This window comes from Scomber scombrus, chromosome 6 (assembly GCF_963691925.1).
Source record: "Scomber scombrus chromosome 6, fScoSco1.1, whole genome shotgun sequence".
Lineage (NCBI taxonomy): Eukaryota > Metazoa > Chordata > Actinopteri > Scombriformes > Scombridae > Scomber > Scomber scombrus.
This window is the reverse complement of record NC_084975.1, coordinates 16,969,019-17,074,044: the sequence shown is the minus strand read 5'-3', so window position 1 is coordinate 17,074,044 and position 105,026 is coordinate 16,969,019. Positions and strand designations below refer to the sequence as shown.

Genomic DNA, 105,026 nt, shown 5'->3' with positions numbered 1-105,026 from the left:
CAGCTCCTCTGGTCGGGACTTATCTTTGCCTTCAGTCGGGATTTGCAGCTGAAAGAAAATACCAGACTTGTGCCACGCAACAGAATGGGTCTCCAGCTCTCCAGCTAGACGACCTCGGCTAGGGTGGGAGGGAGAATGTGTCCAAGGAGTTGCCCTTTAAGAGTATTTCTCGTATTTGCCTTTATCCTCGTGAAAAAATAAAGAGAGAAAACCAAAAACTCCCGTTGCGCGTAATATCCAGGGGCTGAAATCCTACGGTTCGCCCTCAGTTGAAGCAGGCTGTGGTTCTTCGCTCCTCCGTGGATTCTCTGCTGTAAACAAGAGTCGGCTTCTCTCACACAGAAACACATAGTGCTACGGATAAGGTGGCCGGGAGCGGTGTGGAAAAGCCGAAATGGATTTAAAGCGCAGGGATTCCCAACTATCCCACTACACCCCAAACAAAACGCGCACTAGAGTTCACCCACAGCACTGCGAGGCGTCTCTGGGAGCGTTGATAGGTTTAGGTTATGTGCCTGTATTCCAAGTTGCACATATATGTATTCCTCTTTAGCAGAAGAAAATTAATCTGTTCATATTTTAATGAACAAAAAAATTGGATCATATATTTATTCCATAAGACAATAGTTCCAATTATTAAACCACAATCAAAATTTCCACATTTAGTAAAAGACACTAGGCAAGCAAAGCAAGCTGTATTTCCTCACTTGTTTGAGTTAAATCAGGGCAGGAGTTTCAAGATGAATACCTACAAGAAACAAGAAAATCTCTTTGTCTTTTTTTCTCCTCCTTTGTTTTTGTTTTCCATCTTTCTATTATTCACAGCAGTGCTGACCGAAGTGGTGTTAGTAGTATTTTGTTTACAGACTTACCTTCATACACTCACTGGAACAGTTAATATAGCCATGTCCATTCCTAGCCCACACAAAAACACACATGCATGTGCACGCACACACACACACACACACACACACACACACACTTGCACCCACATCCTTTTGCTTTCTGAGAGTCTTTGTAATGCAGTGTTTGCCTTTCTGTTTTATTAAAAATAAATCTTATTCTATGAAATACTGGATAATTGTATCTCTTTGTACCTTTAAAAAGATATTTAAATGCATCAGTCTGAGAAGGGAGAATTGCTCCTAAATTGAACTGCTCAAATGTAACAAGGGGTTTCAAGTGGTTTCTTTTAGTGGTAACAAGCAAAAAAGGTTGTTGCTGAAGGCAATAACTGAAACTTTAAGGGCCCTAATGTGGCCCCTGTAAGTTTTTGATCCAACATTGAAGTCTGAGCCCTGTGTCAAAATCTAGTTTTAATACCATTAATATTTCTGTCATGCTAACATGGTGTGTATTCTTCAACAAATCATTATTAATCTAATGATCAAACGACACAACACACCTGTGGCAGTGAGTTACAGCAAAGGAAAACTGGGCCTCTCTGTTGAAGGAACATGTGTCAAAACTGAAGGTTTCAGCTTGTCAGCACATTTAACCATTAGCTGAGGTAAAAATATAACAGTGTTGGGGAATGCACAAACTGTATCCAGACACTGTTGACTGTTCACTGAGTAACTTTGTGTTTGTGTTAGTTTTTACAACAAATGTGTGAAAAGAATTTGGACTGGTTTGTTGTCGAAATAAATGCATAAGCAAATGAAATTAAGTTTGAACAGTTTACTGTGTTTGTGTTCATGTGAGACAGATTATAAAAGGTGAAGATGCAGTAATAGTGAATCCTTTGCAGGGATATTTGTTTTATCAAAGGACTTATTTTAGGTAGCAGAGACGGAAATGATGATGCGATTAAGCTACAGTCGAACTCTGGTGGGTGGACTTGAAACTGTGTAAACTACTTTTTTAGCATGTAGGTAGATTATTATTTATTTAGAACTTTACATGTATGAGATGTATGCATATGTATGGGACACCTACAGTTTTCTGGCATTCTTGTCAATACATTTGTAGAAAATAGCTTTATTTAATTACTTTTTAAAATTGTCTTATTATAGATGATCATATAAATAAGTTATGACTTCATCTTAAATGTAGTCAACTGTGTCAGCACACAGTGTAAAATAATCTATATGTATATATCTATCTAAAGTTTCACTGATGGTTTACTAATAAAAAATGTATATATTTCATATTCTAACTATGAAATAATTATTAAGGGACTGTACCATTTACATGAAAATAATTGCACCCATAAATTAAAAATGTCTTTAAATACAAATCACTTTCTAAGATTTATATGAACCATTTACTGTAGTTTTCATCATGTTGTTGTCATTTAAAAGAGGAATTGTATCCAATTAAGTCAGTCAAGTTATTTCTTTGTATATTATAGGAAATGATCAGGGCTACTTTCAAACCTTCAGTACCATGAAGTCCATTTAGTGTACTGGAGCTGTACCATAGGTTACACTGCATACCATCGTCACAGGCCCGAAGTAAAACCTGACATGGAGCTCTATCAGGAGGGGACTGCCAACACCGCCTGCAACATTCATTCATTGGGTGCTTGCAGCAGAGACATCGTGCTGTGCAATGGGCGTCGCTGTTCATTGGATGCAGTTTTATAATGTCACTGTCAAAAATCACAAGACACCCAGGTGCATCTCCCCATGAGGTACAGTAGGCCTTCTGTGAGCCCTTTTACGGAGATAATGAGCAACATCCATGTCAGATTAGGTTTTTTTAGTTTATTGGTACTATTTATATGTTATACACTATTTTTGAACTCACATGAATTATAACGTGGAGTTTCCCCTTACTCTGTTTTATATATCTCTATATCTATATAAACAACAAACAAGAAAAGGAAAGCATGCTAATTACATAATTGGAATAAATAACTTGAATTAGGACTTCGTGAATACCGCTGATTATGGGGTTTCTTTTAGTAATCTACAGTAATATTAGAAAATGTACTTTAAAAAATGTTTCTCATATCACTATATTATAGTTTATATGTAACTTTTATTAACAGAAACTTGTGTTTTGAAGCTTATTTATATCTAAATCTGATACGACAGAAGTAATCATCGTTTGTCAACACGGGGGATGAGCGAAAATGTGGCGTTTGAGAGTGATAGTGTTCAAATAAAAAGGGAGACCTCAAGTTGGGTTTCATAATACTCACATTTGCCTTACTGGAGTCTTCTAATATGAGCTGAGGTGGAGTAAAAGGTAAATAAAGCATCTCCAACCAAGGTTTAAAAAAAAAAAAAAAAAAAAAAAAGGTAATGAATGAGTGCTGCTTACTTTTATGTGCTTTAATACCTCCGTTTGGGGTTGAGATTCAGTCCGGTTCAGACTACTTGGCCCTTTCAGTGTTGAAGTGTCGCCATCTACTGCTGCAAAATTGCACACGACATTGCAGTTATTATTGCAATGCAATTATTATCGCTTTAACGTCAAATACTATGAGGACATGAAGCCTAATCTGTGACTCAGTGACAACACCAGCAAATACGTTTTGGTGGCGTAATTAAATGCTGTACTTGAAAACCGTTACCCTGATTCAAAAGATTAAAACAAAAAGTTGGGTAAGTTACTGTACAGAGAATAGTTTGGATAAAAGAGCAAGTATAGCTTGTTTTTAGGTTTGCATACTATTGTTTTTCTCTTTCACACACACAAACACTGATTCCATCAGATGCAAAGATAAAGGTTATTAAGGCATACCTTGATGGTCTTTCAATTGTGATCCCTTACAACATAAAATCATGGTAAACACTTACACTTGTCTACTAGACAACTGGTTTCTGAAGAACATTCACCCTCAAAGTATCAGGTGTTACATTACCAATAGTGGACAAGCATTGACCCCTCCCCCTTAAGAGAGTCTAATGATCACACATTGAAATAACACCACTTTGGTTGACCTTATTTTAATGAAAAAGTATGAATGGAAAAGTTTGTGCTCTGTGATTAACAATTCATTTTACAAATATAGGACCATGTGAATTTATATGAAGAAAAAAAAAGTACATTAAGATCAGAATTCCAAGTTCTTCATATGTGTTGTTAGGGCTACTAAACAAGGTGTTGCCCTTAACATATTTTCAATTTAACTTCCAAACTTTAAATTCAACTAATTTTTCAGTGCATTTCCATTGGCGATTGAATTTTTTTTTTCCCAGGGTAACATACTCTGTTCATACCACCTTCCACCTGATCATATTCAGGTCTGTCCGTCCAGGAAGAGGGATCCCTGTTTAAGGCCTGGTTGTTTGTTTGTATTTACATAAATCAATGGTTTAAGAATAGAGGATGTTATATGCTGTACAGATTGTAAAGCCACATGAGTCCAATTTCTATATAAAATATTTCATTAATCATATTGTGCAAAAAAGGAGACACCCATCATGTTCCATTGTCTCCTTGAATCACTCCAAACATACTGATGGTCAGAGTTTGGTATATTTAAATCATATTTGATTTATTTTTAATCATGTGTAAAATACTGTCAATAATAATGTCAAAGTGTATGAAATAGTCTGTGCAGAGAAAGTGGCTGATAGGAATACACATAAAGAGAGGTTTGTGTATACTTTGGCTGATGTTGAACTCAAGTTAAGCCTACAGTTTTGTATTATGAATAAAGTTCTTCGCCTCTTGAGTATCAGGTATTTTCTCCCCCTCTTCCTCTTTTTTCTCTTCAAACACCCCCAGTAAATCCCAAGACTGAGGAATTAATTGGTGACGAAAGCCTAGTTCTATCAGCCAGGAAACTATAATAATACACATCTGAGAGGCAAGCATGGTCAGAGTCCTGTAGGGAAAGTACTGTGTGATAACTCCATCCTTCTCTCTCCAGCCAGGAAAAAGGAGTAGAGGAGGGATCCCAAGTAATGGCTCGCCACTCAGCAGACGCAGCAGCACCCCTACTACGAAGCCACTGATAGCCCCGTAGGTATTAGCAGAGTGGAAGTGCAGCACGGAGATGAGCTGCGGGAGGAGTGTGCAGTAGAGTAGATCCCCGCTTACCAGCCAGAGACTAAACACACTGCCACCACCAAAGGCCAGGCCTGTGCCAGCTAGGCCCACCAACAGCACGCTAACACGGATCACCCACTGCAGTTCCCGCTCTGAGGCCTACAGGAAGACCGAGGAAAAGGAGCATAAAGATGGAGTTGTATTACTTGGTGCTGACCCATATATATATATATATATATATATATATATATATATATATATATATATATATATATATATATATATATATATATATATATATATATATATATATATATAGACACACACACACACACACACACACACACACCTGCTTCCTCAAAGTCGTCTTGTATATGTTTTGTGTAAACATAGATGCTGATGACAGCAGCGCAGAGTCCATGGAGGACATAACTGCTGCAGCCACAGAACCAATGCCCAACACTGACACCCAGGTGGGTGTGAGGTAATGCAGAGCCAATGGCAGGATCTTCCCTGCCTCCCCACGTTCATAGGGAGGGGGTAGACCATACTCTGTCTGGTTCCAGTCTTAGAGAACAGGAGAGAAAGAGAAAGCAGAAGATACAGAGGGAAATTAATAATACGTTTATTTAATATAGCACCTTTCACAGGAATATAATTCACAGTGCTTCACATGCATGAAAGTTAAAAATAAAACCATAAAGCATACAAACAATAGAAACACAAGCCACAAGATGAAGTTACATACAAACAAAACACAGTCGACAGTGTACCCCAAAAGAAACACGCAAAATAACAAACACTAGACAACTTAAGGTGAGACAAAGGCCAATTTTGAGTTGCTTTTTAAAAGCTACAGAGACTGCAGACTATATGTCTAAAAGAAAGACATCCATAGTGTTGGAGCCACTACTTCAAAGGCATGTTTACGTTTTTGTTTTCAGTTGACATCGAGGGACAGACAGTAGGCCATGGTCAGAAGACCTAAGTGACCTACTGGTGATATAGGAATGGAGAAGGTCACAGATGTACTCAGGTGCCTGTCCATGCAGAGCTCTATACGTGAACACAAGAACCTTAAAATGAATACTAAACCTGATGAGAAGCCAATGTAAAGAACTTTAAATGGGTGTGATATGAGTTGTCCACCTGGACAATTTGAAGACAGTTCAGAGATAACTTGCTGAGACAGATGAAAAGTGAATTACAATAGTCCAGCCAGGATTATATGAAAGTGTGAATAATCATCTCTAGATCAGGTTGTGATACAACAGACCTGAGATGCAATATTTCTTAGTTAGAAAACATGCATGAGTCAGGAATATGCTGATCAAAATGCACAACCTGACCAAATATAACACCAGGATTTCTTAAATTAGACCGTATAGCTGAGGAAAAGGAACTAATACTCTGAGTAACCGTGGGAGCTATATTGTCTGAAGCTATGATAACAACCTATGTCTTATCTGTAGTATCAGACAATTGTGCAACACAGACAGTTTGCCGGCATTACCAGGCTTAAAAGAGACATAGAGGTATAAATCATCAGCGTAACAGTAATAGTATATATCTCTAAATTTGCTAATAATATGACCTAAGGGAAGCATATATAAAGTAAATGAAATAGGATCCAAGATGGAACCCTGAAGGCAAACCACTGGAAAATATTTAAATGAAAGAACAGGCGTGCTCAACTCTCAGTCTTTATAGATCAATGGATGCTGAACCAAAAGAAAACAAAACAATTTGGAGTCATCAGGACTCACAAATCAACAGTTTTACACCACAGGAAAGAGCAGCAGTTTCAGACATGTAAGGACCAAGCAACACAGTTAAAAACCAGTGCAGGGTGCTCCAAGAGATACCCACCTACTACTTAAGCCTTTCAATCAGGATGCTGTGATCTACAGTATGAAAAGCTGCAGTAGGATCTAGCAGCACCAAAACAGAACATTCCCTCACATCTGAAGACATCATTAAGTTATATGAGACTCTGAGAAGAGACAGTTTCAGTGGGATGCTCCTGACGGAAACCTGATCGGAACTTATCTAAAATGATGTGTGGATTCAAGACAGCAGAAAGCTGTTTGGTAACAACTTTTTTTCTAAAATTGTTGAAACCGAAGGCAGCTTGGATAAAGGCCTGTAGTTATCGGGAATGTATGGATCTAGGTTTGTTTTTTCAGATAAGGCTGAATAACTGCATGTTATGTAAGCTGTTAACACGTTTTACAAGAAACTACTTTATCCGAAACAGCGAAGAAATGTGTGCTATAGGACTGAACTATACAATCTATGTGTGCATGCACTTGGGTCAAAAGTCACAGAAATCCTTTCAGCTGTGAGATGATTGTGAAAGCACTTGAAACTTTTACTTGGCAGAGAACTTAAAAGTCAGGTTGAACAAAACACAATATGGTCAGTAGTAGGCACAACACGTGGAGTCAATAATTAAACCATGTGTAAAAACAAAGTCCAGAGTATGCCCTATGATTTGTGTAGGACCAGACATATTAAATAAAATTCACTTAGTGATGTTAAGAAAATCAGTGGCAAAGCTGCAAGAGATGTCCTCAAAATGAATACCAAAATAACTTTGTCCAACCTTATAATGGGGTATTAAAACATTTTAAAAACTGAATTCAGATTTTAAAAAAGAACTGTTAAAATCAGGAGGTCAGTAAATTGAAATACAATAAAACAGATTAGAATGACCAACTTTGGTTAGCTGCAATTCAAAAGATAAGAAAACTCCAGTGCTCACCAGGTGGTCACAGTTCAATTAAAGGGCTACAATCCATATACCTCTGCCAAGGTTCAGTCAGAAACAGAACAATTCAAACCTTTTGAAATGAATGAATTGTTCAGTAAGATTTTAAATTCATGGGGATGGGGCAAAAAAAACTAAATACAAAATACAATACAGGCTGGGGAATATAAAATATATGAAAACAGGCAAATGTCCATTCATTATCCTTATGATACGCTACCCGTAACTACACACATACACATACTGTACATGCAGTATGTGTATGTGTGCACCGCATGGTGCAAATGACACTAGGTCGAAATTACGCCGAACCATCACTTTAAGGCTGCCCTGCCCCTCAGGGATGTGCCTTTCATTGGTGTGGACTTCACAGGCATTCTTCACATTTGTAAGTTTACTATACTGTATACTGTTGTTATATGTTCTTGCTGACATCTACCTGGATGGTCATAAACCCTACTACTTTTACAAAGTGACTGTAATGTTATGTATGTTATTTTAAATACACAAATACTGTCAATGTACATTTTTTGAAACAGTCTCATTTTCACTGTTCTCTTGACCCACCTGGCCTCTTTTTCTGCCCTTAAAGCATATTTGGAGTGAAGGTTTGCCTTTCCCTGATGTGGAGTTCAAATGTGTTCTTTTTCTTTCATTGTGAGTTTACTAAATAGCTCTTATTTTATTTCTAGAAGAGAAAGTCAGATGAATCTATATATATCTCATTCTCTCTCTGTTTTTCATACTTTAGGGTGCCACTTTGAGGAGCTCTTTATTTTACATGGATGTATGGTCTTGCTGTAGGCCTGATTGTCTTATTTGTATAAACAGTATATTTCATTAAACACTGAAAAGACATCTCTAGCAGTGTTTCTTTGACAACCACTTTCACTTCAAGATGGGAATTGTGGCACTGTAGCCATCTCTCCCAAGATGAAAGTCTCTGTAAGTAGTGAAAGAGCGTATACATTTTTTAACATGTTAAACTCTTAACAACTCTTCCATGTAGGCTACTGTGCTTTATTTTAATTTTTGAAACAACACGATATGCGCATATATCCTCTGTTGTGTGCCTCCGCATATCGTATAAATAATCATGGCTAAAAATGCCAGGGGCAGTTTTTGGTCCCAGGCCAGCCCTATGTATATTATAACTTTAATGGTGCACAGTATTACACCAAGCGTACACATATGCTGAAGACAGCCTAGGGCTGAGACACTTATGCTGCTGTGCACCATTAACTTTATAAAATACAGTTATGTGTGAGTGCTGATGTCTGTATTTGTTTACTTTTTTTGGGTTGCGCTCTGAAAAGACTGACTTGAGCATGCCAGTTCTTTTGTTTATATATGAATGTAGACCTGCATGCCTCTTGGGTGTGTACTGTCTATGCACAGCTGAGTATTCACATTCATGCGTACCTGCAGAAGCAGCCACAGCTCCAATGATAACTGAAGGGATTCCCATAACAAAAATTGTCCCAGCAGCAGCAAAACAGGTGAATTGAGCCTGAGCAGAGGAGGCTGCAGAGAGGATCCTCTGGTGTAGAGCTTGGTAGGCCAGTCCCCCTAAAGCCTAAAACATACATATGTATGTAGAAGAAAACAAGAATTGTCAGTGAAAATGTTCACAATATACTGTACCTTTCTCACATCAGACAGTTTGATTTAACTATAACGTTAATAATGCTTATACTACATTTAGTAACAGTAGTTCCAGGGCCCTGATATCATGCATCTTAGCTCTATTATGGCACATTTGAATGTAGCATAACCCTTTTCCAGTGACAGAAAGAACAATGGAGATGTCCACACAGCAATCCTTTTTTTAATGATTCAACAACAGGGTTCAGAGTTCTAACACTTTCCAAGAAGTTATTTTCTAAAACAGTTTCTATTTATGGAGTAACATTTGGGTTAATCATTGAGAGCAGGGGAGCAGTCCAGCTAAAATGCTTCAGATATAATGAAATTAAAAACTGCAGTACAATTTCAATAGACCATTTTCAGCTAAGACATTCTGACATGCCACAATATGACAAGCACACAGTGTAAATAATAAAATGAATGATGGCTGAATTCAATTTAGCTGCTCCAGTTTCAGGGTCCTGGTATTGTCTCACTGTCACGGCTTACTGGGACACTTAAATACAACAGAGCCATTGTTAAAGTGATTTTTCTACTATGACAAGCCAAAATATCTGCTGTGAAAAAGGCCTATCAACTAGAAGAGGCAGATTTTCAGTTTATACAGCTGAGTTTAATTTCTGCCTACTACAAGTTAATACGATGCTATGCAATTTTAAGGTTACCTTGTACCTGGCCGTATCTGTAATCTGTCACCTGCCAGCAGGTACGAAGACATCAGACAAAGCTGAATGGGTCATGTCAGGTCAAACAGTAAACTGATGTAAATTTTGTTGCACATAAAAATGCTAATAGGAAAGGATGCTGTTTTTTACATCTCCAGGACTGAATTACACATTTTGCAGGATGTATGGGAATCCTACAGCTATTATTATGTGGTTGCATGTGTTCAGTGATACAATTAAGAATGTGACATAAAATCAAATTTGAAATCTGACCAATAACAGCAGCTCATCTGCCCATTTTCCTGCATCAGCCAGCTCCAGCTCTCCTAGCCATGAGTTGCCACTTGATTGGTTGACAAAGGCTGTTTGTGAGATGTCAGTAACAGCAGGAGAGAGTATCAAAAAGGGAATACAGAGCCACTGAAACAGAAAAAACAGTAGTTATAGTAAAACTGAGGACAATTCATGTATTGAAATACTCACTGTGAATATTTATCTCAGGATCTCATTTATCATTCCTGTAGCACTCTATCTATCACTACTTAATAACATTCCTACAAATTTCTCCAACTCTGCGCTTCCTCGCTTTCTCACCAGGCTGAAAAAGATGAAGGTAAGCTGGATGATATCAGTATATGCCACAGAGTAGAGACCCCCTAAAAAAGTGTAGATGATGGAGACAGCAGCCGAGATAATGATGGAGAGTGTAGACGACAGCCCAAGAATTATACTCATTGTTCCCCCTGGAAATCACACAGAAGATCAGATCAGAGATGGTATACAAAAATGTTGTGATGATTAAGGCAGTAGCATGGTGTAAAGATTTAATGTTTAAGTTAGTGCATAATGACATTAAAACTCAGGCAAGAGCTACTAACCCAGAGCAGCAAGGATGCAGGCAACCCACAAAATATCAGCTACCAAAGCAGGAAGCAATAGTACTGTGGTGAACATGTTGCCATAGCGATGCTGAAATGGGTCCAACATGGTCACATAGCGCTTCGACCTCATAGGTTTTGCAAAAAACAATCCTCCTTAGGAGACAGAGAATATAAAAAGAAAACAAAAGAAGTGTTGACGAGAAATATAATTTAAAAATATTCAGGCATGAAGTTAAGCCAGTTACAGATATAACTGGCTTAATTTAAGGCAAACTAAAGCATGATCATCCTCTAATTTCTGCTCCCCCTAAACCAATCTCTGATCCTAACAATGCTCATGGCAAGCCCAAATAAATATCATATATATACTTAAACAAATAGCATATTTAACAAATAAGTTTAAAAAATTCATTTTGGAAAGATACAGTCTTGACGGTGGGGAATGATTTTTGGGATTAATGTTAAATATTTATTTTGTTTGATATTTGCTGAGTATGTACATGTAGGTGTATGTATATGTGTGTAGATGGCATGTATGTTTGTTTGTTTATGTATAGGTAATGTATATACGTATATTTACATGTATGGTTTAAAGGTTAGGGCATCTATAAGCTTGTAGCTTCAGCCCTGACCCTTTCGATCAGCCATGCAGCCCTGTTGTTAGAGGGATGTGTTACTGCTTTCTTTTTTTGTGGTTTTATTTATATATTTTTTGCTGATCGAAATAAAATAAACTCAAACTTAAACAAACATTTAACTGCGTTAAATAAATTCCCCATACTTGGTCTAACCCAGTAACATTACTGATGATGTCACCAAGTATATAAATGAAGGAAATGGTTGGGTCCTTTTGTCTCTGGGACACATGGTGGGTATGGTAAGTTGCAAAGAAAGAAAATAATTAACTTATGGAAGACAGAACTAATCCAACTGCAACCCAATAAATGCAAACCACAGACAAACAAAGGGCAGTATGATGGGTCAATGGCCAAAACAAACAATTCACAAGGTTAAATCAGTGAGCAATGTGGGAATGATGGTGATAAAAGGTGACAAATTATGTGTTCTCACCCACTTTGTCACATGCCTTTTGCCCACACAGGTAAAAAGGTTCTGAAGTGTGACACGAGTAGCAAAGCTTTAGTGTTTCCCTATTGAATAGACACCATAGAATTCATACCCATGTAATACCAGTGAGACACATTAAAAAAGATGAGAATCCATACAGGTGGGTAAGCCATATAATTGTAAAACTTGTAAGAATTTAGGAGTTCAGATTTAGACTTCAATTAAAAAATCCACATGAGAACGAACGCAGTGGGAAAATACACCATCAGATGCCAGACTTGAAAAGGCTCATAAGAATTCATTCAGATGAAAAGCTGTATAATTGCCAATCATGAGGAGATGAGAAGAACCTGCTGAAAGAGGGGATTGATTCTGTGATCTGAGTTGGAAAGCTTGAGATTGAGACCTGTCAAAAGTATAATTATGCCTGATCCTAGATGATTATTGAACTGTTCTTTTTTTGTGTAGTATTATGTACTCATACCCTACTTTGTAACCCTTCCCCCTCATGTTTTTACTGATATTATTCCTTTTTTAAATGTTTTTATTGCCATAATTATTAGTCTCACTTTTACTTTCTGCAACCATGAAATGCAAGTAGGATAATGTGAGCTGTATATGTGTTGGTGAGTAAAGGGAAGATGTGGGAGGGTTAGGTATAGAGATGCACCGATCTGACTTTTTCAGTCACAATACTAATACCTGGCCTTTGGGTATCGGCCAATACCGGATATTTATCCAATAGCAGACTTATATATTGCTTTCCTGACTTTGAAAAAACAAAATGTAATGAATACATACATAGATATTAGACTTTAGACATAGACTTTACTGAATTGTTATTTATTAAGATAACAGTATCTGATACCAGATTGCCTCATTGTCATGGATACCTAATCCAGCTATTTGAGTCAGTATTGCAACGATATCAGTATCAGTGTCTGTGCTTCTCTAGTTGGAGAGGGTGTGTTTAAAGTGACAGTGTATATTTGTTTGCAATTGCAAGTGTGATGCTCAATCTGAAAGTACAAAATATGTTAAGTATGTACATGTATTAAGCATCACATCCTGTGAAGGTGAAACTATAGCACCAGGGTGGTGTAACATGCCCAAAACAGAAAAACCTTCACATATTTTTGGTATGTGGAAGTATGTGGAGCTATGTTTTCTCATTTAAGTTGTTTTTTTGTTGTTGTTTTGATTCATCCACTTACCCAAAATAAAATTGGTAAAATATGCAGGAGGCCCGATAGCCCAAATAAGACCTTGAGCAGGGGAATAAACAGCCTCAGCAGTTCCCATAATGTAACCTCCACCAACCCACGTAGCTGAAAGACAATAACAAATAGTTTAGAAGAATTGGAAGAATGGTGCAACAAAACACAGGGAAAGTAGTAGTAGTAGACATGAAAAAAAGAAGAAGTTTTACCCGTCATGGTGAAAACTCCAACCAGGACATTGATGTTGCGGCCACCAACAATAGTAATTTCACTCTTGTTGCCAGTACATGTCTTCTCCTCTTTCTTGGATTTTCGAGATGCCCAGATCCCTATGACCAGGATTACTATATAAAAGCCCAGCACGGCCACCAGTCCAGGGACGTCCACTGCCATGCTTGTCTGGTTACTCAACCCAGAAGTACATCAATTAAACTGACAGAAAATATGAAACACAGGAAGTACACAAAAATATACACAAAAGAACAGCTGCTGCAGTCGTCAGCTGCAGTCAAAACAGCATTTAATTGTGGCTGTGCCACAACCCCATGACTTCATAATATTGTGTTTTACCATCTCCAGGGAGCACCACTGAATAAACAATATGCTCTTTACAGTTGAAGTCTTAACTTGACCTTGACAAGCTATTAAAGGCTCCCAAACTCTGCCAGTACAGTACACACACAGTTGCTCTATGATTCATTGTATAACGTATAATCTAGTATGCCGAACACAGGACAGAAAAGCTTCAGTGTACTCAGGTCACTCACATCAAATCCCCAACTGATCAATATATCGACAATGTAGTTTATTTAGCAATTCTGTTCTTTTGTATTTAATTATTATTTATGTATGTTTTTCTTTTTTTCCCTTTTAAATCAGAGAGGCTGAGCAAATTCACTGTTCCGATATAAACTTTTATGTACATGGAATCATCCAGCTAATTTGGTTGCATATCAATTGATGTATGAAATTTTAGTTTATAATATCATTTAATTCCTTTTACTGCTATGATGTTAATATTTTATTTATATTTAGGGTTGCAGAGTATGGGTGTATGTGAACATGTTTGTATAGATACATACCGTATGTGTGCCAATGGATGTAGATTATGTGTGTCTGTGTGTGTGTGTGTGTGTGTGTGTATGTTATGTATACTATGGTATGTGTGTGCCAACAATTATGTGTTAAATTATTTATGAATTATTGTAGGCTTAAATGTTTAATGTGAACTCTTCAGATAAACCAATTAGCTAAAAATCATCTAAACAAAATAAAACATTAATTTCCTTCAGACTGTGAGGACAAACACAAATATCTGAGCCTGTTTCCCTCCATATGATGACGAGCATATCGATAGTAAGTGAACCCTCTCAGTGGCATCTGCTCTTATCGGTAATGCAACGATAATAACTGAAATACATAATTAAAACATATATCAAACATTCTTTAAAATACCTATATGATGACGACCCTTATACATAAAAATGAAGTAGCCTAAGAGTTACTTCAGTCATTAAACAAAGTCAGTCATAAAAGTTTATTTCAGCACCACGTACTTGAACAGCCTCGCTAATAAATAAAGAAGAAAAAAAAAGGAAAAAAAAAAAAAGCACAAGTAATTCAGCTATAATTTGGTCGCAATTTGATCTTGATCTCCATGTGTAACCTACCTTTCTGCACCGTTGAACACCTCTCTTCCGTATACCTGCTGCCTCGGGTATTGTAGTCCCCGCTGGTCCGCCTCCTTCTAATTGTTGTCCCCCCCCCCCCCCCCCGATGACACCTGTGGGTGAGTTCAGTATCGTGCAAACATTTCTTATCACAAGCGGCGGAGTGTTTTAAGTATATCTAACTGTCCCCTTCAATTAATTCCCGGATGACACCTGCGTAATTAGCAGGAAACGGTCAGATCAAATTGGTTGCAAACCGGTGCAATGAAAACGTTTTCACTTGAAAGCACCCTGGACGGGATCACGTCATGATCAACTGCATGAGGATCCCTACTTTCTTAATAACAGTTTATCTATTGACAGGCCACACGTGTTTGGCTACTCATTACCTAATGGAAATACAGCATGGTGTCCAGTCACAAACCAAGACACGAAGATACTTTTCAGTGTTTGTGTGCCAGGATGCTGCAAGGTGACTCCACCTGCAGTCTGCATGTGTTGTGAAATCATACACGAAAATGTGACGTTTGTCACTTGCAAAAACAACACACACGTGCATGCACATCCAATTCCACTATACTTAACACACAATATGAATTAAACACAGTGCTATGTAAACACTGAACACTGAGGTAACAAGGACAACTACAGGACAAACACATTCACTCATCATCTACTTCCACTCATCATCCACCTGGAACAACCTCCTCCCAGTCATAATCAATTAACTGTCATAAACATACATATGAAATGAAGACCACATCTCTCCCATATTGAGAGGAAAAATAGACAACTGACTTTTTAAACGTTCACCCTTTTTTAAAGATATTTTAAACACACTAAAGGAGTGAGAGGATTGTATTAAATCAGATGTTGGTGACTGATAAGATTTTTTTCTATATCACACAGCCCATACTTCATCCCATCTGTATGTCATATATAACTTATTTCAGTGGAAAATCCAAATGCATGGGAAACTGACCAATAACATCTAGCCCAACATAACTTTTTTATATTATTCTATCACAAACCTAAAAGAATAGTTAGCCCCCCTGTGATAGATGAAACATATCAAATGTTTCTTTCTACAGAGCTTCCAGGTGGTTTGGTTAGCGATTGTCCGTATCATATCAGATGTATGTTGGAGTCCAAACTAGAATTTTTTTCACAAGAAAAAAAGAAAATCTGTGGCCAAACACAAAAATGTAGTTTTTGTTTATTATCTGTTTATCTTATTTGTACATGAACATCATGAGAGTGGATTTTGTTGGTTTCAGATGTCTGTGTTTGCCTGTGTGAGCTCTACATCCTGAGCTTCTGACTGTGGGCGGTTGAGAAGTACGAGCCCCTCTCCTCCAGGGTCTGAGGTACACAGTATCCAGTGGTTGTTGTCTTGTTCAGCTTTGTGGGAGTCCAGGAAAGTGTGAGCTGTCACCTCATACTCTTTGCCATATGTGGTCCTGCAGGCATACAACTGTTACTTAAATAACGACAGCAGGCATGTAGGTATTGTAACACGACTTCTAGCTGCCATATTGGAGGCCCTTATCTTTTGACAACACCCACTATGAAGAGTGCTCATTTTTCTCAACCTACAGCTCAGCCTTGGAGTTTGCTACAAGCTGCTAGTTTTTCATGTTACTGTAAACTAAATTTGGAAACAAATCCTTACTCATAGTAAGCTGACCTACAATCCACAAAGAAGTTTTCTATCTGATATATCTCTCCTTTTTATACGACATTTTTGAGCTTTGTTTGTGTAAAGCCAATTTTTGTTAACAGGCCTCCAAGGTTATTTTTAAAAGAAAAATTGAAAATACCAAAGGACATGATCACCCAGAACAGCAAGAGCCTGGTTGGTCTTGCAGTGTATGATCAGCACTTTCACATTTGCCTGTAAAAAAAAAAAGCAAAAAACCCAAAAACAAAGCCGATCAAGACTTACATGTAAATCTTCAATGCAATGGAGGTGAGACAAAGTAAAAAGAAACACACTTGGTCTCAGGCATTTTGTATGCTATCATTAACTACAGACTTGAACAGCAGAAAATGCTGATGTTGCAACAGATTAACTGGTTAACCAAGAACCAAGAGCACATACTTACAGGGACACACTGACCCTCATATTCAAGCCTCTCCTGAGGATCAAAGTGCACTGCTTTCCAGCACGACAGAAAGGAGTCATCGTCAGTCAGGTTTACTTCCTGGAGGCGGGACTTTTTTGCACACTATGAATTAAATCACACATGAAATCTTGTGAGAGGGAGTAACATAAACGCTGCATTCTGTTATTGACTTTAAGCATGCATGTTAGGTGTCTGCATTTCCCTCTTTGTTTACATGCATTCACATATGGTGATTGCTTTATCAGTTCGCTGTAGTCTCCCCAACAATCTTAAATAAATAACTTGATTTACCTTTTGAAAATTCTTCAAGTCGCTCGTCAAGTAAAGCTGAGGAAAGAGGGGAAGAGAAAATATGAAATCATACAAAGTGACACACTAAAGATGTGATTTATTTTGTTTCAGTAGCATTGATGTATACAATGCAAAGGGAACCACATTTATATCACTATTTAACAGAATCTTAGTAGCTTTTGTGTTCAACTAAAATTAAAATATTGTAATAGAAAAAGAGAACACATTTAACTAAATAGTTAAAACACTGATAATTACATGATATTCATATAACCTAAGGTTAAAGGTTTATTCCACCAATTTGATATTGCTCTTCTGTAAAACGGGGGGACTTGAAAAACGCAGCTAAAACGCTTTCTGTGAAGACAAGCTGTTAGTCCCTATATAGGTCAAGCTCCAGAAAACACCCAATCCTCCCATAATGCAACTCAGTTGAATCTGTCAGTAGACCTGGTTTACTTACACCCCTGGCAAAGCCACTTGTTGTTTTCAGGGAAAAACTTTGCTCAAAATGCAGAGGTGATCCTTCAGGACATCCATCTACACTGTAGTAACACAAGCAGTGTTGCAGGTTTACATCTGGTAGTGTTACCATGTGTGCCGAGGCGTACAGTATGGTGATGTTGATGATGTAGATTTGAGTGTGTACCTGGTAATGATGAAAGCAGTGCGTGTGCAGGGCTGAATACCACTCCCAGCACTAATTCCACATGGATCTTGAATGCTGGGCGAAGGACTCTTTGTCAAACCATTAATGTCTGCGTTAATGCTTAATACGCTACACTCCCTGTTTTCTCCTCCCATGTTCACCAACATCACAACATCCCCAAAGTGCAATCCTCCATCCTTCGTCACAGCGAGATTCACCTACACACATGGACAAACACCATCATCATTATCATTAGCACCCTAATCATCAGTGTGCTATTATTGTATGTGTTGTTGTTGATGATGTTGTTAATGAGCTTGAACTAATTTTACCGGTCTCAAAATGTTTTGTTTGAGGAAGTCTACTTTCTGGGTAGAAAGCTCGCCCCTCTGTTTTTTCTCCAGGTATTCTTTCATTGCATCCTGTAGACACATCAATATACAAAATGTATAATTATTATAATGTATAATTGCATCACAACTGAGTCAATTTAAAGTCACATATCTCCTTCTCTAAATCCATTTATTGGTCAAATAGCAATTACTGTATACTATATCTCTTCCACCTCCTTCTTTGTTACTGAATGGTCCCTCAACCATTTGTCTTTTCCTGTGTATCTATTTTATGCTTAAACAGACACATTGGAGAGGATGACTACATTTGGGCCCAGAATAAAATCAACACTTTCATTAAGATGTTTTTGCCAATTAAAGGATGGGTTCCCACTTTTCAAGTCTGACCTAAATTAGGTGTGCCCAAATGAACAATGAAACAGGTCTTGCCATAATCATTGCTCCTGTTCATAAAGACCATTAGAAGATACCCTGATAATGCACTTACAGTGTAATGATGAGGGACTAAATCAATAAGCCTCCTTCCTTTTAAAAGCTGTATTAGTCAAACCCAGTAGGTATTTTCAACATTACTGTCTTTTTAGACCTTCTTTCTGTTACTATACTCCCACTGCAGCTCAATGATGAAACACTGTCAAAGGAAACACAAAAATGGTATTTGAGGCTAATAAGACTGTAAATGTGTCAGATTTCCACTTGACTAACTCAGACTGCTGGAGCTTCATTAAAACTGCAGATAAACTTTTAAGTGCATTTGTGCACAAAATAACTGTGTGGACACACTGTGGATTTTGTCCTCCATCACTTACATATGAAAGCACATTTGAAGGAGATCTGTTAACAGTGAGGAAAACCTACCTGCTGTTATAAGACAAATTTGAAGAATTGTGAACGTATTTAATTGTCCATGGGTGGCAATCAAAGTAAAACGTGCCTCCTTTCTCCTACATTGTTATTTAAATATAGTTTGCTCTTGCAGGCCACCATCTAAGACCATGTCAAATGTGTTAATGTATTTGCTATAATAAGCTTACAACAAGTAATAGCTTACAACCTTTTGATAGTGAGAGTATTTTAATAATTCAATGCTTTCTTAATATCTGACACACAACTATTTGTCAGTTAATGTCTTCAACTAGCCACTTCCTAAAAATGGGTAATTAGCTTGATGATAAGATATGGAAAAGATGTTCCAGAGATTGTTCAGATTTTAGCATATACAGTTATGATTTGGTTGCAATTTGTTTTGGTTAACGACAACAACAAAAGTTAACTCAGAGCTTAAATAGTAACAAACCTCCTGTAAGCGCAGGTCCTCATTCCAGTTACCAATTCTCACGTTTGTGCGATATGTTCTCACATGAGCCATACCGGCTGTAATATTGACTCTCTGTGTACTAATAATACGATAAATGACTCTGTTTATGGTGTTTGATCCGTCAAACGTCGCCTTTAGGCAATGTTTGTGTAGTGGTTTCTATGGTAACTGGTGGTCCCGCAGAGTGTCGCGAGAGGGCGCGCTGGAGCAGCTGCTGAGCATCAGTAGAGCTGGTGGTATTTCTCTGCTCGTTCTGCTTCTCACACAAGTATGAGTTCATTAACTCATACTGACCTAAAGATAAACACGAAAACACACACATCAAAAAATAAAAATAAATCCCTGTAATTTGGTTTTGCATTAACACCCCATACTACATGCACACACAGACATAGATTTTATTTTATTTTTCACACACAGACAGACCTACACATTCATGTAGGCCTCAAACGTCAGTATTATTAGCGCTTCAACATCATACAAAAAAATACAAACGCAACACATCAAAGGGTCTTTTTTTATTAAGGAGTAGGATAAGATAAAGATAAGAAGTACTTTTATTGATATCTGTTAGGAAATTGATCTTCTGCATTTAATCAATCCTATACACACACACACACACTAGGAGCAGTGGGCAACTGCAGCAGCGCCTGGGGACCGACTCCAGTTCTTTTGCCAGTGTCTTGGTCATGGGCACTGACAGGAGAAAGAAGTGATGATGGAAGTAAACTGGAGCACCTGGTGAAAACCCATTCAAATATATAACATGCAAACTCTACACAGAAAGGACCTGGGACAGCCAGGGTTCAAACACACACCTTCTTGCTGTGAGGCAACAGTGCTAACCACGGAACCGCCATGATGTTATTAAAAGTCCTGGTTTTAGTGAGTTCTAACCATGCACCTTCAATCTATTATCGTTCACAGTTCCTTTAAGAATACAATTCTCTGCTAAAGTGTATTTACTTCTTCTTATATGCAAAATGTATTCCAGCCACTGCAATCCAGACTGAATCTGTCCATGTGTCTGCTTTCCATTTTCACTTTTCTCTGTCTCTGTCTTCGTGTATTAGTGGCCGTTGGCCCGGCCTCTGGTTCCAGAGCCATTAAAGTGAGTCGGTTTGTGCTTTCTTTCATTTGATGAGTCACTGTCATCCTCTTCTTCATCACTTCTGTCATCACCTTCCAGCTGCAGAATGAAGATGAGCCACAGAAGAGAGGTAGAAAATTAGAGTAAACCAAAGAGAAGCAAATAAAGAGATGTAACTTGCAGGATGTACATATTTTGCAATAGATTTTCTTCTTCTGCAAAAATGCATACATACATGGATCCACTTATAAACACACCTTGGTGAAGACACACTTGTAAAACATTCGTGATATGAGAACAGCCCAGTAGAGGTGGAGTATCTGTAGAACTACCAACATGACGTTGAAGAAATAGTAGCCAAAGAAGGGAGCAAATGTCTCAAGCGGATACACCCATGTACAGTGGATCAGCCTGTGGAAGATATGTGCATGTGACATTTTTCCACATTACACCAAGATTATCATGCATCATGCCACATCCTTTCATTTTACACACTTACCAGAGGGGGAAAATCACAAGTCTTGTCAACATAAAGAGAAGTGTAAACACTGCAAACATGGCATTAGCAGTCTGATGCCACTTGGCGTAGTTTAATACTTTGGCACACTGTGAGATTAAACAGAGAAAAATATCAAGTTCAGTTCTTACAGTTCAGTTTTACAGAAACAGTTCACAGACTGTCATAAAGTCAGACAAAGTTTCTATTCATATTTTTTGTGAATTTTGTGAACGTTTATAGAGGCAATGGCAATGCTCTGTTCTGTGTCCCCAAATCTACTACTACTGGGAGATTTCAATATCCACTTGGATAACATCAACAATGCTTTTACAAGGGACTTTACTTCATGCCTTGATAGCTTTGGAATACAGCAATATATTGACTTTCCGACACACTCCAAAGGTCACATTATTGACCTAATCTGCTGTTCTGGTGCAACCCCTCATAACTGTTGTGCCTCAGACCTGCCTATCTCAGACCACAAGTTAATATCCTGCAATGTCAATATAAGATTATCCAAGACTAACATACATCGCTCTATTACATTCCGAAATATTAAGAATATTGACTTGCCGGCCCTCTCCAATGGAATTGATGACTTCCCTAGCAGAGAAAATGGAGCCACCACAGATGAACTAGTATCTCACTACAATGATGGACTTCATGGACTGCTAAATACTCTTGCACCTCTGAAAATCAGATCTGTTTCTTTTACCCACTCTGCTCCTTGGTTCACACCAGCACTACGCCAGCTCAAAACCAAAGGCCGTCGATTGGAGCGCCTCTATGCAAAAACCGGCCTTGCAGTTCACAAAGAAATGTATTATAATCACATACTTCAATACAAGGATGCTCTTTCTTCAGCCAAGACCACATACTACTCAACCTTAATCAGGACAGCTGATGGGAACACTAGAGCCTTATTTTCAACTCTCAACAATATCCTGAAACCTCCTGATGCTCTGCCATCTCACTTACTCACAGTCGCAAAGTGTGATGCCTTCATGACCTTCTTCAATGCCAAAATTGAAAATATCCACCAGACACTGACTGCTTCCAATAACTCTGCATCCTCTCTGCACTCTTGGCCTACATTGTCCTTCAGCTCTCCGCTCGCCAGCTTCACACTGCCAACTGTCTCTGAAATAACTGGTCTCATTCATAAATCCAAGCCATCTACCTGCGAGTTAGACCCTCTACCTACCCACCTGGTAAAAAATCTGCCTACCTGCCCTATCCGCGTTAATAACCGACATCATTCATTCCTCACTGACTTCTGGTGTTGTCCCAGCATCACTAAAGACTGCTGCAATAACACCAACACTCAAGAAACCTGGCGCTGATCCGTATGATTTGAACAACTTCCGACCCATCTCAAACCTGCCATTTCTCTCCAAAATTCTGGAAAGAACTGTTGCAGCCCAGCTCCACACCCACCTATCCGACAATAAACTCTATGAACAATTTCAGTCTGGCTTCCGTCCCCTTCACAGCACCGAGACAGCACTAGTGAAAATCACCAATGACCTCCTGATGGCATCTGACTCTGGACTTCTCTCCATTCTGGTTCTCCTCGACCTGAGCGCAGCTTTTGACACTGTCTCCCACGAAATCCTCCTGGACAGGTTATCCTCCGTTGGAATCACTGACATCCCTCTGGCCTGGTTCCGATCTTATCTCTCTGGCCGCACCCAGTTTGTTCAACTTAAGAACCTGAGATCCGGCTCCTCCCCAGTCTCTAGTGGTGTTCCCCAGGGCTCTGTCCTTGGCCCCCTCCTGTTCATTATTTATCTTCTACCTCTTGGTCATATTCTCAGGAAATTTGACATTCAATTCCATTGTTACGCTGATGATACCGAACTCTATCTTTCCACTAAGCCTTCTTCCACTCTGCCACCCATCGCCCTATCGGATTGCTTACTGGAAATTAAATCATGGCTCTCACTCAACTTTCTTAAACTCAACGGCGAAAAAACTGAGGTCCTCCTCATTGGTACCAGATCTACCCTAGCAACACTCAACACTTTCTCCATGTCCATTGACAATTCCACTGTTCCTACATCGCATCAGGTAAAGAGCCTGGGTGTTATCCTGGACAGCATATTATCTTTCGAAGCCCACATCAATAACGTTACTCGGACTGCATACTTCCTACGAAACATCAACCATCTCCGTCCCTCACTTTCACCAACCTGCACCGCTATCCTGGTAAACACCCTGATCACATCCCGTCTGGACTACTGTAACGCTCTCCTCTTTGGTCTTCCGCGGAAATCTCTTCACAAACTCTAGCTGGTACAGAACGCAGCCGCCCGTATCATTACCAGAACCCCCTCTATTGAACACATCACTCCTGCCCTGCAGCAACTTCATTGGCTTCCTATCAAATCCCGCATTGACTTTAAGATTCTACTCCTCACTTACAAGATCCTTCACAACCTGGCACCATCATATCTCTCGGAACTTATTCACATCTACACACCCTCCCGAACTGTCCGATCCTCCTCCGCGAACCAGCTCTTTGCCCCATCTGCCAACTTAACTACCATGGGGTCAAGAGCTTTCAGCCGATCTGCCCCCCGCCTTTGGAACTCTCTCCCACCAGACATTTGCACTTCGGACTCTGTTTCCACCTTTAAATCCCGCCTGAAAACGCACTTATTCAGAGTGGCATACTCTGTCTCACACTAACTATGCAATCACGTTCTTGCTTATTTGTTGCACTGATGCACTTTATAGTCACATTCATATTTATTTCTTTATCTTTGCACTAAAATGTACCGGATTTTTATTGTTTGATGTACTGTTGTCGTGTTTTTGTGCCTTGTAAGGTGTCCTTGAGTGCTTTGAAAGGCGCCTTTAAATAAAATGCATTATTATTATTAATGCTGTCTGTTCAATTTAACTGAATTTCTTGTGTTTGTGTGCAGCTATAGCATGAACAAAAATAACATGTTAAGAAATGTATGATGTTGTATTAGAGGAAAGAGTTGACTATGCGTATGTATTTTTTGTCATCAGGCCACTTTAGACCTGCATTCTGTGATTTAGCAATGATAATGAATGATTAAGTGTTGGATGTACATGAAAACATGTACGTATAAAACCTATAAGCACATCATGTTGACCAGAGCCATGTTTTTAACCTTGAAGGGTGATTTGTACCCTTTTTTAAAAACATAAGAACACAGCTTTGCTATCTGGAATTGCCATTTCTATTACATGTAATAAATGTTTCTTAAATGAGTCTGTTTATGCAAACAATGTAATCTCTCACTGTTATCTGCAAGTCCAGCACCAGCCCAGGGGATGAGAATAGATATCAAATAGATAAACATGCACGTGCACTGATGTAACCGCTGCACTAACCTCAAGCAGGATGTCAGCAGAGTCGTGAACTGCCATCACAAGGGTTCCAATACGGATGTAGTTTGAAAACCAGGAGAAGCTAAGAAGAGTCAGTGTGGCTATGTGATGAATCACCTGCTCTTTGAAGTCCTACACACACATACATATGACATGAGAGTATGTACATGAGAAAGAATGCACAAAAAGCAAAAGCATATCCAACTTTTTTCCTTCTACTTTATTTTATTTTTATTTGAAAATGTGTCATTCTTAGTAGACACTCCATTAATAATGAATATGATGTTAACATAAATTAAACTATGTTTCTTTTAATAAATGCAATCACATCTGCACACTCACCTTCCGTTTCACATCAGTTGAGAGGCTGAGGAGCAGAGAAAGGTAGAAACCCATTTCCAAGAGGTAATACCAGTACTGAGATGGCAGCAAGGACTGCATGGACACATAATGCACATATATATTACTCTGCTTTCTGTTATTTTCTACTAGCTGTCCTGATAGCAATGGTAAAAACACTTACCTGTTTAGGGAAGCCTGCCCAAACCTCCTTCAGATTATAAAGCCAAGGTTTCTAAAGACAACAAAAACAAAGGAGGAGATGAGTGTGAGCGAGTTTGGAGAACAGCTTTGAAAACAGCATTGAGGGTAAATGTTGGCCAACCAGCTCATGCATGCTTGTCTGCTATGTCAACTGCCAGAGTGTGAGAAAACCCCTGAAGCACAGAGAGACATGAAATAGGAAGATAGACCACAAGTTTCACATGCATTACAGTGAAATCAGAGTGGTACCTCGAGATAGAGAGAAAGAGGGAGAGAAACAGCACACAATTCATGCAATGGAAAAATCAACAAAAAGGAAAAATCCCTGTAAATCCTGGCGATTCCTGTAAAAAAAACAATCAAAAAAACAGGAAAAGGCTAAGAAAAAAACTTACATCATACAGAGCAAGGACTCCGCCAACAAATGCAAAAAAATAGAACAAGCATCTCCAACTGTGGACAGACAAGAACAATAATGACACACATGAATAAATTAGCATCTGTGCACACATTAGTGTACAAACACACACACACCTGGCTTCACAGAATCTCTTCCGAAGTGCTGGACGGTCCTGGTTCCTCCTCCTTCTGAACCAGACTTGAACTCTCCTTTCTGGCCAACTGGTCTTCTTACACAGAGACCTCACATCAGCCTGAGACACAAGGGAAAGGATTGAAATTTCATAAGGCTTTCCACCCTGGGATGCACACTCTCTCAAGCCTTATTTCACTTGTTTTAACTCTCTGATTATCTCAACTCCTCAAGTAGTTTGTTGTTCATGAAATGCCTCATTTCTTGAATTTAGTAGTATATGTTGTAGGATTTGGCATTTAAAACAAAAATTCCCCCAACAGTATTTTTTCATTCATTTCATTACTTTATGAAATAGGTTCCTTTGTCTGGATAACACTTTTGTCTTTGTTAGTTCCACACAAAATGCTATAGTGTGTGATTTACTGCAGCTTTGTTTTTTAGTGAAATGGCCCTTTAACATACCTGCGATGGAAGCCGTGTTTGGCTGCAGAAGTACTTTTCTAGGACATGGTTTGGTTCTGCTTTGCGACGTACCCTGTCTCTGACTCCCCACATATCAGCCAGCGGTGTGGCCACATATCTGCAAAAGCAAACAAGAAGCAGGGAAACTGAAAGGACTACATCACCTATGATCATTTAGTTATTAAATGTCTGTCAGTACATCATACTGTAGAAGAAATTATATTGCAGAGCACCATTTTCCAGATATGACCATAAGACTGCTGCAAACAGTTTCTGCAGTTTGAGTATTCTGAAACCAAATTCTCTGACACACATTTACTCACATCCTTTTCTCACCTCTCAAATAGGTATCTGACAACGAGCAGGCAGAGGGCGCAGGGCAGAACAGCGTAAAGTTGAGAGGCTTTAGCATAGACACGACCTTCATTGTCCTCCAGATCAGACCAGGAGACATTTCCTGGCAGCCACAGGCGCTCCCACCACAGCCACTCACTGACTGTCTGCAACATGCTGCTGAAATACAACCGTGAAAAACTGATTTGGGACGAAGCATTTTATATTCAGGTTTTAATATAATTTTTTTTTTTTTAAATGTAAAATTTTGATAGTACTATGTCAACTGGCCAAAGTGGTGCGCATTTGCTATGACTGTGTATCAGCCAAACCAGGCTGGCTCTCTGAAGCAGCCAGGCACTGGTTCACATTAATTCACATTCAAAATTTCACTAATTTTTTTTCTTGAATCTACTAAATAATGTCATTTTTCTGTTAACAATATGCTTCTCCTCCCAGTGTTCTCTAACAGTGAAACTGTACCAACCATTGAACCATTACAGGAAGTGAACAATCTAAAGATGGACAGCTACAGTAGATATCAAAGGGCAAGAAAGATAAAAAAAAATAATAATAAGGGAGAGGAGCAATTCAAGGAGGTAAAGATTACAAAGAAGTAAAGTCCTTCTCTTTGTGGACTCTGACCATAGTGTAGATAAAGACATGTAACATAAACTGTTAGAAATGAATTTCAAAATGTTGCCATGCCATGTTTTCCTCACTGAGATACAATATAACTCACACACTGTTAGTTAATAAGTCAGCATGGGAAAACGAGCATACAACCCTACAGGCAGTGTTGTCTTGACAAGTTCCAACAGAAGAGATGGGAGCTGAGGGAGAACGTAGATACATAGTGTGTGACAAAGTCCAGTGAAACTAGGAGAAATACTGTGTGAAACCCAAACAGCCACAGCCCTCTATCTGATCTTAATTTTAACAGCTTTAATTGTATGTCTATAGATGTCTAAATGATCACATTCTTTGCTGCATGACTGTTAAAGAATACATACACATACATACATACATACATACATGTATACAAAAGTAATGTATTCACACACACTCACCTTTGGTATGCCAAGCGTGTTTTGTGTAGTGTTTTCCAGGGACCTGTCTGTGTGACGCCGGTCTGTTACTTCAACAATTCACTTATATATACACCAGATAACAGGTTAAATCCTCTGTTCTGCTATCGTAGAACCATTCTTCAAAGAGATAGTAAAAAGTAAAAAAAAGAAGGCAAATATTAACTCATCTGCTAACGCTTCCCCTAATCTGTACATGTACCTCTATGTGTGTGAGGCAACAGGCTTCAGTGAGCATGTTGACTTTTGAGCATGCGTTGTGGTCGCTCACCTGGTTAGAAAGCATGGGATCTTTCCCTCCCTCTCTGCCTGCTCCTGTGATCACACCCTTGTAGTTACCCTTAATGTAAGGCTATCTCAGCACTAAAAGCCCCTCGCTGCCCTTGGAAGCATTTTGAATTTTTTAACTGCGGTACATGGTAAGCTGCAGCAGTCATCTGTGCACAGACTTGTTTGGTACCCTCACCTGCAAGAATTCCCTCGGAATGCTGGGAAGCCCCCACAAAGGCCCCATTCACTGGTGGGTCAGGGGAGGAGGAGTCAGTGCAGGTTGTGGATAGAAGAGACAAGGGAACTTTCACACAGACAGACAGAGAGACAGAGAGAGAGAGAGAGAGAGAGAGAGAGAGAGAGAGAGAGAGAGAGAGAGAGAGAGAGAGAGAGAGAGAGAGAGAGAGAGAGAGAGAGAGAGAGAGAGAGAGAGAGAGAGAGAGAGAGAGAGAGAGAGAGAGAGAGAGATAGAGAGAGAGAGATAGAGAGAGAGAGAAACATCACTACATAAATAGCTGCCTTGGTTAATAACAAGCATATCAATACAGATCAAGTGATCTTGTTTCCTTGTCGTTTCTTTTTGCAAAAATACATTTGTTTGTATCTGTTATTTCATGCAATTAATTTCAATTGTCAGATTATCCTTTGTAAATGTCTGATACATTTCATTAATATTCTCCTACACAGTATTGTTTTTATGTGTTAACAAGACATTGTAAGCCTACAGTGCCACCTTGTGGTCTGTTCCGCTTTTATTTTGAAGAGCGCAGTTTTCTTCTTCTGAGGTTTTGGTGATTTTACATTTCCTGCTACACTCTCAATGTTGTGCTCAGGCATCGTCGGAGCAACGGTAAAAACTTGTAAACACATTAGTTATTTATCATGTTCATCTGTTTGAATCCTGTATGGAAATAGTTTACATTGTGATTTACCTTATTATTTTTGTATTGTTCGTACCTGTTATTTCTAAGAGCTCCGAACTGTGAGGTGTGTGTGTCGAGCTAGAGAGCATGCTAGCTGAAGGCGGAAACTCTTTAATTAGCGCCCTTGGAGAGCGGAATGAGTTTTCAAGGTGCAAGGTGCAAGGTGCATGGTGCATGGTGCTCGTTGAGAGAAAGAAAATAAATCGACACCCGTTTGAAACTCTCTGCGTCTTGATCTATAAATCCAAGGGGCCGCTACATCCTTCATTACTTTTGCAGACTGTAATCACACTTCAATGAGCACCCATATGAAACTGTTGGATACTAAGCCATTTGTCAGTGTTTTACCACACACCAGAAGGTGGCAACAGAGACAACATAATAAGCTTATCAGACTGATACCATCTCCCTCTCAGGATTCACTAGTGCCATGTTACGCATGTGTCGTTGTTGCTCTCATGTTTACAACATTGTTCCACTATTTCTGAATAGAAGTGCCACTGGATTTGTGATGTTATTTGTCACTTCAAATATATAATATGGATCATTTATTAAAACTAAACTGCAATAATTGTAATACTACATAAACATGATTTTCGCTTTCCTGTCAGTAATCTGAGACAGCAATGCAACATTATAAAGGAAACTTCACAAGGAAAAAACAGATGTCAAAAATATGTCCTTCTTTTATTATGATTTTACATATTTTATATATCAAAACTTCTAAAAATAAACAGTAGATCTACAAGCATAACTGTTTGAATCTAGCTGTGATGTATATAGTTTCCATATTCCTCTGGTCTACAAGGCAGCACTGCTGCATGTGTGGGACTGAAAATAACAGAGGAGCAGTGGCTATTGAGCTGTGGCTGTGGGCAAATACAAACCAACAAAAAAAACAACAACCAAAAAAGATAAAAAGTTTAGAAAGCATTAAAGTTCCAGTGGTGTTTTCTTCAGGCATGGTAAGGAGAGTTTCAGAGGATTGCAGTCTTTTTCTCTGAATTGTCCAAGACTCCCCTTGCCAGAATCAGCCCTAAACCACTGAGTAGTATAAACATCTCTGTGAAGATTAGGAGGATAAAAAGAAAGTTCAGTTGATCTGGACGGTCTCTCGTCAGACCCCAAGTATTATGTATGCAGATAGGGAGGACAGACGGGGAGGTGAGGCTCCAGGCACAGACAGGAGAGATAATCTGGATAGTCCTCCCCCTCCCTCTGCCACCCTCTGTCCCTTTCTTTCACCTTCCAGCCCTCCTCATACTGGCGTGTTGCGTTTCAGTTCACTGGGGGAAGGAGGGATGCGGTCTCCCAGCTTTGTGAAGCTGGTGGAATGGCTAGGCTTGGTGATGTGCTCCTCTGGGTCAGGGACTCTTTGTCGTGTAGGCAGGGTGGAGCACCGCGCTTTGCCCCTGGAGCGTGGCTGTTGGGGCGGGGGGCCTTTCAGTGCAAATAGTTCACTGGGGGCTTTGGGCTGTGGGGGCTCGGGTTTGACTGATGGGGATTGTGTGGGATTTGGAGATAAAGGTGACACCGATGTGTCTGGGGGCGAGAATGGGTTGGATGAGGCGGATAATGAAGAGCCCAGGGGAACAAGGGGAGTAAGTGTGGCCGCCTGCTGGAACCTCGTGAGGCTGGTAGAGTGGCTCGGTCGCGGCAGGCTGTAACAAGCCTCAGCCCCTCTGTGGCGGGAAGGCAGGGTGGAGCAACGGGCCTTCGCCCTTGAGCCTGGCTCTCTTGGAGGAGGAGCAATTAGTGAGAAGAGCCTAGTGTCAATATCTAATGCTGTTATTTCTGCTCTGGAGCCCCTCAGACTCTGGGACGAGCCTCTTTTAGATGGTGGATCTCGAGGGGACGGAGGCTCCTCGTCTTTCTGGTATTCCTGCTTAGAGGCTGAGCGGGGAAGCACTGCATCTTTAGCTGTGCTCGATGATGGTTCATCATCTAGAAATAAACGTAAAAATTAATCATAAGGCAGCATTACTACAAATTTAATTAAAATTGACAGAATGATAAAAATGCAATAGCAGAAGTTAAAAATAGAACGTTTTCCCCTCCTACCTAACAGGCCCAGGTCGTCCATGAAGGAGTCCAGGTCAATAGTAAATTTCTCCTCCTCATCTGCTTTCTCTTCGACATCATTTTTCTCGTCCTTTATTTGTCTTTCCTCCTCTTTCAGGTCATCCATGAAGGAGTCCAGGTCAATAGTAAATTTCTCCTCCTTATCTGCTTTCTCTTCGACATCATTTTTCTCATCGTTTATTTGTCTTTCCTCCTCTTTCTCTTCTCCTTCCTCTTGCTCTTTATCACCTTTTCCATCCTCTTCATTTACCTCTTTATCTTTTTCTCCCCGTTCTTCCTCTGTAGCCTCATCTTCTCCTTCACATCCTCGCTTTTCGTCTCCATTTTCTTCCACTTCTTCAAGTGACTTTCCATCTTCTGGATCACCATCACTGTTAAGCCTTGGTTCATCCAGGTTGATCTCAACTCCCACTTCTTCCTCCTCCTGCACTTCCTGATGCTCCTCCTCTTCTTCTGGTGGTGCCTCCACCACAATATCTATAGAGGCGGCGAAGCGGGGGATGGAGCGTCTCGGGGAATGAGATTTGGCACGTTGCTCCTGGTCCTGATTCAGGAGAAACTCCATCAGCATCATGTTCTCTTTCTTCAGCTGTTCCCGCAGAGACCGTGGTACATCTGGGATCATCCAGGCAACCAGCATGCTGAGAAACATGGCGAGGTTCTATAAGGGCAAAAGACAAGGAAATGTTTTTTTTATTACTATAACACTTAAAAGTGTGCATTGAGTCGGTTTCTACTCTCGATCGTTATTTTTTTAAATTATTATAAGAAAAGAATATTCATTTTGGTTTAAGGTTTAAGTTTTAATTGGCTGCAAGGGTAAATGGGTTTTCTGATTAATGAGGATGCGCCACCTCACCAGGTCAGTACTGTTAGTGTTACTGACCTTATTAAGCTGATTGGGTGTCAGCCAGACATGACTTATCCACATCAACATCACGAATCCACTTTGTCAGTGTAATTATACAATTCACAATTTCCACTATTAGTTACACTAAGTCAGCCATGTTGGGCTGCACACCCAATCTTTGGCCATTTTAATGAGTTCCAAACCGTGTGGTATACAGATTTTAAAAAGATAACACTACTATTGAATCAGTAATTGGTATCGGAGGATAATCTGAGTTGACACATCAGAGTTGGAAATGGGTACAAAGGTGGTGATGGATTTGAGAAAGACTTAGAGATCTGACACCACTTTTTGGATTAGTATCCATACCTGGAAGAATATTACGAAGGCCAGCTTTGCTGCGAGAACAGACCAGTATTGTTTAGAGAAGCTGTAGGCATCTGGTTCCCAGGGTGGATCTCTGTAGTCCTTATACCTGATAAACACAGACAGTGTGAGCGTTAGCGAGGTAACAGTAATGTCAGAACAGAGCAACATTAATGAATATTAAATGAAAACAATCAGAGAAAGATATGGTTCTTCTTGATAAGATTTGCCCCAGTAAATAATGTAATCCTTTCTATAAATGCTACATTTCACAGTTTCTGGAAACTCCAAAAAAAAAAACAGGAAACTGTAGGATTTAAGTAAGTAAGAGGTAAGCTGCTGGGCTCAAGGATTTAAAGGCAGCTCCAGGTAGGTCAAGGTTAAGAGAGTCACTCTGACCTGCACATGGATACTCCGGTGATGAGGGTGGTTGTGGGTGCGGTGCCCGGAGGGAAGTTGCTAACATTAAAGTAGGACAGTGAGTGTTCTGTGTAGCCATTCATGGTGCCATTTACACTGTACATGTACTGATAAACCATTCGTGGAACAAACTCTGACGTGAAGGAGATCACAAACGCCTGAGGAGACAAACAAGGAGTAGAAACAGCAGTACAGTATTATTGCAGCTATATCACATAAATAAAGTACACATGTCAGTCAGAACATCAATAATATTACCTACTTAACACAAATTTTAAAACAAGCAATTGTTTTTGTGACTTTTCTTTTTTTAAAATGTATTATTATTCTGCGTAGATATTTATTTAGGCACAGCATTTAACTTAAAGTAATGATGTGACAAACAGAGACATATACTTGACAGATAATGAGGATCCACCAAAAAGAACAAATAAAAGATTTCCTTCAAAAAAATGTTTTTGGTGATACATAAATTAAGCAACACTTCATTCAATTCACACTTACTGTCAGTATTAGCAACTGAAATAAATAACTAAGCATTCAAAAAAGGATATTGTGTCGATCATTTAAGTGAGGTGTTGTCTAACAGAGCTCAAAGGTTATGGGCATAGTAGACAGACTCATACACACTCAGTCGAACACACTTACATTGGTAATGACAGAGAACTTGCTGATTCCACAGAGAATGTTGTACCAAATCCCTAGAGATAGCATGTCCATGAAAAGAGACGAAAGGGGAAAGTGTCCATCCATGTGTGTGTGTGTGTGTGTGTGTGTGTGTGTGTGTGTGTGGGAAGGAAAGTGACAGACAGACAGACAGACATTGATACAGAGAGACAAAAATGGAGGGGCAGAGTGGAGTAAAGGAAAAGATAGTGATTAAAAGTTCCTGGATAGATTGTTTCACATTCACACAGAGACTGAGACAGAGTAGACATGCTTGTATGTGTGATCTTTACCTATGTCTTTACACCTCACAGCATCAGGCCGCCGGATCTCAGTGACAAATTTTGCAGCATCGAGGCGAATCTCAATGACGTTGTTGAGCAGAGCGAACGCAGGTGCCAGTGGGAAGGAAGCCACGAACAGAGACACAAACCCATACTGGATGACTGCAGGGACACAGTCACACATTTTTTTTTTAATAACATTGAGTTACTGGAGTGGCAAGTGTGAATTAAAGACAGAGAAAGACAATAAAAGAGACTCACTCATTTCCATGTACTCTGGAGTTACACCTTCAAAAGGCTCCAGAGCAAAATCTTTGTCAAATTGTTGTTTTGGTCTCCTCTCTTCTGAGTCCTCATCCTCGGCTTCCCTTTTCTTCCCTTTTTCTTCCTGCATTGTTCTGTACATCTTTTTTAGCTTACTAGAAAAAAAAGCAAACACGACATTAGACTGTGACCCTAGTAAATTATGCAGCTTTGACAGAAAAAAACAAAATACATACGGTATGAGAACCTCAAAGACATTGTTTTGGATGAGCTGTTTTCCAAGCATGATCATGCTGAGCTGGATGCACAGCTCAATGAGGCAGCCTGGAGGAGCACACTGTGGAGTACAAAACACTCATTTAGCTAACACTCATTTGAAGCAATATACACAACTAGACACACTAACTAATAATGCGTGTAACTGAACCCACCTCTTCCATGCGATAGTCTCCAAAGACGTAAACATAATCGCCAGGCCGTCCAGCAAACCTGCATGAAGGGAAAACCAACGTACATGATAAAGAATAAAGACAAACAATGATGAGAAGTGAGAAAAGATAGAGAAAATGAAAGTGAATGATACACACCTGCCCTTGAAGAAGGCCACATAGAAAATAGGTGCAAAGGCGTTCATAGATTTGAGAAAGAAAGACTTGAAGATCAGCCTCTCTTCAAACTCTTCCGTTGTCTTAGGAAGTTCTGATGGACAACAATTATAAACACACCATAAGCTCATGTTACACAGTCTTGCTTATAATGTGTTTCACTCACAGTGAATTACATGCATCCAAACTAATGCTTCCTAAATGAGTTATACGGTAACCTGTGTTCTACAATGTCAGGAAGTTTTTTCCCCATGTACGTTTGTGTGTGTTTAAACTGCTGTCTTTCACTACTTCTTTGTCAGGCAACATATTGAAAAACAAGGTGACCCTGTGGCTAGTAAACCATCTGCTCAGTATTGAGCAGCCAGCAGAAGCCTCTCTCTCACACTTACCATTATGCGTCTGCACTATTATGAATCTATGATAATTATCTATTGGTCTCAAGAACAATTAACTAAAGAGTTTTTCTTCAAAAGTAAACTGACCAACTTTTAACCCGATGTATTCCAAACTCTCAAACAGGCTTTCAATACATATTTAGAACTGAACCCCTTGACTGCTCTATTTGGTCTCCCTCCGACCAAAAATGTACCCATTACTACATGGCGCACCATTCTTCTCAAATGGAAACATGGTTTTAACACAGGTTTTTTTTTTCTTGAATGATTATTTAATCTATTTATCTACGCATTTAATTATTTATTTATTTAATTATTATTTACTATTATTATAATTATTATTGTTATTATTTATTTATTCATGTTGTTATGTAACTAATTAGTAGCTTACTGTGGCCACAACAGACATGGGATGTGGGATTTTTGCTGGGGCTTTCTTTTCCTTTAATGCAGACGCTCTGATGTAATGTAATGTTGATTTACTACTCTGTACTGTCGCAAAAACTGGATGAAAAAAAGTTTGAAATATAAAAAGTTCCGTATCTATGTTACTTATTTAAATGCTTGAAAATGGACATGACAGTAAGCAAAGGAGAGCACATAAAGGTTAAAGTAAAGGTCGCAGTGAAGTCAACTGCTTCTTAAAGATTATTTAAAGGGCAGCATTACCCAGCTCAGTCAGCCACACAGCGATTGCGCCGTAGACCTCTTCCAGCACCAGAACCACCAGCATGTTGAGGATGATGCCTGTGGTGGTGACCGTCATCCTCACACTGGCCTTGGCTTCAGGATCGGGGTTCATGGACCACACGCTTAACATGCAAATACGGTACACTGCCACCCCAACCACTGCTGAGATGGTTACAAAGATCTGAAAGCAGGCAGACACATGACAGATGCACACAATGTTAAACAGTTACATGACAACACTCTGGTGACAAAGTCTATATGTTCACAGTTGATTTGTGATTTGTGTTCATTGTTAATGTTTGTTACATGTATTTTAGGGATGCAATAAATTAATATTTTCAATCACGATTAATCTTTTAGTCTATCAAATGTGAAAAAATAATTTCCCAGAGTCCAAAGTGATTTCTTCGAACTTGACTGTTTTCTCCAAACAGCAATTAAAATATATTTGATATGTATATATATATAGATTTATTGATAAGGATATAACTATAGAAAATAGTAACAAATCATCACCCGAGAGAAATGACTGAGAGGATTAATTCATTATCGAAATTGTTGCAGATTTATTTTCTCTTGACCAACTATTAATTTCTGCTATCCGGCTGTTAAGTCACGACGTCACGCATGACGAAAATTCTATTTCCGGGTCCAATCCCCAGAGCGGCTCCGTTTGTGCAGTATGCCACAGTGTTGTGTCCCGTGTTGTCTCAACAGATCTGAATCAAAAAACGACATCAAGTTGTCGTTTTTGCAAATTCCTGATTCTCAACGCGTATCTGCACTTTAAAAAATCCATCCTCAAACTGCTGTCAATCTATCTATCTGTTCTTACTTTAGCTGAGTGGCTAGCCGCTTATACTATTACGGCTGTGAGCAACCATATAATTCGTGAGTGGTCTTGAATGAATCAGGGCAATCTAAGCTTTCTAACAATGTATGGCATTATATATATATATGTTTAAGGGTTGGTGTTTAAAACATTCAGAAGAACTTTCGCTACCTCACAACTTCCGACCTGTCCCGTTGGCAGAACAGCGTGTTTTAAACGGTTAAACCTGAAGAGTATGGTCCTTTTATATACAGTCTATGGTATGGTCTAGACCTACTCTATATGTTAAGTGCCTTGAGATGACTTTGTTGTGATTTGGCGCTATATAAATAAAGATTGATTGATTGATTGATTGATTGAACGTGCAAACTAACCGCTAACTCACCTCAACTTTGTACACTTTCTTTTTCATTGATGCCTGGACAGTGCCCTTAATTAAACCATCAGGAAGAACAGTTACACCATGTACTCTATTGGAATTATATGAATTCAGTCCCTTTTTCACTCTCACAGACATGTCACTACAATAAGAGGTGATCGTAAAAAGGTTCACGGGTTCCGCCATTGTTGTTGATTACTAATCGATGCCTTTGGACCCGGAAATAGAATTTCCGTCATGCGTGACGTCAGACTTAACAGCCAGATAATCTGTTTCAAATTCTATTTCCCCCTTTTTATCAATTGTTTTTCTTATCTTGTATCACTTTCTTGTATGTTGTCTTATTTAATCTTTTATCTTTCTATAACATATCATATGATTTTAATGTCTAGGTAATTTTAATGGTTTAGTGACAAAATAACAGCAGTGAGGAAATAAACTGTATAGAGCTGTAGCTGTATAAAATACAACACAGGGGAGTCAAAAATGTGAAATGAATACTGTTAAGTGTAAGAGTATAAACACAGTACCAGCAGTAGTAAGGTGGACACATTGATGAGATAACCTGACAGGTGATCCTCAATATCCAGGGATTCTGGCTCCTGTTGTCAAGAAAAACAATCATATTACTGGATTACAAACAGACATATACATTTGTACACACACATTTATTTATGCTTTTGTGTGCAGTATGTGATGTGCAGTAATGCTGAGCACATGTTGTGCACGCACACATTATGTTTTCTGTCTGGCAGGTGCATGTTTGCCACCTGAAAGGACAGCAATCCCCTCCCCTTCTTCCTCTCCCTCCTCCCTTTTTTCTCTCCATCAGTAATCTGGGCTAATCTCAGGCAGGTAAGCAGCTTTGGACTCAACCACCCGCAGTAGGTGAAGGGGGTTTCCTCTTTAAACACAGACATAAACTCATACAAATGAAGTTAGTCTGTAACAATTTAATTGTTAATGAAAGACAAAGACAGGCTGCAATATTTGTTTGTATAGTAATGTTTTTTTTTACCCTCAGTGGGTGCAGTGTCATTGAAGAAATGAGATCCGTGTAAGCATTCGCTGCGAGGCAAGTTTAAATCACCTTACTGTTAACAACCCTGCCCTCACCCCACAGCAACTCTGTTCAGTGTTCACGTACTGCCCTATCACACAGAGTACTGCAGTGATACCTGGGAGGCCAGCATCTGGTCTTTTTCTCCATCTGCGCCATCCCCACTTTGTGTTAACTACAACAGAATAAAAACAGACAGTGAGAAACCACCTATGCACTTTCAATTCATTAAATTATATCTGAGACAAATGTAGATAATTAGATACAAAACCTTCTTTTTCGACAGTGCTTTTATCTTATCTTTCTTTTCCTGTAAAGCCTCTTCATATTCAGGCCTCAGCGCCTCCTGCAACACACACAAACAGATGTTAGAACACATGTGACTGCATCACACAACAAACAAAGCAGCCTCATGTCACGTTTCTTTTTTTGTTTTAGCTGTTCATAGCTTTACAGTATAGTGGTTTAAGACACCAGCTGTGGCCACAGAAATCTCTGCCCCAAATTATCTTAAAGCTACAAATTCACTGCTTTACTTTAATCTCTGTCATTTATGTTGGCTGTTGGACGACATTTGCAAAAGTTTTAGGTTGACACTACATAACAGACTTCAATGGCCTCATGCCTGTTTGTTTTAAGAAGGTGCCAGCCTAAACCAGGACATGTTTATGTAGCAATATTTTTTTACTTAAATATAGCAATGTTTTCTAAAGGAGTACAGTGATCATTTTTGGATTTCTGTTCCCACACACACACAAAAGTTGCTGCTGCTGGTTTCCTCATTAGAGGACAGTCTAGAGGAGTTTCTAAATACTATAGACTGTTTGCATGCTAATTGTATTTGCATAATTTTGACATAATCTTTTCCAGAATGTTTACATTATTGATTAATGGCAAAACTGGAAATTGGAATCAGATTCTTCTTCACTTTTGACCTTGATGTGGATACATCTAAGATTCATGGAAACTTTCCCACCTGGACTCGCTCCTTCAGGCACCGGAGACAAAAATAAATGAAAGAGAGACAGAAAGAGAGAGAGTTGCATTAGGATCAAAATCAGAAAAAAACAGGGAAAATTGCATTGTTACAATTGCTCAGCTCACAGTTAGGAAATAAGTAAAAAGGTAAAAACTTCTATAAAAGTAAATAGTAATAATAATAATAAACACATAGTAAAAGAATATAAAAATGTGCAAATGAGCAAAAAGCAATGTGGGAGGTAGAATATATTGGACAAAATATGTAGTATGGACAAAATGCAAAAATGGAAACATAAAGTAGATCAACAGTAATTTGTACTGATGGAGATGTGCAGAAGTAAGTGATTTACAGTCATTTAAACGTAAATTAGCAGTAGAGGCAGTAGATTAGGCTGAGAGTGTTTTTGTTGGAACCTTGCTGCGTCATCCTGACCTGCAAGTTCACTGCTTTAAGAACAGACCAATCCCATTACAGCCTTTTACAGGGTAAAGAGTTGTGTTAAATTGGTGGGCGTGTGTGTGTGTGTGTGTGTGTGTGTGTGTGTGTGTGTGCGTGTGTGCGTGTGTGTGTGTGTGTTAGGGGGGAACTATCCTGAGACAAATGATAATCTACAAGGCAAACCACAACTGATCTCTGCTGTCATGATTGACCCAGGCCATGAGGTTAACAGTCTCACCCTGGCTGACGTAGAACTTTAACAAACCAGTGGAGTGAAAAATGAAAGAGAAAAAGAAAGAATCTAATAATGAAATTGATGCTGGCAAAGCAAAAAAGGCTCTGACTGTATCTACACTCAGGTAATGTATGTATGTGTCTTTATGTGTGTGTGTGTGAAGAGCACAGTAAGTGTGTGCACAGTATTGCTGTATCTATTTTAGTACCTCCTCATCCTCCAAGGTCGTCAGGTCCCATGTATGCCTCAGACACATCTGTCGTCTCTTCCAGTGCTCAAGGAAACAAGCAGCTACAAGACACAAAAATATGTTAAATATCTAAAAGATTAGAAAAGATTTAAAAATCCTGAACTTTAGTTTGACACTCAAGTCAAAGGGAAACACTCCCTGTCCTTGGCCTTAGGCAATTCTGTGAATCTGGACCTAAATATATGTGGAGCAACATCATTTTGATTTATGAAGGCAGCCCACATGCATGGTTAAAACATGTTAAAATATAGGCAATTGCTACAAAGCAAATATTTTGCAGTACATTCACACCTCAGGTAGCAACTTGATGTTAAATTCTCTCCAGTCATGCATAGCTTAATGCACCGATACAAACATACAAATGTATTATCCCTCTCAGAAAAATCAGCAATAATTTCTAAATCATTACAGTAATAAAATATCACCTCAGGTGAGAGAGACATGTTTTCAGGAGCTGGTATTTGCAATGTTATGCCATACAGGACTCCATTTGTATTACTACTACTCCTATCAATGTAGGGACTTCCTTATATAAATTTGCTGTAATGATTTTATGTGTGATTGTTACCAAACCAATTGCTTTATATGACACATTTTTATTATGTTGTCTTGTCTGACCAGGTTACAAATAGGAGCAAGTTTCCTGTCTTGATGCGACTATTCTTGTTAAATAAATAAAGGTTGAATTTAGATCCAAGATCTAACTCAATCAGCTATACATTTCTCTGAGGTAATTGTACTATAGCTTATATTATACTTAATAATAATATTATATTAAAATATCTTTGTTGTAACATTATCAGGAAAGTGAATTAGAAAGTATAGTTACCCCACAGAGACATGAAAATAGCAAAGAGGACAGTGGCTCCATTGTCAAAGAGATATGATGTTCGAGCCAGTGAGCACACCGTACTCAACCGCCAGTAGTCACACACTCCATCACACAGTGGACACATGGTGATGTTCAGGTGGTCATCACATGTCTCCTGGCTAAAATATATGTGAAAACACCACATTAAGAGAATGATATAAATATAATACATTGTTATTCATTTTATAAGCATCCAAAAAGATACAATGTTGTATCTGCCTACCTTGGCACATTGGTATCCACAGTAAATATGCCGTACAGGAAGACAATGATGCCCAGTAAAGAGGGAGGGATGAGGAGCTGAGTATAAACACCCAGCCAGGCAAAATACAACCCAATCTGCTCTCCAAAGTACTTCCTGTCAACATAGAAACAATGTATTAACAAGCTGTCATCTGACTTTGCTGTGATGTTGGACAGTCAGTTGGTTGGTCTAACTCTGGTCCAGAACAGGTCAGATTTTTCCTCTTGATATCCAGCACCACCACCATGTCAAAACTCACCCTTAACCAACACTTAGGTCAGTGATAAGGTCTCTAGTTAATGTATGAGTCAATGGTTCCCAGAGAGTAAATCACAATGTGGTAGTGACTTGTTGATCTTTCCTCTTCCATCACTATAATATCAAATGTTCCACTTCCATACAAGAAATATAAAAATTGAAATTTATATAGTATATAGTATAGATCCTTTCCATTTTGGATGGTTTTCATCTTCAACCTTTGAGGCCAAAGTGTAAAATCCATTTACGAAATTATTAATCTTATAAGAGGACCTCTCAGGACAATTGCTTTTATTTTAATAGCCCAGAGGCCTTTTGCCAAATGCCCTCATTGGGACAAAATCATTTGGCAAAATCATCAGTATGTTTGTTATGTCTAAACCTTTCATATTTGTGGCTAGAGTGAACTTTCCATTCTCAAGCTTTAGCTATATAACTAAACATTTATGTTGTTGATACAAACTGCGTAGTACCTGATCAGGTCCACAGGCTGGTATTTATGCATGACTCCATAGTTAGCCCATTCTTCATGGAGGAGCTGAAAGACACCAAAGCACATGGCACAAGAGTAAAGCACCCTAATAACAGTTAACAATTGAATATACGGGATACAAAATGTCAGAACAGAGACATGTTTATTTAATATTTTTGTACCATATCTATGAGCTAAAATGTATTCTGGACTTCTGCAGGTTATATTTGATCTGCAGTAGCTACATTCAGATTCTGGTTGTAAAAACAGACATGTTTGATGAATTTGTGATGAGGTTGTGACTGAGGCCAGAGATTTGACTCCTAAAGCCCTACACACAATAAAATGATGAGCACAGACAGATGATAGTATTCTGTCCTATTTTGTAGGAGCAGTTCAAGGTCTCTGTGAACTTGAAAATCAGTTTTAAGGTGCCAAATCAGGCTAATAATAGGCTTTTCAGCATGCAGTCTTTTCAAAAGCCTGATTATCAGCCTGAAGCAGCAGTAGTATTATCTCCACCAGCTTCACTGATTATGTTCTGAATCAGTCAAAGAACTTTATCAGTAACATCTATTATAGTCCAAACCTCATTACAAGCCACTCACCTGTCTGTCATTTCGCTGATCCTTCCTTCCTCTCCTTGTAAACGAACCCTGAAAAAAACAAGGCTTGACTTACAGCTAGTCATAGTTTAGACATTATGTTCCATCTAAAAAATTTTAGCCTCCCTTTTCCCCATTCATTTCGATTTGTAGATACGATATCCAATATGTTCAGTATAGATGCTTTTGCTGTTATACTCACATCATGCAGAGAGAAGGCAGAGTCGTACACACCACGAGCCAATAATGAATTGATGCCTTTTGACACAAAAAGGAAGTGCGACACAATGTCATGTATATGGTCAGCTTTGTGTCCAATAGCATACGGATAGCATGATATCTGACTGACACCATACATGTGAACAGTATAAAAAAGAATTAAACCACAACAAAATTGAGTCCTCACCAGTGGTTTGGCAAGTGTGTCTGCAAGTTACGCGTGAAATAATCTCAGCGACCTGGACACAAATGTAGCATAGTGCAGATGTTATTGCTTGTGCGCTCAGAGACACACTGTATGCAAAACATACACAAAATATTCTTCTTGTTGTTTCTGAACTTACTATTCTGCTGCGTGTTGCATTGTCAAATACAGTTTCTGTTGACGTGATGTCGTACCTGCAGGGAATGACATAACAAAGTGTTTATCATTCACTTTCACTGATCACCACATGTTCTGGATGGTTATGAGGATGTGAATTACTGCTCATACTTGTACCATTACCAACTCAAAGTTAGTTTTGTTTCTTTGTTTATTAAATCAAAATCTTTGTTCTCTCTAAAGGAAGTTTCTCTTACTGTTTGGCCTATCTCATCACATGCAGTGACACACTAGCACACAGATTGTAGAATCCCCATTTTAATGGTGTAAACAGTAAAACTTCAATCTACTTGAGAGCCCTGCCATACTATGATAAGGATGATGAAAGCACACAGCATGTAGGTGATTTAGATAAAAAGGTGTTATCTAAATCACTAACCATGACTGAACTAAAACACATCTGTGCCCTCAGCCAAGGGCAACTCCTAAAGTGGGTTAGTTTGCTGACACAGGATATACCATTCCACTATGTGTGCTTTTGTGTGCATGAGTGTGACAGTACAAGTACTCACAGGTGGAGCTTGTCTCTGATAAAAGGGTGTTTTAGGGTTTTGATGTTGACTTGTGTCTGTGAGTCTTTGTGGATGTCAAACTCAGGGACGTCTGGTTGAAACGGCGTGTTGATTTTGCTGACAATGGAATCCCATATTCCAGCAACGCCCAGCCGTTTCCGCAATTCACACTTCTGCTCAGTGAAAACATGGAAACAAGGAATATTACTTGAGCTGATCAATTCATACATCATGACTCAGTTACTGCAGCTTCCCACTAAGCTGAGTAAGAATATGTCACCAAATTATCAATCTAAAAATATGCGAACTGAAACAAACATATGAATGACATGGGTGCAAATGATGGTGTAGAACTGCTGACCTTTTTCACAGGAACTTTGATCTTCTGAAGCTCTGCTTCTCGACTGAGTATTGGCCATGGGATGTGCAGCCGAATAAACCCCTGGCCGTTCGCCCTCTGCACATAAAAACACACAACACACAGATTAATGTGGAGTGTGAACATAAATCCCTGCATATGTAGCTTTAGGTCACATCAAGTGCTGCATACATGTTAAATTAAATTTGGAATACGAGTGGAAAAAATAATAAGTTATTATTACAGGCCTGTATAGATAGATAGATTAACTGGGTATCTGTCTTTTCCGTCTTTGCATTTAAATACTTCTGCTACTTGTCCTGACGTAGTACTCAAAACCTGTAAGTATGCGACTTTGTTATAATGAGGATGTTTTGTAGGAAATCCCATTATTTCAAGCTCAGAACTTTCCAATCCTGCAAAGTGTAAGAAATAAGTGCAGATAGTGATCAACTGTTCAGATAGGATTACAAAAGACGCCTTAATGTAATCAATTATCGTTTTTTGATGACCTGAAAAGTGACAAGCTACTACTGAGCCTCTGGACTGCTGGGCTAAAACCTGTAAAACCTGTGCAAGCAATTACTGCTGAACCTCTAATTTTCCAGTGATGGCATTAACATTTATTACAACCTGTTCCAAAGCACCAAACTCCACACTAAAGCTAACCTGGTCTTAAATGCAAAATTTTAAACATAATAATGGTAATGTTAGGTAAAATATAAATAAAAATAAAATCACTGTAAGAAGAAAGATGCTGGATACCTCTACAGTTTAGCTGTAAACGGAGACCATATAATTATAATTATACTTAAATGAGGAAAAATAGTCTACATTATTTGATGGTGACGCCTTCGGAAGCATGCTCACCGGCTGAGCACATGGTTCCACCCACTCAAACAAAATGAAACCCATCCATCGCCCTCCATATGAGTTCATGTGCCAGCATACACACTTGCGAGTAGTGGATCACTCTCTAATAAGGCCCTATAATCTGGCCTTTGGCCACACACTTACGGTCAGCGGTCTTAATCTTAAACCAAAACAGCAGCTGATTTAACACGCAAGCATCTCACAACCAAACAGACACGGACACAAACGCACACACAGGGACTGACACAACATGCACGCGCACACATACACCCATATAAAGTGCAATAAAAAAGACATATACTTGTACAATGCATAATAAAACATAATTCCCTTTGTTATTATTGTTATTATTATTATATTGTTTTGCAATATACCACTGACATTAAGTTCACTCTTTAATTAAGAGTGCAGGAATGTCCTCCAGCTTCAAGGGACAGGCTGAGTCTTATCCTTAACCTGTTTGGCAGCCGTCCAATCACAGGATTTGTGGTCACATCATTTAAGGATGACTCTGACCAATACATGTTAACAGGAGTGTACACCAGATGAAAAAATAATCATGGTGAAAGCACTGTAAAAACAGATACACACCTCTTTATCACGCTCTAACAGTAGTCCAGCATCAAGCAGTCCAGCTTCAAACTCCTCCCTCATTACAGCCTTTTCCTCTTCAGACAGCTTTGACTCCTCCGGATCTGCAGGTGTGACTGCCTGCCCTGACTCTCCCTCAGTTTCCCATTGGCTTGGTATCTGTATTGGTATGCTACCATTGGATGCAATGGAAAGACGTGGCTTGGATGCCCGCCTTTTTTTGTATTTATAACAAAGGACGTAGTCCACCTTCCTCTTGCCATCAGCGAAATAAAGCCCAGGTCCTAGATCTATGCCGGATTCCTGCACAAATACACAAAAGCACACGCAGGTAACAGATTTGCTAAGTGAAGAGGACTGGAAGGAAGGGAATACTTTGGAGTAAGAGCATAACAATAAGACGTGTCACCTCAAGGCAGGGAAAAATGTCTTGAGAGTAAGCTGACATATTGCTGCATTATGTCAGAGCCACAGGATGTGAGTTTTTACATTCAGAGGAGACCATACCGGAAGAGGAGGCTCGTCAGTGTAGGGCAGGTTGGTGGGGCCACCATTGGCCGCATCAAACCCAATCCCGGACAGCGATCGGGCCAATGACACAAGCTTCGTAGAGTGAATGGACGACGTCTCACTCATTGCTGTGGTGACGGACATACGTTCTTTTCCGTTTCATCCCTCTGTCAGTACATGAAAAGAAAAACTGAATCTCAGTATCCACAAGTTGGGAAAGTCTGACAGCTCTGGCGGTAACCGATCCCTTTAAAAACATTTTAGACCACTGGGATCTATCTTTGTGTTTGTGTCACCTTAATGCAAAAACTGGTTGAATGTCTAGCAGTTGTGACCAAATTATGAAGCAATTCACATTAAAAAAGTAAAAAAATGAACAATGTTTTGCACTTTCCTAATTAAAAAATACTGCCCCATAATTATTACTTTTCTTTTAAGACTTCAGAATGATACCTTAGATGACCTTAGATGTTATCTCATAATTATTGAAAGGAAACATAATAAATTAACAACCTTACATCATGAGATTTGGCAGCAAAGGGATTCCACTTGTTCATCATCTCATGACCCCTCAACATTATCTTGTGAGCCTTCACAAGAGTCCCGAGCCCCAGGTTGAAAACCCCTATTTTTGCCTATACAATGAAATAGCCAATGTATTTAAGATTTACATTACCACAAAATATAATTTTCCTTGAACTAACAGGTTTTCTTTAAAAGTTGATAGTCCTGTGGCAGTCACTTATGTCCTATCAGATATATACATTGTAGATGGATTTTATTTTCTACTTACGTGTAAAAAAAAATTGTGGTGAGCGAGTAATGGTTGTTTTAGACCCACAGATAAAATCTAAGCCAAAGTTAAGCTGCCTTGTCTCTTTTTTACCCAATTGAAGCTGTAGGCTCAGATTAAGCTCACACTGCAATCCAAGCGGCACAGTTTACAATCTGTTGGGGTAATTTGGTCACTGGGCTCATTCGATGGAGATAAAAAACAAAGTGTTAAGAGACCACTGAGAGGTTAAGTAGGTCTCAAAATATTGGAGGCAAATATGTTTCCCCCATACTTGAATACACAGACATAAGATATGGTACATTTTATCTTAAGAGGAGGAAGCACAGTTTACAGTTGGTTGTGTTTCAGTCACTGAACACACTGTACATTTCTTCACCTGAATTATGTCTTAATGAACAAAACAGATACTAATACTGGTAACAAAGTAGATTTTAGGACTTAATTACAATGAGTCCTGACAGGTCTGTGCATTACTTATATGTTCCTGCAGACCACAGCGAGACTTAGACATGTTTGTTATTGCTTGCAAGACATTCATTTGGAGGAACGTGATATTTCACTCCACTTTTCCTTGCAGTTTATGCAGCTCATGTTTTAAAAAAAAGTTATTGACCTGTAAGTAAAGGTGCAGAGCAGATTTCTGCAACATTGTGTGTTGTGTGATTGAAAGACTGATGGAGTAACATGCAACAAAGGTTCCACAGCAGATTCACACTCAATGTTCTTGCTGCCCGAGACACCAGGCAAAGCCATGAGACATGCAAATAAACAAACATTCAATCAGACAGCATGAGCACAGCACATACCTGTAGAGCTTCAAGAGTCAATCGCCTTACAGGTATGCACACACGCATGATAATCCCTGTTAAACATGTGTTAGCAAACAGAGAGCCAGAATGGAAATGGAGAAAATGACTCGGTTCAAAAGGTCAGAATTATTTGTACCTATGATCCCTCATCACAGATTATGGACATGAGATGAGTTGATATTGTTTTATATGAATGATTTTTAGAGGCCTGAAGAATTTAAAGTGGACAGTATTTTGCAAAACGAGAGCAAAAATTTAGTGATATATTATATTTCTGTTTCATATCCTTTTAACCTTCTTGTGATCCCTCAAATTTATCTTGGGACCTCTTGGAAGGTCCAAATCCTCAGTTTGGGAACCACTGATTTAGATGACTGCCTGGTTGTTTTGGGAGAAGCGTGAAGTTGGGGTTGTTGTTTTTTTTCATATGCTGTAAGCTACATGTCCCATGTGTGGTGCATTAGTCACGTTAGCTCATTATTCATTAGTCACGATGCCTTTTCCCTAATGACCCATGCTTATCAAAACACATGCACACTTTGAAAGCACTTAAGCATAAAATATCAGTGAGAGACCACCATTCCTTGCAGAATAAAATGTGGTATTGGATTTTCTCTTATTCCCCTCTCTTTATTCTTACACCAATACAACCAGATACAACATCATGTATGAGAGATAAGACACAGATTCAGTATGTGGTGGCAGTGTTTTCTTCTGATTTTAGTAGAAAAGTTATGTATATAAAAAGGAGAAACTCACATGAATAACTGAAGTGCACAAAGTTCTGCCAATCAATGCATGGATTTTAAGAATTTTGAAATGATATGCAAAGAAAGACATCATCAATTTCATTATATAAAGGGATGGCATTTGAATGGCATAACTCAGATATAGTAGTTTTATTTTAAACATGACAAAATTGCTCCTTTATACACTATGGATGTTATATTTTTTACCTAGGTTTTTTTCTTGTGTTATTACCTTCTATGAATGTAAAGACCTGAATTGTTTTGGTCTATTTGTATACCCTCCCTGCCAGTTCGTTTTAATGCAGGCTGCACAGGAGGAGTGCACAAATACCTCCAAGTCTGCGTCTCAGCGCGGGGCTTAAAGGTCTGTAAGCTTGCTGACAGCTCAACAGCAGAGGCAGGAGGGTCAACTACACCCTCACATTAACGGGGCAGAGGGCAACAAGGGAGCGATCTAATACGGTCTCTCCTGGCAAACAGCAGATTACATATCGCTAATTTTAACAGCTGCTCGCTCCTTCCCGATACCAAAACAGGAAACATAAAAACTCAAACCAGCACAAAGTCAAATGTTTCAGTTTGAAATTCTGAACTACACTTTCTATATGCTGCCATTTTTAAACAAACTGAAGACAAAAAAATAAACAGCACAGACTACATCGCACTAATTGATTTTCATATTGAATAATTAATCCCCAGGTAGTTGTCAGGAGCTGCTTATATGAAAAATATGTGTTTAATTAAACGCTGGTGGGCACAACAGTTGAGTGCACGCAGATGGTTGGATGGAAAAAACAGCCTCAGCACCCTGGTGCGCGCGCGCGCGCAAACACACACACACACACACACACACACACACACACACACACACACACACACACACACAAGCACTGGCTGCAGCCAACAAGTGAATAACAAAAGCAGAGGTTCTGGCCCAAACCTTGAGTATTAAGTTCTGTAAACACAAGCGGCGGCAGTTAAAATAAATTAGTTCAAGCGTGTGCAAAAAGCCGAAGACGACACGAGCGCATTTAAATAAGACGTTCAAAGTTAGGTAAAGTCGAGTGCTTTTTTTGGTTTGTTTGTTTGTTTGTTTGTTTGCTCTTTAAATGAAAGAAAAGTGAAACAGTGGACTCACCAGTGCTCGTGGAGGATCAGTTCTTTGCTATGGAGATGGATGATAAGACGCGCGAGGTGCACAGCCTGGCTGAAGGGCTGAGATGGTGGACAATCCGCGCGCGCTCCCGGAACCCCTGGCTTAACACGCGCGCGCAGAGCGGCTAATTCCCTGACCGTTCCATACCGAAGGGACGGAAGGTGTGGTGCATATTACCGCAGCAAGGTGTGTGTGTGTGTGTGTGTGTGTGTGTGTGTGTGTGTGTGTGTGTGTGTGTGTGTGTGTGTGTGTGTGTGTGTGTGTGTGTGTGTGTGTGTGTGTGTGTGTGTGTGTGAGTGTTAGAGAGAGAGCTAGAGAGGGACGTCGGAGTTTACAAATGACCAGGTTTGAAACTGGACCTTGCCTACCCTCTGCAGGCCCGCACCTCAGATGACAACAAATAAATAAATAAATCAGTGCAAACACTTATTGTCTCACATGGTGTGGCAAACATTAATCCAGTTATTTTCTTTATTGCATTTTTTTAAATCAAGAAATGTATATGATTTAAACATGATGATTTAGATCATCATGTTTTATATGTGTATAGTAACTTGTTATAGGGCCACATAAGTGTACTGGAGTAGAAAAGTACAACATTTCCCTCTGGACTATAGTAGAACAGAATTAACTGAAAATACTTAACTGGTCTATCACAAATTTGTAGACTTATATATGTTTATGTATATCAGTCATCTGTTATCAGTTTTAAACTATTCAAACATCTTAACTCTCTAAGTCTTACATTTCAACAGGAATATTCACTTTACAACACAAACGACAAAAAGGCAGAGCTTGCAGAAACTGGCAGGTTTGATTTATTGTTAATTATGGTATTTTTTATATGGATACATTTTATTTGGATACACACATATATAATTCAGCAATAATGTACATTGATAAAATCTCTGTTCTCTTTCTAGGTGCAGTGTTTGGAAAGACAGTCGCATGCTGTGACAGACAGGACAGTGTGCTGGCTGCGAGTGCCGTTGGCACACAGTACAGGAACACTGAGAGGCTCCGTCTCCACAGCAGAACAACACACGCACTCCTGCTCCACGCCAGCTCTCTCCAGGGAGTAAATAGACTTACTGCGACATTTTCCCTGAAAGACAGACAGACAGATGGACAGACGGCACCACAGGGGGAGACAGAAACGGTGGGATGGTGAGACACAGTGTTATAATTCTATTGAACTTTCTAAACTAATCCTGGGGGCAAAAGTATTATCATCCTCAAATGTGTGTGTGTGTGTGTGTGCATGGTCCCTTACCTCACAGTAGTGCAATTCTATCTGCTGCTCGGATTGGCAATCGTCCACTTTGATGGAGTTAAGCGTTCCCACTGTCCTCCGACACTCTGGCTCTGTACCTTTACACCAACATGCACACACTCTTATTCAAATCAGACGGTCCAAATTTTTTTACATAGTGCACCAGTCGTGCCAAAGACACAGTTTTACTTACACATCTCACAGCAGGTTGTTCCGATCTGGCTGACTTTCCCCTGAAAACATACATAACAGGAGAGATAAATTTAATTTAAAAAACAAAAACTGTTGCAGGTACAAAGGTGTAGGTTTGGTAATAGTGTTGGATGGAGGGCAAGTAGCGCTCGTACCCCCTGGTCCAGGCATTCTTGGCGGTTAAAAGGAGGGCAAGTGGTCACTTTGGTCTGCAGGACGAGATCCCCCTTATTGTTTACACCACAGGCATACAGGTTGCAACCATCTTCACTAGTAGTGTTCACCTAGAGGGAGAGGGGCACACAAAGACAGCATATTCATTATTACCCCTGAATAATATGTATTTTTAATATACTAAAATCAAGTAATAAATATGTTCATTTTCTAATAGGTAAGAACCTTATTAGGTCATGTCTGTTTTTTTATTTTGCTGACAGTATTCTATTGATTCAAGGAATAAGTATAGTATAGTATAGTGTAGTATAATATATAGCATAGCATTACAAAGCATAGTTACTTAGTAATGTTCAGTAAAGCATCTATCTATCTATTTATCTATCTATCTATCTATCTATCTATCTATCTATCTATCTATCTATCTATCTATCTATCTATCTATCTATCTATCTATCTATCTATCTATCTATCTATCTATCTGTCTGTCTATCACCATTACATGACATCTCTATTAAAAAATATACAATAACACAGGTATAAGGTTTTCTTGCAACAGGAAATTCTATGCGTATCTGCATGCATGACAGGGTTCATGACAGAGGGATGATCTTTTCATACCTTCAGACTGAGCAGTTTTCCGTCTAGCCTTTGCATGACGCAGGTGGTGGGAACGCAGTGACCACAGCATGCATCTTCCTCCTTCTGCAGAGTGTATCCCTGAAAACATTGTGGTTAGCACTGAGCATTAGTTTACATAGGATGGCATTAGGAAAACAGCTATTGTCAATACGGTGATAGAAATTTGCCTGGACATTTTGCGCAAATAAATAATTCACTATTTACCTCTGTGAGTAGCATGAATCATGGATAATGGTGTGGCTGCAATTTTATACCGAGCTTGGAGGGAATATGGTCAGGATTATGTGAGGAGGTGAGGATAAGAGAATCTTTGAAGAGAATGATGGATGGATGTTGGAATTTATTGGTTAGATGATGATGGTGGTGGTGATGATGATGACGATGGTATTAAAAAACAATGATGGATTGACCATTACCATAGGGCAAGTAGGGCAGCTGATTCTCCTGCAGGACAGCCTGTATTTTTTCACCGTGCCATCCTCTACTATACACTCACAGTGTGTACATACATCCACCATCAGCCTCTCCCCTGCCTGTACAAACACAGGAAGATACACATAAAGAGATTGAGTGGGAGTATTGGTGGCACTGTTCTCATATAAAAGAAGAAAACAAATTTTCTGCATGACTTACACCTATCACAGTGTTGTTGAGGACACAGGCGTCCAAAGGAGCTGTAGAGATAAGACACATTAAACAGAAAATCACTCTACAAGCTTTGTGAGGACAGGTCAAGACAATAAGCAATGAGCTGACACCAGTATGAGAGAGTCCTCTGCTGGACAGAGACTGCAACTGCGTGTGTTTGTGTAGATAGATAGATAGATAGATAGATAGATAGATAGATAGATAGATAGATAGATAGATAGATAGATAGATAGATAGATAGATAGATAGATAGATAGATAGATAGATAGATAGATAGATAGATAGATAGATAGATAGATAGATAGTACCAATGACCAATGACACTCATCAGGGCAAATTGACAGAGCAAAACCTTGTGCATGTGTTTACCACAGTGGCAGTTGGGGCAGCAGTCCTGGGTATCGCAGCGTAACTCAGTTCCCAGTGGGCAAGATGGAGTATTCATGACAGAGCAGCTCATATTTGACGCAGAGATGAACAACTCGTCTTTCACCCTCACACACTGATGTAATACACATTTATCATCTGGAGACTGCCACACCTCACCCACCTATTAGTTGACAAAGAGATTAGATTAAAATCAATTAAATGAGTAGGAAAAACATGCATTTTTCTTTACTTACAGCCAGTAATTTATAGTCTGAACCGTTCTTATTTGTAGACTTTATGATCAGGTTGCATATGAAAAAACACAATGTACTATATAAAGAGGTGGATAAAACACACACTGCATGTAATAGTTGGTAAAAAGTAATTATATTTGCCAAAACCTGTTTTGAAAACAATTCAGCAATTTGTACCATGAGTGCCTCCAACAATTACAGGAAAAGCATAATTATTTAGAATAAATTACACATTTTATTCAGATATGTGTAATTCCTGAACACCCATACATGTCTGAGCTTTTCCCCCATCATTGTGTCCCCTCGCATCTCTCCCTCTGACTCTACACAGCTGGATGATATGCACTTCCCACAGCATTCTCCTTTTGATGATGGAGTGTACATTGAGCCCTGTAAAAAAATATACAAATATAAATGGTGAAAGAGGCATAATGCAAATGTGTGTATTTGGTGTGTATTTGTCAGTAAAGGTGTGTCTCACCTGAGGGCAGGTCCGATCACAGACAGGCGGAGTACACTGAGAAACGTGCAGTGAGGTGTCTTTGTCCTGTAGCTGGGTGCAACTGCACTTGTTACAGCCCTCTTCCCATTCACTCCCCACGGGGTGAACCACACCACCGACCACACACACCTGGAGACGCACATAGTTACACGGGGTATGTGTCCAACAGTAAGAGCACAAAGGGGAAAATGATGTATTTTAAATTGTGAGCAAATACACACTCACCTTGTCCGGCAGGCAGCTGGTCTCTGAGCAGCCACAGTCGTTAGTAAAGGTGGATGTGATGAAACCAGCAGGGCAGGTGTGGGTGGAGTTCTGGCAGTTGCACACACATTCAAAGACATCACAGCACTTTGTCTTTTTGACTTCTAGTAGGCGATGTGCAGGACAAGCAGGGGCAGATTGAAGAGCACACTCTTCTTTTTTGCAAACTGAGAGAGAAAAGAGTTGAATTGAGGTGTCACAGAGATCACATGGTTGAGCACCCTGTTTCATGACGTGTGTGAACACCAGAGCAAAGCACAGCGTGCACATTATAGAGAATGTGTAAATGACCTACCACACTTGTGGATAGGCTGACATTCTCCAGGGTTTTTCAATACCACAGTCTGGCCATCTTCACAGTGGGGCACTTCAGGCAGGGAACAATTAACCAGATCACACACTGAAAAGTCACAGTGAGACAGTTGAAGATGGCCAACATCTACTTTAAACAGATGTTAATACCTGATGAAAGCAAAAAATCCATATCCAACATTGTAACAACTCTTCAATCTGTTTCCTAATAAGTAGAATGATTTTATAACCATATATAACTTTCATACCAATCTTTTGTTTAATTAATTGCATTGAGTTTAATTATACTCCATTAAGACTGTGAGGTTTCACCAATGGTTTCCGTTGTTCAACACAGCACCTTAAATATCTCCTCTGCGTGTAAATCAGACCTAGTGCAAGTTTCATGTATTCAAAACTTGCACTGAACGCAGATGGATCTGTTCTTCATTTTTATTTGTTGACGCTTATATTGGATCTGGAAACAGAAACATCATACTACTGATACATATGCTCTATGTTGGCTGTCTTGTGTGAAGGTGACATTCAATTTCCCCCTTCATGGGATTAATAAAGTACCTGTTATCTTAGTTTATTATACGTACCACACTCAAACTCCGGGCAGCACTTGGAGTCTCTCTTCTCCCTCAGAACCTCACAGGGTCCACACACTGGAGCTACACATACATACAAACAATTAATTATGAAGGTGTTATGTTTAAACCAACAATGCAATGCTGGCAATATTTTTAACGACTAGAAAAGCCAGAAAATAGGTTATAACAGTCTGGATGCTTGCCTTTGATGTCATTGCAGGGCCGGGCGGTGCAGTTGATGTGTTGTTGGTCCAAACACATACAAATCAAACATGGGTTTTCATCTGGTACCCAACTCTGCATAAACTGTACAGATAAAGGAAACCAGGTTGCGGTATTGTTACACTAACACTAGAGGGCAGTCACAGCACATTATAATGGGGAACACATACATTGTTGTTGCTATAACTAATTCTGTGATCAAGAAGTTGATTTCTTTTTTTTTTTTAAATCAGTCCCACACACATTCAGTCAAATTAATTTTTGTCCATGCATCTCACCGTATAAGTGTGTCCATGATGGTCGACACATTGCTCGCATGCTTCTGGGGATACACACCGTCCATGATGCAAAACTGTTCCTCCAGTACAGAAACAGCCCTCAGTGGGTGTGTCCATACAGGATGACTCGTTACCCCTGGCAACAGACCAGTCGCCTGGCAACGTCTGTATGCTTCTGCAGTCGTCCACACACCCTGTCCGACATGCATCATACTCCATGGAGCTGGGGCACTTTAATGCTGTACCAGAAGAAATGCTTAAGTTTAAGTGTAGACCTGGAGTAGGCTTACCTACCTAAACCTAAACAGCAGGTGAACTGAACCTACAAACATCCACACATCAGAAGCTGACTTACGGCAGAGGTGGGGGCTCCTCCAGTCCACGCACACACCTCTCTGTCTACAGAGACGTGCGTAGGCAGATACAAGCTCACACACATCTGACTCCTCACACACCTGCTCTTCACACTTGGCAAGGAACACCTGAACGGGTATGTGCTCGTGACAAGGTTCAAACACCTCAGAGCGTAAGGCCTGACATCCCATCGCTGCTCCAGACACACAGACTGTCTTCCGTTTTGGCAGGCACACAACGCCATCTTCAGCCACCGTCCAGTCAGAAATGAAGGTTACCTGGTCGGTGGTCGGGTTGCCATTACGTAAAGAAAGGACATTAACCTTCTCCTCCCCACAGGCACCTGGATAAAAGACAGGATGATCAGACAAGAAAGCACCACTCCAACATGATGATGACTTTATTTTACAGCTTTGAAATAATGAGTCTGTATTTATGTTACCGCAGAGTCCAGCAGTGTGGCCTGTGGTGGTGGAACTGAGCAGTGTGATGGTGAACTCATTGCTCTGAGGAGTAAAAGTCAGGACGTAGCCATGGTCTGATTTTAGCTGCAGCATCACTCCCCCATAACGCACAACCTCCAGGCCAGCATACCGCCATGGCAGTGTAAGCTCTTCCTGATCAATCATTGCCTGCTCAAACAAACACACATTCAGTGAGTAAATAACCCTCCATAGACTCCAATATAACAAGCAATCTTAGTGTCCATGCATCTATCCCAACTAGCAACACAGCTTACAGTCATATCATCCTTCAGCAGCAGTTTGTGCGGTCCATGGGTCACTTCCATGGCTTTCATGCAGACTTGGTTGTAATTAGTGGAGTCTTGACAAGGTCCACTGTGGAGTTTGACCTCTGAACCGTCACTGACACCTCTTGTGACAGTGAGAAGTGTGTAGGAGCACAAACCCTCCCCATCCAGCCTGAGTGCCAAGCCATCAAACCTCACCACATGATTGGTCGAACTGCCCATACACATGCCTGTCACAACACAGAGGCAGAAGGAAGAAAGACAGGAACATGTGATCCATTAATAGTCAGTATAAATAGACTAGAATGCAAGCCTCTGGTATTCATTGTTAACAGCCCGAGTGGGCAATGATGTGCGCTTAATATAGATTGTTTAAATGTAATGCTAAGAACTTCAGAAGCTATTTGATCCTTTTAATACATACAAGGGCATTCCCAGTGGCAGTCACAGGTTTCCTGGACTCTGACAGGTGGCATGTTGTTTCTGCAGGCTGGTGGCTCCAGTCTGTCACAGCTGACTTTGTGGTTCTGTACTGTTACTGCTCCACTGGGATGGCACAGGACAGAGTGGCAGCCACCCTCCAGCAGCCATGACTCTCCAGGCTGGGATACACAAACACAAAGATACACAGTTCATTGCAAATAATGCTGTATTTGCTCTAAAAGGTCACTGTGCTGCCATTGTATTCAACTTCAGCACACATTACTCACCTTTCTCTCATTTCCATGATCATCAACGCACACTCCTGGTGGACCAGCTGAGAACCAAAGCAAATAACCTTTTTTGACATCAATTATCACCACTATTACTATTGAAATTAAAATGGATTATTCTTAAAACTGTAAGAAACAAGGAATAGATTCATTTCTTAATTTTTTGGTGTGTTTATGTGTGCGTATGTTTATAAACACCTCTGCAGATTCTCTCTGTGTAACCACTGTCCAGAGTCAGCAACATCCGTAACTGATCCATGCTGTTCAAGTGCAGAGTGTTGTCCTGATTGCCATGGCGACCAAGCATGCCAAGCTCACTTTTGTCATAGACCCGTCCCACCCCAATGGGGAACACTGACACACCTGAGGGACAAGACTCTTACCAGTGACCCACAATATCAGAACTCTAGCAGAGGAAAATGGAGGTTGGAAATATCCAATGGTTATCATGTAAGTGGTGCCTTAATTACCTGCGGCCAGTGCCTCATTAGCTGCTTCTTGGACGTCATCAGCTGATTTGTCAGTCACCAGCATCACCACAGCCTTGGCTACACCCACTCTACCGCCACTGACTGGTGAGATAGCAGTCTGCACAGCAAATCGCAGCGCAGAGCCTGTAGACAGACACAACAGTGAACAAGTATGTCTAGGTGTGTGTGTGTTTTAATGTGTGTGCAAGTTAGTTTATGTATCCACTACCTAGTGCAGGGGCAGCGGTGGCCCTGGTTGGTATGCTATCCACCAGGTTTAGGAGGTGTGATTTTCTCTGTTCATCTTTCCAGGTGAACTCTGCTGTGTTGGTCTCTCCATACTGAACAACACTCACCTGAGTGCCATTAAGACCTGCGAACATAAACAAGAGGTCAAACCATTGTAGCAATGGAGAGATGGAAGACCCTATAAACTGGTTATTAACATTCCTTAAAGGATGTGCCTAAGTGGTAGGACAAGTCCATACCTTTGAGACCACATTTAAGTTCAAGCACATGTCTCCTCTACTCTGTGTGCCTCACTGGTGTATGAATAATAACTAGATGACATTGGGTTATTGAGTGACCACAGAATGCTGATAAATTCTCTAAACTGATGTTGAATTGAAAGACTTCTTAAATATTATATCAAATCAGTTTTTGACCTTTAAGGCATATACTTATGATTTGGGAACCATTATTCCATTTTAATACTTCCATAGCTCTGAATAAATATTAATAATTGTTTAAAGTCTCAGCCCCCAGTTAAATATTAAAATCTAAGTATTACATTCGTTTCCCCAAGGCCTATCAGTCCACTAAATTTCATGGAAATTTGAGCAGAAGTTTTTGAAATACTGTGAATGACCTCCAGTGCCTCTAGTGCTTTAACTTCTCATACTGCTGCAGCAAAGTACAGGTATACTATATAGGACCTGTGACATCAATAGTGGGTGTGGTTACAGGTTCAATAACACACACTTTCAATGAGAGATGACTGTGAAACACTGCTTTCCGGCCTGGTGTTGAGTTTCTCTTTAAAAATGTAGTAATGCGGGCGCACAGGTAGTCAAGTGGTTAAGAGTGCATGCCATATATTCAACAGACCCCGGTACGAATCCCAGCCGACGAACCTTTGCTGCATGTCACATCCTCCCCTCTCTCCTGTGATTTCCTGTTTCTCTACTGCTAATAAAGGTGTCTATGCCAGAAAAAAATCTTTAAAAAAAAAAAAAAATGTAGTAGGGCACTTAGGGGCTGGGTGCCACTTACCCATGTCAGCATCATTGATGTAAGCTTTAACAAATGTCTTCATGTCCTCAAACTGTTCACCAGCCTTCAACAGGAACAACACATCCACGGGCTTCTTACACGGCACTGTGCAAAGATATGTGCACAATTCAATACAGGGTAAGGACTAAACTCATTATAGATTGAATGATTAAAATGAATGTGTCTTTCTGTACCAGAGGGTGGCAGGGTGGAGAATGTTGGGAAGACAAGGGGTGGCAGTGTAGGGGAGTGGGGCCTGACAGTGTTTCGTGTGATACCGATTACACGGTGGACAAGGGTTTTCAGATGGTTGTAATCGTCCACCATCAGCGGGCGCTGGGGGGAGCTGAACGGTAGCAAGTCAATCTCACGTACTTTTGATCCAACCCCAATGGGATACACATGTGTGTTGGTGCTTGTGGACGGTGGGCGTGTCACTATATCAGTAGGCGGGTTCTCCGTCACAAGGAAGACCAGCTGAGGAGGTGTGGGGCCACGTGAGGGCTTGACTGTACCCATTTCTTGGACGGTCGTAGCGACAGCTGCTCCTGTGTTCGTCTTACTTCCACCCCTCCAACGAATCTCCCTCAGTCGTTCCAGGAGCAGGGTCTTTTGCTGCCTTAGCTCCCACCGAGTGATCTCCACAGTGACTGTTACTGAGTATTGGATCACAGTGATGCGAATTAACTCCTCTTCCTCTGTCAGCTGTGAGATAACTTCCTCCAGGAAGATTAGTGATTTGTTAAAGTTTTCCTCCCCGACTGAATCAGAGCCTTCCAGGATGAATGTCACATCTGTGGCTGGAGAGATGGATGATGGCGATGTGGTGATGGGAGACAGGCCAGTGGGTGAGGTGGAAGTAGGAGTATTTGGGAGGTATTGTGTGGGGTTGGGCTCCAGACGAGGAGAAGGGGTAGTGGTGGTTGTGCCCTGGCGAGCTTTACCTGGTGTGGACTTTGGCATTGGAGGTTTCGCCCCCTCAGGGTCCATCCCCAAGGTGCAGAGGTAATCTGTTACCTCTAACAGACGATCAGGCAGCTCTTCTGTGCTGCTGAGCACATAGGCCCTGTTTTCTGGATTGGCCTTGGTGATGTCATTAATCTGCCCCATGTCTACCCCTGGACCAAGTGCCACTGTCAAGGTGGTGACAGATTTCTTACGAAGCATCTTGACCATTGAACGCACAGGGCGAGGGTTGTCACTGGCAGTCAAGATGATGGCAACGCGGCCGGCATTGTCACGTTTGTTCTTGTCATAAATGTTGATAATCAGATATTTGACAGCCTCATCCAAGAAGGCTGCATCTCCTCCTGTGTAATGCAGCTCACGCACAGTCTTCTTAAACAGCCACTTCTGAACCTACAGGCATAAATGATAGAGAGAAATGTGGAGATCAAGCAACCAGGTGCAGACCTGTACTATGACGTTCAGTTTCCACGAGTCAGCAAAGAGGCATATTTCCAAGCAAAATTTGATGAATCAAGTATATATATATATGTATATATATATATATATATGTATATATATAATGGACCTGTTTACCTGCAAGTCATAGGTTTTGACTCCAGAGTGGTAAAGCAACACTGTGGCTCTAGTATGAGCTGAACCCATGCGGAATTGTTCGATCACTCCCAGAATAAACTCTTTGGTTTTCAGGAATTCATCTTCACTCAGGGCTGCTGATCCATCCAATAAGAAGGCCAGATCCATGGCACGGTCACACATGCCCTCAGGCATCAAGGTGGTAAAAGGCAGGGTTGTAAAAGTGGCCCAGGAAGGGGTTGGTGTGGGAGTGGTGACCATGGTCAATGAAGTACAAACTTCACAGCTCAGGGTGTTGTTGTCACAATGACTATAGCAAACAAAACAAAGCAAACATTCATAAGTGCAAAAAATCTAATTACAAAGCATGAATTTTTGATATGACTTGTGCGGAGTAAAAAAACTGGACAGTAAATGATGGCTCTGATCCAGTATTACCATATTTTGCAGTTGTCGGGGTCATCATGGTTGAGAATGACTTTGTTGCCATGGGAGATTCTCTCACCCTCATGGATACAAACTTGACACTGAGAAGGATCTACACAATGCATGGCCACCTCATCCAATAGCTGTCCTAATAAAACAAAGATAACAGTTAAACATACACAATCAAATCTGTATTGTTGTTTAGATGTTGCAGATATGTCCAGTGAGTGCTTTTTGGCACCTGGGGGGCAGTTAGCATGGCAACCTTCCACACATGTGAGTGGGCAGTGGAGGGGATCGGGATGCTGGCAGGTGATCGGACAGGCAGGGCCACAAGTATTATACCTCCACTGGCATAACTCTTCCCCCACACCTGGGATTTTAGGGTTCAACTCCTCACAGCTCATGGCTATGGAAACAAATGGTTCAAGTTAAGTTATGATTTTATTGATGCTTGGACAAACTATGACACCTGCATTTGGTTATAAAATATTCTGAAATGCAAGAAAACAGGTTTATCTTCTCATAAATACTATTAAAAGGAGATTATTAGAATATCTCACGAAACAAAATGTTAAAACTAATATCTCAAGAGAGACCATGGAAAGTCAGGTTAACTTCTGTTTCATTTAGCAGAACTACAGAAGTGTTAACCCTGATAAATAATAACACGTATGGAGAAAGTATAACAGAACTGAAAAGTTGTGGTGTTGGTATGTGGCTGCTACTGTCAGTTCTATAGATAAGTGTCTGACAGAAAAAACTTTGAGCTGTGTTTCAGAGGATTTTTTTAAATTATTATTGGGGTTAGGGTTATTTATTTAATTTTCAGGCCATTTGTTTTTTATACTTTCAACTGGGACAACATAAGCTGTCCATGAAAACAAAATATGTGTGGATGACAGAGAAATTCTTCACTCACGGCAAAGTTCATTGGATCTCCAGCTGATAGAAACACCCTTTTCTGAACAAGTCTGAGCATAGGCTGCGATGACATCACAAAAACATGCACAGTCGCCCACTGATGGACAAGAGCATGCTGCCTCCACACACATCTCTACATATGGCTCTGCATCCACCTAGACACACATGGGGAAAAGGACAGAGAGCATTGAGTGAATAAATCCAATTATGCATCTGATGTCATGGGATATCAGGGCAGACTGTAATAACACTCACCTGGCTATTGCAATCTTTAAAGAGGGGACCAGTGAGCAACCGACATGACTGCTCCACTGTTACCAACTTGATAATGTTGTTGCTGCAGGGAGCTGGGATCTACACACACAAGCACACACACAAATGTAGTGCAACCGCATTTATCTCTTTGCTTATGATAAGGAATATCTCGCCCAATATTAATAATGCAATAATTAGCAATTCAAGAACCAAACAATGTTATTAGCACATTAAATACAAATCAAACACCACTAATGGTAGAAAAGATGTAGTAGTTTGTATTCATCCATCAGTCTCAGACCAGACTTTACCTGTGTTACATCGGCACAACTTGGAAGGACCTTCCATGAGTTCCCAAAGTGGGCGGAATCCACTTCCAGCTGGTTGTTGCTGCTAATCAAGTCGTTGTTGACATTCCCATCAAAATTACCACACAGACCACACACCCGACTCTACACACAAAGGAACATGTTTAATATAAAACGATGTCAAAGAAATAAAGAAAAGCTCAATCAGTACAAAAGTAGTTTTTAAATACATCAGTACCCTGTATGTGGAGGAGATGTGGACCAGGAGGCGGGTTCCCCTGTCCCAACTGAGGGAAATGTGTTCCCCCAGCAGTAGGGTGTAGAACTGACCAGATCGGACAATCTCCACCTGTGAGCCCTGTGGGACCGGCCTCTTCATCCTCACCTTTAAGAGAGAATGAGGGCAACATTGGATGTATACGGGTCTTTGGATTCAACTCTAAGTCAATTCACAGTTTGTCTGAGCAAAGCAGAATGGAAGTCATGAATGTGTCAGAGAGACATTAACATTTTAGTTGTGTCTGATTTTTATGCTTGAGAAATTGTCATTTTGTGCAACTACTGTACACTGTATACACATATTTAAAGGTGTGCTGTTAATATGCATTGATTGTATTGTGTAATATATTGTTTATAATATGTATGGGAGTTAGTATGGATATTAATGGATTTGTGCGTGTGTTACCTCTCCATGTTGCATTAAAATTAGCCCTCCCTTGTAGAAGACTGTGATAGCTTTTGCACAGCGATTTCCCACAATTCCACAGGCCCCATTTTCCACCAGCACTCTGAATGACCCTTCTTCTCCGTTACACATATCCTATTAATAGTGGAAGTAGAAAATGAGGAAATGTAGCAAATAGATACAGAGAAAGAGAAAGAAATGTGCACTTTATTTTTATGCTTTGACACCAAAGTATTCTCTGGAACTGTTTTGGATCCCTGTGTCATACCTGGACCAGGACATATTGGCAGAGGCCAGGGAAGGAATACTTGAGGCCATCAAAAGTGATGTAATGCCCCTCTCCCACGGTGCGGCACGTACCATCGCACGCCTTCTCTGTGCAGCGCCACATCCTGTTCTCACACACACTGTAAAAGAGAAAGCATGTTAAGCAAGCACAATGCAAGTATTCTACATTGCAACCATGTATGCAAACAATGTTATTACCAGGTGTTGCAGTCAACAGATATGGTCTGTCCTGCTGCATATGGCTTGTTGTTATGGAAACAGGGACACTGTTCCGGTGCAATGCAGTCTCTGCGGTGGCGTACCTGAAATCAATCAGCTAATCAATCGATATGTTCCATTTTGGATGTTTGGTGATTTATCTACAAGACACTCATGCACGCACACACAAACATAATACACCACTTACTGTGCCAGGTGGACAGAGGCAGCCGGGGATGCAGGCAAGACTGACACAAGGAAGATCCAGGTTCTGGCAGGTTCTGGCACACTCCAGGCCTTTTGTTTCTGCATCACACTCTGCACGAACTAATGGAGGAGGGCATTGGGCTGACCGGCGGTCTACAGACAGAAACATCAATATGTAGATGGGTCATATGAAGTTGGTGAACAGTTCCTCAAATGCAAAACAACAAAGCAGAATCATTTCAGTTTCTAAGCGAATACATTTTTTAGGAGATCAGTTATCAATTTCCCACATTTAGTAAAAATAGTCAAATAAAAGACACCTCAGAGAGAGTGATTATTTAAAGTTATGAAACACATTCATACTCAGTACTACAAAAACAGAGAGGTGTGGGTGCTCCTCTAAAACACTGAATTCTTACCTCTGGATGGTGCCAGGTCATCATCATAAAAGAGGTCAGACAGTGACCTGCTCCCTTCAGGGGAGCTACAGCGCATGGAACCATTCTCACAGTAGCTACACACAAGACATACAAAATGATTAATAACCATATCTGTGAGACAATGTCATATAGTTGCTAAGTTTCTGTATGCATGCATGATGCACAGTCACTGACCAGATGCTTTTTTGATCGGCGTAGACGTCACTAGGCTGGTAGATCTGTCCATCATGTAGGCAGGTGCACAGGTCAGCCGTCACACATTCTCCAGAGTCACTCAGGTACTTTCCAGCAGGGCAAAAGCAGCCTTCCTCACACACCCTCTCCCCCTCACAGCCAGCCTCAGCTCCAGAGAGAGCACGGCACGTCCGGTCACACACACTCCCACAGGCCTCATAAACCTGTCCTCCGGTGCACTCCAGTTCTAAAAAAAAAAATCATCGGAATGTTAGCCATTGATTCTAAGTTAATTTGTTTTTTATCTGTTGAAAATAGATAGTGTGACTACATTTTCGGGTATAAAAACATTAAAAACCTTCTGTGAAATGTTGCTAATTTTTTGTTGTTTGTTCTGACTCTTGTACTCATGGATCTAAATAGTCTAAATAGATATTTATGTTTCTGACGAGCTGGTCATCACCTACTCCAAATTTTAGATCACCCACATTATTACTAATTTTTAAAATTGTTAATTTGTGTGACAAAGTGGGAAAAATGTTTGTGTGTACAAGTGTGCATTTGAATCAGTGTGACATTTACCGCAGAGTGAGGCAGACCTCCAGTTGACCAGAACTCCTTTTGCAGCACAGGCAGCTGCATAGGCAGCCAAAGCAGAACAGAGGCACTCCTCACCATCCGCACATGCACAAACATCATAACGACAGAACCGCTGGAATGGACCCGGATTCACCAGAAAGTGGCACGGGCTGAACACCTCTGACATCATCACCAAACACGCCTCCTCTGCAAAACGCACTGAAAAGCATGGGAGGTTAATTAAAGGTCAACATTTTTGTGTTTACGGTTGTGTGTTTACCTGTGCCTAACGTTGGTGTGCCTACCTCTTTTGGGGTTAACAGCACATGGGTCAGTCACAGATTTGTGGCTGGATTCGCAGTCTCCATTGATCATCCAGGACTGGCCGAATGCCTGAGGACCCGCCTCAACTAGTCCAGAACCAGACAAGAAGTCATCACCTTGGTTACCATTGTAGTTACCACAGAGACCACAGGTGTGCCCTGCCCATCGTGGTCCCAGCTGGGGAGATGGACAGAATTTAGAAGTTGCTAAGCTTTTCAAATATATGAATGTAAAAATATCCCCAGCATCCTCACCCCTTAAAGGTGAGGATGAAGAGGCCTTTAACCATTAAACTTGCTTCACCTTTAGTAGAACTCGGCCCCTTCCATCCCAGTCCAGACGAAGGTCATGCCCAAACTTAACACGTACAGCAGACTGGACAGGTCTCTGGATATGTAGACGACCTGTAAAATTGCACATTGACTAGTTAAATTCAGGTTAACTTTAGTGCAAACAGTTTAAACATCACATAATTTTAATGCTGATAATAATGATCACTTTGAGAAAATGAGTTTTCTCCTCAGAAAATAATCAGTATCTATACTACTTTCTCTGGTATTCTTTAGGCCTTTTTATTGTGTAATTGTGCTTTATATAATTTTCTCAGAGAGCCTAACTGTAGCTCTTATTCACTCATCTACCAAAAATAATACTATACCATGATGCATTGGGGTTTGGATGTCCATGTTGTTGACAGACACAACCCCTCCATGCTTCAGCTTCACTTTCATGTCCTCCAGAGAGGGCAGGCTGAGTGTCACAGACCGTGTGCACACAGCATCTTGATCATCTGCACACTGAAACACAAAACAAAAAGCACAGATACTGTAAAATGACAAGCAGTCAGTGGCATAAGAGTGAATCAAAGAAATATAGGGTTGTTTTTCATACAATTTGGTTAAAATGTTAAATACAATACTACAGAAAAAACAAAATCCAAAAAGTATTAAAAGAAAACATTACCTGTACATTCTCAATAATAACTGAAAACTCTCTATCTGCGCAGTCTCTTGCCAGCAGATACTGACAGTGGCCGGTGAAGGTGAAGAACTTGTTGTCAAAGGTCTTGAAGTGAGATTGGCCCACCACCAGGCACTCACCTACAGTACACACAAAGACATATTGGCAAAAATGATGAGCAACCCCCAGGACTCTATTCACCAAAATAATTTGTAAATCTGTATGCTGTGCATCTCTCTCACCAGGGCAGCCTTCATTGGTGCATTCCCAGGAACCATGACGACAAACACTGTAGGAGAGATTAAGATTAAGAACCATCATCATTTCTCAGCAATCACATACATTGAAAAGAAATGTATCCTGTGCGTTTTATCCATCCTATTTAGTGAGGGAGAAGCATTGTGAAGTATATTTCATACGGCAGTGCTTTTGAAGATTTATTTTGGGCGTTATTTATATAATAATGGCAGAGAGGCTGACAGGAAACAGGGAGAGAGAGAGGGGGGAATGACCTGCAGCATAGGTCCCTGGCCAGATTTGAACCAGGGACGCTGCAATTATGTGGCATGTGCTCTAACCACTCGTCCACCAGGGCGCTCCTGCAGGTGTGTTTTTATGTGTGTGCATCCATGTTGCCCTCTCACCAGGTGTTGCAGTCTTGGGAGATAGTGGATCCTGGTGGGAAATGTCGTCCCATGTGCACACAGGAACACTGAGATACCTCCACACAGCGGTTACCATCTAAAACCTTCCCCACTGAAACACACATACGCCATGTTACAATGACTAGAATAATTGACAAGAATAATAACTGCAATAAGTGAAAGAAAGAAAGAAAGAAAGAAAGAAAGAAAGAAAGAAAGAAAGAAAGAAAGAAAGAAAGAAAGAAAGAAAGAAAGAAAAAGAACGAACCAAGGAAATAAAGAAAGAAAAAGAACGGGAGGTTACCAGGGCATGTACACCCATCTGAACACTCTTCCTTGCAGACCTCCTGGATGTTGAGACTATGACAGGTTGTAGAGCAGGACTTGGTGCATTCACTGTACTGCATCCCAATTGGACACTTGGGAACTGTCCACACAGACAAACACAATTATTGAGATTATTAGTCGATTAATCAATAAGTCAAAAATAATTGGCTACTATTATGATAATTGTTGCTTCCACCATCTCAAATGACGGGATTTGCAGTTTCTTTTTGTCATATGTAATAATAAACTGAATATCATTGGGTTTTGGATGTTTGGTTAGACAAAATAATACATTTAAAGACATCATAAAACGACGTTATAAAAATTAGGATTATGATGTAATTCAAATGTCTTGAAATCATACAATGTGTGTTCCTATTTTTACATGATTGTTTTGATACTTCCTGTTTCAACGGTTTGCTGAGACTGGCAGAGAGAGAGTTCAACTCTATGTGTGATGGAGGGTCAGAGACAGGTCAGGGAGTGGAACTTCTGCTTGTCTACTAATTTAGGGAACTGAGGAACCGTTATGATGCTATCTATGGAATATGTCTGCCAGATGTTGAGAAACCGTTATGACACTATCTATGGAATAGGTCTGCCAGTTATGGGAGGGGGCTGAGAATGCCCAAGTAAAGAACAGTATAAAACCTCTCTGACAACGCTCCTCGAGGAGCCTTTTCTCCTGTAACTCTTGTTGTTGCATTTGTGAAACGCTCCGCTTGTACAAGCTAAATAAATTCAACCTAAATCCTGTTATTTCGAATCCAGTCTCCTTTATTAAGGGTAATTAAATTAATTCTTATAACAGTCATCTTGGTTGCTGAGAAGCTGAGATGGACATTTTTGACATTTCATAGACTAATCAAAAAAAATTTCACCCACCAGATTAATCGATAATCAATAATTATTTGTTGCTGCCCTGGACTTACTGCACTGACTCTCCTCCAGCCAGCCATGTAAAAGTATCCCATGGGCATGGCATGTCCGGGCATACTCCAGCAGGAGTGGACAGTAACAGTCCTCTCCCACCCCCTGCTCACAGTGGCACACCTCCTCTTGACACAGCAACAGAAACGCCTCAGGAGAAACTACATGTGCACAGTGCAGAAACACGCTAGACGTCTGCAACACGCTGCAGCCAGACAGGATCTAGAAAACGAAAAAACACACACACACGCACACGCACACACACATGCACAGTTCAAGTTCAAGTGAGCTATGTGGTTAAATAAAGGCAAAGTCCACCATTTCAACCAAAAGGCAAAAGAAGTTCATTTCTGATGAATCGAAACTGTGAGGTTTTGAATACTTTTGCTAATCCATTTCAATCAGACACAATGTAATACTAATAAGTTGCTTATCTCATCAAAATGTAGAGTCAGACCAGTGGTTAATGTAGTTTGACGTGATGCTGTGTGTTGCTGACTCTAAAGTTCAGTAGGAGGCTAAGACCTTTAATTCAATAATAAAATATAAGTGAGAGTATGTTTTCCCTTTTTCAGTAAGCACAGAAGGCCATAATAGCTGATACCAAGGAGGAAGAAAGTAAACAATGCGAGACAGTAGCAGGACAATTTATGCATCTAAAGCATATGTCACATACACATATGGTATGGAAAGCCCACATCCTCTCACCTGTGGGTGTTTTTGTTGTTCAAAATGCTCTCTCAAAAACAGGCTCATCGTTTCATTCCAGCCCAACCATAAAGAGTGTACACAGAATTTCACCCACACCTGTCAGTTTTGTTTGTTTACCAGTTATTGAGCTGTTATCCCCACTGAATTACAAAGCCCTTAATTTCATACAGTAAATGGAAACCAATTTCCACCAGGGTCTCTTAATCAAACACTTTTTTGGACGGCTTCATTTGATAGCAACAATTCAGACATAACAGGAAACAAGGGGGAGAGACAGAGAGGTGGGGAACGACATTCAGTAAAGGTCTGCTGCTGTATACAAACCAGTAAGCCACAAGCAGGACGTGCCCTTAAACAAAAGTTTGACACAACTATGTGATTTAGTCAAACCAAAAAAGAACTTGCACCTTTGAGGATTTTGAAATAATGAAGTACTATAAATCCAAATGATGAGATGGTCATCATTAATTCAATAACACCGCCTTAGTAATGTATAATCTTACTTACTATGTCAAATAGTTTGACTGTCTCCTGATTTTGGCTACATTGCTTATATATTGTAAGTTTGACTTAAAAAGTCGAATAAGAATTATGATCTTGTATGCAGAGGGAGATGAAGATTATTAATTAATAAGTGAGCTATAGTTGAGGCTTTGCAGAGGCTTACTGCACAGTAATATCCTCTGAATGCTTTTGCATCAGATGCTCAGATGTTGTCATGCATATGTGTGTCTATGTTTATTTTTGCTGCTTCTTTGAATGAAAGATCCAAACACAAACACATGATATATGTGTGCACATGTATGTGTGCCATGAGTGTCCTCTCACCTCTGAAGTCTCCTTTGTGCTGTTGCAGGATTGGCTGGGAATTGAGACACGTCGACATGCCTGATCAGCTCCCTTCACTGCCCATGAATTTGCAAAGTCATAACTGTCCTCTGTAAGGAAACCTGAAATCAAAGAAACACACACACACAAAGGAGGTGATGGACTTATCCATAATCTCATCCTGACACTGCTGTTTCTGTTGCTTTCTTTTACCTCGTTATCTTTTCCTGTACTGAGCTGCTAGTCTTCCTGTTGCTGAGTGCCAGTGACTCAAATCATTTCCTAGATTCCAGTAATAATGAACTCTCCCTCGTTTCAAACATTCACATATCCCAGAGACTGCACGCACACAGTCACAGTCTGTTGATTACCTAACATACACTTACCTTCTTGAGCGGTATATTCATCAGCTGTTACAGTGTTGAAGTTGCCACAGAGGCCACAGGTGTGGTTTGCATGGAGTTTGGTCAGTGTCAGGGCGATGTTGGCTGCATTATCAATGGTAACAGTGAAGCCAAACTCCTCACTCCAGAGTTTATAAAAGCCTAGCTCCGAACCCACAAACACAGAGTGAGATGCATAGGGCAGAGAAAGCCTACACAAAAGAAAACACATATCGAAACATCAAGCTCCTCTGTAATCTATGGGTTTTTTTCCCCCACAATAACATGAGTACAGACATACATATTTGATTATTATATTTGTGTGAAAAACCCCCACCTTTTTTCTCCTTGTGAGAGCCGTCCGTCGACAGACAGGTGCAGCTCAAAGGCGTCCCCCACAAACAGAGTGACTCCAGTTTTTTTGCCATCGACAAAATCCCCTGCAGATCCAAAACATCTTTTTACACTGCTACATCAAACTGAGACAGTCTGAGACAAACAAAACTGTTCTTTGAATCTGACATGGGTATTTTTCCTTGGTATTACACTCCTCCTTTTTCCTCTGGAATCAAGGCTGTACCTGATACCAGAATCTCTTTTTCTTGGTATTTAAAAAAAAAAAAGAACACACCATAAGCTTTCAGTAACTCTGGCCTTAGTTTGTTTTTTTTAAATCAAGTTTCCTTCTTGATATATCCCATTATGTTTGGTTTCCCTACTGCTTTCTAAAAAAATAATAAAAGTGTTGTAAATTTGGTTGCATGATTCCCTTCTTGTATTTGGCTACATTTCAGTAGGGTCAGTAGGGTTTACATTACAGTTAATTCAATTTATAAGTGCACATTCAATCAGCTGGTGTGGAATAACATACTTTTCAACCACTTGTTATGATCCCTTCACATTTGATTATCATTTAGCGAATACAACAATCATCATCAGTAATTACTTATGGAATAACATACATTTTACTCCACACATGTTTTGGGAGAGTCAGACTTGGCAGTGCCTATGTGCAATCGCCTCAACGGCACAGCATGAGCATCGGACGCTATTAGAATTCAAATCTGTTTATTTCTTTATTGAACAGTCTGAGTGTGACTCACCCAGCAATGTGAAGGAGCGATGGTTGCAGTCCCCAGCCAGTAGGTAGCTGCAGTCTCCAGGAAACTCATATAAAACCCCATCGAACGTGTGAACATAGTGTCGTCCAAACAGACTGCATCTCCCTGACATACCTGTCACGCAAACTGGACACACACAAAATACATCAAAATGCAATCTACAGTAGGTTTAGGAATAGAGTAGATTTCATATAAACACCTCACATGTAATAATAGTACTCTATAGGACGGTGTTACTTTTGAATGCAAGGACCAGAAACAATCTAGATGTCCCCTGATGCGTGACACTCACCTGTCAGATGCAGGAGAACACAAATTTCTCTCAAATACCTCCTCATACACACCTGAAAAACACACACAAACATACTTTCCATTGCTACCATCATCTCTACTAACATCATCATTCTCAGTGTCTCAGTGTCATATTGCCCTGTGTGAGAGTATACATAAATTCCTTTGTCCAGCTCTACAAACATTAGTTAGTCTTACCTCCATGGCTCCAGATGCAGCTAATCCACAAAGATGCAACAAAAAGCCAAACACAATCAAAAATGTAGAATCTTGTTGCACTTTCAGACCTCACATAGTGATACACTGTGGTGGTCTGTGTCAAACATGGGCTACACTGTGAAGAGGGTCAAACACTCAACCACACTGAAAGCTCTATATAATAGCAAAAAAAGTACGCCCACCCTGCTGTCTTTGGCTAAAGAGCCCTCCCCTTGCCAGGTTATGTCAAGGAGGCCAGAATATCATTCTGTTCACAACTCAGTGCCTCCAGACTGACACCATCAAACAGGCTCAGTAAGACAATGCCAGGATGTGCCCACTGATCGCCTGGATGAGTGATTTGTCTACACATACAGGTCTGTGCCAGTGCCAACCCAAACAACTCTTGTGAAAAACACACTTACTGGAGATATCTCACGCAATAACAGTACTTTAGTGGTGCCACATGAACAAACATATGACTAAGCTGCTCCAAAAGTACACACACACACACACACACACACACACACACACACACACACACACACACACACACACTGGGAACTTGCTCTGATTGACACTCTCAGGTGCAAACTTCGCCTATCATATGGAAAAAGACAGAAATAAAATCTGTCCTTGCACATTTTTAGACATATACAAACAACATTTACAAACAGTGTCCAGACATAAACAAAGTGTCCAAATATATGCATATAAAACACAAATTACAGTGTGTAGGGTGATGTAATCACATGTCTGTATGTTTTTATTTCATAATAGTGCAGTTGTGAATGTTGGTAGTAAGTGCTGTTCAGTAATAAAAACTCATGGATTTCTGACTTTTTAATAAATCATAAAGTCTGCAGTTACAAATGTTAGACATGGATTTCCTATAACCATCAATTCTGTAGATTAAAGGACAGGTTCACAATATCTCGAGGGTTAAAACAACAGTCAGGTGCCCATTGAAATAGATGTTTCTTGCTGTAATCATTCCTCCTGTTCATACAATATAATGCAGAATTAGAAGATCATAATGCACTTTGTTATAAAAATTAGGATTATACTGTAATTCAGATGTTTTAATTCATACAATGTGTGTGTGTGTGTGTGTGTGTGTGTGTGTGTTCCTGTTTTTACATAACTGTTTTAATACTTTCTGTCTCAACGGTTTGGCAGAAAGAGAGTTCAACTCTATATGTGATGGAGGAGTCACTTTTTGAACTCCTGTTTGTCTACTGATTAAGGGAACATGTTTGCCAACTGTTGAGAGACCGTTATGATGCTGTCTATGGAAATATCTGTCAGTTATGGGAGGCGGCTGAGGCAGCCCAGGTAGAGAACAGTATAAAACCTATCTGACAACGCTCCACGAGGAGCCTTTTCTGTTGTAACTCTGTCTGTTGCATTGGTAAACGCTCTGCTTGTACAAGCTAAATAAATTCAACTTAAACTTTGATATTTCGAATCCAGTTTTCTTTATTAAAGGTAATGATCAATTTCATATAACACACTTAAATATAAGTGATGGGACAAAATCCACAAACATCACTCTGTACAGAAAAAGGTCTTTAAAAATCTGAAGCTAATATGAAGCTTTAGCTGTCCAAATTAATTTAATTAAGTAGATATCTTTGAATATCTGACAGACATAAATCATTAACTATTAGTGAAGCCAATAGTTACACCTTAATCAATGGGAAGCCTTTGCTCTATAACATATTGCCAATGTCTAATGAAAATAACCTGAGAAACTTCTATTTGGCTGAGACAAAATATAACTCTGTAGATCTAACAGATTATGTACACTGCATATGTGCTACTGCTTACTACATAGGGCACACGCTCGCGAGGACATACTCGTGCACGGTGTTCATTCATGTACAGTATATATTCAGTGCGTGAACGCGCTTTTCTTATTCTGGGAGAATTACGTCATCGCACTGCCCAGGGTGCTGCAGGAAGTTGCAACCAAGAAGCCCACAGCAGGCTTCTGTTCAGGGCATTGTTGGTCATTTTATGCAGGAAAGACACAGCCTGAATAAGCTATAGGTTTCCTTGGGTAAAAGAATGACGTAAGTAATCTGCACTCGACGAGGTTCCCAATGTAACGTGGTCCTATAACACATTTAATAACTTATTCAACTTTAATAAGTTCAAAACCACGTCATGTCCTGGAAATATATTGCAAATTCTTATGTAAAAATATTATGCAAATTACAATGATGCCATAAAGGACATAAAGCATAGTGCTACAGAGCATGTCAAAGTCATTACATCACTGAGAAGTCCACCAAAAAGGAAGGCACATTTTAAAGAAATGAAAAGTAGAGAATGTGATCGAAAGAAAAAAAAAGGAAGAAAGCTACGGCAGGCTTTGCAGTCCGCTATCTGTGGGGGCGGACCACTACAGGCGCGCACAGCACGACGCGCGTATCAGTGCCGGCGCGTCGGCAAATAACCTCATTCTGCAAACCGACTGAGTTAAAAGGGCTTCTCTTCTATACTACCGTCGGGTTGAAGAGGTGACACCATTAGTAAGTGTAATCTGTAGCTCAAGTTCCGCCATGGCTGCGCTGTCGGGAGGAGAGATGTGCATCAAATACCTGATGTTTGCCTTCAATCTGGTTTTCTGGGTGAGTTTGAAGCGATATATGTATTGTGCTCACGAAAAAAAATATACATCCTATCTGTGTTCCCTGTGAGCGTGTGTGTACGCTTGTTACTATAGAGAATGATAAGGTGTCCCATATGCAGAATCGTGCCGAGCGCATACAACCCCCGTTACTTATCACAGTATCCTATTCTGAGGTGACCCTCGAATAATTTTTGGCACTGGCCACCACTAAAAACAAAGTGTCCCAACGCGTGTGCCGAGAGAGCGAGCTGGAAGAATAATCCCCAGTGGCCAAGTGACCCAGTTCCACCGTGCAGACTACACTCTGGAGTTTGCGCGCACGGCATTTTAATAACTGGAAAAGGGGGGGGGGAGGGTCGCGCTTTATTGTGGTGGGGAATGTGACTGATATAATAATAATTAAGACTGCTACTTTGTCACGTGATGTGAAGTGTTGCGCATGTCAGAGAGCCAGCTTGTGTGTGTGAATGAATCCTGGATATCCCATGTAGGCTGTTTGTGTCCTAAGCCTGCAGGGTGTGTCTGTGTCTACTTGTTGTCTATTTGTTGGTTTGTTATTTATGATCTATCTCCCTCTCTCTCTGTGTGTGGTGTATATGTGTGTGTGCGTGCGTGCGCGTGCATGTGAGTGGTTTCAGATGGATGTTTTGCCCTTTTATGAACGCTTCACACGCTTGGCCAGCTATAGATAGAGCCAAGGATAACTATTCATTACAGGGTAAACCAGGGTTTTCCCACAATGTTTAAGTGTGTGTGCGTATGTTTGAGAGAGAAATGACTCAGGCAAAACAACCAATGTGGATTATTCACAGTCAATTTGAGACAAATAAGGTGAGCTATCAAAAATTGCAAATCTGTCATTTAGGGTCAAAGCCTTCTCAAACCTCACATCAGTGACTGAGGTCAAAAATGTTTTCATGAAGCCACAAATCACAGCTCTCCATGGACAAAACAAGAGTGCCCATGTGTAGCTTTGTGTCAGTGCATCAAGAGCAGAGTTCACAAACCCTGCTTTCAATGATACTGGCTTACGAGTGCAGGAATGGAGTGGTCATGTTTGGGATCAGCCTGTTAACTGTAATCACACACAGTTCAGACACCAAATATGCTGCTGCACAGGTATTTTAGAAAATGTTTTATGTCAGCATGCCTCAACAGAGCCCTCTGTGCTGCTCCTAGATAATAAAATACTATACTGTGTGCCAGGTACAACCTGCACATACCGAGCAGATGTCAACACAAACTGTACACTCAAGAACATGGAATGAGAGAGAGAGGAAGAAAGATAGGCAGGGATTCATATCAGCTACACAATATAGGCCAGTTTGTCCAGTAACACTCCTGCGCTTGCCACTCCCTGTATGATCATGCTCAGGTGATTGTAGGCGTGGTATTGAAAACGCTTTCCTTTTCCATTGGTTTGCTTTTGCTTCCTCCTGTGAAGACATTTGTTAATAAACACTCAAAGCGGTGCAAATTCTGTTAACTGAATCAGCATGGCCATCGCTGGGGGAATCAAGTGTGTGAAATATGTCATGTTTGTCTTCAACGCTTTCTTCTGGGTAGGTGTACTTTACATTTTATTGTGTTCGCCGGTGTTTGTGTGTGTGCGTGTGTATGTGTTTGTGTGTATGGTCAAAAAGAGCTGAGAAAAACTTCCTAAACTATATTTGTACCTTTGTGATTTGTTCTGGTCTGCAGTTTCATTCACACAATGGAACGTAAGAGACAATACAAAAGAAAATATACACTGTGAAACAGCAGTATAAGGAACATAATACACACACAGGCACACTCCCAAAAGATTGTCATCTATCATCGAGGCTCCCAGACAAAGTTAAAAATTGACAGACCTGTTGGTGGTGGCTAAGGCTTGTAAGTGCTTGCCTGTGTATGCACATTACACAATATGGCACAATGTGCTGAGATTAATAGAGTGTGAACGTGAAAAGAGCAAACTGAGTAAGAGAAGTGCTACAGGACATAATCATATGCATACAACTATGTACTGATGGATGAACAGACTAATTTGTTTCAATATTAAATATGTATGCTGATGGGTAAGAGAATCCTAAAATGAAGCAAAATAACCTTGTTTTTTCATCTTATCCCTCTCTTCTCTGACTGCAAGACTAAGTAGGTGGTTACATCACCAGTCACACATTTGTATGCCCACATACTGCACACAGACACATTCCCATGTACACAATCACACATTACATTATATTGCACATGCTCGCCATCAGTTTTACAGTAATACTACATTGCTAAACCACTGCAGTGTAACTGTAACATCAGATAGGAGTTATAAATGTCTGTTTGCTGCTGTGGTTGTCTCTCTGTGGTCTGTTTAATTGTCCCACCAGATTTATCCTATTAAGAGTTGAAGAGCTGAGTGTTATTTTCAATGGGTTTGTCAGAAAGAAGACTTGGAATGTGTCCCAGTGAATATAGACATTGGTGTTGGTCAAGATCTAGAGATAGCATGAAGGCTGTAGAGGCCTTGTGCTGAGGTGACACCTTCAAATGAAAATTTGTTTTGAATTCTGACAAAAAGATACAATACGAGATACTGACACAAGATAATTGTGTTGTAGCAAAATCATAAATATGGATGAATATGGAGATAGCAGGTTGTCTCCCTGTGTTTGAAATTTAAAGCTTCATGTCTCACACTTGCAGCACAAATCTCTTGTATGATTTGTGCTGCTGTACATCCAAATTGATAGTTTACAGTGTGCACAATCCATTTTAACTAGTGTTGCGGTAACTGAATTTCACTACTGTATCATATAATATGTTTGTGTTCCAGCTTGCAGGCACTGCTGTCTTTGCTATAGGCCTGTGGCTAAGATTAGACCCAAAGACCAAAGGCTTGTTTGAAGGACAAGACTCTCCATATGTGTTCTACACAGGTAACACACTTTCAGTCTGTGAACATGAACATTATTTAAAACAACTTCAGAGGACGATTACTTATCATTTAGTTAAATGATGGTGCTTTTAAACTTCATTTTGTTTATGGCTTTCACACCCACAGTGGGAGTCAAGATTACAGTATCAGTGTCCATTCAAGCAAAATAGTAGATTATGAGTTAACAAAGTATAACAAAGTATGCCTGTGTATACATATCTAACATACTTTGTGTGTGTAGGTGTATATATCCTGATAGGAGCTGGAGCACTGATGATGGTGGTAGGTTTTCTGGGATGTTGTGGGGCCATCCAGGAGTCTCCCTGTATGCTTGGATTGGTATGTACCACTTATTCATTCTTTAGTTAGCTCTCCCTTCTTATTCCAATAACATCTTTTGACTGACATAAAATTCAAACAGTTTAAAAATCAACAGTTTATTTCTATCTGAGGCTTTGTAATATGACTCAGCAGCACTTGGACTTGTGTGGATTGTGTACTGACCTTAGGCTCAATAAGAAATATGTTATGTCTGCCTTCATCAGTGTTTACTGAATAGTATCAAGGCCAGAGAACAGTCTCTAGATTTTCCCCTACTAGTTCAGTCCCTCCCTCCTTTGCTCTCTCCCGCCCCGTCTGGCCCTAATCTTCTTGCACTAAATCTCCCATGAGGAGGAGCCTATGTAAATTGGGTTCAGCTACACTCAAATGACCTTACTTCTTCATGCATGCAAACAATAGACATGCGCACAAGCACACATGGACGTACATATCAGATGATTCTAATTTTATCTTTCCTTTGCAGTTTTTCTTCTTCCTGCTTATCATATTTGCCATTGAAGTTGCAGCTGGAATCTGGGGATTTTCCAACCAGAGCAAGGTAACTTACAAGTGAAAAACAATCATTTTATTTGTAAAATACTTTTCAACAAAGTTACAAGTGCTTTACATAGAAAAATAAGTACAATAGAGCATCAGGTAGACATTACACAAGGCAAAAACTAAATCAAGTTAAATAAAATAACAGATAATGCAATAAAAATAAATAAGTGAAATTTTTGTTTTGTAAATTATTATATGTTGCTGTAAATATTTGAAAGACACTAGGAGAAAAAATGCTTCAGTGAAATGCTGTTTATTAAATCATCTTCTCTGCTTGTGCTGCAGGTGGTGAATGACATCACAACATTCTACATACAGACTTACAAAAACTTCGAGAACACAAGAGATGAGCGCCTCAAAGAGACACTGCGTGTGATTCAAATGGGGGTGAGCCACTTCTGCTTCATTGTAATTCAGACTGTTCTGACTTGATTCAAAAGTTCTCTTAAAGGAATTTGATACAAGGGGTATTTTCAAACAAATGCAATGTATTACAATGGGAAGTGGATTATTGACTATCGAGCCATACTGGGAAGTTGTTTTTCTCTGTGAGGTGATTAAACATGTTAACAAAGTCAGCTTACCTTTCAAAAATGCTAACAAGTATTATCTACCATGTTAATGATGTCTAAAAATTAAAGGTAAAGTTCAGCATTTGTGTTTTCTTTGTGAGAAAAAAACAATGTGTTTTTGTTATGGGAGTTATGTGCTGTAACTATCTTGATGAACAGTACTACTGTGCAGCAACTCTACTGGTTAACCGTCAACCTCACTGTAACCAAAATGTTTAACTACCTTTACATAGTTGTCGTTTTGTTCTCTAAAGATATGATTTTCTGTGTTTACAGTTGAATTGTTGTGGTCCAACTGGTACTGTAATAGATGCTGCCAAAGACACCTGTCCCCAGGGAGAGCCGCTTGAGGAGCTCATTACTAAGGTACAACTACCCTGTATGTGTGTAAGATTTGATGCAAACACAGTCAGATGCTTCAGTCAAGAAAAGGGAATGAAGAATGATATTTCAAACAAGAGCCTGTCCAAGAGATCTAACAGATGTCAGACATTCTTCAGCTCTGTGAAAGCTGGGGCAATTACTGTACGTCAAATACATAATGATGGTCTGATGTGTCACGAGTTTATCAGTCCTCCCTTTGCAGACTAATTCCCTCAGCCTCCGTGCAGTGTTACTATGGCAACAATGGTTTACTAGAGCCTGTATGCTGTACCATACCACAAGTCATGTTCAGCATAGGTTTAGAGAAAACTGAAAGGAATCATTGCTTCTGTGTTGCAGAGCTGTCCTGATGCCATTGATGAGGTGTTTGACTCCAAGCTACACATCATAGGAGGAGTGGGCATCACCATTGGGGTAGTTATGGTAAGTACGTGATTGAGTTAACTGTAATTCCTCTCATTTCAATATGTCTGCTGCTCAGAGGATGAAAACACAGCACGCATGAGCCAACAAAGAAAAAGACTGAAATACTGCATTACATAGTTTCCTTCTCTCTTTCAGATGTTTGGGATGATCTTTAGCATGCTCCTGTGCTGCGCCATCAGGAAGTCTCGGGAGGTGGTGTGACACACACCATCACATCGTGAAGTCCTTGTTAATGTTGCATGATGTCATTCCTTGAGTCACATGGCTCTCCACTGCCAATAGAAACACTGCTTGTACAAGGGTGATAACCAATGCTAGACTGGGTACAGATATTTCTGGTTATTATATCAGTAATAACTCTACTGACGACACTTAAACCCACCTTCCTGGACTAGATAGATGCAATATGATTAATAGGCCCAATTATAGAATGGGTGTCATCTGTGCTTCAGTGGAAATGTAGTACAGAAATGTGTAATTTTGTGGTCATTTGATTGAAATTAGTGTTTGTGAACTGCTAATTATCTAAACAAAAGATCATACTATTGTGTACTGATCACATTTCTATTGCTATCACTTTTGGTCACCTACTGGCAAGAGGAGTCATGGTCCAGGGACAAAAATAGCCAACCACCACTTCAGCACAATACAGCAATAGCCAATGATATTTACAATTCCTTTTTCTTACAAAACTGAAGTCAAACCATGGTGACTTGTAGCCAATGGAATGCTAAGCTGTGAACTGTGGTGACTGTGGTTTTTTCAAGCTTAGTATTAGAGTAGCATCTCAGTTCCTTCACTGTAGTGACCTTTCATTTGTTCCTTTCCTTACTTTCCCCATCTCCTAATTTGCCCATTCTAAAACGCCTTTAATTTTTTTGGTAATATTTTGTAAATGTTTTTCTTTTTGTAAAAACTGTATAAACTTAGCTGGTTGTATGGTACATAAGGTTTGATGATGTATTTTATAATGTCCTTTTCATTTTACAGATATTGGATTGATTTATACCATATGCACTATGTTTCACAAAGAGGATTATTAATGATGAGTCAAATAAACCAAAATGAATTAACAGAGTTGAGTCTGAGATTTTCTGACAAGGCACACAATCTCTCACGTACACACACAGTGTAAGTCAAATGAGCTGTAATTTGGACTGATTTACCTAGATAGCAACCTCTTCACTGTTAAATTACATCCGTTTGTGTGGGCCTACAGAAACAATGACATGTTTGATTTACTGTGAAGGATATCGGGGGCAAGAAGGAGTCAGATGGGTGTGGGTACTTTGATAAGACTACAAATAACATTCATGTTCTTTTAACGTGTGCAGTGGAAAAACACATTCCATCTTCACCTCTTTGATACTTAGGACCATCAAGTGTGACTCATGTATTGTTTGATTTAATGAACAACAGCCAAGGCTTAAATAGAATTAATGGAAAGTTTTGCTCAGAACACAGAGTGATTATAATAAACAGTAAACACTTCTATACGATAGTGAATCCCGTTAATACCTGATGACTCACTGCTTCCCCAAAATAAGAAGTTAAAATGGAGTTAGTGTTTCTCTGATTACAGCACCAGGAAGTACACTCTGATTTGGTTGATGACAGCTGGGTGTTGCCCTATCAGACTCTTCACCACCACAGTGGAAATAACTTTTTTTTTTTGTAAAGTGTGTGTATATTTATGAACCTATCTGGTTCTCTGTAACAAAATGTGTACTGGCCAAAGGAAGAGGGAAGGAAAAATGAGATAAGGAAGAGAAATGTTGGGGGGGGAAAGGAAACACGATTAGATCTAAAAAAAACAGGCCAACATAAATATTCACACAACTTAACACATTAACATCCATGAAAATAACACCAATTTTATTAATGATAACTGAACATTCTGTACTATACAGAGGTTAACTATTAATAATTTGTTTTTTCTTTTTTTTACTGTTATTGCCTAACCTGACCTTGGTTCAGGAAACTATGGTACAAAGCCACCTTAAAATTTGACTTGACATGTAAACTGAACCAATCAACAGCACCACCCTGAGATGTGATTTACTATCTCTGTACAAAAGACCTGCATTATAAATAAACTCATTATAAATACATTGCATCAAAAATAATGTGGCCATACAAAAACTGCTGTAGCAATCCTCCTTTAAGTGTATTCAAGTATTTTCTTAAACTTTTGAGTGACACCTGAGTAACCCTTAAGAGAAAATGTGTATTTAGCTTTCATCTTGGGCCAAACGATCTCAATCCTCTGTTTCATCCTCCTTGCCCTCCAAGGAAATGTTTTTGGTGAATCTACGTGACCTTGTGTGTGAACGAGTGTTTGTATGTAGCATTGTGTCCACTCGGAAAAGATTTGTGACACACTGCAGCACAGCCAGAACCAGCTGGTATTTACAGGAGACAGATTCAAGGCCCGCGTCCAAAATAAAAGGGTGAAAATGATTTTGAATAGATGTCAGGACCCTGGTTTGGATCTGCAGGAAACGTCTTGGACTGTGGGAGTAAATCTGTTGGGGCACACTCAAAAGAGCATTTGCCAAGAGCTGGGATACAGCAGGGACACTTTCATCTGTGTGATCAGAAACTGAGCGGTTGTGACCATGTTGAAGGAGGGCGTGGTGTAAGAGAAACTCAAATGTCCCACCATCATGTATGACACAGCCTGGTTCCAACATACACTTCTGAAAGAGAGATGCATTGTAGGATGCGGATGTAATTTTGTCATTCTGATTGTCCATAACTTCAGATGAGATTTTGTGTGACAAAAATGTTCTTGCTGATACTGTAGTTGCAGTCATATGTATGGGCTCCCAAGTTCTAAGTAGCATGCGGATGGCATCTTGAAATGCACATGCATACTGGTCGGTTTGGCCTTCCCCTGGGCCACAAATGACAATACTACAGGGTCTAACTACGGCACCTTCCTCTGAATCATGGAAAGCCACATGAACATATCTGTGGAAGACAAAAAGAGTTCAAGTTTGATTTCCATTTATCAAAACAGATGAAGTAAAAACAAATAATGTAAACCATGTGTGTTGTGTGCATGTGTGACACTATATTGTGTGTATGTGTATATATATATATATATATATATATATATATATATACATATACATACATATGTGTGTGTGTGTGTGTGTACTGTGTATATGAGCGAGAAAGACAGACATGTTTTCAAACCTATGGGCTCCAAGCAGTATTGGTCGGCAAAAGGTCAGAGTAGCAACATGCTCTGGCTGAATCATCCAGCAGTCTGAAACAGGTGTGGCCCCACTAAGGTGGGCAAAGAGAGACAGTTCATCCTCACTGACGCACTCCACAACACAGATCTCTGCCTGTTTGGCTAAAGTCAGGACAGCATCTGACTGTTTCACTGCAGACAGGAGCACAGAGACACCCAAATTCTGCAGGTTTGCAAAAACACACTCCAGTGACCTTTCTGCCCAGGCGCTAAACTGCACAATACTTCTCTCCTTCCTCGTGTCATCCTCCATCATTTCAAGCACATCTCCTGCGTTGAGCAATTGTGGCTGCAGGTACCCAGTAAAAACAACAGCTTTAACTGGCTGGTGGTCAGTCTGATGGGACGGCGTAGTAAAATCCCTATGGAGGACTTGTCCCTCAATCAAACGTGAACAACTAATAGGAAAGCCTGATACAGGTGTATGTAATGCAGGGAAGTTGTCATTTACAAACTGAAGTGATAAGGAAGGTGGATCATTTTTAAACTTCCAATCAGTGAGCAGTTCACAGATAAGATCTGCAATCAAGTCACAGTGGATGCGACCCAGACGAGTATGAATGAATGATTCCACCAACTTTTTAACATTGGAAGTGTTTGTGTGAGCTGGTGATTGTGTTTTTGCAGTGAAATCTTCCCATGAAAGACAGCATCCATGAGGGACCACTCTGACAGCGATGAGATCATCCAGCTCCTCTGATGCAAATGCAAGCAGTTTGCCAGCCAAGTGCCTGGCAGTGGCAGCCTCTGCTGCTTCCCTGGAGTTATAGGTGTGAGACACATTAGGATCCTTGCAGGCCATTGAATGAATCATCCGTAGTAATGATGCCAGTAGTATAATAAAGGTCTTGGATCCATCCCCTGTGTTTGTGCTATGCTTCCAGACACACTCCACCACCATCCTACAATGAAAATTACACAAATATATCACAAAAGAAATATACATTTGACAAATGGTCCAATAGTAAAAAAGTAAATGTCTGTGTGTTACCTGGCCAGTGGATGCTCCAGTTGTAGTGCTGTAAGAATGCGTGTCCCACTGCGACTCAACATAACCTGACCCGTGTCTCGGGTGAACAGCACCTGTCCTCCTTCAGGGCCAAAACAGCGGACGACAACTGCTTCCAGTGCACACACAGTCTGCAGGACATGTTTCAGATGAAGATGCTCCACTGGTGGCATCCCCATACCCTGGAAAGGCACACAAGCTGAGACTTAAAAGTTCTTTTTTTAATGTGTCAGTAATGATTCACACTTAGTTGCCTCACGGAGTGTCCAAATATAATATTTTGGTTCAACACAACTCACAGCAGAGGTATTCAAATGTTATCGGCACAAAGCACTAGAAGATGGAGTTAATTATAAACTGACATACATGCAGCAGAGCTGTACTTTAAACATTTTATGACACGATAGGAACCAATTACCTCAGTTTTAAATACTGCCAGTCTAATCTCAACATAATACATCTTTTCTGGGGTGCCCTGGTAGCCTACTGGTTGAGACGCATACCACACAGCTGCAAGTGGGAGGTTTATTTCCAGACTCTGACCTTTGTTGCATGTAATACTCCTGTCACTACCTGCTTCCTGTCTCATTACACTTTCACTTACCAAAAAAGGGAATAAAACAAAAAACAAAAAATGTCTACATTAATATCTGCTCATGAAAATGTATACTACCTACACACAGTGAAATACATTATTCAGTATAGTGTATATGTATCAGACACACTGCTGTACAGTATATTGTATTGGATGCATAAATGTAATGTGTAATAAATGTATATAAGCATATTATGTCAGTTTTGGCTTGACTGACTGATTCACATTTTTGTTATGGAACCATGTGAGTGTTTTCTGTATGAAGAATGCTTGTTTAATTGACTTCTTTGTTAGCTTCAGGTCTGAAAATTGAAACATTACCTGAAAAGTTGTAAACATAACATTTTACTTCAGCTGTCTCAGAACCCTTTAGACATTTAGTTTGTTGCTGGTAGTTTTAAGTATGTTGGCTAAGCATTATTAAGTAGTATTTTGCAGCAAAAACACTACTTGTATTATAGATTATACTGAATGTTAAATGGTCTGGTATCTTTAAGCATATCCTAACACACATAAGGGGTTTGTCCGTGAAGTTCTCTTATAGACACACATGTCATTACTTCCATTGCGTTACTTATGAATCACCTATTTCAGTTCAGTATGCTACTGTACTAAACAAGCGTTACTTTGCGATTTCAACTTTTCTGATTGGCTAGCGTTACGTAGAGACTGTTAGCATCTACGAACCACGTAGCTAAATAAACCATTGATTGCACATACCTCGACGGCGGTAGTATTCTACCATAAACCCCAGAAATGAGTTAACGCACTCCTGACTATGTGTAAAACCGCTCATTTATTTACAAGAACAACATGTTTTCATCTGAGAGCTCACCGTTGATCCAACAGGAAAGCTTCCCTCTGTATCCTAGAGACGAGGTTTCTTCTGCACTTGTTGCATAGTATCGATCATAGATGACTATTGCCACCTAGCGGATGGATGTATGAGCTGTTATTCTATCCATACAACTCTAGAGTTTTATACACTCACTGACCTCTTTATTAGGTACACCTGTGAAATCTAATCCAATCCAATACAACAGCTCTGCTTTAAATAATACATTTATGGAGTTTATACAATTTCTTTTTTTTTTGACACTGTCAGAAAGGTGACAATTCTGCTTTATGTTTATTATTGAGATCATAGTGGGTGATGCGCTAGGGTGCGTTATATTGAATGGTGTTCCTAATATTTTGTCTACCCCATTAACATACATGAGAGGGGCAAAATCTTACAAAAACCAGTCAATATAATGCACCTCAGTACGCCACCACCACTTAGTACGACCTCAGTAATAAACATAAAGTATAATTATCACTTTTTTGAAAATGTCAACAAAAAGTACTGTTGTATTGGATTGAATTAGATTGCACAGGTGTACCTAATAAGTGGCCAGTCACTGTATACAAGCAACTGCGCAGATCTTATTTATTGCAGTTCAAATCAATACTTTCTCATTTTATGTGCACATGTGAAAACAGTACACGGTGCATATTTAAGCAAATTTGCAGCAAAATCATTTTTTACAGAAAACATTTTAACTTGTCAAAGCAGGAGATGCACAGGTGTAACTGGTAACTTGAACGATAGCTCAGTTCCATTTCAGTGTCCACAGAAGCAATACTGATAAACCATAATGCACTGTACGAGGGTCATGAATTTGCAAAACCTAAATGAGAACAGACTTTGCAAAACCTAAATGAGAACACCATTGATATTATTCATTGCACCTGTGGTGTTCTTGATTGTCAAAGTGTCTGCCAGTGTTTGACATGTAGGACAACCACAGGTGTACATAATAAAATCAAAGATGGGTGAATGTATTTTAGCTGCACCTGTTTCAGCATTATTGTGCTATTATGCATGCAGGCTTGCTGGAACACTGTCATGACATCTATCTATCTATCTATCTATCTATCTATCTATCTATCTATCTATCTATCTATCTATCTATCTATCTATCTATTTATCAGTAAATTTTTTTGTGACATAATTTTTAAAAATACATGTTTTAATATATGGGTGTGTTTTTTGATCATCTTTGTCTTGTTGTGATGTTACGTGCATTGTTATAATGCTTGTTCTCACCTTTATTGTAAAAATCTATTTATCTACTGTAGGAATTCTGCCATGTCCACTTCAAGAAGAGAAAATCACAACTGATCTAAAATATACATAATATAATAAAACAAAATAAATACATAAAGTCTATATTTGTATATGTCATAAAATGGTTATGTCGAACTCCCTCTTATCCTGCCCATCCTCCCTTTTCCCTACGTCTCATCCCTCCTTCTGTACAGTATTTATGTTCATCTCTGGTACCTCAAGGTGAACTGGGTGGGGCTGGAACTTGATCTCTGTGTCACTGCAGAAACCACATCCTAAGTTTCTAAATCAGGCAACATCATCTATACATAGACAGCATGAGACAGTTCTGCAGTTACTGCCAGATGTACAGATGCACTCACACCAACACACACACACAGAGCTGTCCACTCTGAATGTAAATGTCCTCTATTGCTGAACTCTCAGTATGCTAACGAGCCTTTAAAAAGCTATGTCACTACACTAATGAATATTCATCAGCGGCCTGGTGAGGGTGACCTGTAGGGATGGGACAGAGGTCACAAGAGGTGGGGCGTCAAAAATAAAGACTGGCACTCCCATGAGACCTGAATGGACAGAAAAGAACATATTCTTCCGACACACAAGCACAGAAGGAAGCAACACAAGATGACCGAACTGCAATTCCACCTATTACGACCTCAACCCTGTCTTGTCCTGCCGTCTATCTCATTCTCTCTCTCTCTCTCTAACCAGCTTTCACACACCTGCGCTTTTCTTCTTGATGTCTAAGAAGTGGTGAGACAAAAACAAAAAGGGCAACGTGCTGAAACTCCTCCATACCTCACTGTGTACTTCAGCCTGTCCTCTCTGGTCCTGTCATTTTTGTCCTCCTCCTCCTCTTCTGCCTCTTTCTGTAAGGAAAAGGAATACCTGTGAGTCGGAACGCTGCTGCTAGGACGACCAAATACAGGTAGGTCTCTGGTTCCATTTATTTTCCCTCTTTGCTTCATTAATAAAAACAACTTTCATTAATTTCTCCATTCAATCAACTATGCTGGGTGAACAGTAATTGTATGTAAAACACGTGGATGCATTAAAGATAGCAAAAATATTACCAGGTCCGTGCAGGTCATTCTGTGTTTAACTGAATACGGGCTGGTGTACAACACCAAAACTACAAAGGGTAATTCATTAGTTTGTAACTCAAGTTTTAGTGATTTTCTTTCTCTTCCCCTGAAAGATTACACAATCTCCTGTAGGTTGAAAAAACAAGACCAATGTCAAGCAACAAGGTTGTTTTTTCTTTGGAGATAGGGATCTTCCATTGTGAAGTGACAATTTAGTGTGATGTATTTGTAGCCTTGTTAGATCAGGTGTAATCCGTCACACAATAGAGTTTAAGATGCACCACAGAAGTTGGAGGACCATATGGTGCGAATACCGAATCATCCATTGACAGAAAAAGGAACAGTGCGTTTGCGTTGTGTGTAAAAGTTAGTTGAATATACTGTATATGTTTTGATTTCATATTGGTACAAGATGAAAACATATAATTTGTGAATCATTTTTTTTACAAAAGCACATAAGAATCAGAAATGTGTAAAGCTGCAACAAATATGTGATTCATGTACTTGAATTCATCTGTTTGCTCCTAAAGCTGTATAAATGGTGACTTCTGTTTGTCTGAATAATCCTAAAAAAAAAAAAAAAAAATTCAGTCTGCGCTTGCTTATGTGTGAGCCCACGATTGGCTGCTTCAGCCCCTGATACTCAATATCTGTAATGTCTGCAGAATAGAAATCCACATAATCAAAACATTTATTCGCTTGAGAGTCAAACCTTGGCAGTGGGACTTTTTCTCTCATGCAGTTTGTTTGCCTGCGCTGAGCATGACCTTGGCACATGATTCTCACCTCTGGCAGCTCACTATGGAACAGCAGAGGTCCACGCATGATGCTTCAACTCCTCTCCCTTTCCTCTCCCTCTCCCCCCAACGTCAGCAGGTTTGGCAGAGACAGCGGCTTGCATATCCTGTGTTCAAGTGTTAGTGCCAGGCCAGCAGAAACAGGAGAAGTCATTTGACACCGATGGTCAAACAGTGTCTAAGCACATTATCACTTCAAATACATCTGCTCAATAGCATTTATGGAAAGTTTTCTCTTGTGTGTATTTGTGTTTATGTAGTTCTTCAAAATAGGTTTTTGGATGGCACTTACAGGTGTGATTGTCTTGATATGTTGAAGTATAATGTTATGTATTGCATATGTTGTGTTTTTCTTAGAGCTGAGCCATCTTATTTGCTCTTTCTGTTTCTCTGCCAGTTTGATTCTGGATCCACTGTCAACTGTCAAATAATGACTGGGAACCGTCGAGCTGCCCCGGTGGCACTGGGCACCCCAACTACATCTACTCATTTGCCAAATGCCACATCCATCCCAGGCCAGGACCAATCTGATAGCCACAGTCCCAACAAGTTCATGAGTGAACTGCACAGCACCCACAGTGAGTTAAAAACAGAACTTATTCTTCATCCTCATGGACCCTAGCTGGGTCTGATATAATGGTTTCAGCCATTTGGTCACATATCAAAGCACTACTGCCAGTGGATAATTTAGATATAATCATGGAGGTTTCTGATGAAGCATTTGAGGCATTTAAGTATAATTCCATACTACATGGCTGTTTAAGGGAATACAACTGTGGCTCTGTCTTGTTTTAAGAACATGAATATACGAGTCAACATTTTTGGAAACTCTACAATGTCAAGGATTTGAGAGTTTCAAAGTCTAAACTTTCTGATGGGCGATTTATTGTTTAAATGAGTCACATTATTCAGTAGTACACTGGGAAGACAAGGTTGAAGGTACTCAACTGAGTGTACTGTAGGCATGCCCCAAAATTCAAGGCTTTCTGAAGATAAACATTTTTCATTCCCTCCATGACTATATTTTGACAGAGCGTATTAAAGCTGCAACAAGTAATTGATTAGTCGTTGGACAGAAAATAAATCTGTTACTATTTTGGTAATTAATTAATAGGTTTGGTCATTTTCCAAGCAAAAATGCCAAAAATTTGAAGGTACCTGCCTCTCAAATGTGAAGATTTGGTGAAACTCTTTGTCATATATGACATTAAAATGATTATCTCAACATTTTAGGCTCTTAGGCAGACAAATTGCAGCCATAGAGATTATTACCCGTGTTTTCTTAATTTTCGGAGGACTGGACTCAGATAGCTAAAATAATTAAATGGTAAATTTTATCCAAGAATGGGTGACTGAGCTAGTACAGGTCACTACATATAAAAAGCCCAGACTAATATTTGCTCATGTGGGACACAGTTATACTTAATGTAGTATAACAGTTAACTGTTAACCATGAGTAGAATATGTTTAAAAATGTATGAGGGATAGTTATCTTCTTGGTAGAAATTCATTCATCAATTCTTCTCTTGTGTGGAGCCACTATATAAATCGTTTACAATTATTCTTCTCAATTCTTTTGTTTTTAATTTTTCAGTATAGGTATTTATCTACACAGAGCCATTCTTCAGATGCTGAGTAAGCAGCAGGGTCAGAATTATCAGAATTAGAGTTGTACAATACCATAAGTATGTCAGAAAATTAAAATTGCAAATCATAAGAAATGGGATCTTAAATATATGTTACTTGATACATATAGTCATATACAGTATTGCTTTTATAATGCTTTAGAACAAGCAGAATACACAGGAGATGGACAAATGATAAAGTATTAAACCATATTGTAATAGCACAACTTTGAATCACCACATCTCTGGCTTAAGTATTTATTGTGGAATATTGGATTGTATCACATTGCATTTCCCAGTGTTTCTGCTATATTGTTCACTTTTTGTGTATGTGATGTTATCAGACAGTGTATCTTACTTTGAACCTAGACGAGAGAAAATACATGTGTAACAGTTGGAACACTAAGTTCAAGTGTCTGACTTTATGCAAATAAAATGTATATTCTTTGTGTGTGTGTGTGTGTGTGTGTGTGTGTGTGTGTGTGTGTGTGTGTGTGTGTGTGTGTGTGTGTGTGTGTGTGTGTGTGTGTATATGTGGGTTAGCAGTGCCATCATGGGCGGTTGCTGCCCTTTGTATTGTGAGTTTGTGCGTGGTGCTGTCCTGTGCCGCGTGTGTGTGGAAGAAGTGGTTGAAAAAGGACAAGGACAAGGAAAAGGGAAAAGAGAAGAGCAAGGGACACTCTGACACTGAAATGAATGGAGGTTACAATGAGGTACACTACATACACACACACACACACACACACACGCACGCACACACACACACACACACACGCACACACACACACACACAGTGTGTCGTCTCCCCTGCAGATGTATGGTCCTTGTAATGTATCACAGCTTTGACATCCAGGTCACCCAGGACTAGTAAAACTGTCAATGTGTTAAGACAAGCGGGTGTTTTGCACATCGCTCATGACATGTTGTAGGTTGCTGTCTGTGATGAGACATTTTGGAGTGTTTTCACTGTCTTCAAGGATGCAACACTGACAGTGTTAAATTAGCCTGGCCCATTTAAACAGTAAATAAAACTTAGATGGTAACTTTATCTTTGTTTAATTGCCTCTGGCTGTGTAATTCTATACGTCATACAGTAGTACCTCAGCACGTATAGCTGCTCCACAAGTTGTGACAAGAGCTCTTCATTGATTACTTGTAAAGCTATATTATTCACCTGCATATTATGTATGCCCGTGCAGACGCCGAAAAATGAAGTTAACAAAGAAACAGAGCTGTCAGATAATGAGCCCAAGGAGGAAGAGAAATTGGGCAGACTACATTTCACGTTAGACTACAATTTCACAGAAAATACGGTAAGATACTGCTACTCAGTTCTGATGTGTTTTTTCCTACCATCTGCCAAATCCTAAATGTCACATTTGAATACTTTTCTTCTCTCTGTCAGTCAGCCAGCCAGACTCTCTCTTTTTTTCCCCATTAATTTCTTCTGCGCTGACATTCTAGCTGGTAGTAGGCATCCTCCAGGCAGCAGAGCTTCCTGCCATGGATGTGGGAGGTAGTTCTGACCCTTATGTCAAACTCTATCTGTTCCCGGACAAAAAGAAAAAGTTTGAAACTAAGGTTCACAGGAAAACTCTTGGACCGAACTTCAATGAGACTTTCACATTTAAGGTAAATTCCTCAATACGTTATTTATCCTGACTTTTGAGATCACTGTTGGTACATGACATGTCCCAAATTATGGATGTGTGTGTGTAGGTACCGTACACTGAGCTGGGTGGCAAGACGCTGGTGATGACTGTGTACGACTTTGACCGTTTCTCAAAACACGATGCGATTGGAGCGGTAAAGATACCCATGAGCAGCTTGGACTTCAGCCAGTCTCTGCAGGAGTGGAGGGATCTGCAGAGGGCAGAGAAAGAGGAGGTGGGAGCACAGTGTGAGAGGAAGAGATGAGTTGAACTTGAAATGAGTGCTACACAATACAAATTATACAATCTTTTGTATTTTCTTTCCTTTCTGTGTGTTTAGAGAACAGGGTTGCTGGATGTTAGGTTTGAGTAAGATCTAACATTTTCCCTGATATTTACACTTCATTTTAAAGTCAGGAGCTCTACACAGATGTGTGGCCATGTATTTGAAACACTTCTTTCTCTGAGGACGACTGCAGCCTATAGTAATTTGGACATTTAAACATAATTGTGAAGCAATATTTATAGTTCTTAGAAAATTCCCATAGCAACATCCTCACTTCTTTCTCTATACCAGAGCGAGCGGCTTGGAGACATATGTTTGTCCTTGAGGTATGTGCCTACTGCAGGGAAGCTGACTGTGGTGATTCTGGAGGCCAAAAACCTGAAGAAAATGGATGTGGGTGGATTGTCAGGCAAGTCATGCAGCAAAGAAATCTGAATTCACATTAAGCTCAAGCACTGTGTCAAGTTCCTTTTAATCAATAGATGAGGAACTTAACAGTATACACAACTTCAGAGCCTCCATAGCTTCCTTTAATTTCATCAATTGGTGTGGGGGAAGCATTTACCTATTCATATAGGTTACAAGATTTACTCAACTTTTGTACTAAAAACTATAGACAGATCATAGTACTTTTTTAATATGACAAAGTACACACTAAGTAGCCGAGTCTTACTTTTTACCGAGCCATAACCCCAGATTATTACTTTTTTAGTGGTGTGTCCACTTTCAAGCAGTTTCTATTTAGGGGAAACCAGCAGGGGCTACTACATTAGATGTTGTGTTTCACTGATGGAGTTACTGCACCAACGCCAGGCTGTTGGTCTGTTGCTCTAACATAAAACCTCCCTGTTCTCTCTATCAGACCCTTATGTGAAGATCCACTTAATGCAGAATGGGAAAAGACTCAAGAAAAAGAAAACAACGATAAAGAAGAACACTTTGAACCCTTACTACAATGAGTCATTCAGCTTTGAAGTGCTATGTGAACAGATAGAGGTACACATATTTGTATACACACATACATACACATGGATACATTCTGTCATAAATATGCTAATTTTGCCTGTATGTGTGTGTATTGTCATTTATAGAAGGTGCAGGTAGCGGTGACTGTGTTGGACTATGATAAGATTGGGAAAAATGATGCCATTGGGAAGGTGTTGCTGGGCAATAACAGCACTGGGACGGAGCAACGTCATTGGTCAGATATGCTAACCAACCCCCGGCGGCCAATAGCCCAGTGGCACAGCCTAAAACCAGAAGAAGAGGTCAATGTGCTAATTTCCAACAAGAAATGAAACTCAGCGGGCAGCTTTATGCAGCTGTTCCATGAAACCTTGCAGCAGTTACCTCAACTACCTCCAATTTATGTTCCTATTTCTCCCCTAGCTACCCTTAAAAAACATTTAAGCTACTTAACGGAGTAAATCTACCCCATGATTCACACACTATGCGAGTCTATTATTAACTTTAAGCCCTTTTTCCTTCAGTAATTCCCTCCTCCTGCTTTTACCTAAACTGCTTTAAAAGTTGTAATCAAATACATGATGTATCACTATGTACAGAGCTATTAAACAATATTTTTTAAACATGTGTGAATGTTTTTCTTCATATGTTCTGTGCCGATGAGCTACATGTATGCTACATCTGACCTGCAGAGGGAGACAATCTGAAGGATAATTAAATGAGATCCTAATATGATTGATTTTATTTCTCCTTCTTCACAATATTCACTGTTTCCTTTTGCTAGTTAAAATAATCAACTGTTTTCACTTATTTTAATTGAATTTACCAAAGAAATGGTACTTTCTAATGCTACCAGAGTATAACACTGACTATAATGTTGGAATATAGCCTAGAATGAGAGTTATAGCAAGAGAAGTGTGTGGGCATCATGCTTTATAGGTTTTTCTGCAGCATCACAGCCAAAGTGGAACAGGACAGTCTGGACTATCAAAAAGAATATAATCAAAATTTTTATTTTCTCACTTCTGATATTACTTGAGAATTACGTAATAGACCAGTGTGACTTGTCATATTAGGGAAAGCACAGGTGTTACTAAAACAATTAATGATGACTTTGTTCTCATTCAAGCATCACAGTGAACTGTGACAATGCAACAAGGAGCCAGCATACAGAAAGCCAGGACCCTGAAACTGAATTCAGCCATCATCATTCATTTTTATTATTTACACCTGCTGCCTAGAGATCTATTAGATCTATTATGTTCATTTCTTTTCCTCTCATTAATTTTAGTTGTACTATTATATTTTCATGTTATTTCCAGTGAGACACATTTACACAATTATAGTAAATTCAAAAATATTTGCAAAATGAATATCAACATGAGAAATGCAATAAGCATCACTCATGCTTTCTATTTTTGACATAAGTTCTTAATTTTATAACAACTAGCAAATACTATTTTCAGTTTATGATTGTGTCTGATATGTTATTGTTAAATACAACTTGGCAAACGCACAATAAGTCATATTTGCTGATACAGCATCAGTAATATATGGCCTATAGTAAAATGTCTAAAAAAAAAGGTTAAATGTTTGAAAACTTTGTAAGCTATATGTACTTTTTCCCTTTTAATCATCAATTAAAACATGAAGTAAACACACTCCAGAAAGGACATGACTTTTCCCCATCTCTGTATTTTAAAAAGAGATAAAGAGAGGATCGGGATGAACATTTCATACAATACCAGGCAAAGTGTCAACAGGTGAGGATGACCTCAGAAAGCTGTTGTGGCTAATCTCACTTTACCTGGTATTTACTATATAAATTAAGCGTTCATTTAACGTTAACTAGAGTTATATTAACTTCGTGGCTACGAAGAAACAGCCTTAAATGTTCAGTCTCTCCTTAACGTTAGCGTCAAATTTAACTTGTTTTTGACAACACAACCCGAGTCAATGACAGTAACAAAACATTAGCCTAATTGATGTTAGCCAACAGAAGTTAGGCATCATCTTCGTACATTTAGCAATTAGCGTTAATTATCTTAATTGTAACCATTAACTAGTTGCTACCATTAACGTTTGGTTAGTTACCAGCATTGTCTTTCGGGATTTTAATTTGTTAAACTCCTGGCTAACGTTAACTTACGTTAATACAGACACTGATAAATGAACAATTTAATGCTCAACTTTAATTAGCTACTAAAACTAACCTTTGTCATAGATGTGGTAACTTGGCATACCTGGTGTGGATTACACTATTTCGGGTTAACGTTACCGTGATAATCACAAATGTAACGTTAATAGACGGTCTGGAGTTAAATTACCTGCCTTGTGTTTGATTCAGTGGCTGTGCCTTTCTCCTCTGCTTGTGTCTACGGCAAGTGTCCCACCTAAATCAAGCGGTGGATCAGAAATGTAACTGTAAACCTCCGTGATGGAGGACAGACCTGCGAGCCTTGTCTGCTGCCTGAGGATGTTGGAGGTTTGACCTACCTGCCCACACAGGTGTACAGTAAGCGACTCGTCATCCGCTCAGGGGGGAGGTTGTCGCCACCAGGTAACGTTAGTTTTTACAGCGACGACCAAGCATCATCCAGGTGTTACCAAACATCCTAAATCCTTTCCTCCCGGGACCACTGAGATGCACCGTTAACGTTTCGGCGGGACTTCCTTTCGGACTCTGAGATGAACTTAAAGTGGACTGTAAAACGATTTCTTCTTATGTCGTTTTCAATCTCCCACTTGCTGGTACTTGAGGGTAAGTTTGCCACCTCTACTTATTAAAATGATGTTATTGTCTCTTATAAAATATGCTGCACATATCTGAATATGAACTACATGTAGGCCTAATGCCATAGAGCCACAAAGCCCTTCAAGTATTACAAGTTACATACATACAGTAATTACAAGATTATTATAGGAGGAACATATCTTTGTGACTTCTGTCAGAAATATAATTATGTTATAATCATCACATTAAATATATAAAGCTGCTCTCCTCCCTATTAATATATACTAACAAGGCATCTAACTGCTACATCATTACAAATTATATAGATATTAATACCATAAAAGTTTGTGATTGTGCACTTCAGGATTGTATATTACATAATTAAGGCATACCCGACGAGCAACAAATGACTTGTCTGACTTTGTGTTTAGGAGCTCAGAGCCGACTTTCAGTGGCAGAAGGAAGACTACAGAGGTAAATCAAAAATAGGAATGGAATACATTTGTCTCTGTTATCAATAGTGTGACCAAAATATAAGTAATATTTTTAAAAAATCATCAGGTCATTCTCACACAATATTATAAGCTGACTGTTAAATTAATTTGCAATTTCTGCTTCTGTCACTAGGGTGTGTGACAGAGACAGAAACTGAGTGTGTGTGTTCATGCACTTTGTGTGTGAGGGTTGAGTAGAGAGGAGTTTTGAACCTGAATTCAAGTGGTGTAAAGTGCACTTAAGTCTCCCCTCTGACTGTTTCTTCCCACTAATGTGCATGTTTGTGTGTGTGCAGAAGGGCTAATGCACTCCGGAGGAAACGGGATCTCCTCGGGGAGGAGGTTGGTACACTACACCTAAGAGAACCAGAGGAGGTCAGGGCACCCACATGCGCACAACACCCTAACCGGCACAAAGCTGTCTTTGTAAAGAATGAGACACACTCACTTACTCATACACTTTCTCCCACTCACCTGATGTAACTTTTAGCTTACAGGTACAGGTTTAGCAGGTACACTAATGGTACAGTACATTGTCACTGATGCTGTTTAAGCTTGATAATTATTTCAGGATCTACTCTAAGTACTGTTCTTTGTTTTACAAGACATACAGACCGCTGCTGTCAGAGGGTACTCTATCCCGCAGCATTTTACAAAACTACACAGCCAGAGATTCCTCTTCAGGTAAATACACTATGTATGAAGTGATCCCAAATTCATTCATAGAAGCTTAAAACTATCATTACCCATATAAAGTAGGGTAAGGGAACTTGAGTGTGTTCATATCTTTCCCAGAATACTGCGGTTGCCTTAATGGTGGCTGGTGTCAGGAGGACGGTGTGTGTGACTGTGCTCAGTTCCAGGCACTGGGAGACCGCTGCCAGATCAGTGAGTAATACATACACTCAAACATACACACACACACACACACACACACACACCTACACGTCTTCCTTTGGTTTCATCCACACAACAGTAGTACTGATTACCTTTTGGATGACTGACAAGTATCATCCCTGGTTTGCTGCAAACCAGCTGGTTAGCATACTTACAACTTTTGGATAACAGTATAGAGTTACATACTCAGTTGTGCAAAAATACGTGTATGTGTATAAGGTTGCTTGTGTGTACGCATCAGACTCTCCAATCATTCAACAAAAATTAATTATACCTGCATTAATTATCAGATTTCCCCAGATCTCTCTATCTCTCTTTGTATATACAAATCCACTATCCTCTACCTCCATTCATGCACACACACATATACACACACTGTTGAAACTTGAGCTAATTCTACTTGCTAAATCATACGCTATGTGTTAGCTCAGTCTGTGCGTTCGTTAAATGAAAGGATAGGAGAAGATGAGCGGTCTCACAGGCTATTTTATTTAGCAGTAAATGAATAAAACATACAGAGCTCTGGGTCGAGATCTTCCTGTCCCTGATGAACAACAGTGTGTGTCAGTTCATGAAGTCTGACGGCTCTCCTTTCCCTGACCCCTTTTATACAAAAATACAATCAGATATAATGTGTGAGGTGCTGTCGTCTCCTGATTGGCTGTTGATCTGACTCCATCCTCCATCTTCTCACAGTCCAGGATATGTGATCTTCCTGTGACCTCCTTAAACAGGCGCAATAGTGACTTCCATGTGACCCCCTTCTTCTGGAACTACACAATCACCAGACCTCCTGTGGGGGTTTTATGGTTAGTTATGCATTGTTTAACAAAGGATGGTCAGGGCTCTGACTGAATGTTTGACCCCGCTCTCCTGTTAATAATAAACCTTTAACCTATGCAAGTGGGACGTGTCAACATCCAGAATCTACCTATTTAATTACACTTCAGGGTAAACTGTCTTCATGCATTCTTATTACACAACAAGCTTACTGCTTTCAGATTGTTACACATAGGACCACATATTTATATGAAACAAACAACAAAGTAATTAATCCCCTTATGTGATATTTTAGCAGTGGCCAATTCATAGCATATATCTACAATTCCCCCTTTTGGTCTCATAAACATGAGACCACGAAACATATTCATATTCCATCCTCAAACCGATATCCTTCCCCCGCCACCAACGCCATCACTTCCATCTCCAACTGTGGCATCTGGTAAGGAGGAGGAACCTTTCCTTCAATTGCGGTGACAATCAATCTGTTACACAAAGATCTTAGACAGGGAATACAACAACATCCACATAAAATCAACGTTCCCATTACACTTACTAGGGACACTAATACAGACACAATCAATCCCCTCCATTTACCAAACCATGATTCCAAGATGCTTTCCAAAGGGTTATCGATGCCTGAGTGTTCATGCATTTCTGAGGATAAGGTTCTCAATCCTTCCAGAGCTCTGGTTACAGAGCCATCCGGTGCAGTGTTGTTTGGGATGAAAGTACAGCACTGATCTCCAAACATGGAGCAGACCCCTCCCTTTTCTGCTAATAACATGTCCAATGCCATTCTATTCTGTACTGTCATCAATGAGGTGGCTGCCAGCTGTTCTGAGAGACCTGCTACTGCATCCCGGGTCTTATTTGCCAAGCGAAGTACATTGTAATGGATGTAATTTATACGATCAACGTTCTTGTTTGGGGTAACTGGAAATAAGGCACTAATCAGGGGGAGATTCTCAAACCCTGCTGCTATTTGACTAGCCAATTTATATTCATTCGGTACTCCCCGGGGCACGCCAATGGCATCCACGTAGGTGGTTGAGCCTGAGGTGAGGTCAAATGCATCTCTACTCGTCCGTTTTTTGGTGAAACCACTACGACGTGGTCCCAGGAGGAGTAGTGGTAACCCTAAGCGGACCATTGCACAGGTTCCTGACCAGTCTGGTGGCAGGTACGTGTGCAAGGTCCTATCTCCACAATACCAAAACAAGTCTGCCCTGGCCCAAACCATTGTACTGGCATTCTGCCAGCCCGTCATGTTAATCATGGTTTTACACCAATCAGTAGAAATGTCTCCCATCCTGGTGGCGTTAGTTCTGGTGAAACAAGTATAGTTGTTAAGTTGTGGGGTGAATGTGGGTGGGATGGTAGAGTTCTTTACAGGTGGAAAGATAGCACTCAAAGTGGCACAATGAAGCGGGTTTTCCTGCATGGTCAGGGACATCATACACTGAAATCCTACAGGGTCAATTTCAGGATACAGTGGTGCTGGAGTAGTGAATAAGGTTGGTCTGGCCGAGGAACATGCAACACAATTGCTCATGTTCATCGAAGCTGCCGTAGCAGCTATCCAGTCCAACCACATATTCTTTTCCCCATAACCAGTAGCTAATTTAACAATGTCCTGCTTGGTCAATTTGCTATAATCAATTTGTACTACTCCCTTTCTCTGCCTGTGCTCTATTTCAGTGGCACTAGTAGATGTTTTGATGTTGCTTTCAGGTGGAGTAGGGAGAAGATTAACCTTAATTAAACCCACAGGATCTTTTCCTTGTAGGTCTACTCCTAAAACTATGTAAAACCTCTTTGGTGTTATGTAATTTTTAGTCATAAAGGGGTCGTCCCAAAGATTGTTAATGGTCAAAAGCAGTGGGTTCATGGACCTAGAATCACTGTGAAACTGACCTTTAATAAACTTAATCTTGCTGACCTTCCCCTTATCTTTAACAGCATACAATGTTGGCACCCAACGTGGCCCTGTAAATTGCCACACTAGATCCCACCCTCCACACCAGCTTCCCCCTGGGGTGAAGCTGTCGACACAGGCCTCATGTACCATATTGCTTCCACAGAGATATAAATCATACATTTTCCATCGTGCTTCATTCTTCCCGCATTCAATTACACTGCATAAATCGAATTGGAACGTCACATTGGTTCCTACCGTATAATCCAATTCTACCCCTCCGTACTTGCTCAGGCACCAATCCCCCGTTCCTTGGGCAGCTCTCTTGTTTCCGGGTTTCCCTTTCCCCTCTGTATTTCGATCCCCCATGGCTGATCCCCATAACAACACCAACATAATAACAATAATGCATGATATGATAGTAAACACTCCTAGCCACCACCACCTGTTGTGGTGTGGCTCCCCTGCTACAATATACATCTTAATACACTCTTCTGATTATTTTTAGCAAGCAAAACTGGCTCAGTTTGCTCAATTGGATTCTAGAAAAACTACTTTTCCGGAAGATTTTCAAACCTTCTCAACCTTATACCAGAATGTTGTCCTCAGGCTGCTGAAAAGAAGAATTCGTTATCAATGCTCCACTATACTCCTCCTTTGTCTTATCTGATCTAAAGTCCTGATTGGAGGGTCTGTGGCAGCACACTGGCTCCAGTGATACCAGCTGTCTCCCTTTCCTTGCAGCCTGAGTGCGTGCGATGTCCTTTCCACCACCTTGAATGGTCCTGTCCACCTTGGCTCTGACCACTTCCGCTTGATGACTTTCAGTAGGACCCAGTCTGTTGTAGGCGGGCTCTGCCTCTCGGGGTCCCCCTTTACAGCTCCAACCTGTTTCGAGAAAGCTGAAACCAAAGCTGTTAGTTGATCATAGTATGGCTTATACCTTACATGAACCCTTTCTCTATCTACCATCTGTACCCCTGCTCCAGGTCCGGGAAACTGTTGACCTGTTCTTAGCTCATAAGGGGTGAACCCTGTAATTGAATTAACTGAGCTTCTGATGGACATTAAGGCTAAGGGCAGAGCATCCACCCAGCTTAATTTAGTTTGAGCACACACTTTTCCTATTTTACCTTTAATGGACTGATTCATTCTTTCCACCTTTCCCTGTGATTGCGGATGGTATACTGCTCCAAACGCGTGTTTCAGTCCTAGCGCTGCTTCTACCTCCTGCAAATCTTTATTCTTAAAGTGTGTGCCGTTATCCGACCTGATTCTTTTTGGAAACCCATACGTCGGAATGTAGTGATTTATCAAAAATTTGATCACTGTTTTTGCGTCTTCCTTCTTTGCAGGCATAGCTTCTGGCCAACCAGTGTATGCATCCACTGCGACCAGGAGATACCTGTACCCGTTTACTCTCTCAATCATATCAGTATAGTCAATCACTATCTCTTGCCCTGGCATTTGTGGAAGAGGAAATTTCCCTTCATGCGGCTTCACTGTTGCTCTCACATTGTATTCTGTACACGTTTTACACTCTCTGATATGATTTTCGATCATTGCTGGCAAAAACGGATGCCACCAATGTGTCAGATGTCTCTGCATCTGTGTTTTTCCGCAATGTGTAAGACCATGTGCTTCGTGGAGCGTGGACGCTATCAATCTGGGGGGCAACACTGGTCGACCGTCCGGTGACCTCCAAACCCCCTCGGATTCCTTAGCCCCCCTTTCTTTCCACACTGTTAGCTCCTGAGGGGAGGCTTTCTGCTGCTCTTTTATTAACATGTTTAAATCGCATGCCGGTAACAAATCATACACTGTTTTCTCGGTCTGTATCATCATGTTTTGAGCCGTATACCCTGCTGCTTTTTTAGCTGCTGAGTCTGCTTCCTGGTTTCCTTTTGCTACTGTGGTCTCTGCTTTATCATGACCCCTACACTTAATGACTGCTATTTCTGCAGGTTTCATTAAGGCCTCTGCTAACCTTTTAATGTCTTTTTCATGTTTGATGGGCGTTTTGGCTGCAGTAAAAAATCCTGCTCTGATCCATTGACTCAATTCTACCTGTATCGCTCCCACCACATATGCTGAATCGGTATAAATGTTCACTCTCTTCCCTTCTGCCCATTCTAACGCTGCTACCATTGCTTGTAATTCTGCTAGCTGAGCTGATTCTTTCCCTTCCACTGTGCCTGTCAATACTTCCTCAAACCCGTCTTCTGTTTGCCTTATTACTGCATATGCTGCTTTTAATCCTTCTGTGGGGTGTCTGTAGCAACACCCATCTGTGAACAAAGTTTCCTCTGGGTCTGTGATTGGTTTTGCTTGCAAGTCTGCTCTGACCCTGATATCTCTCTGTACCCTTTCCTCACACCTATGTGGCTCTCCCTCCCCCATGTTATCAGCCATGTTGATTCCTTCATGTGTAAACGTGATGTGTGGCGCGTTTAGAATTTTTTCTAATCTGGTCTGTCTTAGTGATGTCATTGTGAAGGCTGTTGAATTCACAAATGCCACTATACTATGTATTGTTAACACTGTGAGTGGGTATCCCATGACTATGTGTGCTACTTTTTGGAGAATCTTTGCTACCCCTGCTGCATGTCGTGTGCATGGCGGGTGTCTGTCCTCTGTTGGATCAAGAGTAACACTTATATACATCAGTACCTGCCTACATCCCCCTTTTTTCTGAAAAAGAACACCATTTACTGTGTGTAATTTTTCAGAAACATCTAGGAAGAATGGATCTGTATAGTCAGGAACGGCCAGATCAGCAGCATACGTCAGGGATTGTTTAAGAGAGATAAAACTCTCCTCTGCTGTTGTCGTCCAGTGTAATTTGGCTGACAAATTCCTCATTCCCTGTTCGTTAACCATTGCCCTTAAAGGGGAGGTGAGTTCCCCATAAGAGGCAATGAAGTGTCTACTGTAACCTGTCAAACCCAGGAATGAAAGCATGTCCTTTACTGTACTAGGTTTAACATGATGTAAGATGGAGGATCTATGAGACGGGGACACACCTGTACCTGTGACGGATATGACTCTACCCAAGAAAGAAACCGTTTGCCGACAGCATTGCAATTTAGCTCTTGAAACTTTGAAACCAATGTGGTATAGTCGCATGAGTAAAGATTTTGTGGCCTCCAGACACGACACATGGTCAGGAGCAGCCAAGAGAATGTCATCCATATACTGGATCGACACCACCCCTTTTGGAAGTGTAAAGTCAGCCAATTGTTGTTTTAGTACTTGGTTAAAAATGCCTGGCGATAAGATGAAACCCTGAGGAACCCTTGTATAACGAAGTTTTCTACCTTTGTATGAGAAGGAAAAAATATCTCTGAGGTGTTCTGCTAATGGCAGACAGAAAAATGCATTGGCCAGATCTATGCAGGAGAACCATTTGTGGTCCGGGGTCAGTACAGACATAGCAGTGTATGGATTTGGAACTGGGACTGTTGGGGTGGAGACAATGATGTTAATGCGTCTAAGGTCATGTGCCATCCTATACTTGCCCGTATTTTGTTTCTCTATTGGCAAAATTGGAGTGTTCCAGGGTGACTGGGAGGGCTCTAACACCCCCGCTGCTAATAATCCTTCGATTGTGTCAGCAATACCCGTTTCAGCCTCTGGTTTGTGTGAATACTGTGTCTGCCAAATAGGAGTGTGATCAGTTATCTCAAATGTGATTGGTGCAATGTGTGAACAATGTCCAACATCTGTAGGTCCTGTTGACCACAGAGAAGTTGGGAGGGCATCAAGTATAGCGGCTGCCTGGGGATGGTCTGTCTTTTCCCTGCCATGACACCTTTCAATTTGCCTATGCTCTAGTAACACCTTATCAGTGGTATTATGCACAATCCGATAAGCCCCTTCTGATGGTGAATACTGCAGACTGGGGAGTTGAGTCCACCCCCAGTCTGTTATCGCCAGTAGGCGTTTGGTCATCGGGCCTAAGTCTTTGGCCTGATGTTTAGCATGCACAGCCAAGGTAATATGAGGCACCGCTTCACTGTGCATCTCATACCATTCCATCTGTTCTTTTGTAAGTTCAACCACAGCAGCCACGCCTTCTTTCCCAACAACAATACTGCTAGAGGAAATGCTCCAGTGTGTCCCTTCTAGCTCTTGATAATATGCTTGTTGATAAAGCTCATTACCTTCTCTATCGTAATACAGGGTTGTGTGGAGGGGGTCTGCGGGGGGAGAGTAGGGGTGTAGCATCTGAACCCAGGGCTTCCATTGTCTGTATAATGATTGTATGCCCGTTCCTTGCCTTCCTTCAGGTTCCAGGAGTCCCCAGTATATGTCGGCCCACTGTCCTTCTGCTGATGGAGATGCGTCTGCTGATAACATCATCTGTGCTCCAGACTGAATTGTTGTCATTGAACAATTCACAGAGTACCCATTTGGAAAAGTCACAACTAGTCCATCTGGCCCACACAGGACCGATGCTCCACATTTTACTAATAGGTCACGCCCCATTAGGTTGACAGGACATGTGGGGGAAGAGATATACTGGTGGTGAAATGTTTGCCCTGCTACTGCCGTTTTCAGGGGTGTTGTCAATGGCAGGTTTTCTGTTTTACCCGAGAACCCAACTAGCGGGATACTGGAAGAAGATAAGTTTGACCGGGGCATGCTGCAAGTGATGGTAGAGAATCTGGCTCCCGTGTCTACCAGAAAAGGCAGATTTTTGTCCATTACCTTCATTTGCATGTAGGGGTCTGCCAATCCTACATGTTCCTGAGTCCTCGGGTCCCGTCAGTAGTCATTTTCTTGTTCATTTATCATAGTCTGGGGATACTGCCCTTGTGCAGGGGCTACTGGTGCATACGGGGCCTGGAAGGGTGGTCCTGCTTGCTGAGGTGGGGGTAGGGCTGGTTGAGGATGCGGCCCCCCCCACAGCAGGCATTCCCGTCGCCAGTGCCCAGGTTGGCCACATATAAAACAGTTGCCGGATGGTTGCACTCTGGATCCTCCGCGACCCCTGCCCCTCCCGCGCACCCCTCCCGCTACAAACCTACCCCCCTGGTATGGATATTGTACCCAACTGGGCATTGGATATAATTCTGGGGAACCGGCCGGTGGCTGGGGCTGTTGAACCATTTGGTTGCTTGGTTTGTGCGACTTTTTCTTGGCATCATTTACCTTTTTCCTCGCATCTTCTAATTGTAATTTCAACAGCTGTATGTGAGCTGACTCAGTATTCTGTTTATCTTCATCTAATTTTACCCTATGTCTTTTCATATGGTGTGTCAAGTGTTTTTCCCACTGTTCAGTGGAACAACCTGGGATGTCAGGGTTGCCTTCCATGGCTTCTTTAACGGCCTCTGGCATTCCTGTCATGATGGCTTTTCTAAACAATGTTGTCTGTAATTGGCCTGACCCTGGATGACTCCCTGCTGTGTCAGTCCACGCACCTTTACACCTCATCAGAAAAGCAGACATGTCCTCACCCTCTTTAAAATGGAAAGTGAGTGAGTGCATCGCCCCCTGTGGAATTGGAAATCGTTCCCTCATAGCACCCCCGATGTCTGTGGCATGTGGTGCAAACGCCTCTGAGTCGGGTAGAGTATTTGTCCCAGCAGTACTTTCAATCTGTTTAATTTCCCACAAACTCAACTGTTTCCCCAACAATGCTCTCCAGTCTCCCAGTGCTAGTTTATGGCCTAACGTGTATTGACAAAACTTTGTCATCCAGGTCCCCCCCCCCTCAGTGGGGGGAGGCATCTTATCCAGGATGCAATTCATATCAGTGAAGGAGAAGGGTTGATAAACATCACCTAGGTGGGCCCCCTTGTATATTAACGGCATCTGCATTTTATGTGGTGCTCGCGACTTATCTCTTGAGCGCAGGGCATACGGGGAATCTGATTGTGTAGCGTGTGGAAAAGTGTGCTCTGTATGAACTGTAAGTGTCCCTATGAAGGAGGCTGGATAATCCTGGTCCCCCTCCCTATGTTCTTCTTCCTCCTCTTCCTCATCACTTTCCCTCACCACTTGTCCCCTGTTCAATTCCTCTGTCAACTGTCTATGATGTCTGTCTGCGAACCCCTCCTCTCC

The 105,026-nt window shown here is 40.3% G+C and overlaps 9 protein-coding genes across 10 annotated transcripts in view; 3 read left to right on the top strand and 6 right to left on the bottom strand.

The window, feature by feature from the left end:
* Positions 1-3,953: 3,953 nt before the first annotated feature.
* Positions 3,954-13,600, bottom strand: LOC133982058 (high affinity choline transporter 1-like). Its single transcript, XM_062420959.1, has 8 exons — positions 13,408-13,600; positions 13,193-13,306; positions 10,908-11,063; positions 10,624-10,772; positions 10,303-10,449; positions 9,140-9,293; positions 5,297-5,514; positions 3,954-5,106 (listed from the first exon to the last, which is right to left on the bottom strand). The coding sequence occupies exons 1-8, from the start codon at positions 13,589-13,591 to the stop codon at positions 4,591-4,593; spliced, it is 1,638 nt and encodes a 545-aa protein (XP_062276943.1). The 5' UTR covers positions 13,592-13,600; the 3' UTR covers positions 3,954-4,590.
* A 2,541-nt stretch (positions 13,601-16,141) lies between these two features.
* Positions 16,142-19,656, bottom strand: cfap161 (cilia and flagella associated protein 161). Its single transcript, XM_062421497.1, has 8 exons — positions 19,585-19,656; positions 18,267-18,356; positions 17,935-18,152; positions 17,749-17,830; positions 17,286-17,321; positions 16,974-17,096; positions 16,689-16,762; positions 16,142-16,328 (listed from the first exon to the last, which is right to left on the bottom strand). The coding sequence occupies exons 1-8, from the start codon at positions 19,654-19,656 to the stop codon at positions 16,142-16,144; spliced, it is 882 nt and encodes a 293-aa protein (XP_062277481.1).
* Positions 19,657-20,244: 588 nt separating this feature from the next.
* cers3b (ceramide synthase 3b) lies at positions 20,245-26,610 on the bottom strand. Its single transcript, XM_062420174.1, has 10 exons — positions 26,437-26,610; positions 26,101-26,218; positions 25,638-25,756; positions 25,499-25,556; positions 25,084-25,134; positions 24,903-24,995; positions 24,564-24,692; positions 21,195-21,301; positions 20,953-21,106; positions 20,245-20,794 (listed from the first exon to the last, which is right to left on the bottom strand). Exons 1-10 carry the CDS (start codon positions 26,607-26,609, stop codon positions 20,675-20,677), a joined length of 1,122 nt encoding a protein of 373 aa, XP_062276158.1. The 5' UTR covers position 26,610; the 3' UTR covers positions 20,245-20,674.
* A 2,885-nt stretch (positions 26,611-29,495) lies between these two features.
* Positions 29,496-45,536, bottom strand: ano2a (anoctamin 2a). The gene is made up of 29 exons (XM_062420173.1): positions 45,408-45,536; positions 44,901-45,203; positions 43,440-43,535; positions 43,079-43,251; positions 42,529-42,583; positions 42,372-42,423; positions 42,168-42,223; positions 41,969-42,016; positions 41,362-41,426; positions 40,610-40,744; positions 40,345-40,505; positions 39,474-39,556; positions 38,587-38,598; positions 37,882-37,956; positions 37,729-37,785; positions 37,529-37,531; positions 37,081-37,152; positions 35,319-35,520; positions 34,234-34,345; positions 34,078-34,135; positions 33,883-33,983; positions 33,644-33,801; positions 33,392-33,544; positions 33,081-33,133; positions 32,412-32,590; positions 32,016-32,121; positions 30,957-31,457; positions 30,776-30,866; positions 29,496-30,658 (listed from the first exon to the last, which is right to left on the bottom strand). Exons 1-29 carry the CDS (start codon positions 45,534-45,536, stop codon positions 29,973-29,975), a joined length of 3,975 nt encoding a protein of 1,324 aa, XP_062276157.1. The 3' UTR covers positions 29,496-29,972.
* Positions 45,537-49,721: 4,185 nt separating this feature from the next.
* On the bottom strand, positions 49,722-70,804 carry vwf (von Willebrand factor). The gene is made up of 52 exons (XM_062420175.1): positions 70,732-70,804; positions 70,422-70,565; positions 69,656-69,758; positions 69,322-69,530; positions 68,936-69,057; positions 67,399-67,618; positions 66,444-66,566; positions 66,140-66,251; positions 65,738-65,784; positions 65,499-65,635; positions 65,194-65,332; positions 64,839-64,939; positions 64,517-64,712; positions 64,215-64,430; positions 63,633-63,879; positions 63,438-63,532; positions 63,020-63,171; positions 62,812-62,915; positions 62,594-62,732; positions 62,326-62,460; positions 61,879-62,025; positions 61,644-61,784; positions 61,333-61,431; positions 61,076-61,232; positions 60,395-60,562; positions 60,166-60,301; positions 59,728-60,037; positions 58,380-59,544; positions 58,186-58,290; positions 57,143-57,286; positions 56,914-57,057; positions 56,642-56,806; positions 56,441-56,487; positions 56,155-56,332; positions 55,719-55,960; positions 55,422-55,611; positions 54,981-55,322; positions 54,626-54,864; positions 54,329-54,431; positions 54,135-54,206; positions 53,534-53,638; positions 53,200-53,405; positions 52,954-53,103; positions 52,743-52,862; positions 52,219-52,399; positions 51,835-51,875; positions 51,618-51,734; positions 51,181-51,279; positions 50,541-50,669; positions 50,387-50,426; positions 50,194-50,291; positions 49,722-50,025 (listed from the first exon to the last, which is right to left on the bottom strand). Exons 1-52 carry the CDS (start codon positions 70,802-70,804, stop codon positions 49,840-49,842), a joined length of 8,580 nt encoding a protein of 2,859 aa, XP_062276159.1. The 3' UTR covers positions 49,722-49,839.
* Positions 70,805-73,344: 2,540 nt separating this feature from the next.
* On the top strand, positions 73,345-79,821 carry cd9a (CD9 molecule a). 2 transcript variants are annotated; one of them, XM_062420654.1, is made up of 8 exons: positions 73,345-73,564; positions 76,379-76,481; positions 76,722-76,819; positions 77,286-77,360; positions 77,648-77,749; positions 78,211-78,300; positions 78,658-78,741; positions 78,880-79,821. In XM_062420654.1, exons 1-8 carry the CDS (start codon positions 73,496-73,498, stop codon positions 78,943-78,945), a joined length of 687 nt encoding a protein of 228 aa, XP_062276638.1. In that variant the 5' UTR covers positions 73,345-73,495; the 3' UTR covers positions 78,946-79,821. The 2 variants fall into 2 exon arrangements, with proteins under 2 accessions (XP_062276638.1, XP_062276639.1); XM_062420655.1 differs by lacking the exon at positions 73,345-73,564 and adding an exon at positions 75,018-75,128.
* Positions 79,822-80,726: 905 nt separating this feature from the next.
* bbs10 (Bardet-Biedl syndrome 10) lies at positions 80,727-83,309 on the bottom strand. The gene is made up of 3 exons (XM_062421132.1): positions 82,998-83,309; positions 81,946-82,908; positions 80,727-81,717 (listed from the first exon to the last, which is right to left on the bottom strand). The coding sequence occupies exons 1-3, from the start codon at positions 83,192-83,194 to the stop codon at positions 81,003-81,005; spliced, it is 1,875 nt and encodes a 624-aa protein (XP_062277116.1). The 5' UTR covers positions 83,195-83,309; the 3' UTR covers positions 80,727-81,002.
* Positions 83,310-88,035: 4,726 nt separating this feature from the next.
* syt1b (synaptotagmin Ib) lies at positions 88,036-92,466 on the top strand. Its single transcript, XM_062420548.1, has 8 exons — positions 88,036-88,183; positions 89,777-89,943; positions 90,430-90,543; positions 90,695-90,862; positions 90,950-91,117; positions 91,460-91,577; positions 92,031-92,164; positions 92,260-92,466. The coding sequence occupies exons 1-8, from the start codon at positions 88,036-88,038 to the stop codon at positions 92,464-92,466; spliced, it is 1,224 nt and encodes a 407-aa protein (XP_062276532.1).
* Positions 92,467-94,822: 2,356 nt separating this feature from the next.
* The window catches only part of otogl (otogelin-like), a 37,330-nt gene continuing 27,126 nt past the window's right edge, over positions 94,823-105,026 (top strand). The window contains exons 1-5 of the mRNA XM_062420917.1: positions 94,823-94,895; positions 95,300-95,342; positions 95,659-95,704; positions 95,968-96,046; positions 96,158-96,250. Coding sequence (XP_062276901.1) covers positions 94,823-94,895; positions 95,300-95,342; positions 95,659-95,704; positions 95,968-96,046; positions 96,158-96,250 — 334 coding nt within the window. The remainder of the gene's footprint in view (positions 94,896-95,299; positions 95,343-95,658; positions 95,705-95,967; positions 96,047-96,157; positions 96,251-105,026) is intronic.

Bases quoted from the DNA above. Each gene is read 5' to 3' on its own strand.
- LOC133982058 (XM_062420959.1), bottom strand. From the start codon at position 13,591: ATGGCAGTGGACGTCCCTGGACTGGTGGCCGTGCTGGGCTTTTATATA. The intron at 13,307-13,407 runs GTAAAACTTCTT...ATTGTCTTTCAG, and splicing joins TGGAGTTTTCACCATGACGG to CTACGTGGGTTGGTGGAGGT. The intron at 10,450-10,623 runs GTGAGAAAGCGA...TTTCTGTTTCAG, and splicing joins CCTTCATCTTTTTCAGCCTG to TGGCTCTGTATTCCCTTTTT.
- cfap161 (XM_062421497.1), bottom strand. From the start codon at position 19,656: ATGGCTCATGTGAGAACATATCGCACAAACGTGAGAATTGGTAACTGG. The intron at 18,153-18,266 runs GTAAAATTAGTT...CCATGTGTGTAG, and splicing joins AACAAAACATTTTGAGACCG to GTGAATCTCGCTGTGACGAA. The intron at 17,322-17,748 runs GTAAGTAAACCA...CTCTTTCCTCAG, and splicing joins CAAGTGGCTTTGCCAGGGGT to CTTTACTTGACGAGCGACTT.
- cers3b (XM_062420174.1), bottom strand. From the start codon at position 26,609: ATGTTGCAGACAGTCAGTGAGTGGCTGTGGTGGGAGCGCCTGTGGCTG. The intron at 25,557-25,637 runs GTGTGTGTGTGT...GTCTGTCCACAG, and splicing joins AAGAGATTCTGTGAAGCCAG to TTGGAGATGCTTGTTCTATT. The intron at 21,302-24,563 runs GTTAGTGCAGCG...TTAATCTCACAG, and splicing joins CTGCTGACATCCTGCTTGAG to TGTGCCAAAGTATTAAACTA.
- ano2a (XM_062420173.1), bottom strand. From the start codon at position 45,536: ATGAGTGAGACGTCGTCCATTCACTCTACGAAGCTTGTGTCATTGGCC. The intron at 43,536-44,900 runs GTGTGTATCTGT...TTTTATGTGCAG, and splicing joins TGTTAGAGCGTGATAAAGAG to AGGGCGAACGGCCAGGGGTT. The intron at 30,659-30,775 runs GTAGGAGGGGAA...GTTTATTTCTAG, and splicing joins GGACGACCTGGGCCTGTTAG to ATGATGAACCATCATCGAGC.
- vwf (XM_062420175.1), bottom strand. From the start codon at position 70,804: ATGTTTGTGTGTGTTTTTCAGGTGTGTATGAGGAGGTATTTGAGAGAA. The intron at 61,432-61,643 runs GTAAAGTCTGGT...TTGTGTGTGTAG, and splicing joins GTTGTGCCGATGTAACACAG to ATCCCAGCTCCCTGCAGCAA. The intron at 54,207-54,328 runs GCAAGCATCCAG...ATGTATGTGTAG, and splicing joins GCCCTGCAATGACATCAAAG to CTCCAGTGTGTGGACCCTGT.
- cd9a (XM_062420654.1), top strand. From the start codon at position 73,496: ATGGCTGCGCTGTCGGGAGGAGAGATGTGCATCAAATACCTGATGTTT. The intron at 76,482-76,721 runs GTAACACACTTT...TTGTGTGTGTAG, and splicing joins TCCATATGTGTTCTACACAG to GTGTATATATCCTGATAGGA. The intron at 77,750-78,210 runs GTGAGCCACTTC...CTGTGTTTACAG, and splicing joins TGCGTGTGATTCAAATGGGG to TTGAATTGTTGTGGTCCAAC.
- bbs10 (XM_062421132.1), bottom strand. From the start codon at position 83,194: ATGGGGATGCCACCAGTGGAGCATCTTCATCTGAAACATGTCCTGCAG. The intron at 82,909-82,997 runs GTAACACACAGA...TTTTCATTGTAG, and splicing joins CTGGAGCATCCACTGGCCAG to GATGGTGGTGGAGTGTGTCT. The intron at 81,718-81,945 runs GTTTGAAAACAT...TGTCTTCCACAG, and splicing joins ATACTGCTTGGAGCCCATAG to ATATGTTCATGTGGCTTTCC.
- syt1b (XM_062420548.1), top strand. From the start codon at position 88,036: ATGACTGGGAACCGTCGAGCTGCCCCGGTGGCACTGGGCACCCCAACT. The intron at 90,544-90,694 runs GTAAGATACTGC...CTGACATTCTAG, and splicing joins ACAATTTCACAGAAAATACG to CTGGTAGTAGGCATCCTCCA. The intron at 91,118-91,459 runs GTGGGAGCACAG...TCTCTATACCAG, and splicing joins AGAGGGCAGAGAAAGAGGAG to AGCGAGCGGCTTGGAGACAT.